This window comes from Homalodisca vitripennis, chromosome 2 (genome assembly GCF_021130785.1).
Source record: "Homalodisca vitripennis isolate AUS2020 chromosome 2, UT_GWSS_2.1, whole genome shotgun sequence".
Classification (NCBI taxonomy): Eukaryota; Metazoa; Arthropoda; class Insecta; order Hemiptera; family Cicadellidae; genus Homalodisca; species Homalodisca vitripennis.
Window position 1 is genome coordinate 39,486,220 of NC_060208.1, and position 144,179 is coordinate 39,630,398.

The 144,179-nt window shown below is 31.7% G+C and overlaps 3 protein-coding genes across 3 annotated transcripts; 1 reads left to right on the forward strand and 2 right to left on the reverse strand.

Annotated features, from left to right (window-relative positions):
• The first annotated feature begins 5,405 nt into the window (after positions 1 to 5,405).
• On the forward strand, positions 5,406 to 36,007 carry LOC124355596 (nose resistant to fluoxetine protein 6-like). Its single transcript, XM_046806758.1, has 11 exons — positions 5,406 to 5,507; positions 10,867 to 11,070; positions 14,287 to 14,453; positions 16,817 to 16,998; positions 20,691 to 20,764; positions 23,690 to 23,802; positions 26,040 to 26,200; positions 28,085 to 28,244; positions 31,667 to 31,863; positions 32,146 to 32,287; positions 35,861 to 36,007. The coding sequence occupies exons 1-11, from the start codon at positions 5,459 to 5,461 to the stop codon at positions 36,005 to 36,007; spliced, it is 1,596 nt and encodes a 531-aa protein (XP_046662714.1). The 5' UTR covers positions 5,406 to 5,458.
• Positions 36,008 to 51,878: 15,871 nt separating this feature from the next.
• Positions 51,879 to 65,120, reverse strand: LOC124356244 (O-acyltransferase like protein-like). The gene is made up of 5 exons (XM_046807428.1): positions 62,064 to 65,120; positions 61,190 to 61,379; positions 60,428 to 60,570; positions 58,943 to 59,048; positions 51,879 to 52,369 (listed from the first exon to the last, which is right to left on the reverse strand). The coding sequence occupies exons 1-5, from the start codon at positions 62,130 to 62,132 to the stop codon at positions 52,353 to 52,355; spliced, it is 525 nt and encodes a 174-aa protein (XP_046663384.1). The 5' UTR covers positions 62,133 to 65,120; the 3' UTR covers positions 51,879 to 52,352.
• LOC124355597 (nose resistant to fluoxetine protein 6-like) lies at positions 63,078 to 114,332 on the reverse strand. Its single transcript, XM_046806760.1, has 8 exons — positions 114,119 to 114,332; positions 91,179 to 91,345; positions 85,235 to 85,416; positions 82,746 to 82,819; positions 76,680 to 76,861; positions 72,012 to 72,172; positions 69,315 to 69,474; positions 63,078 to 63,170 (listed from the first exon to the last, which is right to left on the reverse strand). Exons 1-8 carry the CDS (start codon positions 114,330 to 114,332, stop codon positions 63,078 to 63,080), a joined length of 1,233 nt encoding a protein of 410 aa, XP_046662716.1.
• Positions 114,333 to 144,179: the final 29,847 nt, after the last annotated feature.

The window sequence follows — 144,179 nt, forward strand, 5'->3', positions numbered from 1 at the left end:
ATGTCGAAAATACTACAATCTTCAGTCACTTACAATAATTTCCAATCTCTTCTTTCCGGCATTATATTATTCACTTAATCTAGTTTCAGGCTTTATAGTAAACTGCTATAAAGAATATTCTGGCGTAAACACATTCACTCTTAGATTCAAAAGAGTTCGTTAAAAAAAGATATTTGAATTTGAATTTGATTCTAGTACAATATCCTCTGTAGCACTTGAATGTGTAAGAACAAGAATGTGGATGCAACATTCGGTACGAATAATTTGTAAAAGGGTTTATATAATTCATATTTCGTAAAATTTTTTAAAATGTCCCTTGCAAAGTGCTGTGCGTGCGTGTGTGTGTGTGTGTGTGTTTATTACAGTTTGTTTGTGGTTTATTCATTATTCCATATGCTAAGACAAGGAAACGTCTGCATGTACATTTTCATAAAAAATACCGTGATTTCTGTTGAAACTATATAGGCAATTTTGTTAAGAAAAACCAATAAATATAGAATCCTGCAAAAGTTTTGGTCTTGGGCTTTGGCTCCGCTTTTTTCAATACAATTGAAACCATATGTTAAAGTTTCAGAACTATAATCGAGATACCTCCTATAGCAAAATGTGCGAGTGTTTAATCGATAGTTACCATGAAATATTCGTCGGAAATTAAAATATAAGAATATAAATACATAATCAAAATGAAGAATCATTTTTACAAGTACATTTCTATCATTGATAGTACGAACATCATGAAGTTTGTCGTCACAATTTTTTTACAGTAACCATAAGTTCTACAGATCAAAGTTGTGATAACATTAGTAAACGTTTAGATTTGGTGCTAAATATAATTCATTTTTATTTATAGTCAAAATTAGCCTGGAAAATGTGCAGTTCTTGTAGCATAGTACTCCAAATCGACAGGGATACTAAAGGCTAGTAGATTATTTTATTCAGAGATTGCCCCATATCCAGAAGACCCTAAATGACGTATTCAGCTATCTGATTTAATGGAATTTAAAACCATGATACCGGTACTATAATATGCACTTAGTCGTGGTGTATTGCTGGTACAAATGAACCCAGCTGGTAAAGTTAAATCTTTGTATAAAACATCTACAGTTTAAGTTACATTGAAAGTTATTTTAACTGAGATAAACATTAACAAACTAGCTATTTAGAGAACTTACAAAGCGAAATCATAAAAAAGTTATTTAAAAAATAAACAATCAAAAAAAATTATAATTTTAAAAAGCATTGTTTTTTCTGGGCAAAGCCCTTTTTTAACTTTTCAAAGAACTTTAACTGTACATAACGAGTAACTTAAGAATTAAAATATGTCAATATATTTTTATTGAGTTAGTATGCTGAAATGAAAGCTCTGAATGTTATGGGATATTTTTTTTACTGTAATTTAACTAACAAAGCAAAAGTTATTTCCATAACAATTATATTTATTAAATGAATATTAAGAAGAGTGTTTTAATCGTACTCAATACTATATGTTAGTCACTACATGTAAATTATGATAACTTTGATTTACATTCTTTTAAATGGGTTTAATCCATGATTTCAAGTTTGGCAAACTAATTTAAACTCATTAAGAATATCGTAAACAAACGATTAAGAAGAACGTTACAAGAATTTTTAAAAATTCGCAGTAAACCAAAATAAATATAGTGAATGAGGTAGCTGTTATATTGGTAACACTGGCAAAGATTTTAGTACAAGGTCTTCAGAACAAAGAGACTCTTTGAAAAAAATAAAATGTTTCGTATTAATAATGAATTTTCAAATTATCAGATTCACGTTATTTTAGCGGTGATATTACAATAGTAAAATAAGTTTTATTTTATATTTGCTAACGTTACAATACAACACAAAATCAAAAGAAAAACTCTGTAACAAGATATGGTATGTATGTAACATACTCTACTTATTATTTTCTTATCATAGTCTGTTACTTAAATCAAACATATAAAGTACACAAACACATAAACATTAACAGTTCTGTTTCCTGTAGCATACTGTTCGTACATCTCTAAAGTCTGGACATGATACAGTGATCACCTATGTAAACTTAAGGATATAGATCTTGTAATACTGCAAGATGTACCTTGGATATATATCAATACTTCTTAATATGGTATGCAGTAAATTGATTAATTAGCTTCTATCTTTTATTATTATTGCAAAAAGCTAGATTTAATTTCTTACATTTAAAAAGCATTTAATGTAATATAACTATAGCTCGCTTTATCTGATTATTTGGAAAACAGTAAATAATTTTGCATTTAAAATGTACAGGGTCCACAAAATTTTCGGGAACGAATTTTATTTACTACAGCAGATAAAGCAACAAATATTTACACATACAAAAAAAATTTAATTTTTTTATCAAATATAAATGTTTTCTATTATACTGGGGACGGTCAACAAAGAGTCTTAATCAAATCTAAAATTTAAGCATAGATTTTTATACACATAAATTTTAAGGTTAGTAGAGCATTTAAAATTAGTAGAGTACAATGCTCCAAAGCTGCTCTAAAACGGACCACTGAGCTGCAATTGGAATCAGTTAAGAATGGCTTGAATTTACAATAAATACTGTTATAAGATGGACGGTCTCCAAGGAATCAAAAATAAAGTCTTAAACGTAAGCATCGATTGATATAGTATATTTATTATTTTTTTCTATCATTTACATTTATATTTACGATAAATGAAAAACTTAGGAAGGCACCAAAAGCAAGTAGTTGGTCAGTGTAAAAGATAAACAATACACAAATAAACAGTTTATAACTTGGTATCCCATAAAAAAAAATACTTAAAACAAAAAGTCAACGGACTGCACCGTGACGTCTGCACAAGACTACAAACAATACTACAACCAAAATAAATACGTAACCAGACTTTTGTACAAAATAGAGTGATTACTAGAAACTAATTAGACAATGTAAACAATGAAAAACTATTCTAAAAGTACAAATATACAATCTTATGTACTACAATGATAAATAATTAAAAAACATAATCAAATATAATTTGTAATTCAGTTCTGGTAATTATTATGTGTATATATTTTCGAATGTTCAAAACTAAATTGTGCTCTTTGTTAATTTAACTCTGAACCGTCTTTAAATATTTGCAACCCTTGAAGATTTAGAAGTTTTTTTCATTAATTTTACAAAAATAATTTATAAATATTTTATCATCATTCACTAACTATTTTTACACTCCATCAAAAATTGTCTAACGTATAAATGATCAAACTTATAATTATATTCAGTTCATTAAATATTTTAATATGGTCATGCAAGGATGTAATACAATTACATGAACGAATAATTATACGATAATCTTTTGACTTACTCAACTCATTCTGCTTTTTGAAATTAAAAAGCTATTACTTAATTCTTATCAGTTAATGTAACATTATTTATGTTTTCAAAAAACGTTTATTACAAGTTATATATTTTGATAAACAGGTTTTATCAGCCCTTTTTAAGCCCTCAACACCCAAGAGACAGATAGTACAGATACAACCTAGTATTGGCAGGACTTACGCCGAAATCCTTGAAGTGATAAGTCTGCTCGAAGAAGGAATCCGGTACCTAGGTGTGACAAATTCTAAGACGGCCACTGGAGGAATGATCCTGAAAAACGCAAAGTGCGGGAACAGACAGAGACTCTAAGTTGTAGCTTAAGACATTCACCTCAACATGTTCGCTGAGATACTGATGATCTTTCTCATGCCTCTAAGCAGAGGGAGCATCTAGAACAGCGAGCAGAGAAGCCATGCCACTATGGCAGCAAATGCGGGATGAGTGTAACGACGGTTGTTGTATCTTTCATCTCATCAGACACCTCAACGCTTTGTTGAACGACAACCACGGGGAGAGTATCTTCTACCTGTGTCAGTAACAAATGGGACACGGCTACTTTAGGAAGTGCCTTCACTAAGATAGGGAATGTTTGGTCCCTTCAGTGATCGTACTGTACGGAATACGATGATGACGTTCTGTATTCGTTTCTCAAGTGCGGGCATTGCGCCGAGCACAATAAAACGCTTACCAGTGATGTCTCCGCAGAAAATGTGGTAGAGATAATGCTACGAAGCAAATTGCAGAATGCCGTCTCTGCGTCCGTCCATGTTGTCCTTCACACAAAAAGGGTTGCCTTACTGACTCTTAGTATCCTGGAAAAGTAGCATTAATACACGGATTAATACACGCAGCCAGCCATGAAGTAATCTGGAAAAAGATTCCCGTCCAGAATTCCCACAGGTTTTGTAGGTATTCCCTATAATACTTATAGTACCTAATACGTAATAGTAGGAATACCTACTAAACCTGATACAACGAAAATCTTTAATCAGATTGGATTTTGGATATTTCTCAAGAAAAATTCTCTTTTAATCTTAATAACTTTATAAATGCGAAATGAAGTTTATTACGTTCACGCGTAAACTATTCTACCTATTGTCCTTAAATTATTTATAGTTTAAATAATCGACCAAGATACGCCACTCTGGGCTCTTTCGTATTTGTATTTTGTATTACAGAGTCTATGTATTATTATATAAAATAGCCTCTTAAATGTAATCAGGAGTTTTGTGCAAACATTGTTTTTTCATATCAAAACCTTATATTTAGTTAACTTACTTACTATGTAGAGTTTATTTGAATTTATAATTTAAAAGTATAGAGTAAGCGTAACGGTACTAATAATTCTTATATCAACCCTTTCTGCAACTTTGCAGAGTAAAAAAATCCAGATAAAAGAAATCAAAATTTTAGAAAAATATACTATTTACTTTACATTTTAGGATGTATTAAGTAGTATAAATAAAATGTATCTATCTAAAGTTTACTATAAATTCAAAGAATGTTACAGTATATTAATATTGTTATTATACAGTATACTGTTAAGCGTCATAAATGTATATTTTTGATATATCTATATAAGAATAATCAGTAGGAATCTGGAAATGTTCAAAGGTCCAAAAGAAATGGAGTAATGTAGGCATATATATTCAAGACAATATTTATTTCTTTTGTGTGTAAGGTGCTTACCAACAAACTCTGATAAATTACACTTTGTTGTTTCTCGGCCTTTTTTGTAGACACTTATGATTAAGTTAAAAACTCTAGTCAGGTGTAACAGCAAAACATTTGTAAAACATTTTTCAAATTAATATAAAATGTCACAGATTAAAATATTGATTCTAGTCCCATGGAAAAATACTAAATATTTAAACCTAATGTATGTATTAAACACCAAACTTTATAAAATACATCATTAATTGTGATTTATTAATAAGATGAATGTTACAGTTTCTCACATTCTCAAAAATAAACGAAATTACAGAGATCTATGAAAAAATTTTAAAAATTATTATGTTGTCCTTTGGCATAATTAATAATATACATGTTTTGCTAACAAGCCTTTGTAATGAAATAAAATTCTTAAATTAATGAATTCTATTTTATTTCAGGTCTTCCAATCGTGCTGTATAAACATTGGTAAGTTATATTACTTATGAAATTCTTACCAATACTATACCTAGATTTATTCATCAACAGCTCTCTATAATATAAAAAAAACATTGCTCTTTCGTCATATCTCATTCTGATTTTGAACCTTGTCTCTTTCATCCTTCTCTGGCACCTCATCTTCACAAGTTACTTCAAAAAGGTTTCTTGACCTTAAATTTGTAATGCAACACGACTATTATATGTTTACTACTTCCTTTGACGCATATATTAACAGTACCGGTGTAAGAACAAAGAATGAAATAAAGAGTGACTCAGGCTCATAGGACAGTGATTAACTAGAGATTTAATACATGATATATTTTTTTTTTTTTTCCTTTGGGATATTGGGGTGGATTCCTAGATCCTCACACGTCAACCTGAGCTTATTGTGTGCCCCTTTGATGTTAGAGGGGTAAGCCTATCTTCGTGCCCTTAATTAGGCTAAGAAGCTTTTCCCCGATACTAGCATCTGGTTCGTCGCCTGGTTGTTTATCACCGAAAAGAGCCCTTCTCCTTGCTCCCAGTCTCTCACAGTCCAGTATTATGTGTTTTGCAGTCTCTTCAGACTTATTGCAGAGTCTACACTCCGAGTCTTCATTTCGTAAACCTAGAGTGTTTAGGTGTTTCCTGAAGTGGCCGTGTCCAGTGATCAAGGCAATCACTTGCTTAACCCGATCCCTCCCCAGCCCCATCAGCCATCTGGTGAATCCGGAGCTAGAATCGGCAAGCAGTCTTTTGCCGAGTGCTTGTCCTTGGTGACTCTGCCACCGCAAGCGGTGTGTCTTCCTGGACCATTTGTTTATACTTTGATAAGCGGCTGACTTGCTTATACCACAACTCGGTTCTGGACCGGTGTATGGCATGCTTGCTCCGCTTTTGGCAAGCCTGTCGGCGCATTCGTTGCCACCTATGCCTGTGTGGCCCGGTACCCAACCAAGACGCACACAGTTGCGTGATCCAAGCTTGCAGAGAGTGTTAAAGCACTCCCACACAAGCTTGGATGAAATGCTGTTGGAGTCAAGAGCTTTAAGAGCTGCCTGACTGTCTGACATTATACAGATGTTCATTTCCTGGTACCTTCTGGTGAGGCCTAGGTTGGGCCCTTCCGCTAAGGGCAGTTCTAGGGGATTGACTAAACACTCCATATCCAGTTCTACCCTTAATAAGCGAGCCATCCGTGTACCAGACAAAGCTCTTTCTTATTGTTGGGATGTTATCTTGCGATTTCCACTCATCTCTGGAGTAGAAGTCAACAGAGAATGGCTTATTGAATACGAACTCCGTTCTCATTGTGTCGGAGACCATTTCGAGAATAGCGCTTGGGTTTACAGCTTCAGTGATGGCGCCATGGCTCGCGTTAGACGCGCCATTCCTCCACAAGCCAGCAACCATCAGCCGATAAGCTGACTTACGCGCTTCAGCTTTTATATGAACATCAAGAGGTAGAAGTCCTAAAGCCACCTCGAGGGTCGCTGAGGGACTGCTCCTGAATGCTCCGGTTACAAAGATTGTGCCAAGCCTTTGTAAGCTTTCAAGCTTGGCTTTGGCAGTTACCTGATTCACCTTTGTCCACCAGACTAATGAACCATAAGTGATTTGAGGCCTTACAACTGCTTTGTAAAGCCATAGTGCTATATGGGGTTTTACGCCCCATGAGATTCCTGCAAGTCTCCTGGACGTCATGAGCGCCCACTTTGCTTTGTGCAGGATATTATTAAGATGATCATTCCACGTAAGCTTATGGTCTAGAGTCAGTCCTAAATATTTGACTGTCTTTGACCACTCCAGCTGAGTGGATGCGAGTTTCAGCCTAGAAAGAGACTCTAGGTTCTTTTTTCTAGTGAATGGTACAACTACTGTCTTAGAGGGATTTACTTTCAGTCCCTCTCCCTGACACCAGTTGTGTACATGTTGAAGGTTGGTATTCATGATATCAACAACAACATTTGTGTATTTTCCCTGTACCATAAGGACTATGTCGTCTGCATATCCTTGGACATAGATTCCGTTGTTAGTAAGGTCCTCAAGTAGACCATCTACTACTAGATTCCACAGTAGAGGTGACAGGATGCCTCCTTGAGGACATCCCCTTGTGGGTGCGATCACAAGCGATACTTCATTGAGATCGGCCCTGATCCGTCTGGAGCACAGCATGGCCCTAAGCCACCGGCACAGAGCTGGCTCGAGGCCACGTCGCTGTGCTCCACTTACCATTGCAGTAAATTTGGCATTGTCGAAAGCTCCTTCAATGTCTATGAAGGTGCACAATGCCAATTCCTTGGCGGACAGGCTATCCTCAATCCTACTGACTAATTGGTGCAGTGCTGATTCACAGGATTTGCCTTGCTGGTATGCATGTTGGTTGCGATGAAGGGGAGTGTCTGAGAGAACTCCCTTTCTCAGGTGCCTCTCCACCAGTCTTTCTAATGTTTTCAGTAGAAACGAAGATAAACTGATGGGACGAAAAGATTTAGGGACAGAGTAGTCCGCTCTCCCTTTTTTAGGGATGAAGACCACCCTGTTGAGACGCCAGACTTGTGGTATGTACCCATAGGCTAGGCTCGCCCTGAATAGTTCACATAGAAGGGTAAGGAGATTCTCTGGCCCTTGTTGAAGCAGGGCCGGAAAGATTCCATCCCCTCCTGCAGATTTGAAAGGGGCAAATTTAGAAATTGCCCATTTGGCTTTAGAGAGAGTGACAATCCTTCTGGCAATGGCCCAGCTACCACGACAAGCTCTTGGCCGTGAGCCTGCCTCGTGATTACCAGACGTTCCAGTGTCGTCATTGTCAAAGATACAATCAGGGAAGTGAGTCTCAAGGAGAAGTTTGAGGCTATCACTAGACCCGGAAGTGTGTTGACCTCCCTGGGACCTTAAAGATCCCAAGTGACCGGTTGGACTTGAGGCTAGCAAGCGTTGCAGTCTAGCTGCCGCGCTTAACTCATTTACCTTCTGTGTAAACTGCCTCCAGGAACTTTGTTTTGCTTTTTTAATTGCTAGGCTGTATTCTGTTAGAGCTCTATGATAGGACTCCCAGATACGGCTCCTTTTGCATTGATTGTACAGCTTCCTGACATTAGCCCTTTTGCGAGCGAGGTCTGCAGTCCACCACTTACTATTGGTTCGACTCTTCCCCCGTCGCAATGGGCAATTGTCATGGAAGCTATTGATTATAGCATTCTGCAGGTCAGAAGCTATCTGATCTATGTCTGTGAAGCATCGCACCCTTCCGCCTACCGATCCCAACTGTGACTGAAGGTCAGACTTATATCCCAACCAGTCAGTCCTCCTGGGATTACGATAGAGGACCTCTGCAGCCTCATCTTGCAAGTTAAAGAGGATATACCTGTGATCCGATAATGAGGCCTCTTCGCTTACGTGAGTGATATGTAGACAAACTAGTTTTGTTATGAAACAGAATGGTTAGAAAGTTTGATATTGCCAGTTTAATACCACTCACCGAAGTCGTATTCACCTGTATGTACGCACAGCAAGACACGACTCGGTCAAGTAGCATCTTCCTTAAGGGCTCCAACAGGGTCAACATACTGTTGGTAGGCAGGTTTTTAGGTAAATCCACAGAGAGTATAAACACTGTTCACGCTAAGAGTCACTGTTATCGGGTGAGTGGGGGAATATCTAGTTATAGGTCAATCTAGATATATCCTGTGTAAAATATTAAGTCTTCAAAATCTAACACAGGACAAGGGGGGTTTTCTGAAATACCCTCACTTTTTGTGTGTTAAAGTTAAAGAAATATTAGTTTTCCTTACAGTAAAGAAAAGCAATAAAAATAAATTTATGGCATCGCAGAGTATTAATAATATACGTTACATGCAGCATTATATAACGTGCATTATTTATAACATAAATGAGAGATTCTGACCAGTTAATTTATTCATTAATAAATAACATTGTAAATTTGAACAGGAATGGTATTCGAAAATGGTTTTCTTGGGAACTGTGAGAGAGCTTATTTACAGTATATAAAGTAACAAAAACGGATATAGTGAACCAAGATTGGGAGGAACGTATTGTACTTTAACGTGTTTTGTAAATGTGAACATAAAGGATATTCCAAATTGGTTTTTTTGGAAACTGTGGGAGAGTTTATTTACAGTAGTTGAGAAAAAATAATAATGTCATATTTGAACCCTGTCGATGGACTCCTATTTCAACCTCCACCTAAGTTTGCGCAGTTGATGATGAATATGTTTCTAAAAATAGTTCTTGGATTAATTTAAAGAAAAACATAGTTGGGTGCTTACACGGTCAAGATTGCTTTTAGATCCAAAACTATTGACATATTATAACTGAAATATTGTTCAAAAATCACGATTTAAACAGTAGAATAATTATATATCTGCAAATTTAGATGACTAAAAGGAATAAATGGGTAGCCTATGTAGGATGTAAACGAATTTCATGCCAATTACTAATGCATAAGTTTATATCAGAGATTTGTAGATAGCTAAATCAAATATCTTCTAAAAACACAAGAATTCATATATTATTTACATTTATAATATAAAAAACGTTTTAAAAATCGATTTAGAATTTTCTTACAAATTGTAACCAAACGGGTCTGTAGGTATGGTGTAAATACCAATAAACATTAATTTTTTAGATGATCCGTATGGAGGCTATATAATATTTCTATAGTTTGATCAAATATAAACGAAATTTAAGCTATTAAAAAGTATTTACGTGCAATGTGTTTATTTTAAACTATGTGCCCAATATTCATTAAATACGTCCTTTAAATGATCGGAAGAAAATAATTTGAACCAAGAACTTGTGGGGACCATACGAATTAAGAATCCGCGGGTGCATACTTTGTTAGTGATGTGGTAAAGTCTGTTTCATAATATGTTGTATATTAATAAATTGTCATATAACTGGATTTTAATATAAAGTTTTTTAAAAATAGGAATGTGTTCCATGACTATAACCAACGAATGTTAATAGTGTATAATACTTCAAAGCTAAAGTAAATTACATGTTTTAATGAAATATATTAATAAAAATTACATTTAAGATAAATTATGATTGCGAAACTATATTCTTAAACATTAATAATATTCCATTTATTCATATTTTATATGCCTTCACTAAAATGTTTACATATTCATTTTTGACCATCCGATTGTAAGATAAATGCCAATTGTTGCATGCTATTTTCTCGTAACCAATAAAGTCGTAATAGATCAAAACTACAATATGTTTTGCAAATCTATGAAAATATATTTAAGGGGTATTTTGTTGAACTTTTAAATCTAATATTGTAATTTATGTTTTGAGTACATTGTAAAAGAAGAAAATGTGGAATATCTTTGCATGTTTCTAGAAGCTCATAGTAACCCTGCTGTCATTCAGCGATTGTTGGATACGAACCGCTTTCTGCTGCCATTGCCTGACCAGATGTTATCTGACACTTTGCTCCAGACAGCACAATGGTTCATCCCCATTCATGCGGTGTCTGAGGAGTGCCGTAACCACAGCATCTCCTTAATCGACGGCTTGGTGCATGGTGACAGCAAAGCATTACAATGTGAGTTCTTATCAGTATCTTACGTAAAATTATTATATGCCTCTTTTTATACAATTTAGAATGATGCAATTGTGTGGTTATGTGTATAGACGTTGAAACGAAATATTTCTATCATACATAGATGACAAATCATTTATGAAACCAAACGTTAATTGCTCAGATTTTCGGGTGCAAATTTAATGTTAAAACCAAATGAAAATGATAAATGTAATCACTACTTTATTTTATTAGACGTTTCTTAGGAGAAAGATGTTGAAAAAAATTATCATTAGCTGAGGTTTAGCAAAGCCTATCGCAGGCTGGACTAGTTTTATTTCTGTTTTAATGTACACTTATCTCTCTGTCTCCTCAGGCTATAGTTTGGAAATGAACTGACTAATAGAATTTCATTTGACATGAGACTTCAATTATATAATATTAAAATTATGATGGTAACTCTATGAGATTTGGCTGATTTTTAGTGAATATTTTTACATTGGGTTTATGGGTAACCGTAGTGGTATTGAGAAACTTTTAGAATAAATAAGTGTGTAAACTTATAAACATGATGATGGTAAGTCACTCTATGAGATTAGCTATTTGACATTTTCAAATGTGGCTTTTATTCACAAAATGAAGAGGAAAACAGTGGAAAGCAAAATTTGAATCTCGATGACAAGATTTTATTTCAGGAAACTCTATCATTGTAATCTTTATTTACTATTTCAAAACTGCTTTTTGAATATCTTCTGGAACAAGATATATTTTGTCTTTAAATTGTAAGTGAAATTACATTTCTAGGCAATAATGCTTTCTATTATGATGCTTATCAAAATATGGAATTAAACTGAGCGTCATTGACCGCTAAGGCTTATTATGATAAAAAAAAATCTCTTTTGTCTATAGGATGCAATGTAAACAGTCCCATCCTTTTTCTTAACCACGGGACATCTCGAGAGTGAAATATGCTATTGATTAGCAAGTTTGCGTGCAAGACCATCACGTGATGTGGCGTACTTTGTTTACTGTATATGTCTATAGCAAACATATTAAACACGTTTAAAGAATATTATCAACTTCAGTACACAAAGGGTTTAACAATATCAGGGCTTGTGTACGTTTATGTTATTTCTAATTATAAACCGGTCGATGAATGCAAATTTTAACGATCAATAGCAGAAATTGAGAGTTCTTGAGATTTGCATTACGAATAAATTACAAAAGCGTTAAACATAACTATAAAAATGTATGATTGAAAATATTTCAATAATATTTTATCTTAGAAAGGTTTAAACTACGAAGTATACATTGGAGCAGTATGGATATGATTTTTACCGGCAATTTGAGAGAATCCTGTTACTCAACACATAGTGTAGCGTACTCCTACAATTTTAATAATCAAAAAGAAAAAGAATTTGAATTAATTCATAAAAATGACTTTTAACTTACGGTCCAGGAAAGTTTCAATAGTGGAGTTTAGTCTCTTACGCTAGCTGAGATGGTACTCGAAGAGATAGCAAGCTCTTGATATCCGTGTGAGTAGGGTAGAAGCAGTAACAACTCAAATCTGCTGTTATATGTGCCGGAAGAAAGTTAAAACAACTCCACTAGTCGTAGTATCTACTACTTTCCCCATCACAATTTCCAAAAGAATCTAGATGCACACCAGGAGAGTGGCCTCCTCTGAGTTTGGGAAACAATATATATATAGTAGGATGGCTTAGTTTCGGAACGGGAACAAGTCTTGGTTGAACACTAAACAGAGAACGAATGTCAAGTTTAGATTTAAGGGGAAAATTTCTTCTGTTGATCAGAAATGTGTAAGCACAACCCTGACAGGAGCACGCCCACTGTTCTTGAGTTGATGCAGAGCCTAACCCGTATTATTCGTGGAAGTCAAAATTGTAATTGAAAAAGCGCTGCAATGTATAATCAAACTTCGTGTTGGTTTGGGTGTCAGTTTCTAACTGACAGAAACGACATCTCAGTGATGGTGTGTCCCAGGCGGGACGACGGTTCACAATACCTGTAATGCGTTTCGAGATGTCTGTCCTGTAGGAACACGGACGGATTATCTAAGTAATTCGTAAGGAGATTAACAAGTTGCAGTCTAGCAAGTTTTACTTAGTCAGGAAAGTTTCAGGAGTATAGTTTAGTATTCTACACTTGCTGAAATAATACTTAATGCTCAGCTTGGCATTTTGCTATAAAATTAGCAATATATTAGAAGAATACGTCAGTTTTAAGTAATAGGAGGTTAAGTAGGTAAAATCAAAATACAAAAATGTTTTTGGTAGACTACGGTTTTTAAAATGTTTTATGATAACTTATATTACAGAGTAAATTTATTTCAAATACAAGTCCTATGTAAATTAGTTTTATTTTCAAAACTGAACGAAGGCAACTAAACACGCTCATGTCCTCAAACGTAATTCATCCTGGCAAAACTTAGATTATTTATAGCACAAATAAAGCATAATTACTAAAGAAGTTTTAGTTTGAAAATTAACAGAGCTAAAATGATTACATGTTAGTTCAATAATTATAATTCAAAGTTCAATTCTTACAAGCGACTTAATTCAGATAATGTCAGGGAGAATTATATAACATAATTATATAATTATATAATAATGTCAGGGAATATTATTGTTTTATAATATTACCACAAATAATTACACTGTGATAAAATTACGTAACATATAAAACTTAACTGCAAAAAGTTCAGATTCTAATAATAGAATTATTCTTCAAACATAAATACTTTTAGACGTGCTATCCTGTTGATTAAGGTGTACGTGAGTCATAGAAATACTGAATAGTCAATGTACATGTGATTTCTATAAGTTTTTCAACCTATACTTTTAATGCTATGTGTGTTATTAACATTATGTCACCTAAAATAGGTGGACTGACTACCACATAAAAATTTTCAAGTAAATTAATTTCAAAGAACGCATTATTAAAGAATATATTTCATAAAGCAGGGATAACATTGTAGACATAGAAACCAATAGTTATTTTTTTATTACATTTCCCAGCGCAGTATGAAAAATTGCTGAGGAAAATTGATTTATATTAAGTATTTCGTACATTATAATTTAGTTCTGTAATAAAATGTAATATTTATTGTTGTAACATTTATTTAGTGTTACATACTGATAGACCTGCATTAATTAATATTTAACAAATACCAACTTCCTGATTTTCATCTTAATACCAGTCATTGCTCTTTGTCAGTTGTTGACGCTGCTGGGAAGCTAGGATCAGGACTGCTAGACTTTAAGTTGCACATCACAGGGAATTATAGGCAATGTCTTCAAATAAAGGATGTCAACAGAAAGTTCTTAGGAAAATACTGCACAATATTTACAAGAGGATTCATGTACGATGATAAAGCAATTACCGTGAGTTCTCAACTAAATTTAAAAATTGTATTTTATTATAATTTGTTTACATATAATTTCATAAAATATTAAATTAATATATTTTTTTGTTATAATGCGCTATCTAGTCCCTCTTCTGCAATTTTTCCTGAAATTATTTATTTAATGTGTTTTATATAACAAATATAATTTGCTAATTTAACCGCCTAAGTGATAAATTCTGTACAATTAATTATATATAATATTTTAATATAAATTTGAGTAACGTTTTGATTAAAGAAGTTATTTTCATGTCATCAAATTTTATTATATATCTCAATATTATTACAAACCCGATTTATTTGGTAATATATGTTAGAAAATAAGAGCTTCTTACTACTATCAAGCTCGTTGAGACCAAAAATTGAAATTAAAACACTTTTTTGTCCTTCAGTATCCAAAAAAAGTTACTGTTGTATAATTCCTTAAATGGTGTCCCGTATCATGTATTAGGCATTTTTAAATATAGGATGATCCTTTAAGTTATAAATAAATAAACGTATCATAAAAACCTATAACTTTAGTTGTTTTATAAATTGCTCTTTCATTGTATAAGAAACTCATTGGAAAATAAAACGTTTTATTCTTGGTCCTATGTAAGTTACCTAATCCCATCCTTAGAACATCACTAAATAATACTAAACGAAATGTAAACTCAACAAATGAGTTAATCAATAATATTCTGATACAATTGAAATTAATAAAAAAACACGTTTTCCAATAAGCTTTAATGTGGAGTTTTTAATAAATTTGAAAAATACGAATTTATAAAAAGAGTACTACACACTAAAAATTCCTAAAACGAGAAGTTGATTAAAGGGAACGAACTTATTAAAGGAGGCTATACCCATGTTTTTATATATTGTGTTAATGAGGGCATCAAAGACAATATACCACCAAAAAAACTTAGCTATTAGGCGCTTTACGACTGACTTTGGTTTTTCATTTTAAATTTGTGTAAACTCTTGTATTAACATCACAAACTGTTTTATGTTTCTCGATAAACATTATTATGTACTTTCATTAAATTAACTCTGACCTACATTGCTTGAGTTTTACTCTAACTGTAAAAGTTATATAATTATAAATGCTGCCATTACATTCGAGTATTAATTTGGTAATTATAAAACAGTTTTTACTCTCTGACTTCACAGCCCCCAAATTTAGATATAACTTCAGGTTTAATGACCGGAAGTACTGTATTTGATCGGACACGTATTTTTGTATTATCTTGAACGGAGTAATAATCGAAATCTACGAAGGCACAAATATCTGATCCCGGATAAGTTACAATGGCCTGAAATAGACGCTTTTTGACTAAAGTAAATATTTCAGACCGAATTAAGTGTATACTTATTTGATCAGACAATAATGCAAATGCTATTATAGCACAAGTAACAATTAACGCAGGAAAAGAATTCTAGGCTCTAAAAGTGAAACTTGTTGACTGAATGATGCTTTCCAAATTGAAGATGCGTAAATTCGTTTAATCAATGAATCAATACAAACTCTACCACGGTTTGTAAAATATAATTGGTGCATAACAAAAATTCTAATAAGACGGTGAAATGAAACAAGAGCTAGAGCAATGGCATTTTTTTACTTTAGAAGTTCTAAAATACTTTTTAGTGTCCATTGTTGTGAGATTCAAAATTTTAAAAAAAGTTAGACTTTGTTGAAATAACACGTGTATGTCTATTCTTTATTTATTATAGGATATTTTTATAATTTTTATAAGTTTTTTTATTACGATAGTTAGGTACCTAATATATCGTGATCAAGATCTGTATTTCCCTTGGTACTGCCTTCAATCAACTCATAAATTCTTTTTACATGACCAAAGCCCCTTTTAGTTTTTTTATATTGTAAGACTTTATATTTCGAATTTTATGAAGCAAAAATATTATAAAATTCTTATAATAAATAAAATAAAAATATTATAATATTATATAAATATTATAAAAACATATTTTAAATGGCAGACAGATGGGTTTCAGATCGTCTCCACAATTTAATGGCAGTAATAAAACTGATTGGAATTTATTTTCAAAAAAGAATGTTACATTGCGAAAGTTAGTGATCTTATTACATCCCAATAATTTGACCAATATTTAGACCTAAATGTCGAACTCTCTAACCTTTTGTAGGAATATAAGTTTTTCGTCTTACAAACCCAAAGAACAATACGATATTTAAGTTTTATGTATCTTGAATTAATGATATTTTTTCTATTTTAGAAGATTATTTCGAATTAAATCAATAATATCTTAATAAAAACGGGTTGATACGATAGATATTGTTGCTTTGTCTTTTGAATAGAATTGAATAATTATGTAACTTTTTAGAAAAAACAATTGCATGCTTTCGACGTTGCATACACACTTTGTGTACCGTCTAGCTGCTCAGAGACGGATGTGGCAGTTCACATTGGTACCAATTTGGCAGAGATCAATGCCACTGTAGTAGACAACGTAATTTGCTCAACTGCGGAACCACCTCCTTTCCGACTTAAGGACTACTTTGCAATGTAAGTACTAGTATTGTCAAATAGTTATGTAGTCAAAATGTTTAACCTATGCATACTGTTAAAGACATGGCTAAACACTGGCTCAGATGGAAAAATCAGATATTGGCCCTGCTTCGATCTATAGTATATTTTCATCTCTTAGTTATTAACCTATTAACTTTTATCGATAAAATTGGTTATGAGAAAAAACCGTAAGTGACCTACGTGTAACACACTTCAAATTTTCGTTGTTGACATATGTACAAGAAAGAGTACTATGAATTTGGACATTTCCCATCGCTATATGTTACAAAAAAGTACGAGCTAGGATTAGGATCTAAAATCCTCTTCGAGTGAACACCTCTAAGGCATTAAGATAATTTTATAAACCGTGCTATTGGATTACCACGCAAAGTAAAGATAATTATGTAATACGTGACGAACTGCATGAATTCCAGACTAGAGAAGATCCATGCCATTGCTAGTTATCTCTGCCATCTCTAGAATTAAATGAGTTATATATTAAAAACTCTGAATGCAAACTTGGCAAAGCCTGGTAATAGAAGCGTGGTGTGGCGTCTAGGCCTTCTTTATCATAGAGATCAGGAAATTTGTAATTGACGGACTTAATACGGCACCGTTTCTTCAGGATGAACTTTTTGTTTTTCTTCTCATAGTTACGTCATTTTTAATCTCATAAATGAAATATAAGTTTCTAGATAATTCTGAGCTAACTTGTGGTAACTCTAAGAAAACAGTATCCCCACGAAATGCATTTACTAACTTCTCTATATTTTTAAAAATTTTCGATGTTTCTTCCAATTCAGATACTTTATCATTCCTAAAATATCTAAGTGGCACTTCACTAGCGAAGTTCTCTTTGATTTAGGGAGAGATTCATAAAATTTTCTTCGTTACTTCCGGGAGATAATTGGTATATGTTCCATAATGTACTAACAACATAACTAGCAGCCATCGTTGTTCATATTTTCCATTAATTCATTCTACTTATTACACTTGATCCTGATTGTTCCTTGCTTCAAAGCCCTCTTCGTTGTGTGGAACGTATCCGGCGCCCTCGAGAACTGTTCTCTACCTCCACCGTCCGTAAGTTATCCTCCACCTTAGGGTGAAGCATCTTCAGGAGAACAGTGGAATGTTTTTATTCCACCAGAGGATGATGGAGCTTTACCATGTTTCCGGCATCTTTCTTTCTGCACCCGGGCTTCACAGCCCCTCACGATCAGCTTCATCGTCCCTCATCAATTCCAGCAAAGCCCCCTTTCCCCTGATGAGAATCTCAATTAGAGTGTCTTTGCCTAGCCTGGTGACGTTTTAACCAGATCGCAACTTCTACATTCATTGGCACGATGCTGAAGGTGAAATAATGGTAATCACATTTAGCAAAGGCCTCTATTACTTGGTTAGAGATGTTCTGCTACAAAAGTAATAACCAGAATAGTAAAGGCATATCTTGGCCGGCAGAATGTGGAAGTGTCCTCCAACTCACGACCACCGGACCAAATCATGCAGCCATTTCAAAATTGATTCAACCTTTAGTGTCTGTCACGTACCTTCACCATTATACTCTTTTTGCTTTAAAATCTGTGGCCACATTAAAGAGGGTGTAGGTACGTCCTCCAAATAGTCAAGTTTCTTTTTGGAAATATTTTGGTGTAAAATAGAAGCTGACTAGAGTGACTTTATCGTAACTAAATCATATTAAACCTCGGTAGATACCGTGGCTCTTAACAAACACTATCGTGTTTGGCAGGCAAGTTTCGTGTGGCCGAACCGAAGTATCAAAAGGATTTCCTTAACTCCAATCTCCAATGAATTCTGCAATTAACCTAACCACTTACCCCAAACGCATTTATCAATGCAAACTTAAAGAGGTTACGGTTTGTGTTCAGAGAAGACCTTCTGTTTTTGTCTGAGTGATCGTCTGAACCTCCTTACCCTAGTCATCAGGTTTTTCGTGTACCAGAATCTGATTTATCAGGTCAGCATAAGTGCTGCCAGACTTATAGAAACTACTTCCGTAGTCCCTGTTATAAAGGCAGGCGTTCTCGTCGTTCCATAATTCCTGTTGAGGCCAAGAATGGAAAATAAGTGATATCGTGGTCGTGTTCTTTTACACAACTGCCCTCGATTCTTTAATGACAACCCCCATTTCCTGTCCCATCGAATTGTGTCTTGTGGACCGACATTCCCGGATACATTTAACCATCTACCACTTTCGACAAATATGGTCTACAATTGTTTTCAGTACGGAAGAAACTGTATAATTGGTCAGACGGACCAATCAAATCTGAGTAGTTATTTATCACGATAGTTCGAGTTGTTCTTATTCATCCCGATTTACGTCGTCAATCTTTCGCCTGAAGAGATTCAGCGAGCTCCTTCTTACGGCAAATCTTCATACCAAAGAGCGTCTCGGGGTTCACAGGTCCGGCAGCCACTCCTGAGAAAGACTCGAGTACATTGTTATTTCAACCCTGTAATTCTGGTTTGACCCCTGCCTCCAACCACACAAGAGAGAGCAATCATGACACACCTCTAGCAGGGATTCACCTTGTCATCACCAATAATGTTTGTATTATTTACACGAATTTACGTGAGCTTCTTGCATAAGAAGCAGGCCGAAGTAACAAGGAAAGGGTGTACCCTGGGACACAAAATGTCCTACCTTAGTTCCCTGAGGCTTGGTCTCCGCATTTCCCAACCCTTAATACACAGACGGACAGGGGCTGGTCCGTGGCAATGTAAAGTATGACCTCTATGTTTATGACGCACTAACTGATCATGGATCAAATTGGTTAGCTCCTAATCTCGGTCAAAGCTACACATCGGCAGAATGAATTCACACGTTCGACCGCCAGGAGAGGTCCGAGATCCCCCCCCCCCCCAGAAGTTGGGTCTACCCAAGGAAATTATCTAAAGTGCCGATAAAACTTGAGACAATCTCTCTAGGAAGAAGAAGGTAGGAAAAAGGGCAAGGTGCAAAAGGGAGAATTATAGAGAGGATTATAGACAGAAGAGAGATATTGTAAAAAGGAAGTTGAGGACAATTCCGGGTGTCGGGAATATAAGAGCTTAACCAAGATATCCAATTTGTGATAAAGGTGTAGGATCCTATTTGGAAAAAAAGCTAAATAAACAAGTATGTGGAAGTAACGATATACTCAGCTCGGGTAACTCCGTGATCGCTGCCAACGTACTCGTATATAAAAACATATGAGTCCCTGAGACACATACTACACTTGGACAGCTACAGTGGGAATGGCACACAGGTTAAGAAAGAAATCTATACGATCTTTGTTATGATAGGTCCTGCAAGTGGTGAATAAAGTGGTCCACTCGAATTGGCCTGACGGGCTGAACTGGAGAATTGCGGAGAGCCACTAATCCCAGGGAATGTAGTAATAAAAGTCATACATTGTAAGAATAGAAGTACAATGACCCCCTATTGTGGTCCCTAGAGCTGAGAGGATAATCACATAATTTAAATAACGATCCCTAAGAGTTGATATATGTCTTAATTTGGGTTTTACTTAAATTCAGTTTCAAGCAACAGTGACAGAGAAATTATTTGTCACAATATTTAACATTGTTTTGTATAAATAGTTTATTGTATTTGATTCTATGCAATAAAACTACCTTTACTTATATTTGTTCAAAATGAAACAATAATCTGCGTTGGCAATGTTTAGGTCATTTTTTACTTTTCTCGCAATTCTCGTAGCAACAAGCACGTTCTACAGCAGCAGGAACAAGAACAACCCAGGTTAGTTACAAATAATATATATTAAAACTACTAGTTTACATAATAAAAATAATTCTTTAAAAACCAAAATATATCGCTCTTGTTTTAGAGGTACACTATACATACATACTTTTTATTTTAATTACCACAAAGTAATAATTTATTTGTTCATTAGAGCTTTCTTTTAAACCTTAACATAAAAGTATTTACTCTATTAAACCTTGGATCTTAAATATATATAAAATAAAATAAATTAAAAAAAATTTAAAGTAATGATTTTTAAAAATATATACTATATGTTTACTCTCCATAAAACTGCAATCAGAATAACAAATCCTTATGTGTAGAAATTTAGATCACCTGTAAAATAATATGGATATTTTTATTCCGATACTAGCAGTTAAGCTTCGCACGCTATTTTCAAATGTTTAGTGAAAACTTTTACAATTTAATATTCTGGATTCCTATGAAGTAGGCGTATATCAGTTAAATTAATAATTTATTGTTCATAGATGAGGGATTCAAAGATAAATTAAATTCTAATGGCTCATATATCAGGCTTTAAACGTCAATGAGACTTTTTTACCCTTCAGTTAAAGTTGCCTTCCTTAATGCCCTAATCTTCAAAATTGATACTTATAAATATCTCAGAAAACTACTCAGGCCAAGGACCAGTTTATTGTGAATTATCACTAACGTAAAGTGGCTTCGTACGCTATTTTAAAAGTCTAAGGGTGTTAGTGAAAGATTTTACGATTTAATATGACTCCTAACAAATTTGAAACGTAAGTAGGCTTATATTAGTTAATAATTTCACAGTAATTTTTATTTATCATAAACAGTTATATACCATTTTTATCCGCTATTAATTCTGTCGTGAAACGCGCAGTAGCTTACATTTCTGCTTCGAGTTAATTGTGTTTTTAACCCTCCAGTTTATTTTGCATGCAGTAGTGCCATAATCAAGAAAATATATACCTATTTTTGTCTAAGAAACTAATTATGCCCTAGAACATATTTGAAAATTATGTAGGCCTGTATCAGTTAATTCCTTATTTAGATTGATACGTTTTTGGTTCTTTATATTATACAGTTATATAAAATTGTATCGGCTAATATTTCTGTAATGAAACGCGCAGTAGCTTACATTTATGCTTCGAGTCAAATGTGTTTTTAACTCTCCAGTTTATTTAGCATGCAGTAGTGCCCTAATCAAGAAAATATATACTTATATATGTCTAAGAATAAAAAATACTAAGGTCAATAATCTTCTATTTTCGGTTTATTATATATATTAAGCGATAATTAATGTTGCCTTGTGGTGAAATGAGGAAAAAGAGTCTGGTTAAGTATGACTGAGAAAACCTATTTCACGAACGGAGCACCAAAATATCTATTCTGATGTTTAAAATTCACTTCCGGTCTGATTTTTTTTACCGAGTTGACGTTTGAATTTGCTTCTTGACTGAATTTAAAAAATTTAACATTTTTTCTCATAAACATTTAATGGAATTGAAACAATATTCAAAAATCATTACGAAAATTACTAGAGCCGTTCCCGAGATTAGCGCTTAGCAATACATTTTGGGATACATTTTTAAATTATAGAATGCCCAGACAGTTGTAACGCGCAGCATAGAAGAAACCTAAGTAATAAATAATCGAACGTGATCAAACCTTTATAATAAATTTTATATATTGATTATATTTCTCAACACTTTAGAAAGCTAGCTAGTTTAATTAAATAATATATAAATGATAAAATTATGGAAGTGACAAAAAAAAATTACAATGCACCTGTAATTTCTGCTCTAAAATGTTTCATATTTAATAAATAATAAAAAAATTTTAAATATAAAAAAAACATCCCTGCTTACAACTTTAATATTCACATAATGTGCTTACATAAATAGAATTTAAATGACACCTCAAACCTATCTATGACGTATAAATCACTATAATTCACGTTTACAAAACACACACACACACACACACACACACACACACACACACACACACACACACACACACACACACACACACACACACACACACATATATATATATATATATATATATATATATATATATATATATATATAAGTAGATATTAATATGCCGATCCTAGACCACTTTTGGGACAGACCGAAAATCAATATAATTACTGTTCAAAAGACAAGTATGAAAGGAACAATGTACAATACAGTTCTAACATTAAATTTGAAAAAATAGTTTACAATACAGTTCTAATAATTTAAAAACAATTTAAATACAATTCTAAAAAATAACTATGATAATCTGTATCCAAGCAATCTTTTCAAGGACAATGGAGTTTATATTAGCAATACTTGAGTGGAAATGTTTTTTGTTCTACAATGTTGGTATGAGGAAAATCAGACATTACTCTCTTCTTCTCCAAGCCATCAATGTAACCCGACGTCTCCATTTTTACTCTATCCTTTACATTAAAAATTTCATATGTTTACTGTCTTCTGATATCAAAACTATTCAATAACGCATTTTAAATATTTTAATCAAAAACTCCATTCCATCATCGTCAAGACTCAGTGATGATTGCCATTTTGTACTGGATCAATTTTTTGAGTGCGGTTTGCGGCATTAAACTCTGCTAGATAAACCCTTTAAAATGATGTGCATATTGACTTATGCTCCTATTTAAGATTTCCTTTTGACTCCTTGCGGGACGTCCCTATGATATTACAGAAAACTGATAGTTCCTTCAAAAAGTATATTTTTAGGTCTAGTGTTGATGTACCAAATCTGGTTGATTTATCTGTTATCGCTCAGAAAATATTTTACCTGGGCAGGACATTATGTACACCCTGTATAATACAATAATAAAAGGTTACTAGAGAATGTCTGTAGGAATTAAGTTATCTTTTCAGGAAATGCAATGACCCAATTATATTTACTCTGTAATTTCAGTGTTCAAAGCGTTCTCTCTCGCAAACAACTTCCAGAGCCTGATGGACACAAGGAGTTCCGATGATGAGATCACTTGTCTCAATGGGCTCAGGGCCATCTTCATAATGACAGTCGTATATATTCATCGAGCTCATACACTAATTTGGCTTTGTTCCAAATTTAATTTTAGACACATGTATGAAGTAAGAACTAATTAGGAACTAATTCGAAGTTTACTATTAGACGCTAAACTATTAGGTAATAGAGTATTGGTATATGCTATTGAAGTAACTATGAAACATTATATTGAATTCCTTTCGTTTAATTTGCTAGGTTAAAATGAGACTGCTTTAATACTATCTACACTGAGACAAATAAAAATAATATAAATCTTGTAATACAATAATTTTATGTTGTTATTTTATCAAACGTTCAAATGACAGATCATTCATGTGGAAAATTAGTTTTGAAGACTATTTTATACAAGGTTGTGAAGAGCCTAAGTGGGAGACCGCGTAGTACTAGAGGTTCAGATCGATCAATATATCCAGAGTGTTTCAGTTTTCACAAAAGAGGACGAGTTAAAGAAGAAGGGTACCGTGTTATCGACTATGACTGTTTTAAAGTGTCACATACCGACATTCACCCTACCCAGAATTGGCTATCGGCACGTATGACAGGGGGTACTCGTTTAGCACTTTCTGTACACCACGTGTCCACTTCACTTCAAGGTGGGATAAATATTTTGTACTTTGTACTAGAGGCATGTTTGAGCCGTAATGCAGGTATGACAGAATTCATAAGTAGTTTTCGATAATCTTTATTTATAATACAATATCCTACCTGAATATTAAAACCAGTACCAGTCATAAATTATTGACTTTATCATAGTTATTGTGACCTAGCAAAAGCTTTTGTATAGTAAATACAGTGAGAAGTTTGTTGTTTGTGTTGATTGTTAGACATTACCTCGTAACTAACAGAATTTGATTAGACTTGCACAGTAAAACACTGTCTAAATTTTACGACAGTGAAGTCTGAATATAACTACTCTAAAGGATAAAACTCATCCTGCTGAACTTACCTTTTTCTGTAAAATATTTCTAATGATAGTGTTATACATTATATTTTTTATTTGAAAAGTTGGATAATAATATATATTATATAATTGTATATATTATTTGTTGATATTATTTATAAATGCACCATTAATCATATTACAGTTCAAAACCTTAACAGAAACGTTACTCAATTATTATTTATCATTGTTTATTATAGTTTATGGTTTAAAGAGTGCGTAATTATTTTAGAAAAAGTGTGATTTATATACTTATCCACATGATGCAGTTGATGTTTATTAATTTGTAATAGTGTTAAAGCGTTTTATTAAAAACCTCATATCGTTACAAATAACATTTGATAACTATAATTTTTCATTTGGTACGAAGGAAAAATTAGATTTTTCCGTATGTTCCTCAATGAGTATTTTTTTTTAGATTTTGTACTGTATATTCAGGGATCTTAGGTTTTTACAATTGATTTCCATCTGTAGGAGATAATGGGATATCATTCCTATACTAGTTCTAGTTTGAGCTACCTGTGTATTTTATATTGACATTACAAATTTTTCGATTTCTATTAAGAAGGACTCGGGTGAAGAAAATTGTGTATAAATCTAATTTGAACCCTAGTCAATAAAGGATGACTATGGTGACTACACGTAACTATGTATAGCGTATCCTTTATGAAATAACAATGATCGAGGATCTCAGGGATATGATCTGAAGGACTATCTAAATTTCTTACAATACGTATCCTGATTAACTAAGGGAGTAGAAAGTTTGCTAATATTATGAAGAAAGATTTCGTAACTTTCAAGAATTGGTGTCGAAGTTATATGTAACAACATTTTTTGGAAATATTAGCGTAAGTTATGAGATCTTGCAAAGCCAGTGATACAAACCCTAGAATCTGAAACACCAAACCCGCAGAAAATTTTCATGCGATAATAGTAATACTAGATTATTATGCATTGCGCTTTGAAGAGTGTATAACGTATTAAGCTTTAAAATAACATTTGGAAATTATAGAATAAAATTAGGTACAAATTTAACAATGTTGGAATATATTTAATAGTGTTATATAAATTCATGAACATATTATGATACATGAACATTATATAAATATTTTATAAATCATATTTTGTTGAGTTACCGAACTTAAAAGTTGACAATTCCTACATTGTTAAATTAAAATTATGCAACAAGTTTCAATTATATCATACATACAAAAGTTGGCTGGTATTAAAACAGTTATACATAAATAAAGATTAGAATACTAAAACTAAAAATAATAATATTAATTTTTTCAGGTTTTTCACACAAGGATACCGGTTATTTTGGATATGGGTTATATTTCTGTAGATGGTTTCATCCTAATCAGCGGAATTGTATTGGCTTATAACTTCTTTCGGAAGCGTCTTAAAAATATCGAATTTAATATTATTAAATTCTATATGGAAAGATATTTTAGGTAAGAGTATTTTAAAATCTTTCCAAATAGAAAGTTAGGTACTTTGAATGCAATTTATTAGTAATAAGCATTAACAGTTAAATTTCATAACTTAATCTTTAAATGAATTCAGAGACTGTAACATGAAAATTCTGTAGTAAAATAATAATATTAATGATATATCATAGGACCTCGAGTAGATATACTTTGTTTACGGCTCGTACCAACATTAATAATAACATGAGTTGAAGTCCAATAACAATAACTAGATCCCTAATGTCCATTGATTTGCAAAAGGTAAAAGATTCAACCAAGTTATTATGGCTTTTACACAAATAATATATAATAACATGGTCCTTATTAAAGAAAGTTGAATAATTTAAATTTTTTGCAATAATAAAAAATAAAACTAGTAACACAGAATGCATATTTTAGATAAAATTCGGGATTTAACGTAAACGTGAGAACTAATATCAACATATGATCAATATTTCTCTATCTAACTGTAGCATTGTACTATAATTTTGATCAGATGGTCTTTACCTCATAATTTGGGTGGAAGTGGACGATTTCATTTTTCGCTTGTTCGTCACTTGTTACACTAAAAATAAATAAATACACAGCCTTCTTAAGTAAACTTGAATAATTAATTTTTTAGTTCATCAATCACAATGGAAGATATAAACACTGGACTTACGATATAATTTACACGTGGACGATAACCATAAACGTATAATTTAATTGCAACTTATATATTTTGTTGGTTGTGTGAACTTTTCATTTTGTTTACCTTTCTTTAAAATAGGATTCGTTATATGTATTACATATCTCATATAATTTTGAACATTTTGCCCTTTATATAATAGTGTTTTTTGTGTTTATTGTTATAATTAAATTTATTTACATATGAATATTTTATAAACATTTTTTATGTTAATAGTTTATATTCATTTTAGATTACAAATAAAAGCTTACAGCTGAATTTACACTACTTATAAAAGCTATTTTGTTTAGAAATCTTGGGTAAAAACATTGTTTTTGAATTGTTTATTTTTAACACTTTCGTAGAAATTAAACTTTTATGATTTTAATTTTCCCTTATTTGTATTTATTTAATCAGGTATACAAAGGTCTGTGTAGAACATGCCACCGTTGCATACGTCAGCTATATACATTTATGATTATACTTATAATCATAAAAGACTTCCCTCACTGAATCACTCACTCGCTGAATCACTAGTTATAATTGGTAAAAATGATCCCAGTGTGGCTGGGGATATCCATAATATGAATACAAATGGAGACATAAATATCGTGGTGTGAGAAAATAGAACACAATAAGTTGATAAGAAGACTGTAAGTAAGAAGCTTACAAAAGGGATATAAATCACAATATAAACAAAGAAACTAACAGGAATTTAAAACTAAATTCATATGGGAAGGAACATTAGAAGAAAGCTAAATAAATTGGAAGTTATCGGAAGGAATGCGTACCGCACCCCACGGCTGAGATGTCACACCATCCTGGAGAGCTCACACATGGTCGGCAGAGTTTTAGGCGGGTTTGAATGTTAAATCACAGAGTGTACACAGTTGAGCACAGTAGTCACTGGCATTGAGGGATCAAAAGGGTATCCACATCTTTCCGCGGCAAAAGACGACCTCACCAACATTAACAATGAGCAAGGGGGATCTAGGGAATACCTTGAATCACATAGTACAAATAAAAGATACTATATATGTACATATATAATATATACGTATATATATATATATATATATATTTATTTATGTGTGTGTGTGTCTGTTGAGTTATTATTATCTTAATTCAAATAAGATTATTCCATGGTAATATATGTGGTCAAAATCTTTGTTTCACGTCTCAAAAGGGTGTTTTTTGTCCAGGTTAACTCCTATGTTGGCCTGTGTGATACTATATTATTCTACTCTCCTGATACACCAAGGACAAGGGCCTATATGGTATACGATGTTCAAAGAAGAAGAAAAGTGTAAACAGAACTGGTGGGCCGGGTTTCTTCACGTTACAAACTACATCGACCCAAAGGTACTTTGGTACTGATCTATGGGTCTTTTAGATTTGTTTGACTGTTATGTTTCAAATTTCTATATACCTTCATATCCACCCTTTGGAATGTAAATACATTGATATAGATAGTTTTTTACTGGTAAATAAGTCTTAACAAATTTTAACGTTTACACATAAGTTAATAGTGAGTCTTTAATACTTGTAATCAGTTAATTTTCAAGCCTTAGCGTGGTTTTTTGTAAACTAGTATATTCCATCTTTTTTTAAATATTTATAATTAGCGGTGGTTTTTTTGAAAAGGCAGTAAAATATCCGAAAAACTTGGTACTTGTATATGCAAAAGGATTAGAATTACCGGACCCCAGCATGCAAGTTAGTTATATTAGCTAAAATTTATTTATGAATGTTTTTACTCGTAGAGGAATTGTTTATCTCCCTCTATGTCAATGAATCTGCCGATATCACTGAATTACTGACGACTTAACCGTGATAATTTAGCAGAGCTTTACAAAAATGGCTTCTCTATTTTCAGCTGTAGGCCAGCCTATTAAGTTAGTAAAAATTGTCCTAAAACCAGCAAAATATAATTAAGACAATTACTCTATGTTTTAGTCCTGGGAATATTACCTCATCTAGATAAAGCTAAAAGAAAGCCCCAGAAGATCAAATCCATCACCCTCACCTTGGAAGAAGGAAACTCCAGGAACAGCGAAATCGAAAATGCTAAAAATAAAGATTTACATTGTTTCGATTTCAGAGTCCTAGATTAAAAAATATAGTGTAATATAGGTAAAAAGGTATTCTAACTGTCCTATGCAGTGGAGAGTTGAATTTCGTAAGGAAGACATTATGATAGCTTTGAATCTACGAAACTGTTGCTTCTTGCCATGGCAGTAGTCCCATCCACGTGATATACTACAGATTTTAGTATTGGATTAGATCACAAGTAACTGCCTCAACTAAATCCTTAGGCCTCGATCACGGACACTGAAAGATGAATCTTAATTATATTCAACTAGGGTTGACATCGCCCATATGAATGATCTCAAACTCGACAAGATCCAAGGCTCACATTGATTACATACACAGGATCATATCCGTAGTCGGACATGGAACAAGTAAAGCAATCCGTGTTCAAAGCTTTCCGCTAACCAGCCACCAATCAATTAAAAGGAAAGGACCATATAGAAGCTCAAATTATCTACCATTCTCAACGGCGTGATCTGTTTGGTAGGCCCCAAACCTATTCGACATAAATGCTCAGCCACGTTTCTTCCCATAAAATTTATCATCGACCCTATTACCAGGAGCGCGGAGTAACCTGTCAATAGTATATTATTTTAAATATATAGGTTTAATATCCTCAGCCGAAGTCACGCATACACCTGCAATACATTTTGTATCAGTCTCGATCCAGTTAAAACACTCCTGGGTGGTGTTGCGCGTGCGGGTTTTGTTCAGGGCTGAGAAGTATTATCACTGCTACCTACGTAGTTTGTCTTTACTAGGGAATTAAACTCTGCTGGCGTTGTCCTCCATGCTAAATGGAATATCCCAAAGTTAGTACAGAAGATGAAATTTGAGAATACTTTACAATCCAACTGCTTCTATTCTAGGATCTTCACCACGGAGGCAGTCTGGAACCAGCACAATATTGCGGAGAAGGGACAACTAATTTCACTAAATGTCTGTGAAATGGGCTGGAACCGCATGCGTAATTTTAACCAAGATCTAGAAATCATGAAACAGCAACATCAACGTGTACTTTGGTACCATGTTGACGTAGATGAGGTACAAGTTGATTTATCTCTGCAATGTGCCACCGCAATATACTTGCGTTGCATTGGCATTCAGAAAGTTTCAGAACGGCTCTTCCTCCCTGGAAGTCCATAAACCCTAGTTCTACTGGTAGTCTAATAGACTAAAGTGGATTTCAAACTGTCTGCTGAATACGATTACAATAATGGTCTCGGTTTTCCTGTACAATAGCAACACCAGTCTAGCCAGGAACTTCGGTAAGCTTTTAATACATATTCCCTCGAGTTTGAGTACGATAGGAACACCTCCTACAAACTTTCTACGAACGATACCGGGTCTCGTATCTCATCAAAGTACACGTACTACTTCCGCACCCGGTTGTAAGCTGTGGTCTGTTGAAGCTAACAGATTCAAAACTCATTCAAAATAAAAGTTCCTTAACACTCTACCAATGTCCATCGATAACTCCAAACTTAAATAAAAGTCCAACAAATCTGTGCCAGTTTCAGACAGAAGACGGAAAATGTTATATTGCTTATGAAAAATGGTTATTAAAATGTTTAGACAAACAAATATAATCAAGCACTAGGGAGGAAAATCTAGTTATAACTTATTCCTTGGCACATGAGCACCTATTTTTGGTTTAGTCAGACATTTTTAGAGTGATAAGTTATGAAAGTTCTATATGATAATAGTAAAAAATTTTTGTTGTTAATTAGTTGAATCGCAGAGGCAAATAAATTAATAAATTGACTAGCCTAACTTAAAACAATAAGATATTTATCTTTTAACATTCAGTTATAAAAAATTAAATAGCCACTTGCAACAGGCTATGATTATAATATGCCATGATTATTTAATTACATTTGGCTATTATAGCTCAGATGACCCATGTTAAATGTGTTTCATTCACCACCCAGGTAGGTCCAAAAAATATGTTATACTATTAAATGATTTTACTAGTCAACTTAAAAGCTCATAAATGATAACTTTCAGACTTTAAATGTTTGTTTCAATTGAGAATATACTCTGGCTCCACTTGACTTGCTATCTTATCTTTGCAGATTACTTCTAAACGACCAAGCAATATTTTACTGCTCAAACAGTCTGAACTTCACAGCATTTAACTCAGTTTCAAAATGCCTTATGTCACCACTACGACTTAAATCAAGCATCTATATTACTCTACAAAATCTTAAACACGGTTCTCGCTCGTCTGGTTCACTCTTACGTTTCGGTATAAAAACTGCTGACCTCTCAGTCAGCAGGCAACAGCCAGGCGTACTGTCGTCGCTGTTTATCGCGACAGTTTTCCACTGGCTGCATTTTTACTGCCTGTAGTTTGTCCATTAAGCGAATATTTGTTCCTCGGAAAAATTTTCCACGTCAAAAAGGAGAGACAGACGATGATTTGGTAGGAAGGGACACCCACCTCACGACCTACACGTTTAATCTCCAAGGCTGTATTCTCGGTTCTGTTCAAAAATATTTACTTTTATTCATGACTTAAAGATGAATTAAAGTTTATTGCAACAGATTGATTACGTATTATCATTCCTAATTAATTCTTAAAGTGGTTTTATAGTTGTTAAAGAGGATATAGCAAGTGTAGTATTCTATTTTATGTAACATTTAAATGTAACAATTTAAACAATGAATTAATTGGATTTTTCACCTTGTAGTGTGCAGGACATAGCTATTATATCGCCATGGATTTCCAGTTCTACCTGCTGTCTCCGTTGTTCTTGTTGCCCCTGCATAGAAAACCAAAAATTGGCTTCCTGCTGCTAGCTACTGCGTCACTAGTTTCGTCCCTGGCTGCAACTGTTAATTCTTATGTGAAAAATATGGGGACAGGAAATAAGTTTATACATTATGTGTAAGTAGCGTAGCCTAATTTCTAATTTTAATTTAGTAATATGTAACTGTTTCAGTTTATTATACTTGTATTAAATTGTACTTCATATTTTTGGTTAAACTTTGTATAAAAATAAATTAAGGCGAGAAAATGTTGTCTAGTGAAATAAGATCAGTATTTCAAATGATTATTAAATTTCAGCTTAATATTCTCATGTATGTTTTGAAACATTCTGATATGTACAGCATATTATCAAGGTATTTTCATCCTATTATTAAGGGTGTTATATTTTTGTGACATTAGAAGAGATCTCAATACAGAGACAGACGACGGTTCCAACTACTTCGGTATCCACTACAGAATACCATCATTCAGTATGGGCCTCGCCTTGGGGTACTTCCTCTTTCAAGTCAACATTAAAAAGCATGATTTTATCCCATCCAAGGTAAGAGACAAAGAATGATTTTTAAAATTGAGTAAGCAAAAAATGTAAAGAAAATTCTAGATTTTAACGCTATCCAAATTTTATACACATTAGTTAATTAAATATATCCTTTAATTGTTACGTGATAAATAAGCATAATTCATATCATTTTATGACAATTAGTAATCACCATAAACAAAACAGATGCTAACGCTTTTAAGTATGTTTTTGGGTCACAGTGTGACAATAAAAAAAAGACAAATTGGATATTTATAATCGTGTTATTTATAAACAGTGGTTTCAAGATATGGAAAAATAATAAACACGCCATGGTTTACATTAGCAAGGTAATGTCTTGCTAAATGGATTGAGCGATGTTGCAGCAGTGCAGATAATGTTACTAATCCATGTTTCCCGAAAATATTGTCGAACAGGTTGGTTGCAGGATCACTTTTACACCAGTCTCGAAATGATATTCAAAAATTTACAAATACAAATACAATTAACACACATATAACATATAAACCTACCCCTATTTTACCTATACCCATTTAAATCAATGCAAAAACATCAATCAATCCTAGCCTCGGCAATGTTTGAATGAATTGACACAATTTTAACTTCAATTGAAAAAAAAAGCATCATACTGCATTTTTTTCTGTGGCCTTTCATCTGTGATCATTCATTATCATAGCACAAACACATGGTTTTTCTAGAATTGCATTTATTGACATTTATTCCTGTAACCATGCTGAAAGTTATATATCTATGTAAAGCTTACAAAAAGAAATTGACTAAACTAATAAAACTGTGTTAATGCCTTCTACAGTAAATTTAAAATAAGTATCGTATGTACGAAATAGCAAAATATCAGAGTGGGTAAATAATGCAAACACTGTATCCCTCCTCAATTAAGACTCATTGAACTATGGTATTTTAGTTTGGTCCTTAACCTTACAAACACAGTTCAACAGAGTTTTTACTCTACAAAAGCAAGCTGAACTCGTATATGTGGGTCTGTGAGGCACACAATCATGTCGAACTGAGTCTCAACATTATAAAATACTAACGTTAGTACAAAAATTCTTTTGTAGAATTGTATATTCTAGAACATTAATTAAGTGTGCAGGAAAGAAATGAGTAACTCCGTAGGCTTTTCGATGTTTAAAAGTGTATATTTAAAGCTATTGCAATATTAAGGTGTTAGTATATTTGTTCGATAGATGATTTTGCCTTATTTTTTATATGATAAATGGATTTACATACGAAGCTCCGAGAAGCCTAATTCTATCTAAAGGCAACTAAGATAGAGTGCATAAGAGACTTTAAATGTACAGTAAATATTAGACCTGATTGTCTTTTATATAAATGCACTATTAGTCGTTCCTCACCGTTTTGCACTCTATTTATGAAACTATTCTCTTTGACCAGATATGATAAAGAATAACATCTATCTAACCTAGGTCAAAACAATAATATAACAATTTAAAGTGACAAAACGGCCTTCAGAAGAAATCTAATCTTACGTAACATAGTGTTGATAGTGTGATGACGTATAAAATCAATCATGATAAATTGCTCTGATTACCTATTATAAACATAATATTCTGTTTCAGGTAAGAGCACGAAATGAATACGAAATTGGGCTTAAAGAGATTTATTCTGATAAAAATTTGAAAATATATTAATTTTGTTATTATTTCGTCCTGTAATTTAATTAGATTTACTTTTCCTTTCACTTTTACGTTACAAAGCTAAGAATAAAGATGCTTGGTAAAAGGAAGGTTTTCATTATAAAGTTGTGAAGCTTTACCTTAACAGTCAAGTCATGATTGCCATGATGCTGTTACGGACTGGTTAGAACTGGTATAACAGTGAAAATGTATAATTCAGATAACAGTCACTCTATATGGCCTGACAATGCTACGACCTGAACGTATTGATACTGATAGTAGTTTAATGGTGTGCCATGTGATACTTTACCACTAGGTATCCTTCAGATATTTTATATTAAAAGTTGGGGCCACATATATAATGCCCGACACTAGGGAGACTTGTTTATATAATATTTCATCATATTTGTTTCTGAATTTTTATAATTAATATATTTTTATTCCTTGTATATTTTTAATTTACTCGAGTTACGATAAACCTATTACATTTATGATAATTGATGGAATTAAACTGTAATTTTCCAGAAACAATTTGCCCTTTCGAATCAATCGTTCACTTAAGTTATTGAAGGAGAAATGGGCAATGGGTGGCAATTTAGGGTGTATGGGCAATGGGCAATGGGTAATTTTACAAAATAAAGTGTTAAATGTTGCTTGTTGTTAAAAACCTAGAATTGACTCTGACATGTCCGTAATATAATATAATTATGTTACTGATTCTTACATCTTATAACATGATCAGTTCGACCGGACCATCGGTTATAAATGGTCGTATCTTTTATTTGTTTCACCATTTTTCCGTTCGTCACAATTGGAACAAGTGGTCATTTGCAACTGTATAGGCTTTGCGTTGGTTGTAACGGCCCGGGTCCCAGTCGGTTGCATAAGCGGGGTTGAAGTAGTAAAGTCAGCCCGTGTTATGGTTACTACCAATACCAGTGTAGGCTGAATGTAGGTTTTTATCATGGCGCCACCCCGTGGCGGGTTACTTCTTTTAGGGACAATACGGGGACCTGTCCCTCCCGTAGTTGGTATAGCTCTCACTGGTAAGGCAGACTTAGTTTAAACAAGTAACAATTGGTGCATGCAAACCTCGACAACAAAATCACTTAAGTTATGGACCTGAACAAAATTGAAAACCAATAGCTTTCTCAATTAGAGTTATATTATGCCTAGGCTTGGTTTTTATAACAAATAAAGAAAATGTTCTAAGTATCTGGCAGTTCCTATACCACAATTTCTGAGTATTTGTTACCTATTCTCAGTACTTTACTTACTATCAGCATGCACCAACTGTAGTTATACTATTTAGATAATTATAAGAAAAAGGTTAACTTCAGTAACAACCAAGTTCCACTTATAAATCACTTGAATTTATTAATCACATTAAGATTATGATGAAAATTTAAAACATGATGTTTAGAGCCGATTTAAATTTTTTTAAGTAATGTGAATCTGAGGTCCAAAATTTAACCCAAAATAGTAAAATAATTAGCTAGCTCTCGACAAGTAATATATTTAACAGGTATGTTCTGCAAGTGCTAAACTCCACTTAGTTGTTATACAAATAGACAGAAAAGAATTGTGTAAATACAAAAGTTTTAGTTAAACCATCCAACTGTTGGAAAAATAGTTTAGAAATAAGAGGCATGACGTAGGTGGTTACCATGCTAGACATACAATTAATTATAGACAATACACAGGTAAATATAGGTACCAATTTTACACATAAATGTTAAGGCAAAACTAAACTGAAGTACGAAGGCACAATCCCTAGCTGGTGTGAAGACGCTCCACTGGCGAGTGAGTCCCGCAACCGTCCACAAAGTCCACAGCAGCTTTCAAAATAACGTGTACACAAGTTCAATATTTAATTATGGCCATACAAGAATTAAAAAAAATTTGACTTATCGTGTCGCAGTCACTTCTCAGGCCTGTGATTCCACAACCAGTCAAGTCGTGCCGCAAGGAAGTGAGGTGCGCGTACTCCTCACAGTCAGCGAAGCTCATAGTAGACCCCGTGTACAGTCTGTGCCGCTCAATGTCCAGGCGCGTGCAGTTTATCTGACGTACATTCCGGAACGAAAACCAGAACCCTCTTCAAAAATATAGAAAATTATGGAAATCCTGCCACGGAGCTGAAGAGGGTCGATCACCTGTCTTAACTTTGCACTCCGCTAAAACAGACCATGAACTCCGAAGCTCAACGTTCCGTTCGTGATTCATCACTCCCAGCGCTAGGTGGACGTACCCTGAACTTCATTCAGCTTTCGTCATCCGGTAGCCTACTTCATTGTAACAGATAACAACTATCAAGTTACAAATACCCTCTATCTGGTAAAGGTCGGGGCGGACACACTACGTTTCTTTAGTGGTTGACGAATTTTGCGTTGGTGCGCCAATATGCAAATATAACTTTGTTTAGTTGATCAGGCTAAACTTTCGTCCAGTAGACCAAGAAACGAGCGTTTCATGGTGGGCCTTGAAATTAGGGCGTTTAACGTTACAACTTGATACAGTTATTTTTTTAATTTGTCCCTGTCATTATCTATACCTCGGTGAGAAAGATACGTCGCTCTTATCAGTGCTTATCAGACCACGAGTGTTCCACACACACAACTTCTACTACCAATGACTCCCTCTTACGAGCAATTTTATCTTTAAGGTTATAAAACTTTTTTATTAACATTACCTCTAAATTATCATGTGCTAGTAAATATTTTTTATAACTAAGTGTACCAACGTGCAGTTGCGTACATTTTCGGATGACTTCTCTTTTTTAGTTTTACGTAGCATATCACCGAGTTCGGTGTTTATGCAAAGTTTGAAGTTTTGGTATTAGATGAGCAGGCTGTTAAGTGTGAGGACTCTGGGAAGTGTGCAAACTTAGACCTTACAAAAACATGCTCGTCGATCAGCACTCCGATGCGAAAAGTGTAATGAGTTGGGGGGGGGGGGGCATCGTGAATAAAAAGTGGTGACTTCGGAGATTTCGGTTACAAATCTATCATTATTAAAGCAATATTCGATCGAAAAAGTACTTTTTATAATACTTAAAATTAATAAATTTTGTGATATAAAATATAAAAAAATTAACGAAAACTTATAATCTAAAATGTCCAGTATAAAACAGTATATAGGTAACCTTCTCTCCAAGCTCGATCAATTTATTTTAGATTGAGAACGTGCATTTACGTATGCAATGTGATCAGCTACTAACCAAATATAACGCTCTCTCCCAGGACGCCTAGAACATGAGGGAACAGCTGCACTACCTAAAACAGTTCAGCTGATTGAAGAATCTGGAGATCTCCTCCGTATCTGTCACTCCAATCGAAATTATCTTTGCGGTTATGTGCTTAGTAGCATGTGCTATTGACATGACGCAAATCGCAGAAGTCTGAAAGTGGGAAAAATCACCACTTTAATAGTTACCTAACATTAAAATTTGATTATATTTCTCATCTAAATGATGTACAAACAAAACATGTCGACTTTTAAGAATTTAATGATCCAGAATTAAGGTTTCATGCAATCACGGAAAATAAGACATTTTTTGGTAATATCTATCTGGCGCATTTTTACCCGTCAACTTTTTACTTCCGAATTTAAAATATCGACTCTAATACAAATTTTCCTGGCGCCGCTTTTGTAAGACATCCTGTTCTCGACCTTCAAACATATAAATAAGTAAGTTCTACAACTTATTAGGATTTAAAATCTCATCTCCCTCGCGCTAATGCGCGCCAAAGTGAAAATGCTACGGAGCAACATCCAGCTGTGCTAACATATGACCATGGTGGATTTAGCTTTAGATCGATGTAGATATTAGATCTACTTGAAACGTCTCCTTACAAAGATCTATTGCAATACATTGATTTAACTGGATAATTCGTTCGAAATTTGCTTAGCTTTTCTACTTGTTTCAGTCAGTGATAATCGGTATATAAAAAAAATGTTTTACAAATGTAATTCGAATTCTGTGATTTTAAAAGAAATAATTTTAAAATTTATGATTTAGCGTAATTTAAATACACGTAATTCTTCTGACTGTTCAAGAAGTACTAGTTTTGTTTCATTTAAAATGGATATTGGTTTCTCACATTTTTCACTAAAAACTCCGCGAATAATGTTTTTTATGTCGAAGGATTCCGGTTATAATACAATATCCTATAGCACAAGTGAAAATAGTTAATTACTGTTCGTATAATTTATTTTGTGCTAAGTAAAACTTAAACTTTCTATATTATTGAAAGTTGTATCCATAACGCTAGAAAAGTTCTATCCGCAGTCACGCAATGCAGTGAAAACTTGTTTAAACTTCTCCTTACCTAACTGCAGTACACACTGTTATTTTTACACGACGTTATGCCGTATATAAATATTATATTAAATAACAGCATAATAAAATAAAACATAATTTTTTACGTGATTAAGTTAAACGTCCATACATCCGGTGCTGGTTTTGTAATATCCATTCCATTAAATTGACACGTCTCAGCCGCTAAGCTAATCCCTCGAACTTTGTCCGTAAGTATTAATTTTGCGTATATTAATAGATATTAATCCAAGAACTCCTTGTAAATATATTAAACAGTAAAAGAAATTATTCCTATAATACATACCTTCTCTGTGTTTTTGAAGCTATAACGTTACGCGTATAAATAGAAATAGCTAAATTAGAAAGTATAAATACTTTCTAATTTAGAAGTTGTTAGTACAATAACTTTGTAATTTTAGTATATTAATAAGTTTATTATGATATTATATATACAGAATGTCCAGCAACCATTCGAACAAACTTTGCCACATTGTTCAGCAGGCCAAAACTGACAAATAATGCAATATAACAGGTGCCCTATTTCGCTTCGTTTAGCGTCTGTCTGTCTATATGTGTTTTTTTGGGGAAAAATTACTACTCAAAAACCACTTAAGACACAGAATTCAACCTTAACAGTTATGTTAACCTAGTGTTGGTCCTTTTTAGTAAAAAAAAAATAAAACAAATATCTCACTGCATTTCAAAATGGCGGCCGTTCAAAATTTTCCAATTGTATTAGCTCTGAAAAGGCTACTTTGACAACAAATTCACCAGGATAGCTTTTTTAGCATATTTTATTACCAATTCAACAACTTCTGTTTCAAAAAGATTGAATAACAAATAACTGAGTTACAGCACCAAACGTAAAAACAGGTTAAATTCATGCATTGCAAGTACATACAACAATGTAGTGGATTTTTACGAATAAACTTTTTAAGGTTCTATATAATATAATACGGAATATTATTATCCGTATTTGAATTGAAAGACTTTAATTAAAAACTCGCTTCATTTTATTGCGTTTTAATATATGTCCACAAATGTTTGACGCCATTCAAATAAATTTGACACAAATTTTTATTAAGAGTAATAAACCGCTGCAATTGAGGATATTCCTTGTATAAAGTAATCCTCGTATCCGAATCCGCACCATTAATAAAATCGAAAATGTTCATTTTAGTACGGATTGTTATATTTACTACAATATTTAAACATATTTTGCATTTTAAAAAGAGTAAGTAATATTCGTAGCAAATATTAGTTATAAGTATGTATGAAAAAGCAAGGGGCAAAACGAAATCATTACTTGTTTTTGGAGAGCATGACAGTAAGCTGCCGGTCACGCACAAATATCTATATTAAATATAATTTATAAATTATTATTATTCACCGATAATCGTATCCCATCAATTTGATTAGTACACCAAACATACTAGTTTCTGGAGTTTAAACATTTATTTATTAGAGACCTGCTCCTAATTTTAATGCCTTTGTATAATAAAAAGCGGACGATCATAACACAGTAAGCGCACCATTCTTGCAAAACTATACGTTCTTGGAAACTTAAATGAGGCACCAGAACGTATACATTACAAGTTAGTTATATATAAGAAGGAATAAGTACATTGCGTTCCACCAAGTATATAGAAGGTATATAATATGATATAATACTGTCTACCATTTAATGGGACGACGCGACTTTAAACATTAGTGTTTAATTCCAGCAGTTAACAATGCCAGAGATGAACAACACTGGTTTATTCCTGTGGAAGGCAATAAAGTTTAACGATAAATCCTGGCCGACGAACTTCTGGGCTCGTTATGTCGCGTTCGGTTTGTTGAACTTTGTCTAATAAATAACATTTACACCCCAAGTACGAGTTTACTACTTGTAACTTTCTTGAATGAATTCCGTTTTAAATTTAGAATTTTATATTTAATGCAAATTTGTATACCATAAAAGTATTAAAATAGTCTTTAGCCCACTGTAACAACAACAATTATTGAGAACATTAATTTATAAACTTACTGTTTACTACATGACAACGAAATATAGCCTAAACTGTCTAACTAGTATAATGAATACTTAAATGTTTCATCCTCGCTATTTGAAGTGAGTAGGAACAACTATGTCGGGGCAAAAGAAAAAGAAGTACTCAATTGTACTGTTATTTCCCTGAGGAAATTACTTACCTCAACCAATCGCTTTACTATCACACATGTTCAAGGACTTGGAAACAGCTGATCGGTAAGCGAAATCAAAAGCTTACGTAATCATTTTAGTACGGTGAAAAATTTATACTGTCTGAACTATTTAATATAATAGTTCATAATTCAGAATTAACAACGGCCACTTCTTTGGCGACGAGATGAACATTATTGTTTGAGAGGTTACCATGTACAAAATTAGCTGGACCTAATCCGGCATAAATAACAAAGAAGATGTTTTTTCAATAAGTCTATTTTTTATGTAATCGTATTAAAAGGATAATAAAACTCTAAAACAAAAAATTACAGTACTTATTATGATGAGGATTGTTATATGAGTAGCAGTAAACTGATCGCGAATACTATAACAGGAACAGGTCATGTTTAAGCCTTATAATAAAGTATTATTTTCGTAATATTGTTTTATAATTGTATTGAATCCTACCGATGAATTCGTGGTAGTCTAAAGCCTAATTATAAGTACTAACTATTTGTTTGTAAAAGTTTCTTGTTCTTTAATTGGTAATGTATCATGACTAGAATAATTTATAAGGAAATTTTACGTAATTCCTCACAATTCATACGTTGTGTTAAAAAGAGGATGGTCCAAAAAAGAAAGCGTATTTTTTACGAAAATGGAAACACTAAATAAGTATGTTTTTTGCAATGTATCATGTATATGTGGAGTCAGGCAGAATACGAGTACAGTTCTGGTCATCAAATGTTTAAAACAAATGCTTAGGTACATTTCACTAAAGATATTATTATATATTTTTGTAATGTATTGGGCCTATTGCAATCACCCAAATGACACGTTTTCCACGTTTTTTTTAGTTTTTAACTTACGCATAACCAAAAGATACTAAAACATCGCAGGACAATATTTTTGGGAGTTTGTCTCTTTGTGCCTAATTAGATTAACCTATATTACTTATAAAAAAAGTATTATTTACTAAAAATATTTAGAACCATAAGATCAAGAGAATCTTGGTGACTGTTTTTAAAGTAACGTTATCTAAGCTTATAGGTTGGTACTCCATTCACTGTTACAATGTTGTAAATTTTGAGATCAATACCAACGGCGGTGCGAGTATTATACTCACAGTTACCAGCTGTATTCCCAGAGCAGCAACCTGCTGCAGGCGTTCATTTCTCCAATAACTTGGAATATCTGGTCGTTGTTCGGTATTTCACAATCCCCTCTGCGTATTACGTTAGTGGAGCTGTGTAATTTAAGTGGTGATAGATCTGACCTACGACTTTGAAGGGTTGTGTTGCCATCGGCTAATGTTTGCGAGCGGCATGGAGACTAACTGGGTAAGTTGATTTTCTGACTAGATGGGCCGACCTGGAATTGGTCAGGAGCCGCAAGTGTCAGGAAAACCCTCTACAGCACAATAATATCAATATTATTTTACGAAGATTCATGTAAGATACATTGAACATGACTATACTACTTATGATAACGTAACAGTACGTAGGGTATTATAAATAGTATTTTAGGATTAGTTCCAACCAGTATTGATTAAAAGGTTAAAATAATTAGAAATATTGTTGGCTCACTTTTAAAAAGTAAGTTGTATTCATTTTTAATTATTATTCAACGGAATATCAGCAGATTTTAAAACTCATGTAAGCAGACTCTCTCATACATTGAGATATTTTTTCCGAAAATATGTATTGTATGAAAATAAGAAATTGACTGCTGTAGCGCAGTAATTAATTGCGTAATTAATTAAAAGCTTTTCCCATTTTAAACTAGTTCCTTTGTGTATTAAAGTCAGTAGTATAATTAATTATAATTTAAATGACGAACTTTTCCCTTAAAACCTATTCCGTCCGAAATATGAGGCACATTATTTTAATTACATTTTTATGAATGTTTGAGTAAAATATAAAATAAACGTATCTAGTTAGAAACACTGTCATCCAAATTCTGTTAGGCATTTATTTGCAATACGTTTGGATCTAAAATAAATATTTAAGTTTTAGTGAAGTACAAAAAGAGCCACCGTTACTTCCTGCTAAGTTTGAAATAAAATGGGGCATTGATATAATTTTACAACCTACTCATTTTCGACATATTCAAATTGTATAGTTGAATAGATGTAACTTCCGTATTGGAAGCGTGTGTAGGGGCAGCGAGCAGTGGGGAGACTGATGCCGCGGTGTTGCCGCGTTGGTGCGGGCACTGCCGTGAGCGGTCACTTTCTTACCGAACACTAAGAAGAGAACATCAGACGGTGCGCGCCAGCGTACTTACCAACAAACAACGCGTCAGTGTGTGTTATCTTTTGATTGTTTACACTAGTAATCCGAAACGAAATTTCTCTAACTTAACACAAATATGTGCGATACTAATATGTTACCCTTATACTATATAATAATCTACAACTACTAAATAGTTCGGATATCGTGAAGGACAAATAATTTGGGTACTCTGAAAACCTAATATTGCATTCACAGCACGAATATATTTATCGCGAAGCCACGCCTGAATTTCCGCTTTTTGTTACGTTGCGTTGGGGCCTTATTTAAAATCTTGGAGTGGTATGGGGCGTTGTCCATAACAATAACCGATGGAGCAGAAAGGTTATGTAGAAGTGATTCTCTGAACCATTTTGAACACGTGTCATGGTTCATTTCTTCATGGTAGTCTGTGGTTTGCTTTGAAGCAAATAACAAGCAATAATTAGGAACAAACCCTCTAGATGTACCAGCGTGCAGTAAAATAAGCCTACCGCTTTTGCCAATATGCCTTTGCCGATGTGGCAACAGTGCCTGTTGCTATGGCAACCGCGTCAGACGCTCCTCGCTCCTATTGGTCAGGTAGCCAACCAGGCAGTTCTCCCTCTCACTCCAACGTCAGAACGCCCCACCACGCCGATACGGAAGTTATATCTATTCGACTAAACTAATATTATCAGTATCAGCTGCTAATCTAGGTAGGTAATACATGTTTTTATAATGTCATTACTCTCCATGTAAATAGTGTATATTTGTGTTTTTCAAATTTATTAATTTGCCTCTTTATTAATTTTAAAACAATAATTTTAGTATGTAAGTTCGCAATATAATGTTACATTTTCATAATAAAAAGTAAAGTGAAAGTCGAACAAATACATCTAATTATACACATTTCAGCTTCTGGTAGTATTATTTTCTTTCCATACTAAACTGATTGAACAAAGATTAAATCTACTATATTGATCGGATTTTTACAAGGTCTTGAGCACATGTGACAATAAAAAAGGTTTGTTACAGCTAAGTAATTTCCTTGGGGAAATAACAGAACAATCGGGTCTTTCATTCTTCTTTTTGTTGATCACGTATCGACACAACTAACCGTTCCTGTACTTCACAGATCATGTGTTTACAGGCATTCAGCTGTGCATAAATGATTTTGAGTTAGTTTATTGAGGCCGTTGTCAGTCATTTGCAAGAGAAACCTCCCAGTTTGGTTTTACCTGTAAGAGGGTTGTTGTTAAAGGTATAGTAAAATATATTCCTGAGTAGTAATTAGTAACTGGTAATATTTTTCAAGAAATCAGTGAACGAATCCAAAATATTTATCTAACATTGTATGCTGAACCAAAATAGCAAACTGATGCTCATATTATTAAATTTTATCTTTTTGGTAAGTTAAAAAAACCGAGCTGACAATGGATGTAGACGTAGATAGTCCAAGATTTAATTGTTATTTTGTATGGCATTAAAAAACTAAAAAAAAACTCTAGATTCAAAACCTTTATTATTATTTTTATTTTTAGGGTGTACAAAGCTAAAGCAGTGATTGTTAAGAATTTTGACATTCCCTACACAATGCCACCTTCACACATGGAGTTGCATTTATATAACATACATTCGTCATTTTTCTCCACAATCAATAACAGTGTTTTAATTTTACGTATATTTAATAACAGATATTTCATTTTCTGTATTATTTTGCGTACGTGTTGATTTAATAAAACATAAATTTGTGAAAATATTATTTAAATAGTTGTTTATTACTGGCCAATTTTATATCATTCTCCAAAAAATTTCATTATATATATATATAAGTTTTTGCTATAACGTATGCGTGTTTATTACCCATTGCATGAATTTAATGTACTTCAAAGCAACAAAGCATATTTTTCGAGACAGAATTTTGAATATTTTGCCTGATATCTCTGAAATGGTTGTTCTTACAGGTATGGGACGTATTTTATTAATTTTTTCAATTCCTTTTACTTAATACTCAAAAAATTTAACAACAACTATGTTTACGCCATCAAAAAATCAGTTTTGTTTTTTTTTTGGTCCATACATAGAAAATCAGGCGAAATCTTTCGCTAGCCGTAGCTCGCTAAACAAGCGTATCCGAACATGTGTTTGTATGATTTTTTAAAATTATTTTAATGAGGTGAAACCACCTGAGAAGTTTGTAGGGTTACTCCAGGGACACCCTGTATGAATATCTTACAAGTAGTTGAGGCCAAACATGTATGCTTTATGAATTGTTTCTACTTTATATTTCAATCAAAGTGCTGTGGCGCGACTGAGACAATTTTAACGTGGCTGGCAATGAGGTCTATAGTGCTATTGTACTTAATGTACAATATGCTTAATTAATTTTACAGAGCCTTAATAGTGAAACTCCAATTGTGGAGGGGGGAGTAAATTATCCTACACATACTCACAGACAGGGAACAAAATTAAATTATTCCTGTTTATTTTACCGTGCAGTAGTAACTAGGTCTATTTTTAGGATTTTTATATTTATTTTTTAAGTTTTAGTAACTTTGAGATCTCCAAGATTATCGTAGTTTCATATAAACGTCATTACTGCTTGGAACGACAAGTTCTTAGTGCCATTAAACAGTTTTATTGCTACATACAAGGTAATGCTCGATATATTTCACAGTCCTTTGCGCTAAAAGTTTGAATTGCAATCTAAAAGTCCCATTGTTTGCCATTACATTTGTTTATATTGTCAACGTTGAGGAATTGGAGACCTGTTAATGGTCCATCAATCTGGCGTAAATTAAACATTAAATGTACGTACTGCCCAAAAATATTCTCGTCATCTTGATCCATCATATGTATTATTTTTATTTGCTTATTATGTTCCTTATAGTAGTTACCTTCGAATTCGCAATAAAATTTCAAAATTCAAGCACGAAACCTTATGTTTCATATAATTTTTCAAACAGAAGTAGGCATATCTCTGGCACATATTATTTTAGTACTATAGTTAAAAAAATTTAAAAAGGTGAAATACATTCTTTGCTGGTTCATGTTTAAAAGGATCATATGTGCGCAAATTACGAATGGCTTTTTTAAGGTTTTGCGAACACGCGACCTTGCATTCCTGGTTCGAATCAATTAAACTTCTGACACCATAGTTGGGTTTGCATGGTCTGTTGCCCGGATTAATAAAACATACGTAATTTTGTAATAATGTGTTCTATAAAATATGTATTCTTTAAATGTGTTTGTTTAACTGCGATCTATCTAAGTCGCTGCTTCTGAAATCTTTTTTACTAAACATTTAGTCGAAAAGTGAAATGAATATCAAAGCAAAATGATTAATTCTCAGCGTAAAATGTGTCTAGTATCAAAAGACATACAAACTACACACAACAAAACATTGACAACACATAAGACTAACATTGATTAAACGTGCTTTAAGATTTCATGCCACTGATGATGAAAACTTCCAGTCCACGTAGGTCCTGAACCATTAGAGATATTGAAAAAAATCTCAATAGCAAAAATGTCTTATTTACTTATAAAACATAAAATACAGGGTGTTCCATATAAGATTTTAAAGTTGGCCACCATATTGGAAAATGGCGGCCATCTTCAAAAGATTTGAAAGTGTATTCCTGAGTGAAACTTAAAGTTCAGCAAGTTCCAAATTTAAAGTGTAGTGCTAAGTCGTGTATTTAAAAATTTAGCTATTGGATCACTTTAAAAAACTCACCCGGTATCTATGTGTATATATATATATATATATATATATCATGTGTATAGTATTTGTATAGTATAACTTCCTAATTAGTCAAAATATTTCCTAAAATATTCATGATCAGTTCACCTGTACTGATGATATAACTACCCTCCATTTAAATAATACTGCATTTAATTGTATCTCCGTTTTAATTTCCTGTATAACTATTTTTTTTTCTTTGAAGTAGATTAAATATTTTATACATAAATTGAGTGAGTTATCTTTTGTACATTACGTTTTGAATTCAATTCAATATACATATTTTTTTATTTAAGTTCATTTAATTTTGCATAGGTTAAGCATTTTTGTTATTTTATAATTAAATCACAAGTTTATAATATACCTCAATTGCATCTAACTATTGAAAATTTACTTCATACAATTTGAAGTTGATTGGTAAAGAGGGCTAGATGGCCCTAACTCCTCATCTTTAATAAAGGTATTTTTCATTAATTAATTCTTTTCATTCCTTCAATCAACTAAACATATAACTTTTATTTATTTATTTATTTATTTATTTCCAACGGACATACTCCATTTTTACATTCAAGATCCATAATTCAAGATCAATAATTACAACTTAACCTAAACCAAAAAATTACCTCAACAAAAACATGTGAAAGACTGAAAGGAAATATTACATAATACTCTAATGCAAGGCATGATAGTATAATAAGGATAAGGATTAGTTTATAAAGGATAAGTTCTAGCTATTTTTGTACATGGCAACCTCACAAACAAACCTGTTCATCTCAACTACGATATATAGTTGTCAATATATATTTTTCCTTTCTTGGCTCTGCAGGTTCAGGCACTATAGGATTCCTAACCGTAATGAACTGATTATGTAAGCTTTTGATTTCGCGTACCGATCAGCTGTTTACAAGTCTTTAAACATGTGTGATAGTAAAGCGATTGGTTGAGGTAAGTAATTTCCTCAGGGAAATAACAGTACAATTGAGTACTCTTTCCTTTTGTCCCGGCGCAGTTGCTCCTACTCACTTCAAATAGCGATGATAAAACCTGTGAGTTTTGATAATAGTTAATAAGTATAGTATAAATAAGTATTCATTTTCTTTATATATAGTAAACAATTAGTTACTGAAACATACTCAGCCATGTTTTTGTTATTGTGTGCTAAAGATAATTTAAAAGCTGTTTACGTTTAAAATCGTGCATTGAAATATAAACTTCAAAACTTAAAAGGGAACTAGTTCAAGAAAGTTACAAGTAGTAAACTCGTACTTGGGGTGTAAAGGTTATTTATTCGACAAAGTTCAACAAACCGAACGCGACATAACGAGCCCAGAAGTTCGTCGGCCAGGATTTATCGTTAAACTGTATTGCCTTCCATAGGAATAAACCAGTGTTGTTCATCTCTGGCATTGTTAACTGCTGGAATTAAACACTAATGTTTAAAGTCGCGTTGTCCCATTAAATGGTAGACAGTATTATATCATATTATATACCTTCTATATACTTGGTGGAACGCAATGTACTTATTCCTTCTTATATATAACTAACTTGTACTGTATATGTTCTGGTGCCTCATTTAAGTCTCCAAGAACGTATAGTTTTGTAAGAATGGTGCGCTTACTGTTTAATGATCGTCCGCTTTTTATTATACTAATGCATTAAAATTAGGAGCAGGTCCCTAATAAATAAATGTTTAAACTCCAGAAACAAGTATTTTTGGTGTGCTAATCAAATTGATGGAATACGTACGATTATCGGTGAATAATAATAATTTATAAATTATATTTAATATAAATATTTGTGCGTGACCGGCAGCTTACTGTCATGCCCTCCAAAAACAAGTAATGATTTCTTTTTGCCCCTTGCTTTTTCATACATACTTATAACTACTATTTGATACGAATATTACTTACTCTTTTTAAAATGCAAAATATGTTTAAATATTGTAGTAAATATAACAATCCGTACTAAAATGCACATTTTCGATTTTAATAATGGTGCGGATTCGGATACGAGGATTACTTTATACAAGGAATATCCTCAATTGCAGCGGTTTATTACTCTTAATAAAATAGAAATTAGTGTCAAATTTATTTGAATTACGTCAAACATTTGTGGACATATATTAAAACGCAATAAAATGAAGCGAGTTTTTAATTAAAGTCTTTCAATTCAAATACGGATAATAATGTTCCGTATTATATTATATAGAACCTTAAAAAGTTTATTCGTAAACATCCACTACACCGTTGTATGTACTTGCAATGCATGGATTTAACCTGTTTTTACGTTTGGTGCTGTAACTCAGTTATTTGTTATTCAATCTTTTTGAAACAGAAGTTGTTGAATTGGTAATAAAATACGCTAAAAAAAGCTATCCTGGTGAATTTGTTGTCAAAGTAGCCTTTTCAGAGCTAATACAATTGGAAAATTTTGAACGGCCGCCATTTTGAAATGCAGTGAGATATTTGTTTTATTTGTTTCACTAAAAAGGACCAACACTAGGTTAACATAACTGTTAAGGTTGAATTCTGTATCTTAAGTGGTTTTTGAGTAGTAATTGTTTTCCCAAAAAACACATATAGACAGACAGACGCTAAACGAAGCGAAATAGGGCACCTGTTATATTGCATTATTTGTCAGTTTTGGCCTGCTGAACAATGTGGCAAAGTTTGTTCGAATGGTTGCTGGACATCCTGTATATATAATAATAATTATATATATAATATGACTTATTATATATATAATAATATATCATAATAAACTTATTAATATACTAAAATTACAAAGTTATTGTACTAACAACTTCTAAATTAGAAAGTATTTATACTTTCTAATTTAGCTATATCTATTTATACGCGTAACGTTATAGCTTCAAAAACACAGAGAGGTATGTATTATAGGAATAATTTCTTTTACTGTTTAATATATTTACAAGGAGTTCTTGGATTAATATCTATTAATATACGCAAAATTAATACTTACGGACAAAGTTCGAGGGATTAATGGCCTTCTTATACAGGACTAATCTGTAATCCTTCTAATAGTCCTTCAATAAATCTTGAATCTTTATATGTTTTAAGGATACAGAATTTATCATTTAATTATGATAAACAATAATTACATTTTTGGGTTTATTCAAATAGTATGCTAGTCAACTGCTGAATGAACATGTGGGCTAGACTATAAAATGCATTAAAATAGAAGCTCGTCTCAAATCAATACATATTTAAGTACTAAAAATATTGATAAAAATACGATTTGTGAATAATAATTATTTATAATTAATATCCAATGTTAATTTTAATATTAAAAATCAGATGCACGGCCGGTGTCTCACTAGAGTGCTCACTTAAACTACCTCAAAAGTTATTGTATGAAAAATATTATATAGATTTACTTGTAAAAATTATTCTACATGAATAAAACTTACTTTTAAAAGGAATTGCATCTTCAATATAATAAATATAAAAATAACTATACCAAGACCTCTATACATTAAAAGCACGTGTTCTGTATTAATAGGAACGTCTCCGTTAAAATGACCTTTTAGTATCCAAATTAAATATTCAGTTAGGTAATCGGTATCCATGAGCCCTATTTTGAACATATTAGGCAGAATCTGGTGGTTTGCTTTACAAATTGGAAATGGTTTTTTTATACACAAATTATTCAATTCGTAAACTTAGGCTTATTAAAAGAAATAAAGGAAATGTCTATCATTACTTTTAATTGACAAAAATACCTATCTATAAACCTCACCATATGAATCTGTAACCCTATAGCCCTAACAAATCATACTACCACATATTCATAGTCAAGTTGTTATGTTTCAAAGTATTCAAGATTTTATTTTCATCACAATATAATATTATCAAAATATGAGGATACTACAATTTACCTCCAGTCTCACACATGAGTTTCTGTTAAATAATAGGAACTTCATAGACAAATTCTTTTAAACTGTATGTTATAATATTATGTGACCATTCAGCGTCAGTAATGGAGACTGATCCGTCCTTATCCGTTGTTGGAATATTTAGACTTTACGTTTGGAGAGCAGTGTTTTGGGTTGTCATAGTGTGAAATAAATGTGAATACAATCTAAATACTAAATATAATTTATATGCAACATTTTATTCTTTTGATCGAGTAACTCCATTGTTATCATTTATACTGGACTATTTAGGGTAATGAGGATAGACACTAAAGTCACATTTCGTAGATTTCTTACTGAAAGCACTGTATATGATGAAACACGGTGGATTCATAAGATATTTTTGAAGTGGAAGTAAATATATGTCATGCATGTAAAGTAGAATTTTTTAAGCGTCCATGGATAAGTGCATTAGATTTTAATGAAAACTGGGAATGGCCATAAAATCTGGTTTTGCGCTTGCATCAGTATCTGTGTATTTGATATTCTTATTAAGTAACCTTAAATTCACAAGATTGGATAAAGGGTTAATGGGTGTTTGTATTTAAGATCTTCAAAACCTATAAACAAAAATTTGCCATCAGATTTTATAAGAAATAGTTTAAAGTTTTTTCAACGGAATTAAAAGAAGAGAACATTGAATGGTATAGAATAACACAGAAATAATTGGGAAGTATAGTAAATTATGAATTTTTATATTTAAACCTCATTGAATATATCGTAGTGGAAGTAGAATATATAATCCTGTAAAAACACCTTAATAATATTTCTAGTATTGTTTTACTTTGTCATAAAATTTAGCCTTTATGCAGTGATTGTACCCTCAATCAGGAGTAAAGAGATAGACGAAATTGTACAACCGTTCGTAGTATCATGACAATTCCAACGCTAAGTTATCGTTCATATCGAAAATAGCCGGATGTATTATCAACGTGGTTTTTTTTATCTAAAATCTGCCAGTAAGACTGATTATACTGATATTTGACCGCCTTTGTAGCGTACAGAATACTCAGCGCTGATACCTCACTACGCTACTACCAGTGTCAAAAACATTCGGATCATCATTATTTTAGACCATACCACATTTCCCGTTATTTGATTTTTAAAATTTCACTTTTATGTCAATTCAAACCAATACCATAAATCCTCCATATCGGTGCCTCAACTAGCACCATACCAATGTACACTATGAACTAGATATATAAGAGGAAACAGTTCAAAGTAAATAAATCTATTTTAGCTATTTTTTTTGTATTTTGGACTAAAGGTTTTTAATGACATTCCATAACACTTAATAAATGTTTGATATTAAAAGAAATTTCAACAATTCATTATTGGCTTACTTGGCTATTTAATTAAACACCGGGATATAATAATGGAAAAGGTGTTTCGTGGTATTCTACATTTTGTAAATTGCTTCTTATCTTTTTTATTGGTATTTATTAAAATCTATTAGTGTTTATTGCTATTTATATTATGTGTGTATTTTTGGTGAATATTAATTTATTCTGTTTATGTATTTACCATGCATGATTTATTTTCTATATTGTAATATTGCATAAGTATGTTTATCAGATACTCAAAAGGCGGCTCAAAGTAATCTAAGATGCTAGACCAACATAAATGTGTATTTTTAGTTTTTTAAGTTTTCTAACTGGCAACACTACTTGAAACAGTGGTCAATGAATTTGAAAAATCACACTTTCTTATAAATTTGTTTATATTGATTGTAAGTAAATTCATTCACTCACTAATGGCCATCGTGCGTTACGTACACAATTTAGTACGTCGGAATCAGTTTGGTAATTTTTTAGTAAGCCGTCCTTCAAAACCAAGCTTTAATCATAAACTTTGTAACGTACATTAAAATTATGAAAGTAAAAATAACTAAAAATGGAATAACTGTTGGAAATAGCGACAATTTTATTTATTATCCTTCTTTCTAGCTAACAATCTCATTTGGCCAATTTTCGTCTTCATTTCTTGTTCTTGTCTGAAACAGAAAAAGGTATTTATAATAGTTGATAAAAGTGATTTTTATTATTCGTTACTTACATTTTAAAACCACTATATTATGCTACATTAGATGACTACTTAAGGCCATTTTTAATTTGATTTGCCTTAAATTACTTTCTTATTCTTCATCATGTCTGGGCAAGAGATTATTTACATAGGATTATCGTTGCTTTTTACCAAATCGCGCTATACACCATGTATAATGATTGGTAAGAGTAAATAATTTTTCACTCTGAATAGTATATTTGGTCAAAGTTTTAATAAACCTTTGTTTAAATTTAGATGAAAACATTTTATACTCACTGTACAAAGCCACTTTGAGAAATTATATCTTATAAAATTATAAATTACAATTAAGAACACGTACATGTTAAATATGTCATATAAAATAACGCATGCGCTTTTATATAATTTTTTATTTAAGGCAAGTTAACTAAATCATATCTCAAATACTGTAACTGTAGTAATATCTCTTTATTTTATATGAAATAGATTTAAGTTAGGTAATATTATACCTAATTTCATGAAAATATTTAATAAATAGTTTTATATGTTAAAAACATTGTTATCTTGCAAATGATCACTAAAACAATGGATAAAATGTAATAAACTAAATAATTAAACTTGTTTATAAAAATGCATTATTACATTATTAATCAGGGAAATTTTAGATGTTATTTATTGAGAGATGTTTCTTACACTAATTAAATTTAAAACAAACAATGATATAACTTATGATTCCTTATTTTAACACATTGCTCAAGAACAGAGTTAATTTTCTGAATCTTCACTTCATTATTTCTATAAGAAGCAATAAAAACATACAAGGTCATGTAGTGGGTATGAAAGTGCCTAGTGTCTTAGTGTGCCTAGTGTGAATCGGTGTAGGTGAAAACTAATATTCACTTTGCTAATGCAAAAAAGTTTTAATTTACATTGTAAATAACACTTGTTTAGGATTTAACTACAGAAATATCATTGAATATGTCTGATAATACAATTATAGTTCGCACTTAAATTAGAGTGAATGGTTCAATTTGTGATCCATTAGTTAATAATTGAATTCGTATAATTATAGTTAATTTTATCGAACACCATTATATTACTTCAATAAAAAAATCCAATATCCTGTAGTGGGTATGAAAGGGGCTATTGTCTTCAATCATGATTTGGTATAAATAAAAACGTAGATTCTTTATACCTTTGCAAAATGGTCTTTATTTACATAGCAAAATAACACTAGTTCAAATGTTATTTTACTACAGAAGGAACATTGAATATTTGTCATAGTATAATTAATTATAAATCGCAGTTAAAACTTAACAAAAATAAATTTATATACATTTTAGTAAAAAGTGTAGTAACGATAACAAGTACCAAGATTAAAAGCTTAATACACCTGGAAAAAACGTTGGATGCTTCGCTTTGGCCCCACAGTGGACAACAGTCTGACTAATTATTAATTAACAGTCAATAAATTAATACTTTTATTTTAAAACTTCCTTAATTATCTTCTACACACATTTCTCGTAATTCACAAACTCTGTGTAAATAAATAAAATTTTACTGCACTATCTTTAACTCATTCACACTATCATAATCGTATAGATATATAATAAATTTATTATATAACACAGAATTATAATCTAGTTATGAAATATTTTCCAAATTTAAAAACTCAAGTTCTTAGAAAAGTTAATTTCAAATAAAATAGTTTTAATAATTTTAATTATCAAACAGTAAATAAAGTGTGTTAGTAGAAAACTTTAAACTAAAATATATTACATCTATGACCTGTCAAACTTTATGAATAATATTGAAAAAATGCAGTAAAAATCTTTTATCGTTAGGCTTGAAATGAGCATGATGAAGCAAGCATATATTTATGAAACCAAGTAATAAAATAAAGCACATGTTTTTCTTTTTTTGATAAGTTACTTGAAGTATCTTGTTAATATTATTTTCAGTATCCTTTCGCTATCAACCCTTAAATAGCTTATATCAGTATCATTTTGTTGACGAACAGAAATTGAGATTCGCAATTGATTACAATTTTATGCGGATATAATGGTAGTATAGGTAAAACAGCAGACCAAATTTGTAGCAAGTAGGTCATCTAGTTCGACAGTTATCTTTCGTACAATCGAAAGAGATTTAATTATTTCAAACTAATCCCTAGGGAGAGGTTTCTTTTAACCAACATTTAAAAAAAGACTGGTCCAAAGAGAGGTAGTATGAAAATTGTAAAAGCACACATTCAATTTCCACTAAGAAATACATTTATTGTCAGCTACATACACATTTTATACATATTTTTTTGCTTAGGAAACTATATATGTATAGGAAATTTTAAATGATTCATTTAATTGTTTTTATACCATTTTTTTTATTGCAATGTTTTTATAACCTTCATTCTTTTGTTTGTTTATATTTTATTTGATACATGCTTTTGATAATGTTACTGAAGAGTAACGATATATATATATATATATATATATATATATATATATATATATATAGGTATATTATATACAAGGTGTCCAAAAAGTCCCGGGTCGGTTAAATATTTTTCAAAATATTTAAAATAGTACTAAAAAAACTTACACAAAGTTACTGGACATAAAAATCTATTTTATCACATATTCTGTGATCCGCTACTTCATCAGGGGGGCGGCCCGCTAGGAGTCAGAAGAACATCATAAATGTAAGCATAGGTTGATATGCATATAAAATTAAAGGTCTTTATTAGTAAAGTACAGAGCCGCAAACCCGACCTCAAACGGATAACCGAGTCAAAAATGACAGCCGTTCAAAGATGGCAAGTGTTTGGGTCCAAAAAGTTCCGGGTCGGTTAAATATTTTTCAAAATATTTAAAATCAAGCTACAAAACCGTATACAAATTTACTGGACATAAAAATCTATTTTATCACGTATTCAGTGATCCGCTAGGAGTGATCTTAAATGTAAGCATAGGTTGATATGCATATCAAATTAAAGGTCTATATTAGTAGAGTACATAGCAGCAAACCCGACCTCAAACGGATAACCGAGTCAAAAATGACAGCCGTTCAAAGATGGCTAGAGTTTGCAACTTAGGTTAATGTAAAAAAATGCACTGATGAGCTAACATTAAAAAACATTACAATAACATTAAAAATGGACATGAGGTGTTTCTCAAATGACTGATTCAATTGTAAACAGTTTTGGGTAGTAAAGTTAAAATCTATGCTTACATTTAAGATTTTCTTCTGAATCCTAGTGGGGCCGCCCCCCCCCCCCCCCCTGAGGAAGTAGCGGATAACTGAATATGTGATGAGATAGATTTTTGTGTCCAGTAACTTTGTGTAAGGTTTTGTAGCTCTGTTTTAAATATTTTGAAAAATATTTAGTCGACCCGGGAATTTTTGGACATCCTGTATATATATATATATATATATATATATATATGTATAAAAGAAAAAAAAACACGTTTTTCGACTAGAAATGCTTAATATTTAAGCATACAATATATATATAGACAACACAAAATAATATTAATAAATAGTTATGGTCAGGCCAATAGATAATGGCACAGAGATTTACTACTTATCCCAAGTGAATCAATTATTTTACATTAGCTGTAAAGAGAAAAGTATGTAGCCTACTAGTCACTATTATGATATGTTTATGAATGTATCCCAGTTTATAAATGAATAATGTTGTACTCATAGATGGTTTTTTATGAGTTTCACTTTATTTTACAAACACATTTTTTTGACTTTTAAATTTCACATTGTTATTAGTCTTATTTTGCATTGTTAATTAGAGGTAACAATAAATTCATATTTGGAAAGATTACACAAAATAAAATAAGTTATAGTTTAGGTGGACTTTGTATGTTTATACATATGTTTAGGTGGTTTTGCTCAGAAGTTTATCTAGTCATAAATGGAAATTCCCGGGAAGGGGGTTAATGTTATCGAGGGTTAAAAAATTACGTGGTACCACAGGGCGTTATGAGAAAAGCTGTGTTATTACCGTAAGAGTACTTAAGTCTAAGTCAGTAATATTTAACAGATTAAGAAGTGTATTAGGGGGTTTAATTTACTCAGGAGGTTATCTGGTCATACCAGGAAATTCCCGGGAGGTGAGTTAATGTTATCAAGGGTTAAAAGATTACGTGGTTTTTTTCTGGGGGAAATTTATTAATCAGATAGGTGAAATCGACACAGAAAAATGTATAAGTCACTAGTAAAAGTAGTAATACAAACTCAATCAAAAACCGGATCGAACTGCACATACTGTGGTCGCATAAAAATTAAAAACTCCAAAAAATAGCCTATTATGACAATCGAATTACGAATTCGGGGACATGTTAAGTCAGAGCATTAGGGCATTTTACGGCTTAACCGTTATAATATACGACAAAAAGTAACTAGACCTTTCTTGTAGAAAATTTTAAATTGAAGTAGTATTCTGTTGTCGGATTTTATCTACGACCTCTGGTTTAGGCAGTACAGAGCTTGGGTGAAAAGACTGCAATGGCCAGCTATGGTGAATTGTTTAGTGTAAAGAATATAAAAACTATCTTTATCAGACTATTAAGTTGGTCAGGGGTCTAATATAATCAGGATTTCATATACCAGGAAATTCGTGGGAGGGGGGTTATGTTATCGGGAGTTATAAGAACGCGTGGTACTTTTCTGGGAAATGTGTGTCTGTGCTACAAGAACATGTGTACAGTAATATCGTTCAAAATAAAATGTTGATCAGGGGGTTTGAATTACCTAGGAAATAACCATTCCATATCAGAGTGTTGATAATAAATCACTATTTCATTAAATCAATTTAAAAGTACTCTATCCCTATCTACTATTAAGGCTTAGCTAACGCTCGGCCAATTTCAAATCTGGGGTTGTAATCACTCCTAGAAAAGCAAGTGCAATATAAATCTGCAATGAATTACACAAATATTAGTCGCATATAAAGTTAAATCTCCAAAAAATGCCAATTCACGACAAATATTTTGCTATTTAGGCCGATTTTCGGGCTTACGGAAGGATATACGACAAAAGGCTAGTGGACCTTTCTTGTACACCTTGTAATTTTATATTAGAGGAAACTTTCAGAACTATCCAGAAAACAATTGTCAGGTAAAAATTACAAAATATTAGCATCTATTAGCAAAAATAATGAAAATAGAGCAAAATGTCAGTTTGCCTGTTTTGTAGATCACATCGATTACTAGTAAAAATAATTTTTATATTTAAGCTAGGATCACTGGTTTGGCCGCTATCGAACCCGGAAGGTAAGTTTTTAAGTGAAATTTTCAATATATTCACGTTTTACGGCTAAACCAATAAAGATAGAGAAAAAATCCCTGAACCTTTTTTGCAGATCGCATTATTTTGTATTGAAATCACATTTTAATTTGGTGCTAAACTGAAACCGCCGGCTGCAATGTAGTCCAGAATCAAAGTTTTCACGTAATACTTAAAAAAGTAATGAGTTTAAACGCGTTTTCCGGCCAAAAAATTTTGGATAGAGCAAAATGTTATTAGACCTTTTCTGTAGATCACGCCGTTTCCTAAATCCATAGAAAATTTGTTTTGAGCTACGACCAACTGTTCGGCCGCTATCGAGCCCGGAAGGTAAACGATTAAGTGAAAATTGCGAAAATTGTCCACATAATTGCGTTTTGCGGCCAAACCAAAGGAGCTAGAGAAAAACTCTACTGTGCCTTTTTTGTAGATCACTTCATTCCCGACCAATGATTTTTCTCAGATCCGAGCTAGCTCTAACGCCTGAAAGGGCAAAAAAGGAAACTTTCGCGAAGTTTTTTGAGGGGCTTAAAAGTAAAAGTTTTCGGTTTTCAGACTTTTCCCGGAGGTTTAAAAGTAACAGCTAGGTGCGTGCAAAATTTCGTGTTTCCGGCACTTCTAGAATTGGATTAGAATTTCGTATACACTATCAAGTATCAAGCACTTCTAGAAGTATGTTAGAATTTGTATCTATACCTGAATATCAGTCAGTGAGTCAGTTACACATGCGGCCATATAATATATAGGATAATACGTACATTTAAGAATTATTCTGTTTCTCCTTGTAAGAGGCCACAGGCTTGTGTAATTAGCTTATCAAAAGCAATAGAATGAAAAAGATAATTCAAACTTACATACGCTGTACTGCAAGTTACACAGTGTGGCTGTTGGGTCTCTTTAAATTAAGTTAGTTCATAATTTTTTGGAGAGCATTTTAAATGTAATATAATAAATGAAAATCTACACTATTAAAATTAATCTTAGGTTCATTAAAAAAAAAAATTAACATTCATTTACGGGTACAATTATGTGGCAGAGGGTGAAATAAATTGATATTAGAGACCAAAATATCTTAATAAAAATATAAAGGTCTAACAGTCCTTATATACTAAATCAATTTATAATAGGTAACATTTTAAAGTCTACTTTATATGGAAGGGAAGTTTTGTTAGAAGGGTGTAATTACTACTACAAGGAAAGAACAATAGTATGTATGCTATTTCGCTATGCTACTTACGTGTTTACTTACCGGAAAGAAGGTAGGCTACCAGTCTACTACACGGAGCTTCTACAGTAAGGTGACAGACGAGAGCCATGGCAAAGCTGATTATCATGTCTCCGTTAAAAAGGTATACCTGGAAGTAATGTTGAAGTTGTTGCATCTGTGATCAACTAACATATAATTATAAAGTTTTAATTCATTCATTGAAACAGCCTTCTTCAGTTCTTTCGATCACGTCTTATTGTTTAATATAAGTAGCGTGTTTAGTTTTATTCTTAGTGACATTTTATGAAGTTTTTAATCAAATCATGTGTACATTCTGTAACTTGAAAACGTCCTTTACTAAATAATAGTTTTCCCCTGTATTTTGTGAATTTTCTGAGAGAAACTAAATCAGTCTAAATAGTGTGCTCTGAATTGGTTTACATATGCATCTACACAATACTCACTACCACTATACTTGCACTATAATTGTATTAATGTATAATAAATTGAGCACAAAAAGCTACATTAGTTCTTAAAATTGTAATCAGTAAGAATGCAAGTACTAAATCAGAATCCAAGAATGAAGTAAGTTCAAATTGAAAGTTAAATATTTTTTTATAAAATCGATGTTTTTGTATTCGAAAATTAAAATTGTAACTACTACATAATATATAAGTTGATAACTTCTCTATTATTATGCATCTTGAATTCATTGGAGCTGTATAATCTCCATAGATCATTCGGTATATGAATTAAATATGTAGTTTTCTGGATTAATAAGAATTTTAGGATCATGTAGTGATTTAATTAACAAGTATATCTAGTCTTCCAAACTAAAACGTACTCTACCCTAATATAATACGGCTGTGGAAGAGATTTTCCGTACTTATGTACTTATATTGTAACCGAACTAAAACTTATAGGCCATATTTGATTTAATATTTCCCTTCCTATGACACGTAGAAAATTAGCCTTAGCCCAGAAATCACAGCTTAAAGTAAAGTTTCAGTATATGCATTGGAAAATTTTACCTACTAGACTGATATAACTACTACTAAGATGAATAACCATACAAATAGCCTTAAGTCTAAAATCTCCTCTGCCAATAACGTAAAATATCTATTATTTCATTTTTGTTTACCCAATTTAAATTATTAATTTTATTTCTAATAATTCAATTGTTTTATCATAAGGAATAAAGTTTTATATGTTTTAATTTATCTAATATAAAGATACAATCTAAAAAGAGTTAGGTGTGTGAATTTAATATAGGTATAATCATGGAATATTTGTAGTTTGTACAATTAATACTCCTGGTACACAAATTACGTTATAAAAATGTTTTAACCGATTCTAATACTACATGGACAAAATAGAAACATTGGAATAAATTACTCTATTCTCTACAGCCCTCAAAGCTACAGTATGCTCTAAAATGAATATTTGAAAAGGTATAATAAATAATATCTTCGAAGCACCCCTATATACTAATAAGAGTATTTTTTTTAAATACCGACATAAACTCACCGTATCAATGAAGCTGTAAACTATGGGGTCATGAATACTATAAACTTGATTGTTGATGGGAATAACGTGGACAAGGAACACACAATAAGTCAGTTTACCGAGAGGTCGGAAGCCAGGCCATGATAAGAACCGGTTTATTAGACCTGTAAAAAGTACGAGCTTAGATATTCAACATTAAATTTACTCTGTTTATTGCATAAAAAATATTAAACAATAATTACATGTTATACAACCTATCTCATTTTGTAACTCTTGTAGCAGTTAATATAACTCCTATTGAATGTTCTTTGTTTGAAGGTTTTTTTTGATAATGGAAGGATTGTGAAGGAAACAGGATTTTTCCGGGCATTTCCATCGTTCATTGAAACATTGATACTGGTTTCTTGTTTCACTGAACAATGGCAAATATCCGGATAAATATTGAATGTAATTTTTATAAATTTTGTTAGATACACATACCTAACCTCGTAGTATTTAAACAGTGAATTTAATAAAAGTGCTCTTTCGAAACTATATCCCATATTTATTAAAGTTTTATGGATCGACTTACAAGTTGCATAATTCTTATTAAATTTGTGTTCATTGGAAAAGAACTACTACTGGAACTATCCACTATATTATTTTTTATTTCTTCATTCAATTTACAAGCTATGCTAAAGTAAACATATGACACGTTATAAAACAGTACAGTAAATATTAACTACAGCATCATAATATAATACAGAAGAGTATATTAACCATTGTTCTCCTACTACTACATACCTCCATGACCTAAGGAGCAAGCGAATATGATCCAGCCCAATGCGCCACAAAACACAGGCCTCTGGAAGCCAAGGTAGAGAGGGTCGAGCCAAGGGGAGAACTTATGGTCAGGGTTACATACAATAGCAGTGACGAGGACGAAGCCAATTAACGTCAATACTGAGGTAGTCCATCCGAGCCACCAGAACCTCTAAGTGTTATTGTTATTGAAAATAGAAGCAGTTCAATTTTAAACTAAAAACAGTGTTTAATTGTAAGTAGATAATAATATAGTGTTATATTCTAACAGAACAAATAATAATAACATAAATAATTATAAAAATTATAGTCAATAGAAAAAAACCCTAATACCTATTTTACGATAGTCCAAAAACATAGGCACTTAGTAGGCATTTTCGAGAACGGCTCCGAAATTATGTAATAGTTTAGCGGCCAGTGAGGTGTGATGAAGAATCTGTTCAGGGTTTGCTCGACCATCTATTCAAATTATTTTATGCAGAGCTACAACAATTTTTATAATATACAGTTTCATAAATGTGCTAATATTTTTTATAAAAAACACATGACAAATTGGTTTTAATTATTTATTTTTATAATTAACTTAACCTTATTTTGTACCTGAAGATGAAGTCACAGATTTGGAAATGTACATCGTAAGAAAAATAAAAGTTTAAAAAGTGTTAAAGGTTTATTCATATTGTGTTATACATGTTCTCTTCTGTTTAATTTGTGCTCATTTTTGATTAGAATTCTATTACATATTACACGAGCTATGCTGATATATAACCTGATATTTTTTAACTACAGTGCGTAAGACAGTATAGTGCTAACATATTGAATTTACCTTGTCACAATAAATTATTATTACTCTCACCGTAGATGGGTTAAACTTGTGCCTGTTAATCTTGACCATGAAGATAAAATACCCCAAGGCGAGGCCCATACAGAATGATGGTACTCTGTAGTGGATACCGTAGTAGTTGGAACCGTCGTCAAACACTGTATTGCGATCTTCCCTATTGTCACGAAAATAACAAACCCTTAAATTAATAGGATAAATATATAACTATAACATGTTATTCATATCAGAATAATTCAGTAAATACACAAGAATTATATTATGATATCTAATAATCTAATTATGATTACAATCTGATCTTGAAACATTAGACCATATTTAGTCCTCTTAAAATATATGTACACAAAACTTAACCACAAAATTTAAGTAATACAAATAAAATAAACTCTCTTATTCATAATTATTAAATTTATTAAAATACTAACACGGTTTCTCATGTTTTATATTTCTTGGAAAAGATAAAGGTAAGGCTACGCTACTTACGTATGAGTTATAACCATTCCAGTCCCTATATGCTTCAGGTAAGAATTAACAGTGGCAGCCAAGGAGGAAGCCAGTGCCGAAATAGCTAACAAACATAGACCTATTTTTGGTTTTGAAAGAAGTGGCCGCAAGAACAACGGAGACAACAGGTAGAACTGGAAGTCACAGGCGACGTAATAGCTTTGTGGTACACACTATAATGTGAAAAATGGAATACATTCAGTGTTGTACTGTAAATTATTAGAATACGGTTTAGCTGGAATTCGTAATTTGTAACACTGCAATTGTTTGTAACTAGTACTAATAAATATTTTCATTAAAACTCTTAGAGGAAACTTAGTAAACATTAAAAAACGGAAATATGAAATGCTAATGACTATACGCCTATAAGCGTAGTATAATAAATTATGACATACCAAGATCAATGATATAAGTCCTTTCCTACTCTTCAAATGTCGTTCATTTATGACGAGGAAAATTGTAGGCAAACGGTAGGCAGTTATAATGCAAACAGTGGAAGTTGTCGCGTCCAACAGCGACGACCGATTACCAGGCTGTGGCCAGCTGATTGACAAGCCAGATGTTTTTGGCTGGAGTGTCTGTGATGAGTAGACAAGCAAGATTCACAATGAAAAGTTTCTGTAGTATTAAAGGTGCTTATTTTAAGTCGTAGTGTTCAACACAAGTCGAGTATTCAAACTAAGTTAGAGGTTGTGGAGTTTTGAAAGTCACCTAAATGAGGAACCCTACTCACATATTCCTCCAAATTTTTATTTTAAGTGTGACCATGGGAACTGGAATTTCATGGAAAAATGAGGATAGTCAACCTTTTGTTCGATAGAGATGGTAGTGATAATGCCCCTAGCTACACCCCTTGTAACAGGATCGATATTTAACTTTGTGGAAGAAACGTGGCTGAGCATTTACACCGAATAGGACTGAAATTTACTTCACGCAGATGCCTTGATCTCGATGAGCCAGGCTCTTCTGAATTAGGCGAGGTTTGAAGAATCTGAGTTAGTAATTAGTCAGGTGGGCTCGGTTCCCACAAAGGATAGAATAGAAAATATTCAAGGACTTAAAGTTCCTCTCATTTCCTCCCGTTCGTCTGACATGATTTAACTGAGCACCTGATGAGATAAATTAAAGTACATCTTCTACTAGATTACAATATATGTTTTATATTCTACTGAGCACTTATTGCAAATCTCATTTGTAATACTATGGTAAAATCATCGGTAATTTTTATGATTATGAACAGATGCATAGAAAGGGATATTGAAGACTTCCCTATGCCTTGAAATATCAGGACTTTACGAAATTTATTAGGACTCGCCATGTGGTATCGTTAGTTTACCGATGGCCTTACGACGGTTACGTGTCCTTTGGAAAAACTGATGAAGAAGAATCTGAAGTTAAGTTTGGACAAACAGTAGTTTCCTTTCCTAGGAAATAGATGTAGTTAAGTTCGGATCCAATTCTAGCTTTGTCGGATATCTTGAAGAATATTTGCTGTATGTGGACGCTTTGCAAAATGCGGTGTTGACACGAAATCAGACAAGACGAAATGGTTTGATAACGTAAGCCATTCATCTGTTGGTCAACTAAGGTCTTGGTAACACAATAGTGCTAAACCTTAATCTAGCTGGTAGCCAAATTCCGGCCATAACTCCAGTTTCACAACTTCTTGACCATTACTGACTAAATCGCCCTAAAGTGACTGATTAAGCTGCGAGAGCCGTAGGGCAGACTTGTTCGCTGGATTATTAAAATCTACCAACGTGAGTTCGAGATCTGCTACAGGGTGTTTCTGATCGATCTTGGATGCCAGCCATCGTGACAGTACTGGTGGACAAATTAGAGGTTCCTGAGGGCGTGAGAACCGTAAAAGGAAGAACCGTGCAATTTGCTTTCCCATTTATTTGCACCAGGTATAATGCCTTGTAAACACGTCTTAGGAAAGGTACAATCCGTGACGAGGGACAAGTATAGAAGAAGATAGAAAAAGAGAGTCTCAGCTATGGGAGTACGTGTTGTTTAAAACTCATTATTCTATGATTTCAGGTAACTTGACCTGAATTATGAACTGCATAGAGTTTAAAAATTTATTTTTAGATAAGTTGGTTTCAAGGAAAGAAGAAAGTAAGTAAGATCATGCCCTATTTGTTAAGTGTTAAGACTTCTTACCAAAACCGGAATAGAGGATGTTTATGCGAAAATAATGAGCATTTTTCCCTCATTCTAAAGGTGGACATCGTCTATTTGAAATGTACCAGGACTTGAACAGCAAAGGGGTGAAGATTAGGCCCCTTTAGTCAGAGAGGGCTATGGCGATGTTAGGTATTGCCCACAGAGAGAATCGTCTAGGCATTGGTGGCAGGTATTGGTGTTTGTCATAGGCACTCAATAATTGTGTAAGAGTTTCAGGAACTGGACCAATAAATTGGCAAGAAGGAATGTTACATTTGATATGCTTTCTATCTATAAAGTACAAACACATTGAATTAACCCGCCACCGGTCACCCTGTTAGATGTCATCTAACAATTTCAGTTGTTGTGAAGAAAGTTTTTTTATTCTTCATCATGAAGGACTGGCGCGTCACAAGTGCTTGAATGACTATACAGGGTGAGTCGGAAATTTGGTAAAAGTATTGTAAGACGTGATTTTAGAGCTAAAAATAAGAAAAAAATTTTATACAAACGTAGGTCCGAAACGCTCTATTAGTGAGTAATGGCTGGCGAAAGATTTTGCTTCGTTTTCAGTTCACCTGGTGAAATTAAGTGATTCTGAAATTTTTTGTTCTTACTTTTTAACTCAAATAAGGTAGATTTATAAGGAAACTCACCTGAAAAATCAAATAAAACCACTCTAGAGGTTGTAGTGTAAACATGTTTTGATATAAAGTACGAAATTTGCCAAAAATCTAATAACAAAAATACCATCTTAAATGCTTGTAGTCCAATAACATTGTTAAATGACCAATAAACAAATTCTGAATACAACCATAATAAACAAATTTAACTAAATGTGTAAAAGAGTTATGAAATTGACTCCTCACGTACTGGTGGCGAGAGAAAAGAAGAGACCTGGCCCGTGCCGGCGCACAGCTGTGTACTAGTGTGTTGCCGCGCGGTAATTTCAGGCGCTTCGCCCTACAGCCAACCCTGCAAATTGTTTATCCTAGCAATGGAACAGTGAAACAATAATGGAATTACGAAACAAGGCGCGGCAACATACTAGTAGTAGCGCCTGCAAATTTCAGATAGGCCAGAATCCAGGTCTCTTCTTTTCTCTCGCCATCAGTATTATACCACACAGCAAAATTTTGCTGCTTTATAATAAGGAATGTGTATCTGATTGATAACAGCTGGTAATAATTAATAATTTAAAAACAGCTGTTTAAATATTTTAAAATAATAAATAATCAGCTGGGCATTTATTATTAAATGACATTTGTCATCTCAATGTTGAACAAAAAAAACAAACTGTAAATATACTGTGTGTTTGTTTTAAGTATTTTAACGAGTTATTTTCAACTATTTTATTAGTAATTTTGTGTTGTGTGTTTCATTTATTAAAAATGGAAGGTAATATCCATGTGTATTCAAACTTTGAATTAGCAGAAATGCATTTAATGTAAGGTTTGGGACGCTGTAATAGTACTGCAGGAAGACGTTTGTATCAAGAGAACTTTCCTAACCGCAAGTGTCCAAGCGCAAGATTTTTTGCCACTATTCATCAACGTCTATCTGAAACAGGTTCTTTGAAGTCTTCGGAGCATAGTAATGCAGGCATCGCCCGATCATGTAGAACTGTTGAATTAGAAGAGTTGGTTCTTAATAACATTTCTGATTATCCGGAAAAGAGCACTGGAGAATAATTGTCACTACAGTTCAATGTCAGCCAATTTAGTATTCGTAGAATACTAAACGAGTACCAGTTACACCCATACCACTTCCAGCATGTCCAACTTCTTTTGCAACAAGACTACGCTCCCCGTGTTACTTTTTATCGATGGCTCTGGAAAAATGTGCTCATCCAAACTTTTTAAATACAAATTTTTTTACCGATGAGGCTCACTTTACAAGAACAGCTATCATTAACACTTCCATAACAACCACACTTGGGCAGACAGAAATCCTCATGCTATCAAACCTTATCGCTCACAACATCAGTTTTCAGTAAATGTTTGGGCTGGAATATTAGCAGATCATTTAGTTGTATTCGTGCTTCCTCCCAGGCTTAATGGCGTGGTGTACTTAAACTTTTTAAGAGACGAGCTACCTAACCTCCTTGATGATGTACCTCTACATTTGCGCCAAAACATGTGGTTTAAGCATGACGGGGCACCTGCGCACTACTCTCTGGATGTTTGTGGACACCTAAATGATTTGGATTCACAAATCAATGGATAGGCTGAGGTGGTCCAGTTTCATGGCCAGCAAGATCACCGGACTTAAATCCTTTGAACTTTTACCTTTGGGGACATTTAAAAACATTGTTTACTCTTCCCCAATAGATAGCATTGAAGAACTCCGATTAAACATTTCTAATGGAATAGAAACCATTAAGCAAACACCTGGAGGTTTTGAACGGGTCCGAAACTCTACGAGAAGACGCTTTAACGCGTGCATTTCTAACAAAAGAGGTCATTCCGAGCATCATCTTTAATCTTCCGGTGAGACTTAAATCTATTGTAGATATGTTTATTGTATTTATAAATCAATTTTTTACTAAAAATATGTTTTGTTTTTCGTCAGCTGTTACCAATCAGATTCTCATTCCTTATTATAAAACAGCAAAAGTTTGCTGTGTAGTGTAATACGTGAAGAGTCAATTTCTTAACGTTTTACACATTTAGTTAACTTTTCTTATTATGGTTGTTTTAGAATTAAATTCTCTACAATCTGTATTAGGAAAAATAATTTGTTTATTGGGCATTTAACAAGGTTATTTCACATCAAACATTTAAGACGGTATTTTTGTTATTAGATTTTGTCAAATTTCACAATTATTCAAGAACTGTTTAGACTACAACCTCTAGAGTAGTTAAATGTGATTTTCAGGTGATTTTTTTATAAATCCACTTTATTTGAGTTAAAAATTAGGAACAAAACAATTTTGAATCACTTAAGTTCACCAGGTCAACTGAAAACAAAGCGAAATCTTTCGCCATCCATTACTCACAAATGGAGCGTTTCCGGACCTACCTTTATGTAACATTTTTTTCTTATTTTTAACTCTAAAATCACTTCTTAAAATATTTTACCGTATTTCTGACTCACCCTGTATATTACACATGTTTGGGTCATATAGTACTACTGTAGTGCCGGAGGGGAGGAGGCAGAGCGGTGTCGGCGCGCCATTTCAGTCCACTCAATTAATATGCAGGTGTAATGCGGAAAACAACTACCTGGGCCGTTCCAGATTTCCAATACTACAACATTCTTGCAAAGCGTTTCGTCAATAAAACTGGAAGAAACATTACAAAGGACAATTTTTACACGTCAATACCCCTAGCAAACCATCTTTTTGCTAACTTGTAGGAACTATATAAAAAACAAACCGAAACATCCAATAGAATTCATAGATGTAAAAGAAAGGCCTGTGCAAAGCAGCTTGTATTGGTTTTGAAGTAGAGCCTAACAATACTCTCTTAGTATCGTACGTAACTAAGAACAATAAAACGTACTATCGCTCTCCACCTTTCATCAGGACGACAGTATTGATCCAGAAACAAGATATGCTTTTAAGCACATGTCAATATATTCTATAATTTGGTAAAAAAACTAAGTATAAATAGAATAAGTAATCGAAGGCCCTGATTATATTCAATGGTGTACTAAACCTTGCGAAACTTGAATCAAAAAAGAAAAAATATTATTCGCCTCACAATTAATTGGCTCAAGACCTGTATAAACCTCATATTTTTTAACGAGCAGCTATCCTCAGAAATCTTAATATAATCGTGCCGCCACGATACAATGTTTACTCAACATTATTAAATTTACCAGGCTCCTACATATTATACAACTGTAGAAAACATAATAAGATTCTTTGCCGTTTTAAAAATCAGTGCGGCGTAGCCCTGGGGGATTGTCGAAATAACCATAGTTCTATATACATCCCAGCGGCCATTATAATGTCTATGTACATTTCACTACAATCGAAAGAATAGTGTAAGCTAAAAAGTAAAACAAAAGTAATTTTGAATTTATAATAATATTCTGATGAAAGAGTACAATTTACTGTTTATATTTTATTTCAACAGCTGTTCTAAGATATAATTTAATCTCTTAAAACTACTATTATTAAAAGTACTTGTAATATACCAAATGAAATATAAATAGAAAACCGGATTTATTTGCCGAATACATTTTAGTAAAAGTTTTCATGAAGGTATAGAACAAATGCTGGCCTGTAATTGGATTCTTTTCAGCCCATTGGCAAAGCCCAAGGTTCAAGATTGTTGCATTACAAGGATTGAAGACCACTACGAATTCGTTCTTAAATAAAAAAAAATTTAATACCAAATTCCCAGAATGAAAATCTGTATAATAAATGTATTTAAAGTCTAAAGGTAGAATCTAAAGGAATTTAATAATTTTAAGTTTAACTATCCCACACTTCTAACAGACCCACAAATCTGTACAAAAATATAATTGTACTTTCTGTGGATGTTTTCTGTGGATGCTTTTTCATTCCGTCTAACACCGTTCAGTGGATATATTAAGTCTAGTCAAGCGTTTTGTCCTATGAGTTCACCAAATAAAAAATATTACCTTACGCTTGATGTAGTTTGTAGCGTGAAGAAACCCAGCCCACCAGTTTGCATTACAATTGCCTTCTTCTTTTACCATTGAGTACCATAGCGGCCCCTGCCCTTGGTGTATCAGGAGAGTAGAATAGTATAGTATTATACAGGCCAACATAGGAATTAACCTGTACAAAAAATATTTTAGAGAGATGGAACAAAATTGTAACCATAAATTACCATGGAATACCCTTAGTTGTATTAAGATAGTAATAACTCAACTTACACAAATATATTTATACATATATATATATATATATATATATATATATATATATATATATATATATATATATATATATATATATATAATTTCAATAAACATTGAATCGCAAAAAGTACTTGCTCCGCCGGGAGTCGAACCTGGATCTCTCACTTGCCGGGTGAATGTGCTACCATTACACCACAGAGCGCTTACTTTTTCCGATTCAATTATTTTGTATTTGGTTGTATCTGTCACATATGCGTTTAAATAATCAAACTAATATATATATATATATATATATATATATATATATATATATATATATATATATGTATATATGGGTGTTTGTGTCTAATGTTTGCAAATTTTTAAAATTAGTATTATATTTAATTTCATAATTTCAGTTCATTTAGTTTACATTTGTATTCTCCGTCTAATAACTAAAAAACTGGCTGCATTTTACTGTAGAGACGATGGCATAAAATTGATTTCATTGTTCTCCATTGTCCAAGACAATTTTATGTGGCACTCATGTACATAACCTGAAATCACGTGAAAATCCCTGGTCAGAGGGCAGAGCATCCATTAAGCGCTGTCCGGGCAGGTTATATACAAATTGTAACTTGTTGTGTGATATACCTCTCGTTGAAGACTCTGTTCCTATTTCGGTAGTTTATTTTTGAGATTCTTTATTATTTGGACGCCGTTAATAAGTATGTGATTTTTGTGAGGTAGTATTTTGCACCGAAAAAGAGTAGAATCCCTTGCAACTACTTGTTCCCCTCAATACCAGTAAATATTGTTGTCAACTGTGTACTCTTTGTAATTTCACCTTCAAACCCGCCTATAACTGTGTCCACCATGTGGGAGATCTTCAGGAAGCTGCGATGTCTCAGCGTACCGTGCGGTTCGTGTTCTTTACTGTAATTGAAAGTTATATCAATTTATTTAGCTTTCCTCTAATATTCCATCTCATTTGACATTAAAATAAAATTCCCGCAAATCGCTTTTTTATTTTACTTTTATATTTCTTTTACAAACTTTTTACCTAATCTTCCAGTTGTTCTTGACATTATAGATACACTCGAGTACCGTGCACAGCTATATTTCATAAATTAGATTTGTATTACATTTAAAACGGCATTCTCACCATTTGTTGTAAAAAATACAGTACTTAGGGAATTAATTTCTTGCAAGCAAAAGCAATTACAACAATGTAAATAGCGGAGTTAAAAAGTACAAAAATGAAATAAATACTAGAGTCGCAAATATATTATACTAAGTTGAAAAAACAACGACAGAAATTGAAAAATTACAAAAACATAACAAAATACAATGGATAATATTAAATATATAGTAAAACAATGCCTTGAACAACAGGAAACAAACCAGAAATGAACTAAGAAGCTAGACCAAGACTATATATCACTTTCATTGAACCGTATTACTCACTTTTAAAGGAATTTAACCTCGTTGAAAAGAAATCAGTTGAAGGAGAAACTTTACATCCAAATAACAGAAGGCATGGAAGGCTAGAATTGAAAGCATAGCTGGTTGGGAGGTATTGTCATCTGTAAATTGGTCTGGACCTGGTGCGATGGGAAATGATGATGTCAATTTCGTTCAGGAGATGAGGAAAGCATATTAGGCTAATGTCTAGAATATGAGGATATCAAATTACTTGCGTCTTAAATTCAATGCAAGGAGGTTGAAGCGCTTCATGACAACATTTCCAGGAGCGGTAAGTGAAAACCAACATGCAGCCCAACATCCTTACGAAACGTGATTGGATGGACTTAATCATCATAATATGGTTTTTTCTGGTTTGGTGACCAGATTATTGATCCATATTCCAATATACGTAGCACAAGGGCCTTGTAAATGATCGCAAGAGGCCCAGGAGGTCTATCTCACACGCTTGTTCATACCGGCTTCCCTGACAGTATAAAGTATTAGCAGCTATTAGCTTCCTCTTATTCTTCCATCACAATATTACGTTCCTACTGTTATGTATTCTCTGGACTTCTTCAGAAACATTTAAAACATGTATACTCTGTTAGCACAACCGTTGGTAAAGAAAACAGCTTCTCCTGGATTCAATTCTTCTTCAGTAATAGTCGTGAAACTTAGGCTTAGAGGTAAGTATCCCAAGTGTTCTGACCAGGTTACAAAGAGAGGTTTATACCTTTTTGTAAGGATCGAATGGGAGGAATTCCACAAAGGAGAAACATGGGGGGCGAAGATCCCCACTCAATATCTACATTTTGGACAATAAAACATTAAGCTTAAATGTTTCTCTGGCCTTTTCACATATGGCTAAGGAAGGCGGGCATTATTTTAAATTATGTATATATTTATCTAAAGCTTAAGTTATAACATATAATTACTAATGCATATTAAAAATGAATTTCATTTCACATACTTAACTGTCGATTTGTAATAATTCAAAAAGAGACTTACCTCACATATCTTACTGTATAAAAACGAAAAACTTTAAATTGGATATTGTTTAGAGACTTCCGGAGGAAGTTGTAAGCCAACAGAATTCCACTAATTAGGAAGAAACCGTTTACTGCAGGAATACACAACTCATGTACCACTGGTATAAATCCATAAAAAACCTGAAACAATTTTTATTATAACTAGCAGACCCGGCAAGTGTTGTTTTGCCATATAAATTCTTATTAGTATACGCGAATGTGGTGTATGAGTGGAAGAAGCTTGGAGCGCTGTAAAAGATGACAGGATATAAACATTTCAGAACACTTAACATTAATATTTACTCATTTAATATAATTTATTTCTGCATAGATAATTAACGTACATCATACGTAAGATAATATTACTTATTACAACATCAATCACTTAAAGCAATGGAATATGCCAGTATTTTTTATTAGCCAATCTTTAGCTAACAGAAAGAAAATGAATGGTTTGCCGACTTGAGAGGATGCCACATATAATTGTCCGAATAAAAGCAATACTTCTACACGGATGCTTTCCTACAACATACGGTGCAAACCTAAATGAAAATTGCTGGTTTGTGTGAATTATATTTCCAACGCTAGTGTTGAGTTTCCCTTCTTTCCAAGATCATGACAAAGATTTTAAAACAGGTTTATTTTTTGCCATTGCAATTTACTTTTGTATTATTGTTTTTTCCATTGATGATTTTGCCTTTTTTCTGATTTATATACATAAACAAATCTGATAACACTACTTAGGTAAAAAGAAGACAAATGACAGTTTAATAACAGTGTTTAAATTTAAAGTAAATATCAGACTACATTTTCTCTTTTATCTGTACTTCTAGCAGTTACCCATTCCTTTGCACCTAATTCAGTAGGCGTTGCACGTGTATGACCTCTACTGGTTTAAGTGAATTTTATTTCCAACGCTAGTGTTGAGTTTCCCTTCTTTCCAAGATCATGACAAAAATTTTAAAACAGGTTTATTTTTTGCCATTGCAATTTACTTTTGTATTATTGTTTTTTCCATTGATGATTTTGCCTTTTTTCTGATTTATATACATAAACAAATCTGATAACACTACTTAGGTAAAAAGAAGACAAATGACAGTTTAATAACAGTGTTTAAATTTAAAGTAAATATCAGACTACATTTTCTCTTTTATCTGTACTTCTAGCAGTTACCCATTCCTTTGCACCTAATTCAGTAGGCGTTGCACGTGTATGACCTCTACTGGTTTAAGTGAATTTTATTTCCAACGCTAGTGTTGAGTTTCCCTTCTTTCCAAGATCATGACAAAGATTTTAAAACAGGTTTATTTTTTGCCATTGCAATTTACTTTTGTATTATTGTTTTTTCCATGGATGATTTTGCCTTTTTTCTGATTTATATACATAAACAAATCTGATAACACTACTTAGGTAAAAAGAAGACAAATGACAGTTTAATAACAGTGTTTAAATTTAAAGTAAATATCAGACTACATTTTCTCTTTTATCTGTACTTCTAGCAGTTACCCATTCCTTTGCACATAATTCAGTAGGCGTTGCACGTGTATGACCTCTACTGGTTTAAGTGAATTTTATTTCCGACGCCAGTGATGAGTTTGCCTTGTTTCCACGATCAAGAAAATACGTTAAAAGTTTATATTTATAGCTATTCTAATTTAATTTCTTAGATATTAAAATTATCTTTTAAGTCTAATACTTGCAATTTGATTAAAATAGACAGCTAAAAGTACGTTAACAATGACAATACGCGTTTGTTTCCTTTTTAACTGAAAACCATTGTTAATATTTTAGAAAACTTAGAGCTGGATTTAGTACATTGGTTCAAACGCACAGTCCAGCTAATTTTCATCTAGCAGGGTTCTTGCCGACCGCTACAAAGGAGGTTTTCGGTGTCAAATTCTAACCATCTTATGTTTTGGAATACTTTGTGAAAAAGATAAGTAATTACCTAATCGCTGAGATCTAAAACGACGTTAAAAATATTTTCAATCATAATAAATGTAAAAAAAATTAAAATAAAAACAATATTTACAGAGAACAGTTGATAACATTAGACATGCTCTTTTACTGTACATAATATTTCAGAAATTTAGAGGGATTGGGTTGCTACTATAAAGACCAGTGGGGCGTAGCCCTGAGGGATTTTACAAATAAGAATATGCATATATTCATTGCAGGGACCTTAAGAATCTGTATCTCAAATATAAGCGCAGTCCTTTAAATAGTTTATGATTGATAAAAAAATTAAGTTAATTTTACAGACTCACAATAATTCAAGTAAGTTTAATAAATAATTTATATTACCAAATATAGAATAGAAATAGAAGATTTAAATATTTTTGTAGGCTAAGGTGTCCTGCGAAAAAACAACTAAATTAACAAAGTCGCAAGGTACATGTACATGTACTTTATTATAAACTTATCTAAGATTCAAGCTTTAAGTTTAACCACAGATAATTTAACACAAATATACAAATATGTACGTCTTAACTTAGCGCCTTCAAATAGTGTTTGGCAATTTATCTCGTATTTTCAGTTCCAATTTGATTGGTGGATCACCCTGAACACTTCGGGTTATTAAAAATACATACTAGCAGATTCTCAGACCAACTGAATCTGCATCTAAAATTTGGTATACATCGGTGAGGCCGTTACGAAGGAGTAAGTTAACTAACATTGTAACCTAATAATTTAACATATAAGGTATTTTAATTTTTTACCTATTTTACTATTTTAATCGTTATTTAATCATACAGTACTTTTATATGTGATCTTTCCCATGTATATTATAATTTTCAGTAATTATTTCAAAATATTGTTAACTAAAAAGTGTGGGAATTGTTAAATCTTAAGTTAATCACCTCAGAAAAATATGATTATTAAATTATTTAAATCCTCTCCTATCCTAAGTGTAACAGAAGGAACTGTAATTGGTATAAAGTTTGTATTTACATAATTTAATATAAATTGTCCAACGCTGATAACAGCTACTCGTCTTCATTCTAATAGATAATTGATTTAATTATGCCAATTTAAAAATACGAGCACCTATAAAATGTGATTGTATAGCTTCGTATTTTATGGACTTCAACCCTACGATAAAAAGGGCAAATGAGTAATCATCCAGGATTACTAATATTCCATGAAAAGTTCAGGTGGTATAGGTGTTTTATATCTAGGGCTTTATACCCTTTCCTGAAATACCCCTTGGAAAACATATAATTTGTCCATCATATTGAGTTTAAACAAGTCATAACTTTAATTCTGTATCGATATGAAGTGCTGGATTAAATACTTTTCAGCGGTCACACATTAATGACAAATGCAACTAACAGTATTCGCATCATTAAACCAGTAAAAATAAATTCAAACGGTACAAACATATGTTTCTTCTAAAATTACAGACTACCCATTGAATTTCTTATGTAACTGATAAAGGTAATAATATAAAATACTAATAAAAAACTGTCTACACTACTAATACGAAACTAACTTTTATAATATTGTGTTTGATATATCGTGGGATTATCCTAAACTTCATTGGCCATTCTTTCATAGTCTTAAACGTACGTACATATTTACATAAGCCAAGCTCTACATCGCTTTAAAATTTAATGTAGGCTATGATTTACATGAAGTAAAGTCCATTCACCAACCTAAAAATAAGGGTCTATCTTATAATAACTGATGCCATGTTTATCCTTCAACATTCAACTCAACTAAAGAACCACTTTATAATAATGTACATTTTGAGCTATGCTTACGATAATTTATTTTACCTAACTCATTGTACAATATCCTCAATTGGATATGAAAATACATTAACTACCTTAAAAACTACTTCCAAAGTCCAGTATGAATTTAATGACCAATATGTCAAATGTTTCAAACCATACATATAAACCAATACATTTTTAGATAGTGGACCTTCTGAGGTCAGACTTGCGGCATTATACTCTACTAATACGGAACATTAATTTTATTTACTGTAAAACCTAACCTTTAATTTAAGATTTCCTTCGGACTCATTGCGGACCATTCCCTGATATGATAAAAATAGGTACTTCAAAAAGTAGATTTATAGTTGCAGTAATGATGTACTAAGTATTATCGCTATACCTGTAATCAGGAATTTTCAATCCCCATACATCAGTGGCGTCCCAATTCAATCGTGCAGCGTAGACCATGTATATTGTGTAAGTTAAATTGCTGATCAAATTCTGTTCGTCACTAAGTAATGTCTAACAACCAACACAAACACCAGACTACTTATGTAGATCACTGTCCAAAAACGTTTGTTGAGTCACACCAACCTAGGCAGTCAATCATTTATGACGGGTCATTATTTTGATATTCAGAAACAATATTAAATCAAATACAATTATCAAAAACTACTTATAAATTCATGCATAACAACCGCCTAAGGCCTACAATGTACAAAAGGCTTCTTTCCCACATATTGAAATGAAAAGAGAGTACCCCCTGTCCTAAGTGCCGATTTGTTTCAAATACGAAACTAAGAAATAAAGAGATATACAGGTAAACATTAATGTTTACCTCAATAGCCTGGTACCTATTAATATATTAAATATTATTATAGTGTCTAATAATAAATTTGTTTTTACAGTAGTTAGTAATAAGTACTTACTTCATACATGTCTCTAACATTAAATTTGGAATAAATCTCCAGTAATGTATTGGATCGATGAAGAAATACAACTAACATTATGAAAATGATCCTGAGCCCATTCATGCAAGATATCTCATCATCTGAACTTCTTGTGTCCATCAGGATCTGGAAGTTGTTTGCGAGAGAGAACGCTTTGAACACTGAAATTACAAAGTAAATAAAATTGGGCTATTGCATTCAATTCATAAAAGATAACTTGATTCCTAAATAAATTTAAACTATCATTTAATACTATATTGTACTAACAGTTACTTGCGGCCTTACATGAACTTTCGTAGGCTTTGTGCGTGTTTATTTCTTATTTATGAATTATACTTCAGACGGCAATGTTGAGTTTGTATTGTTGTTGAGATGAAAAAAATATTGATACATTTATTTCTTTATAGTTAGATAAGAATATGAGGTTTCTAAACCATTTTATGAGCCAACAGAAAATAGAAGTAAATTATTTTGTTTACTTCCATAAAAGGTCGTTCTCATAAACAGGTCTTCAAAAACAAACAGAAAATCTTTTAAAAGTTTAATGCAGATATATTAAATCAAATATAAATTCCATAGAAATCCCATACTAAATCTGTTACAAATATACGTAAAAACATATAAAACCTGTAAAATTATATATTTTTTTGTACAAATTCCGTAATATTCTTTTTTTTTGTTAGTCTTTACCTGTAACCATTAAATTTAAATTAAACTAATTTTATATTTTTCCATCAGAAGCATCTTTATTTTGCAAGTTTACTCTAATATTTTTCAATTACTATAATTTTATCAATCCTAATTTAGATTCGATATTCTCTGATATGAATACTTTGTATTTATTTATTTTTTTGAAAATATCCTTCTCTTATTACATAAATTTAAATTATCCAACATCATTCAACTCTTTTAAGTACTTCATTATATAATAAAACTAATTATTATATAAAAAAATAAAATTTTTAAGGACTTGATAAAGAAAGATACATTACGCGTTCTACAATTCGAGATCTCGAACTAAAGAAATATATAATGGTATAAGATAATAACTGTTATAATGTTAAAGATTATTTTCTTACAAACTCATAGATCTTTCCAAAGCTGCTATGATATCATCAAAGATATTAGGATTATAAACATAATCGAAAAATTAAAAATCATACGTATTATAATTTCATATTAATTATGCTTATTTAAAAACCATAATGAATTATTATAACAATATATTTAAAAACATTTAAAACGTGTATAATTCAATGTTAATTCTTTTAAGAGAATGATTGCTTATCGTGTCCATATTGTAATTTTGTGAACATATTTTACATTGTATACGTTTAGTTTTCTTTGTCGTTGATGTCTTTCAATCAAGATTCAATTAAAATTTTACGAACAAGGTATGTTTTATTAATAGTTAGTCCGAAGATCATCGTATTACTTGGGATGATGCTAACATATTACAACGGGAACCTAATTATTTCAAAGAAAATGTATTGAGGTTTCATACTTTATCCGGACTAATCAACCGATTTGTTTGCCATTAGTTGAAGTTATGTTGCTTTGGGTACCTATTCTGAAAAATGAGTTAACAGGTAAACCTATGAAATAACTTAAGTATCAAACAAATTAGATTTCTTTTTAAACCAGCGTGGAGTCAGGGTAAAGTGTTAAAATGTTTGTCAAGCCTGAATAATAAAAAATGTCCATTTCCTTTCCTCCTTTTTATACCGCCATTTCGTTTCTGTAGTGACGATCCGTACTATTTACTATTGGCATCTGGTCAGTTGTATTTGGTTGGCCGGTGAGAGCAGATCTATGGTGACTTGTATTCTGTAGTTAAGTTTTAATAATTAGTGTTTGGTTTTTATTAAGTGCATGTTTTACACTTTTTGTGAATTTTGTAGACACAACATGGCTGTTGTGGTTCTAACTTAAGCCTGTAACAACGCTAAGGTATGTTATGTTTACTTTAGAATAGGTTGTCGTCATGCATGATTTTAGTAATTTACCTGAAGAAGGTATTAGATTTCAGGTCTCAAAACGTAGTTGTACCAGTTGTATTGTATCACTGGATTATGGCAAAAATCCAGAAAAATCATGTTTCTTCACGCAAATAGTTTTTATTGTGGTTTCACAAGGACGAAGAGTAGTCGCTGTGCCGATTCTTCAATAGCCTTGCCAATATATTGCGTAAAAATATCCAGAAAAATTGCTTGAATAAATATTTCTAATATGTATTCCTGAGAATTATGTTTGAATTATATTTTAACTGTATTTTGTATATGAATTGTATTTGTCTAATGTTTAGTCCTAGGACCGGTATATATATATATATATATATATATATATATATATATATATATATATGTGTGTGTGTGTGTGTGTGTGTGTGTGTGAGACATTTTGCAGGATTGTTTCTAGAATTCCTTATCAGAAAAAAGCTGATCAAACAAAATCAATACATAATTAAAAATAATTGAATCAAATTTAATCAGTATCATACACAAAAGGTTTCCTAACAGCTGTATAATATTTGTAAGTTTTTACAAGGAACTAACATTTTATAAAAAAAAATCATGGTTGCCTGTAAAGTCGGTTTTACGGGCGAAGATTTTACGTGACAACGTCTTTTTCTCGGTAGAATATTTATTGATATGAATATTATTAAATTGCACAATAGGAACAAGGAATTGAATGAAAATAAGAATTGCACAAATTTTAACTATAGAAATATATTTTGTTTACTAAAACATTGTACATAATTTGAAATTAATAAAAATTTTTTATTGTAAATGGTAAAGTTGAATAAAACATTTACTAAAATTGGAATTTGAAATTCTTGCTAAACACAGTTAAATTCTAACTCCACGCGTGGTGATTGGTCGGTTTAGTTCGTTTGTTTGGTAGCACTGTTATGACAGGTTAGAGGTTATAATTTGTTATTTTAAATGTTTGACTAGCAATACGCGCTGTTTCTTCTCAATCGACTGAATTACGATTGATTGCAGAGTGATTTAAACTAATAATTTACTTAACACTATCAACATTTGTCAATAGTATGACATAACCTATAAAATCAGTTTCTCAACTTTTGTGTCAATCTAACAATTAATCAATCAATCATAGTTTACGATAATGAAATATCAGAGTACAATTATTTACCTTTATTGTTGTAGTTGTTGTAAATGACGAATCTAAGCACTCCACATTTTCACGAATAAACATAGTTATCTGCTTTATCCCGTGCGGATCCCGTGCGGCGGACCCACTGGACGGGCATCGTAACGTTACCGGGCGTTACACTTTTTCATGAGTGACTCCGAGCCGCAACCTAATTTAAGACGTTGTCACGTCAAAAAAAGAGAAAGAAAATCATCGTACGTTCAATCCCTACGGTTGCATTGATTTTAAAATCCATATATGTGCGCTTTCACAATTTTTTACTTTAATTAGATTAGTTCTTTAGTTGGGATTTGGGTCTAAATAGTAAATTCCCTTTCGTTTAGAGCAATTTTATTTTTATTTTATTGAACCACATAAGAATGTAATGGCTTATAAAAATGTTTATGGATAACATGAAACTGATGATTGATAATTTTTACTCGTATTAGATTATGGTTTTACCAATATAATCAAGTATCAATAGCCAAGTTTTTGTTGTGCAATCAATTTAACCTTTAGTATATGTATTTCTTATTCGGTTATCCTACTTCTAATTGATTTACAATTGATTTTAAAAAAGGCAAATTTTGGCTGGTTGCAGAGATTTGAAAGGTTGCATTTTATTGTATTACTTCTGGAATTTCCTTCATAGTTAAATCTCTGCTTAGAAAGACTGTTTTGTTTATTGCGAGAGTTTGAAAGTTTACTTAATTGTCAAAGAAAATAAATTTCTAGGAATAGATTCCAATGTGGAAAAATATACCTTTAAAATTTTGTTGAACTTATGAAGGCCAGAAAATTATTTAGTAATAAATTCAGTTGTTAGAATTGAAGACACTGGAATTGTTCTTCCATGATCCAATTTTTTATCAACAAGAATTTTAGTTTATATTGTTTAAAATTTATTATTGACGATGGAATGCTTGGAAAAATAATAGAATTTTAAACATTTGCCATTGCTATATGTTACAAAAATTATAACTCTGTTCGAGGATTACTATAGCCTATATCCTCTTCGTCAGGTGGTAATAATACATACAAAAATAAAGAAGAAAAGGACGTAAACGTCCAAAACCTGCCCTAGTTCAGCCGTTGTCTTTGCACAGGATGCAAGTCTCGAGCACAATTCATGCCACGAGAATAAAAATCATATTAGCACAGCCTGGTAGTACAGTTGGATCATAACAAGAATGTCGACATCGGCTCTTTCATCGGCACCGCATAGTGTTAGCTGAAACTATGGACAGGAAGTTGATGATCAGGAAGGATTGCTTAAAGGCAATACGCTTCCGGACCTATACCAGACGTATACCATAGTTAAAAGTTTCACTAAACTTTTACGCCCTTTTATTTAGGAAATATCAGTATTTTGGAAGCCTTGGATAACTGCTACTCACAATAACCTAGTTTTTTACTAGAGTTTTTTTCCGAGACATACACAAGGATATATATTTTCATGTTTAGGCAGAGCAGGAAATTAAACTTAAGAGTCAAAAAAGTTAATAACTAATTCGTACCAAAAATGTATGGTGCTATTAGTTTCAAGCCTAAAATATAAACTAGCAAAAATGGTACTTCACTTTGTATTCTTTTAACCATAAACAATAAAATAACTTATAATCTGAAGTCATATGTATCCGTCATACTACACTGTAAGAACTTTGAACAAAAGTTCTACGTAATTCGATTCAAAAAACAACGTGCGAAGCGTAACTGATAGTATCACAGTAAATACTATTCACAATATTGTACAGCAGATCAACATTTCAAAAACATATGAAATTTTATTCCGATTGTGGTTCAATGGAACGTAAATAGACACACACACACACACACACACACACACACACACACACACACACACACACAGATTATAAACTAGTGTATATACATATACATATATATATATGTGTATATATATATATATATATATATATATATATATATATATATATATATATATATATGCTTTAAAGCTTATTAGAATTATTAATTTCATTGTAATTTTGACGTGACAACGTCTTAAATTAGGTTGCGGCTCGGAGTCACTCATGAAAAAGTGTAACGCCCGGTAACGTTACGATGCCCGTCCAGTGGGTCCGCCGCACGGGATCCGCACGGGATAAAGCAGATAACTGTGGGTCCGCTGCACGGGATAAAGCAGATAACTATGTTTATTCGTGAAAATGTGAACTGAGTTTATAGGTTATGTCATACTATTGACAAATGTTGATAGTGTTAAGTAAATTATTAGTTTAAATCACTCTGCAATCAATCGTAATTCAGTCGATTGAGAAGAAACAGCGCGTATTGCTAGTCAAACATTTAAAATAACAAATTATAACCTCTAACCTGTCATAACAGTGCGACCAAACAAACGAACTAAACCGACCAATCACCACGCGCGGAGTTAGAATTTAACTGTGTTTAGCAAGAATTTCAAATTCCAATTTTAGTAAATGTTTTATTCAACTTTACCATTTACAATAACAAATTTTAATTAATTTCAAATTATGTACAATGTTTTAGTAAACAAAATATATTTCTATAGTTAACATTTGTGCAATTCTTATTTTCATTCAATTTCTTGTTCCTATTGTGCAATTTAATAATATTCATATCAATAAATATTCTACCGAGAAAAAGACGTTGTCACGTAAAATCTTCGCCCGTAAAACCGACTTTACAGGCAACCATAATTTTTTTTTTAAGGGAAGCTGTATTGAATAGTTTAATTATCTCTATTCCTATGCACGAATAACATTTTAAAGCTCCAGATACATATTATGCCCTGACCTTCAAATTAAAAGCTACACATTTTGGTATTTTACAAACTGCTTTTTGTGTTTACGCTAATAGTTTTAATACATAATTAACGTATCTAACCTGGGTTATTTTGGTTCCTGCTGCAGTAGAATGTGCTTGTAGCTACAAGAAGTGCGAGGAAAGTGAAAAATGACCTAAACATTTCCAATGTTTATTATTTTTTAATATTTAACAAATATAAAATATGGTAATGTAATTGCAAAAATTTTAGTGACTACAACTAACTGATATAACTGATGGGAAGTCTTTGTCATTGTCTATGGTTTAATATTTGAATCTATACTGTTTTTTAGATTATAAGGTTTATTTGTTACATTGCTTAGTTATATTATTTTTATTGTTAATTCTTCATAGTTTATTTATTGCTATAGGTCTTTTCTACTTTATAGTTTATTTCTTGTTATAGGCCTTTTCTACTTCATAGTTTATACAGTTAATGAAATTGTTATTATTATTTCAATGTTATTGCTGTTTTTACTCTTAATTATTTATAGTACATATTATTGTTTCCGCTTAAAAACCTATAGATCATCCTAGTGCATAGTTCCAGAATTGTTTTTCCTTACAATGGCAAAGAGGTTTTTATTTGTTAGCAGTTTATTATTTATTGTCGCTTTCTGCTCAAAGGTTTTTTGATATAATGATTAAGCTAAAAAAAGTGTAATTTTTGAATTGTCTCTTTTTTCTAGTGGATTAAAAATTAATGGTGGTGGGAGATAAAAATGGATGACTGCAAAATGTTTCAAAGCTTGTAACATGTTAACTATCAACTACTTTTCCCGCACGCGCCTTGTGAGGCGCATTGGGATTTGTGAGATTTATGTACTTTTGTTGTCTTGAATAAAGAGTTTTTAACTTGAACTTGAAAACACTGTTATTTCGTGTGACATTGAATGTCTTTGCCAATTTTGCTCTAAAATAAATAAACGTAAGAACTTCAAGTAATACTATTACTAATTAACCGTTTCAGATTGCATTCAAACGATGAAATTGTCCTCTCAGCTCCAGGAACTACAATGTAGTGCCTTTGCAAGTGTTTTTTCGCAATTTCCAAGTTAAGTTTGAAAGTCCAATAATTGTGCTCACTTTATAATATAGTTCAAACATTCTATTTTCTTTCAGACGGTGCTAGAAAGAGCTATGACCCTTTTGATAAAATATGTGGCTTAAATTAATATTTCACTATTACTGCAAACATTGCATTTCTTTTTATCCTGGTGACAGTGCCATTGTAGCTGCTATATTGCACCCTATATATTTATTTAAAATGTATGTATTTGATAGAGCCAATCGTAATAATTTCATTTTCCTGACCATTCAAATAAACAAGATTCAAGTACGCCACACCACGCACCGCTTAAAACTTTTCGCTAAAGTTGCATGCAACATTTTTATTATACAACTCATTTAATTCTTGAGATGTACTGAAGGCATATAAATAGACTGACAATTTTATTGATAAGAAATTGTCAGACGCTCAACGAAATTGCATGGTTAGGTCTGCACCATCAAAGACACTATCAATTATGTTTTAAGTAAAATTCATGGTATAATTTATTTTTTGTAGAGGAAATATTTTTCTGAATATCTCGATATGGTACATAAACATTTTTTATTGAATAGGTTTCATAGCAATCTTCAAATTATATAAGTGTAAGTTAGGGTACCACGACGCAAGGGTGCAATGAAGTCATATAATTTAACCGATATTTAACGTTGACTTTCCAAGCTATTGTTTTTTTTTTAGTCTATGAATAAAAGTCACGTGTTGAAAGTTCACATGATTAAAGTCTGTTTAAAATCAAACTTATTTGTAATTTATGGTTGCCATTAAGGTTATCCATATGGCCCATTTAAAAATACTATCAAAATTCTGTAGAGTGACATTCAACACCACCAAACTCTCTTTTGTTTATACAGTATAATAATAGACCCAAGGATATCCCTGTATAGTGGACATCGCCTTGGCTCTTTCTCTAGAGTCTGGACTTTATGCAGTAGGTCAGATAAAACTCTGTGTTGTTTATATAGTATAATAATGGACCCAACGATATCCCTGTATAGTGGACATCGGCTTGGCTCTTTCTCTAGAGTCTGGACTTTATGCAGTAGGTCAGATAAAACTCTGTGTTGCAGTCCGTTGTCTTGTTTTAATGTATTAGGGATTTTTAATCTGTGCAAGAGTGTATATTTTGATTATGAAAACGTAGTTTTACACTTTCCGTAACATATAACGCTGGTAAATATCTGAGATCCTATTATCATTTTCGTTTAAATGTGTAAACAATGAAAATTCGTATATGCGTTAAAAGTAGGTCATTCTAAATTATTTCGTACAACAAAATCTTGTATGGCAATTACATTTTGGTAACTGTGGTAATTAAATTAAGTTAAAATCCAATAATTACTAAGACATGCAGATATACTATGGATCGAAGCAGGGCTAATATTTGATTTTTCTAACGTTGGCTTGCTAAGTTTATAATAGTATGCAAAGGTTAATATACAATAACTACATCGTCTAGTAAAATAATAATAATAGTACTTACATTGCAAAGTAATCTTTAACTCGGAAAGTACGTGGTTGCGCAGTTGAACAAATTACGTCATGTATTACAGTGGCATTGATCTCTGCCAAATTGGTACCAACGTGAACTGCCACATCCGTCTCTGAGCAGCTAGACGGTACACAAAGAGTGTACTCAAGATCGAACCGATGCATTACTCTGGCCTAAAAGTGAAAATTATAGAATTATATCCATGAGGAAAAAGCATTTAGCTGTACTTCATATTAACTCAATTTTATTATGTTATTAAAGTAGTCATTAGAAATGAATTTCTGAAAAATTAGGCAATTCCAGATAGATTAAAGATATTCTCACTGTCGTATTTCTCTATTGGATTGTAAAATTTGATGCACATATTTTTCAGATTTGGGCCTATATTTTTGGTTTAAATCAGTGGGATGTTGTAAGAGTGCAACATTTCCCATTGCAATAAGTTTCTTTAGCAATGAGATCAATTCAGTTTTTCCCATTGACACTAAATGGTAAAGTTGAAGGGAAACTAATCTTCCGGAATTAAAAATACGTTGCGGGACTTGGGGATTAGAAGTTTTTATTATATTTAGAACTTTGCTTCATAAAACTTGAAATATGAATTTTTAGAATATAAAAAAACAATAATCAACTTCAGTTACGTAAAAAGATCACAGGGTTGTTGGCAATACTCATCGAAATACAGTACTTAATCACTAGGTATTATGTTGGTTAGTGAATATTTCTCATAATTACTACTAATAATACTGAGCGCTATAATAATTGAGAAGTAGATGTACATATCATTTCAATGTCCACTATTGAGAGGCTTAAAAGTTACAAAGTTTCCATTTTATCTTGATTCAGGTTTAGAGTTTGAATATGCATTTCTGTGTGAATGTTGAATTTAGCTCCAGTTTAACTTTCTCTTACGTGCAGCATCTGAGATCTGAAGCTGTTGCATACTTGACTCCTAAAATGTGACGTCTAAAGGAATCCAAAAACAGTGATGACGAAGAACGCAAAAGCTCTAAACGTAATCCTCCGCATCGTTTTGGCATCAGAGACACCCAGACTACAAAAAGTAGTGCAATATAGAGTACCATTACCAGATTTCAGGAGTCAAGTCTGCGACAGCATCAGACCTCAGATTCTGCACGTAAAACGCAGATGAACTGGAGCTAAATTAAACATTAGCATTGAATTAACCCTTCCCACCATAGCTGCGTTATATGCATTTCTGGTTCGTAACTATTATATTGTACATACGATAGTAGAGTTTGCCTTATTACAAGGATAAAACAAACTCACTTATTCAGTTTAAAAAGCAAAATTCTATAAATAAAGAGTCATATTTCGAGCCAAGGAATCTTTTTCTAGTTTAAGTTATTCCTGGTCCCCCAATAGCATTTTAACTGTTGCTGATTAAGTATTTATACGCATACTTTGGTCTGAAAAGTTTACTTAGGTCAAAAAGGGTCTTCTTCTGGCCATTGTACTTATCCAGCATAAGATATCTTTAGTTCCCTAGTAGTGTTTACTTTATGCTCCGATTAATAATTTATATGTATATAAATAATAGATTTTTAAATTCATCTTCGGTCAAGAATCAACTATTACAGGTAATTATACCTTAATGTTTTGGATCTTGAATTCAGAGAGTGAAAATGTTTTCATAAGTGGTAATGTAATTCTCAAAATTCAGTATAACAATAATTTATGTTTTTACACTTCCTCAGACCAGAACTGAACTAATTAAGGTTAGTGTACTAAGGTAATAATATAACAGCCTATGATAATTTTAAATCGGAATTCATAAAACACAGTGATGTTATCATAACAAGAATATATACATATTTAATATGAACAGTCAAAGTCTGTCTAACGCATATAGCGGTTTATGGTATTTTTATTGTTGTAGTATCGCAAATATATTGGTACTTTAATCCTTCTTCAGCCAAAAAGCATTTCTTCCACCGTCATCCACGTCTGATCTTAGATATTATCGATTAGGAGTATCGTTTCCGTTGATGGCCCGATCAAGAATATAAATAAGAATAAAAATTATTGTAACTATAGCTTAACACATATTTACTTTAAATATAATATACTTCTGATCTTAGGAATTTTTGGGACCATAGTACACTTTGCCGTGATGATACTAATAAGTTGGTATGCAAAGTCTACTTTATTCAAAAATTGAGTATTGTTGGTAATCGTAACCTACTTCAGGTGCTGGAAGGCGGTTAAGGGAATACACTGGAGTGTCGAATTTCTTATTTCTAGGACAGCAGTGAGTTTATAAATAAAATAAAGTTCTTCTTGCAATAAATATTCTTCAGCTCATATGTGAAGTTGAAATGTCTTTGTTATTTTTCAATCATGAGACACGTATATTCAATCATTATAGGTCATGTGGAAGTTTGAAAAAAAAGTATAGTTTTTCTATCGGATGCAACATCATTTAAATTAATATAGTAGTTGATATTATTGGAAATGCTTTTGGTTTTAAAACAAATGAATGTTTTTCTAGTGATCGTAACATCATTTAAATCCCTACGGTATATGATCTTAACGTAAATACTTGTTATTATCCAATTGGTTAGTGAGAGACGTAAATACAAATTTCATATTTATAGTACAGAGGATAGTTGAAAAACAAATATATTTTTACTATACGTAAATATATTGCAAAATTCTGCTTCAAGTGTTGGTTATCTTTGCATCAAAAATTATTAGACATTGGAAAGTTCAAAAACAGAAATAGAGTTTTTTTTATTTACGCGCTCTATTTTAACCTCTTGCGATGTTTGCTCTTAAGTGCGTTACAATACAGTTTTATATGTAATTGATGTAGCATAAGAGAGTTTTTGTGAATTTGAAAAAGGTTTTTTCCTGAAAGTAATAAGCATACTAATGTGGTACTTCGGATTATAGAGGCAGTAGTTGCATATGGTTTGGATGAGTTAGTTAGTCAGTTTTAACCAATAAAACGTTTCAAGATACCTGTCATTGGCTTTGGGACAAAGTTCTGTCTTGACTATTTCACAAGATAAATCAAAATTTTAAATAAAAAAATACAGTCAAGTAATTTACTTCAAACCATATGGATAGTTAATATTTGATAAATTTTCAGGTTTCGAGTTGTGGGCGGCAAATCAAATATCCAATATACTAATGATTGTTTAGTTTGGCTTTTTTGATATAACTCATGTTTGGAAGCCTCAAGTGAAATCTTCTTTTAGCTTAAATGAATATTATTGATTTAAAATTTTTATATCAATACATTTTACTTTGCTTAAAATATGTATATCAAATAAACATATACCTATGTCAAAAATAAAGTTTTCTTTTTTTACGATAGGAAAATGCATTATGCACCGTCAGGGACAGGTGTTCGCCCTGGTGTGTGGGACTCTCACCCACTAAAAACTACCGGTCCAGGCATTGGAAACCCTCTCGGGAACGCATCTCTGCAACTACTTCAAGAGGGTGCCATCGTTCGCCCAATGGGTGCTTCATTCTAAAATCCACCAGCATGAGCTATTCTGGTGCTTTATAGCTGCTCTCTTCTTTTTTGCCTTAGCACCCTCTTGCAGAACGCAGCGACAGCGTTCCACGATTCGGGACTGGACAACATCTCTTCTATAAGAGTTTCCGGCGAAACATGCCCGATAGCTGCCTCCAGCTCCCTTCTCTCCGTTTCCCACCTTCTATATTTGAAGAAGGTGTGCAAGGCATCGTCCGCATCCGAATCCCCGTACTGGCATTCCGGACTCGGGATCTTCCCCATTCTGTTAAGGTAGAAGCCGAAACAACCGTGCCCAGTGAGAAGCTGTGTAAGGTAGAAATCTACCTCTCCATGCTCTCTTTCGGTCCATCCCCTCAGATCACCTATGAGCCTAAAAGACCAACGTCCTCGACTCTCCGTCTCCCATCGATTTTGCCACTCATCCATTGTGTGCGAACGGGCAGTAGCACGGCTGACAGTGCCATTCCCATCGTATACACGCTTCCGCTCAAGAGCAAGAAGATCGATGGGAATTACCCCCGCAATCACAAGGACGGCCGGCTCCGAAACGGTACGATAGGCAGATGAAATCCGGAGAGCTCCTCTCCTCTGCACCGCTGAGACCTTCTTCCTGTAACGCTTCTGCCGCAAGGCATCCGCCCATATCTCGCAACCGTAGAGGATAATCGAGTTCGTCACGGACATGAGGACTCGGCGCTTAGTCTCTGCGGGTCCACCGACGTTGGTCATGAGCCTACTCAGATTGGCCACAATTTTTTCAGCTTTCTCGGCCGCACAGGCGATGTGGTCCCAGAATGTCATACGGGAATCCATTCTCACTCCTAGATACTTGACGCAGCGTTTGGTATCGATGAGCTCCGTGTTGACGTTTAGCTGTACGACGGGATCTATCCTCCTCCTGGTGAGAAGAACGATCTCTGTCTTCTCGGTGGCCAAAGACAGTCCATGCTCACCCATCCAACAAAGTATTCGCCTCAGAGCTAGACTTAGCAATCTCTGGGCCTCATCCAACTCTCTCGTGGTTATGACTACGGCAATGTCATCTGCATAACCAAAGAGGAAGGTGTCGTGCGGCATCTCCATACGAAGAACCCCGTCGTACATGATGTTCCACAGGTCTGGGCCAAGAATCGAGCCTTGGGCAGCACCTGCCGTCACTTCCCTACTACGAGGTCCGTCCAACGTTTCAAAGACCAGTTTCCGATCCCTAAGGCAGTTATTTAGCAGCCTCAAGAGATACGGTGGAATCAAAAAGGTGGACTGTAGGGCACCGAGCATGTCAGCCCAACTGGCCGAGTTAAAGGCGTTCCTTACGTCCAGTGTTACCAGCATTACCAGTTTGCGGTACCTATGGTCCCCCTGCTGTACTGACTCGAACGCTCTGACAACTTCGCCGACAGCACCAATCGTAGAACGACCCGCGCGGAAACCGAACTGGCGGTCAGAAAGTCCTCCTGCCGCTTCAACAGCCTGGATCAGCCTAGGTTTGATCAAACGCTCGAGGAGTTTCCCCGCTGTGTCCAGCATGCAGAGGGGTCTGTATGCGGACGGGCTTGTGGGGTCTCCTTTTCCCTTGCTGACCAACACTAGGCGCTGGATCTTCCAACGAGGAGGGAACACGCCTTCCAGCAGGCAGCGGTTATACATATTAAGCAGCAGCTGCGGTGAACCAATGTATGTCAAAAATAAAGTAATGGATACAAACTTGGGTATATTAGAAATCGTTGATAAGGACTTAGGTTTAATTTCGCAGAGTGTATACTTGCATGGTTTTTAACAAAACCTATTCTACGAAAGTAAAATAATCATGAAAATCTAATCATTTAGCAATACTAACTAGTTAATAATATTGTAGAATCAGTATCAAATTTAGAAGTCTAATAAAAGCTTAATTCTAAATTAGCATTTAAGAAGGTTACGTCAAACTGTAGATGATAAAATTAATCATTTGTACATAATATATATTTTTCACAAAGCAATAAAGTTGAAAACAAATAAAAGTTAACTTTACTGTATAAAATCCCATGTACTATAATCGCTTACATGACGCTCCTACAAGTTCTTACGTAAACTAAGCTGAATGTATAATCATGGTAATTAGTTATTATTGAACCTTCCAATTATTTATATTTAGAAAAATTATAGGTTTTATAACAGCTCACATTTGATGACTTAAACAGTTAAACTAGTATATTATATTTGTTATTTAAAAACCTATTAAAAAACATTTGTTTAATAATTGCAAGAAAACTTGCAGGATGAAGATAACATAGAGCTAATATGTAATACAAAAGTTATTTATTTTGTTGTAAAAATATATATATATATATATATATATATATATATATATATATATATATATATATATATAACTATACCAAATTATAGTAAAAAACGTTTTTTCAACTTTTCTTATGTACTTACGTTAAACTTTTTATCATGATATATGGATCCTCTTGTACACACTGTGCAGTATTTTCCTATGAAATTCCTTGTGGCATCCTTTACTTGAAGACATTGCCGGTAGTTTCCAGAGATGTATTTCTTAAAGTCTAGTAGTCCCGATCCCAGCTTCCCAGCAGCGTCAACCACTTACAGAGAGCAATGTGTAGTTTTAAGGTTAAAATCAGGAAGTTTGTGTTTTTAATATTGCACTTCTAACAATATGTAACAGTAAATGAATGCCACAACAAAAATATTACAATATTTTACAGAAATATATTATAAAGTATAAGAAAACAAATTAAATAACCTTCCCTGAGCAAATTGTCATACCCTATTGAAAAATTTAATAATCAAAGAAGATTTATCTTTGGTTTCTGTATCTAGAATGCTATGCCACACAAAACCTGCTTTATTTATGATAATATTTAGAATAATTTTGTAAAGGAAATTTATTTTTTACATTTCATATGCTAGTCTGTCCATCTGTTTAGGTGACTGTGCAATAATATGTATAATTTTAAAGCTACACTTTGCAATACTCTAAAAGAACCTCAAAAATGTTTCATCATCCTACATGTTTATGACTCATTTTCTCTTCAATCTGTAGGATACCAAGGCTGAAAATTTTTTATTTTTAATGATAACTCTACTGTTTATATTTCAACATTGATAGCTTAGTTTTATACTTTAAATAATTTTTCTTCAGTGCAACTAGAGATTTTTATAGTCTCATTCATAGGATATTTTTTATATTGTTAGTGACCATTTCTGAGTTAAGATGGTAATTAAAATATAAATTTGCACTATAGTAGTTAATTAACCATCCTGAAATCATTTTAGCTGTGCTAATTTTTAAACCACAACTTATCTAGTAAAGATGTATTAGTAGATATGAATATGAGGGTTCTAGCGCACTTTTTGGAGTAAACAGAAAACCAACGGAAAATACTGTCTAAAGGATAATAAACGAATCTGTAAAAATCAAACAATAACCGAATCTATTGCTTCTACTTTCTTAAGCTGTTTAATATTATATCTTCGAAATCTATTGAAAAATGTATAAACGGAAATAATGAAATTTGCTAACAATCACTCGAGAAGTCGGGGAGAATGTGAGTAAAACCACATTCTTTTCACGAGGTTCTTCATTTAATTTCTCCAAGTGTACTATAAAATCATCAAAGATTTCAGGCTTAAAATCGTAATCAAATTCAACATCCAGATAATGAAAAAATACAGGTAAAATCTTCTCATAATAAACGTGTGTATCGATACCTACAAACCTAATGTATTCTTTGAAAAGGAAAATAATTTTTTCAACGGTTATAAGAGATAAGTAAAAATTTTTATTCTGTTTTCTAAATTCTGTAACAAATTTTGTTTGTTTCTCACCTCCGTATTGTAATTTCATAAGCAGATTATTCAAATGTGTTAGTTTATTTCGAAATTTCTTAGGTTTAGGTCTTTCGTACAAAATTAAATTACAATCTCTACAAACTAAATATCTTTTATCAATAATTTCTCCTCTATTATAACACTTGTAACAGTTGGCATTATACTCTTCCATTTATACAAAAAGATTTTTGTTATAAATGGAGATTATGGAACTAACTCTGCCGAGAAACAAATTTTTCAGCGCAAATGTTTATGTTTATATTTCAACTACCGAGATAAAAAGAAATGACTTTATTTTATTATTCAACTATTTAGGATATTTTGTCTATGATTTACAAAGATTATTCCGGAAGAAATCGAGATTTTTCATCAGCGAAAGAGTATAATTTTGAAGTTAGAAACAGAAACAGAAACAGAAACAGAAATCTTTATTTGCTATCATCAAGATAGAAACAGGCGTCATGTAGGCTACATTATATATAGAAAAGAGTCTATTTGCTTGCCAATTGCCATGGTCACTCTCTCCAGGTTTAAAAATTCATTGACACTGTAGAAGGGTCTATCTGCCAGCCAAGATTTTAAATTTCCTCCTAAAAACTTTCAGCTCCAAGAACTTCAAGGATGCGGGTAAGGCATTGTAGAATTTTGCACCTGCGTAAGAAGGTTTTGATTCAAAGAGCTTCAAGCGATGGACCGGCAGGTTGAAGTCAGTTCCATGTCTGGTGCAGTGTGTGTGAACATCCTGATGTCGCCTTATTTATTCCCAGAAGACAAGCTAGTGTTGTAGACTGGAAGATATATTACATTTACAACGGTTAATAACTTCAGATGTTTAAAGACTGGCCGGCAACTATCTTGTATTTTCATTCCTTTTATGGTTCGGATGGCTCTCTTCTGTAAAATTAGAACTCGTTGTAAGTTATGTGCAGAGGTTCCACCCCATACCGAAGAAACTCCATAGTATATGAGGCTCTCAAAAAGGGCATGGTAGGCTGTTAAAGCTGCCTCCTCTGTGCTGACAGATAATGTTCTTTTAATGGCGAAGACAGCTGTGGACAGCCTTTGACAGAGAACATCTATGTGCTCATTCCACTTAAGATCTCCATCCAAGTGTAATCCAAGATGTTTTAATTGAAGTGACAGCATCGATGTCAGGAAGGTTTGAGACTTCATCCCTCTTGGTGCCAAAGGTAACCTGCTTGGTCTTGGAAGCATTGAACACAAGATCATGCCTTGCACAGTAGTCCATCGCCAAATTCAGGCCAATGTACGCGTTTATTTCGAGGCTTTCAACAGACTTCTGAGAAGTGAGTAGGACGGTGTCGTCCGCGTACATGATGGCCCTACAATAAGGCTCCGTCACTGCAGGCAGGTCATTGGTGGACAGCACAAACAAGAGTGGGCCCAAGACCGAGCCCTGAGGAACCCCCCTCACCATGGGCCGAGAGTCTGATCTGGATGTGGATCTGATGCCTTTGATGGATTGAGCTATTTCAACCACTTGGTTTCTGTTAGAAAGATAAGATCGAAACCAACACAGTGCCGTATCTCGGATACCAAGATGGTGTAATTTTGTCACAATCATGTCATGGCTTAAACAATCAAAGGCCTTGCTCATGTCAACACAAAAATGCCCACAACACTATCTCCATTTTCTATGCCATCCACAATAAATTCAAACAAAATCCACCAAGGCTGTGAGAGTGGGACCTACCCTTTACAAAACCATGTTGTCTATCAGTGAGAAGATTGTTGATATTTAGGTGTTCAAGGATTCTAGATAGAACAATCCTCTCGAGGATCTTAGAGATAGTGGGGATTTAATGAGATGGGCCTGTAATTCCCTATTTTCATGTTTACTGCCTTTTTTGAGAAGAGGAAAAACTTTGGCGGTTTTTTAGTTTTTTGTGGAAACACACCCTGGGCCAACGACAGCTGGATGACATGAAGCAAGGGTGGTAGAAGTTCATGTTTGGCTGCTTTCAGTATTTTAGCTGAGATTCCAATCCACTCCCGTTGAAGATTTAGGCTTCAATGAATCTATTGTAATTGCAAGCTCTTCAATTGATACGGGTTTTCAGGATATGTATAGTTTGTTCCACAGGGGATTGCATGAGTAGTTTCAGCTTGGTTATAAGAAGGGCTGCTATTATTTACTCTAATTGTTTCATCTGCTATTGTTGTAAAGTATCTGTTGAAGTGATTAGCTACGTCTGTAGCATTATCTACCACTCTTCCATTTACTTCAAGGTTTATGGCATTTACAGAAGACTCTTTGGACGATTTCCTCTCACCATTGATTATTTGCCAAAGAGCTTTGCTTTTATTCATAGATCGGCTAATGACAGATGCGCTATTTTCTTTTCTTAGAGACCTAAGTTTTAAGTCGTAGGCTTTTTTTAGTCGAACAGCAGTCTGTTTATCATTGTCTGAGTTATTCAGGATGTACTTCCTTTGAGCCTCCAAAAATTCCTCTTTCAATAGCTTTGCTTCTTCGTCGTAGCATGCAGATATTTTGTAGTTGCGGTTTTGTCTAGACTTCTTCAGGGGGCAGTATATATCTAGATTAAAAGTTAGAGTGTGAATCAGAGACTCATATGCGCCATCTGCATTGTCTGAACCAGAAACTCCCAATCCAGTTCTCAGCTGCAAGATTTTGTTTTAGGTTGTGCAAATTTTGTGCATTGAGGTGACGACGAAGAGAAGATTCTGTTATTCGTTGTTTTGCTGGGAAAGTGAGGTGACAAAGCTGACACGTGTGGTCTGAGATTGCCGTATGCATTATATCAACCTTAATAAGATTTGTACTGACGTTTGTACATACGGCATCAATAGATGTTTGTGAAGATGCAGTAATCCTAGTTGCTGGGAGTTGAAGCCTCGTCAGGCTGTGTGAGGCCATAAGGTCGTTGAAAAGGGTTCTTTCAGGCAATGGTTGCAAGTTGTCGATATTGATGTCACCTATTAGAAGTACCTTGCCCTTGTCTGAAGATGGAAATGAGCCCAGTATATCTGACAGGAGCTCAAGTGCTCGAACGATAGTTTCTTGGCGTTTTATAGGAGGGCGATATACTCCTAGAATGTATAGAATTTCTTTGCCACTCAAACTTGATGGATACTCCTTACCTCACATATCAATGGTAGACTTTTACATTCCACGTTTTTTAAATTAGCAGTTTCGTTTTCTAGGGTACATTTTTTATATATTGCGACACCCCCCTTTTTTGCCGATTTCTTCTCCCGAAGGCAGAAATCAAACTATAGCCAAGTAATCTGGTGTTAGTGATTAGGTTGTCGCTTTGTCCATGTTCAGTAATCACAACAATGTCTGGTGATAAAGAATGCAGAAGATGATTGAATCTATCAATCTTATTGCCAATCCTATCAACATTTTGGTGTAGCACAGTTAGATTTTTTGACGTGTCCATCTTGAATTTATGAAAAGACGTCTTCTCTGAGTAAACTTCTCTCTGCTTTTCTTCAATGGGCTCTTCCATAAAAAAGAAGTCTCTTGGTGGCATGGTTCTTGAACTGGTGCATCTAATTCACCTGACGCAGTAGACTCAAATACAATGTCACCTGTTACCAAGCAAACACCTACGTGCTTGGTGTCAGACAAGTGCCACCGTAGCTGGTCTGTCTTTTATTTGGTTTCTTTTCAAGAATTGTTCAAAATTACTTTCATAAAAGACTTCAAGACACTTTTTTATCCAAGGGGACTGCAAACATTGGGGGTTTATTTCCCAGTTTCAAAGCTGATTGTAAAGCTTTAAGCTCCGAGACAACGCCCAATCTTGTTTCAACATCTGGGAGAGAATTACCATTTACAACTGAGCTTGTTATGTTAGATTTCTTCTGTTTCAAGTTTTCTTGTTCAAGTATTGCATTTTTTTTCATATATTTAGCTGCTTGTAAGGAAATGCTGAAAACATTCTTTCTGTTTCTTGAGCTAAACTTTTTTACGTTTTGTTGGTGTACAATTAGGTGAAGTAGTAGTATTTGTATCAAACAAATCATAGGATAACTGCTTATTTTCTATGACTGATTTAGTGTTCTGTGTATTGTTTTGGAGGGCTTCAAATGCATTTTCAATTCTATCCTGCCTTATTTTAATTTTAGTCATTTCGAGGAGCAGAGAGGAGTTAGAACCATGAGCTGAAGATTCAGTAAAGTCTGTCTGTGTTTCAGTACTTCTGTAAATTTTGTCTGTTAAAGTAGGAGATAATTCAGCACTCTTTTTGAGTTGAAGTGAATTATTCTTTTGAGTCAGTTTCTTTACTTGTCCTTCAAGCTTTGTAAACAAGTTCTTCTTTCTCCTTGTCATAATACTCAAAAGTAGCAGTCAATTCCAGCCGCAGTTGATTTTCTTTTCCTAGTTGCACTTCTACTTCCTGAAGAGTTTCTGTGAGAGCTTTATTTCTGGAGATAAGAAGAGATTTATCGTTTTCTAGCTCTTCTATTTGTTGTTGAAAGTAGGTATTATTTTTAGTGTTTAACTCCGTGATTTTATTAGCCAGGTCAGCGTTATAAGATTTCATATTCTGTAGTTCTCTTGTTTTAGCTTTTGGTTTTCACACAAAGGAGGGCACTCCCAGCTTCGGCCAGCTAGAGTTAAGGATGTTTCTAGAGCTTGTTCATCTTGCTCTTCATAGTCTTTTATTTTGTGTTCAATTACGTCTATATTTGTACTGCTGAGTTTGTTTTTACACATGTCACACTTCCAGAGATTGATTCCATTTTTTGTTAAGTTGTTGAACTGATTGATGGTTCAATTCAAACATTTAGAGTGATACCATTGTTTGCATTCTCCAGTGCAGAGGATCGCTTGATATCTTACTCCATTATTGCATATTCCACAAGGGTATTTACTTGTCATTTCAATAAATGTTTACAATAGTTGTTTACATTAGTCGAGGTCACCGCGTTCCTAGTGGTAACGCCTACGTCATAGTTAGTGAAACAAACAGTCGAGGTCACCGCGTTCCTAGTGGTAACGCCTACGTCATAGTTAGTGAAACAAACTCTCACAATGTTTCATCACTCTCTTTTCTTCCAAAATTCTTCATACTCTTTTTCTTTCGAAAAATACGATGATTTTTACTGAATTTCTTTAATATCGTTCTTAATCACATCATAGGCTAAACATTTCTCAGAAAAAACCACAACCACATAACAAATCGCGTTTGTAACAGCTTTTTTGATAATCCATGTTGATAATTATATCGTTCTTTGAACCAGAAATATTTGTCATACTCTTTGTTGTATCAATGACATAAATAGGTCTATTCGCTAAAAATTCTTTAGGATTGTAATTTACATTTTCATCTTATTATTACAGTAAAACTTTCTTAAAATCTTGATACATCTGATACATGATTCTGAGAAAAGACCTCCTGAAATGTTTTAAGTTTTGTAATTCATCTGGATAATAAGAACCGTTCAATTTTACTCTGATATTTTTTACATTCAAACTATCAACTTTGAAGGATTTTTTCTCTTGATTATTCCTGTCTATCTGTTTGAAAAACCTATGATAACGAACTTGGGATTGAAGATATTTCTATAAATATTTGTGATATCGAACGAATAAGTTGTTCCGGAAATACCTTTTTGTTCATTTACACATTGCCAATCTAGAAAAATTAAACATAATGTTTTGACTTTTTGTAATTTCATCAATCAACCTAATTGTTACTCGTGGGTTTTATAATCAATCATTGGAACTCTAATAAAAAAATCTGTAATTGTTATTTTTCCATCAACAGGCATAACATTTCCAGTTGCAGTCTTCAGAATCACATCATCGTCTTCTGCTCTTATAAAACTTAGATAAAATCCTCCTTTATAGATCGGAATAGTAACATTTTCAAAAAATCCTAATCCAAAATGAGATAAATTTCCAGCTGCTTCAAAAAACACCAAATTTAAAATCTGATTCAAAAGCCATTAGAAGTTTGAGAAATAACATCACTTTTTGAATACGAAATAGTTCCTTTAATTGTGCTTAATTGGCCACAGTTTTCGACTTCTTCTATCAATTTATTGTGTTTTCTTACTTCAATCTTAGAAAATAAAAACGGCATAAAATTATCGATTAATCTAACATTATCAGTTCCAAGATATGCTTGACCATCTTGTTTTGTTAAAGTTCCAGAAATATAAAACTGGAAGTTAGACGAGCAAAAGTTATCTCCAAAAATCAATATTAAACTCAGTTCTTTTATTCGGTTTCATTCAAATGTTGTTTTACTAATTGGATAGAAATTTTTTAAACTCCGCCCTTTCAATATCACTAGCATATTTTTCTGTAGTCCGCCATTTAATAAGAGAAAATTTAGAAAATTTTTAAACATCATGTATAAGAAGATATCATTTTTTTCATCGATCTAATGTACGTTTTTTATAAGAAAAGATATAAATTTTAGTCATTTTTAATGATCTTACTTCGTCATATTCGGGATTCTCTTCCTTAAATTTTGCGATCTCGGTCACATATTTCAATAAAATTTGCACAGGATAGTAACCGCTATCTATAATATTGTTCCAATCAACTGTATCTGTTATTTTCATCCAAAAATTTTATACTCAAGTGTTGATAGAGACAAAGAACAGACATATGATCTTTTAATTGATAATGTATATTTTTCTTGAATGAACTCTGGGACAAGATTTTTGATATTTAGCAATGTATATACAATTCAATTTGTTTACGTATAATCTCATCATATCTTCGGATAATTCATATTTTTGAGAAATGTCATCCCAATGTTCTTTTTTCAAATCTCTTTCGTGTTGCATGATAAAAAGATCGAAAGCACTGTAATGTCCCGCCATCTCTATTTATTAGGAAAAAATTTCAAAATCAAGTTTTTATAAATTGGCTCTTTTTAGTGTTACATTCAGCACATTTTCCAGATATTCTCTTAACTCCATTGATGTTTGCATAGTATTTTATATCATTTGTTGCAGTTTTTTCTTTACATCTCACACAGTATATGAGCGCCATTTATATAAGGAAAATTAGTCATCTTAGCCGCCTAATCTATTAAATCTGTTATCAATATTTTCCAAAATTATATTAAGATTTTCCTCGAACTTATTAATTTTTTCTTCTAATTTTTGAAATTTGACAGCATTAGAATCATTGTATTCAACAAATTTATGACCAATATTCTCAAAAGTTTTCGTAGCATCTAAACTAAACTTATCAAAAGACTCTTTAAATCTAGTAAGTTTTTCATTAATTTCACCAACATCGTCTACTGATCTTTTACTTCTTTCATCAAGTTTTTCATAGACTTCTGTTGTAAAATCTTTAACATGCTTTTTATGATTCTCATAATTTTGTTTTAGTTCATTAAACATTTTAATAGGATCTTCTAATTGAATCATTACAACAACATCAAATGGATTAATTCCTTTACTAACACTGCTAATTCTTTTTCCTTTAAAATGTAAGGCATTTTTAACATTCGGATCATGTAAATCAACAATATCGATGTTTTCTGATAATTTTAGAGGTTTTAAAATTTGTTCTTTAACAACAACATCATGTTTGTCAATACCAGGTCGAACACCGACAATTCTTTTTTTATTAGCCAAACTAACATAATTCTTTTCAACTTTGATCGCTTCAGTAATTTTATCAGCTTTTTCGATATGAGACATTAAATTGGTAAATATTTTTTTTGCACCATCTTCAAATTCTTTTTTCAATGTTTTTATTTTATCAGCAACTTCATTTGAACTCATGAAATTTGCAAGTTTGTTATCATATTCTGCTTTAAAATCTTCAATCTCGACAGCAAACATATCTGAATCTGGAAGGGTTTGTAATAAATTTTCTAACTTGTTATCAAACTCATTTCTCAAACTATCAAAATTGAAACTATTATCTACATTTTGAATAATTTGTGTACCAAATACGTCAAAAATATTTTGTGAATCCATATTTATTAAGCAATAATTTGTTAACAACTTCTTTAAAATCTTTACCAGTACTCAGTTCATTCAAAACAAAAACACATAAATGACCACAAATTGGGGGATCTTTATAGTCTTGAATCTGAGAATCATTGTAGTAGACGCTTGATTTTTTTCAAATATTTAATCAATTCTATAGGTGGTTTGTCCTCAATTCTTCCATACGAATCAAAATAACATGCATTCTTATCATTTTTATAATAACAAATCCAATGCGTTCCACTTCCCATAATCGAGTCTAAATTCACAATTCCACATTCAAATTTCTTAACTTTTTCAGGTAATGTATCTCTCATGAAGATTCCTCTAAAATGTTTAATATTTTTGCAGATTTCTTCCAATTCCCCGAATGTTAAAGGTTTAAATTTTTTTTTCAATGTTTGATTTCACGTAATTCAAAGTTTTCTCATCTAATCCAGATCCTGTAACATCTTCCAACTCTTTATCTAACCAATTTAAAATGTTTCGAACAATAGGAATCACATCTTTTTTTAACGATTGGAGCAGCTTTACGAACATAAGGAACAACATTTTTAACAACTGGAATATTTTCTCCAAAATCTAATAAATCTTTCAAAAGTCCACCATTTTTAAGTTCTTTCAACTGATTATAAGAAAATTCTATTCTGGTTCCTTTATTGTTTTTCTTATGTTTTTCGGGTTTATTGTATTGTCTATTTGTTAAAAATATCTTATCTTCGCCATTTTTTAGTTGATCTATTTTAAATTGAATACTAACGGGTATTTTCTTCTTAAAAGCGGATTTTATTTTTTCTTTCTGATTTTTGCTGAAATTTACATTCACCTCCATTTATATAGTTAAAATTTCAAGTTCTCTTCGATTCCCATTCCTAGTTTTCTCTTCAAAAACATTGCTCCAGCTGTTGGAAGCGCAACAAATCTTTCACCTAAACTAGCATCTTTTGATAAAAATCTATCCATTGCCTTATCTTGCAAAACTTTATCTGCTATATGTCTGGAATTTGTGTCTCTATGTTTTGTATAAAAAATATCGTGTTCCATAGCAGCTTGATCTAATTTATTCACACCAGGATCTCCTCTTTTTAGTCTTTTTTCGAGTTTTGTGCCAGGCCCCAGATACTGATAAGTTGGTACGTGTAATTCAAAAGGTAAATTGTTGATAAAATCATTCAAAAGTCCGCTACCTTCAATCATAGATGAACTTATTGCCGGCAAAACTCGTTTTAAATATTTAATTCCATCAGGTTTTTCAATCATTTCATCAAGTTTGTTCGAAATAAAATCTTTAATCGCTTTCTTTTCGTTCAAAAAATTGTTGTTTCCAGCCTTTTCTTGAGCATAAATATAATTAATAATTCCATCGAGTTTTGTCAAATCGTCGATATATCTGTATTCAATCTTATTATCACTGTATTTTCTCACACCTGATCCTTCGATTCTTTTTTCCCAAATTGGTTTAATCAAATTGAGATATTTTTTACCTTTACTTGACTTAGGCTTCTTAGTAGATGGATCATTATTTTTGTAAATTGAGTCAGATTCCCATAAAATTTCTGTATACTTTTTCAAATCTTCTTCAGAATATAAATTATCTTTTGGAGCGTCATAGTCTGTTAATAATCTCCATAAACCTTGAGTTCCTTCATATGTTTTTTCATTAATAATGATATCATTATGCTCAAAATTAACGGGTAAATTTCCAATCATAAAACTTTTCTTTTTTTTATCCCAATACAAACCAAATTTATCATCTTTTACTCTAGGAAGGAATTTTTTACCAATTTTACCAATTATTATATCCGTTGTTCCAGGACTTATTGGTTCAACTATGGTAGAGTCTTCAATGATTCGAGGTCTAAATGGTGTTGACGATGGTAATTTTGGCAATTCAAACTCAGATTCTGGTATCGAAATATCAGCAAATTGTCGTACAACCTGAACCAAATTCATTAAATTTTGATTATCGCTTAAAACATTTTCAATTTTGCCCTCAACATTTTTTATTGCAGAAGTTACAGGTTGATTAATTTTTTGAATAAGTTCTTGTTCTTCTTCATCCATTCGAATCTGTTCTTTAAATTCTTTGATTAATTTCTTTTCGATTTGATCAAGTTTTTTTGCTTCTTCTGAAGTTACGTTCGCCATTTATTTAGGAAAATTTTGAAACGTGGAACGTAAAACGTGAACGTGGAACGTAAAAACGTGAACGTGGAACGTAAAAACGTGAACGTGGAACGTAAAAAACGTGAACGTGGAACGTAAAACGTGAACGTGGAACGTAAAACGTGAACGAGAACGTGAACGAGAACGTGAACGAGAACGAGAACGTGAACGAGAACGTGAACGAGAACGAGAACGTGAACGAGAACGTGAACGAGAACGAGAACGTGAACGAGAACGTGAACGAGAACGTGAACACGAAACGTGAAACGTGAACACGAAACGTGAAAACGTGGAACGTAAAACGTGGAACGTGAACAGATTTACCGTTTTTCTGTTATTTTCATAATGTAAATAAAAAGTAAAGATAATGTAAAAATAATTGTAACAAATATTTTATCAAGTAGATTTGTCAGACCACTGAGCAGCATTTATATTAGAAAACTTATTCAAATATTTACCATTTTTAGGCTTCAAAGTTAGATTAATAGTTAAAAATCCATAGTCTTCTTTCCAAATTTTATCACATAATTCATTAAAGTGGTTAAAACTCATATCAGATCCCACATAATTGTTGTAAATTTTTCTCGAATAGTGATCATCTTGCTTAAAAACACACAACATATTCAAATTATTTCTAATAACTTGTTTATCAACCTTTGAAAAGCATTGGGAAAGATAGATACAGGATATATTTTTGTGACGAGACATTACGAAATATTCCTTGATAACGTCTTGATTTTCCAAAATACAATCATCAAAAACGATTAACGAATTGGGTTTACATTCGCTTAATGGAACTATGTCCTCGGAAGCATTATAAAAATGTGATATTTCTTTGCTTAAGTTCTTCTCAATATTTTCAAATCTTTCTTGTAATTTTTTATAGGCGTCTTGTTCTAAAGATTTACTAAAAACATACAAATTGGAATAAGGAATCAACCTATTGTAGATAAAATTCAATAATAAAGTTGTTTTTCCACATCCACTTGAACCAACAATTAACAATCTGATTGGTTGATCTTTCTTATTTTCTTCAAACGTTTGAAGTTTTATCTGATCTTTTTGCTTTAAAAATTTCTCCATTTAAATAGAAGATTTTCATCTCAACTTGGAACATCCTATACACTTAGAGGAAGAATCAAATTATTTTATCGGTTTAAGCGGTTTTTATTCTGACAATTTTGTAATAAATATTAGTGAAAGTTCTCCTTATTGTATAGGATTTAGTGAGAAGAATATAACAAAATATTATGGTTTAAACAAAGGATATTATACTTTCGATCAAATAAAAAATTCCCTTAAAAATTATCTGAAAACATTCAAACAATCAGATAAATCTTTAAACTTTGACGAAAACAAGTTTGAAATGCAAAAAAATTATCTCTCTAATAAAATTCAAATAAAATCACCAGTAAGAATAATGTTTTCAGCAATTATTGTAGATTTATTAGGGTTTGTTCAAGAAACTATTGAGCCAAATCAGGTATATTTAGGAAATAAAACGCCAAAATTTAGACCGTTTGATGTAATTGAAGTACATTGTAATCTCGTTGAACCTAGTTTTGAAAATCATACCGAACATTTACACAAAGAATCTGAAATTTTGTACACATTTTTCCCAAATGTTGCTTATGGATCAAAAATCAGTGAAAAACCGAATGAAATCGATTATATTCCAATTAGAAAAAATATTAAAAGAATTCAAAAAATCGTTCTGACTATTCAAGACTCTGAAGGAAATCTATTGAAAAATGAGAGTAAAACAACAATATATTTAAGATTGTCGAAAGAATGATGAATCAAGGGGGGAACGAATCGTTCTTACCTTCAAACTTTCAAAAAAACACTGTTTTTATCAATGAATCTGGACTTTACACTCAAAATAAAAATTACTAGTTAAATGGAGTCAGTTGTAGACCTACATTCAATAACAAAGACATTGTAACGATTGTAGACGAAAACAATGTAATCTGGTTTAAAGCTAAAGATGTTGCAGAAATTTTAGAATATGAAAACACGAGGCAAGCTATCATAAATAATGTCGATAATGATGATAAAACAACTTTTGAATGTATAAATTACAGGAGTCTATCCCATAGACCCCTTAACAATCTTCATCCTGACACTGTTTTTATCAATGAATCTGGGCTTTATTCTCAAAATAAAAATTACTAGTTAAATTTCTTTTCTATCTAAATGGAGTCAGTTGTAGACCTACTCAATAATCAACTTATATTCAATAATAAAGACATTGTAACGATTGTAGACGAAAACAATGTAATCTGGTTTAAGGCTAAAGATGTTTGTGAAATATTAGGTTATGAAAAAACAAAAAACGCAATTAAATTAAATGTTGAAGATGATGACAAAATTCAATATTTTTACTTAAAAAACAAGGGGCTATTCGAATGGCCCCTTAACAATCTTCATCCTGACACTGTTTTTATCAATGAATCTGGACTTTATTCTTTAATTTTGAGATCACATAAAAAAGAGGCAAAAATCTTCAAAAATTGGGTTACAAAAGAAGTTTTACCGAGTATTAGAAAATATGGCGAGTACAAACTTGAAAACGAAAATAAGCAGTTAAAAGATGAAATAAAACAGTTACAAATTAAAGATGAAATGAAATCATTGAAAATAGAGAATCAAGAATTGCGAATGGAATTAATGAAGAGAGATATGGTATGTAAAGATTTTGATAAGAAAAAACACCATGTTTTTGTGTTAATTAAGAAGAATCACATGTGGGAATGGCCTTATTACGTTATCAGAGCTCAGAAACGAGAAATACCAAACCGATTAAAACATCTAAAAATAAATTATCCTGAATTAGAGATTTTGTTCATTGATGACGAACCAAATTCTATCAATCTGTATAACCAAATGAAAGAATCTTTGAATATTTTATACAACGGAAATCATTTTACTACAAATATGGCAGAATCTCGACTGATTTATAGAATATCTAAATTACACGATGAAAATGTTTCTAAATTTTACTAAAAACTCTCGATTTATTATATTTTGTTTGTAAATGTTTAGCATAACTAGGTAACCATTGTAGAATTCTTTTTTCATATTCACATGGCATTTCGTTTTTATAACTTTCGCTGAAAATTTTTTTAGCACAATCTTTGCAAAAAGCATCTTTTCTATCTTTACTATACTGCCAGTTATTAAATTCAGAAATATTTTTAATTTCTTTACAAAAGTAACACTTTTTTTCTTCTAAAGTTAATTTGTCCATTTTATCATATAATTCCTTACAATAACAGTCTTTTCTATTCTCTTCTTGACACTTTGTACATTTCTTTTGAGACTCCATTTATATAGAACAAATTATTACACGATGAAAATGTTAAACTCTTGAATTATGATATTTTGTTTGTAAATGTTTTTGATAATTATTTAACCATTTTATAGTTCTTCCACATTCACATTGAGTATCTTCATAATATAATCTATGGTGATTCTTCTTTACACAATCTTTACAATATGAGTCTTTCTTATCTCTACTATAGTGATGACTATTAAACTCTGAAATTTTTTTAGTTTCTTTACATTTAAGACATTTTTTCTCTTCCAAAGTTAATTTTTCTATTTTATCATACAGCTCTTTATGATACTTCCTATAACAATCTTTACAATTATAATTAATTCCATCTTTTCTATTCTTATCTTTATAAAATTCTTCAAAACCTTTTAATTCTTTGCACTTTGAACATTTCTTTTGAGCCTCCATTTATATAGAAAAAATTAAAGCTTTGACTTTCTCAATTCATATTCATAAAACTTTCCGGTTATTTCTTCATTATTTAAATCTTTTATACTATAAGTTACAGGATCTGTGTTATTAATTTGATAAATCACAAAGATTTCTCTTGACCAATTGTTCTTATATTTGTTCGAAAATGTTTGTTTTTTACTAACAATTCTTACATGATCATCGACTTTAAATTTAGTTTTCGTGTGAATTTCAGGTGGAACATACTTGAAAACGGTCTCTAAAAACTCCTTTTCTGCATCCTTATCTACGTCTTTGGGCTTCATTTTGATTGTGCTGTGAACCGTATCGTTATATTTCTTTACGATTTCTTGAAGAATATCGATCCATTTAAAGTTTTTATTAATCTCAAAAAGAACCTTCATTCTTTCATTTTGAGTTCTGTTATATCTCTCTACAATACTTGATTTCTCTTCGTTTTCAGTATGATAAATCTTAATGTTGTATTTTCTCAAAACTTCGTTAAATTCTTTATTTTTGAACTCTAAACCCTTATCTGTATGAAGTAGGTTTGGAGGTTTGTGATTAATCCTTATGGCATCTTTTACTATATCTTCGAAGGCTTTTGAAACATCTTTACCGTTTTTTCTTTTGATAGCTCTTGACCAAGCATATTTTGAGAAAGTATCAATAACATTTAACATATACTTAAATCCATCATTTTGATCTGAATAGTTAGACATTATAACTAAATCTGCTGCCCATAAATCGTCAATTCCTAAAGTTATAATTTTTCTCTTTTTAAACTTTTTTCGTACTGGTGCATGAATTTCTCGAGCTTCAATCTCTATCTCATCTTTAGTCTTCAATTCTTGCTTAACAGGTTTTGGATTTGGATTCTTTATAAACTTACTCTTGTTTGTCTTACATTTTGAACATTTTGCAGCAATTCTATACAATCCATTTTGAGTTTGAACGATTTTTGAATCTATACTTTTCGTTTTTTTCTTGCATATGTGGCAGTGAATCAAATCATCTTCCATTTACATGTCAAAGTTTCCAAGTTTATTTAACTCATCTAATATATTAGATTCCGCTTCATAGTCATTCGGTACTGTATCAATCTTATTTTCTAGGACAATTCTCTTATCATCTTTCGCTTCATAGCCGTATGGTACTGTATCGATCTTATTTTCTAGGACAATTCTCTTATCATCTTTAGCGTTCAGTGCTAACTTGTTTATAGTAACGGTGTACAACTCATGTTTATAGCTTTTGATTACTGTCATCTCCCTAAATTCTTCTTTATCTTCGAACAAACATCTCTTCAAGTTTTCGATATTTATTGTTTTATTTACAACGCTTCTCTTAATTCCTTTACACCTAACTGGGTTTTTATCTAGATATTTGTACGAGTACATCTTAGACCTTAAACCACAAAATTCTTCTAAAACTTCGCTATTTAACTCATCTTTGAATTTCCCTATTACCTTCTTATTTTTAGTAGTGAAACATTCGTGATCTTTTGGATAATCACTTGTATCAAAGTCATCTATATTTTCTTTAATAATTTTAAAAGGATCTCGTTTCAATTCTAGGAAATAACTGTCTGTATCCATGTAACACAGATTCAAATCTGGATCAAACTTCTTTAATTTGTTGTAATAAAACTCGTACATTAGCAATTTTGAGAGGTCGAGAACTGAAAATCCTATGTAGATCGGTTTGTTAAATTTAACCTTTTGTTTGTACATGTGACTCGCTATACAGTTGTCGTCAAAGATGTTAAAGCATTTGAAATTTGTTTTCTTAGCTTGTTTCATTGAAAATTCTTCATTTCCAAGCTTAATATCACATCTGTTTCTCACATTTTCCATAGATTTTCCAAAAACTGAGTTGTTCATCAGCTTATAAAAGTCCTTTTCAAAGTCGCTTGTAGCTTTGGTTCTCATGTTTGTGTTAAAATCAATGTATTCTTTCATAAAAGGCTTCTGATCGAATGCGATAACTCTATTCACATGTTTTAACACCATTCCTTGTTCCAGATAGAATTTCAAATTTCTCGAATGAACAACGTATTCAGTTTTATCCAGTAGAGTTGTGCAAAGTTTGTTTTTAAAATGTTCTGGAGCAAGAGGTAAATCCTTGTGATGTTCGTGTAAATTCGTTGGATATCCAAGATCAACTTCGAGAATATAGCCATAATCTTCGTCGCCAGTGAGTTCCAAAATTGTTTCTTTCCATTCTGCAGTTGTGTAAGTTTTTGGATCCATCCACTTGATATCACTAAACGGCAGTTTTTGCATTAGGCCATACCCATAAAGGTTATTAGCATCAACGTATAACAAATAGTTTTCGGGCTTTGTCTTATCAAAATCTTTTAAATATTTGTTATTTGCTTTCACATATCGTTTAATACATTGAGAAATTCCTCCGCGAATACCTTTTTCGATCATTAAATACATATCGTAATCGTGTATCAGTTGAAGCTCGATTTTCGTTAATTTTAACATTGCGTCCCATGCGAGACTGGGAGCTGTTAGATAGTGTGCCGGATCGAGTTTATAGCAATTCAAACAAATATTCCTAAAATTTTCAAAGATATCAGCGAGCAATAGAACATCTTGAATGTTATAGAGATCAGAGTAATTTCCTAGATTTTTCTCTTTTAATTTGTTTCCAACATTTAAGTAGTGTTGAAAATCTTTCTCAGATATGCTCTCGTCTGTCAAAAGTGAATAGAAATCTTGAATTCTCAATTCTTCTGTGTAATCAAGTTTTTCAATACTGTCGATAAATTCATAGGGAAATATGCCTTTTCCAGATAGAATTTTAAAGATTTCTTCTTCATCATTTGGCTGTCGTTCTATAATTTCATTCAATATTCTTCCATCCTGTATAAAATGATTTGTATGCTTGAAGTCTTCTTTCTTTAGATTTTTCGCTAATTTTTCAATAGACGAGGCCATGAATCTAAATGTGTCCACGAAAGAGAATTTTATGAACTTTCTAGGTTTGTCACCATCAAACTCATACCCGTATCCAGAATTTACAGAATAATTTATATATCGTTCATCGGTGTTTGCAATCAAATCAACATTACCGTACTGTTTTGCCAATTCTTTTATGTACAAATGAGTATCGTAATTTGACATATTATGACAGAAAACTGGAATATTTTGTGGAAATTTCAAATTCAGATTACAACATGAATGAGCTGCGCCTCGAAACTTTCCAGTCAAATGACAATGATCTCTTACTTTATTATAACTCTTATCTTTCCAACTATCAGGAGTAAAACCATACTGAATTGACTCAACATCATAAGCAGACCATTCGCAAATATGACAAACGTTTGCATTTTGGTATGAAATTTCTTCTTCTTCAGTCAATTTCATGGGTTTTTGGTTCTTAGAATTATATTTTTTAGCTATGTATTTCGATAATTTATTGAGCTCTTCAAACAATTGTTTTGGAACATTCGGCAAATCTTCTTCATTTTTGGCTCGAAAACATATCGGTTTGTACATGCGCTTGGTCACGTTCGACACTAAATAAAGAGTAAAACCATAAGGAATGTGCTTCTGAATCTTGGTTGTAGTCGATCTTTGAGGATTATTCTTACATGTCGGTATTTTCTCTAATATACTCTCAAAATCCATATAAATAACGTACGGATGGCTAAACTTCTTTTGATAATTAGTGAATTTAGTTGTTTGACCAGGAAACGGCATAACTGGTTTACAAACTTCATGTTGCTTACAAATTTCTAAATGATCAGCTAAAGCGCTAGATTTGTAGAAATGGCTTAAACATCTTCTACAAAGAAATTTTTTATTTTTACACTTAGATAACTGAGAAAATACAAGTTGGTTTAAATCTGTTATCAAAACATAATGAGATTTTTCATCTTGTTTTACATACAATAAATTGATTTCTAATTTGGCGTCATAAACTTCTGAAATTTGCAACGGAACAATATTGAGTTTTTCATCAAAACTATAGACATTTACAGACATTTTCGGATAATTATACTTTGCTTTACTGCTTCGTTTTTCAAATAATTGTATATCTTTTAAAGACATAGGATAGTCGAACCCAGAAAATATTTCATCGTTCACGAATTTTTTGTATTGCTTTGCGCGTTCACAGTCTCTTTCGGGTTTTTCAATAGCACATCTGATTGAGTAAATAAAGCAAAAATCATCTTTATTTTTTATATTTACACAAGCTTTCTTTACCTTTATCTCTGGGGGTAAATCGATATATGATCCTGCGTTCATAAATTCGTGTTTATTAAGGCTCAAAATCAGTTGTTTACAACGTTTAAATGACCACCCTGATCCTCTATTTGGATGATTTGTTTGTTCTCGATGGGTTAATTTGTTAAACTGTTTAGAAATAAAGTCGTTTACATCGAATATTTCGTCTGATTTTATAGTAAAATACATTGGGCAAATTTGCGTTTCACCGTTCACTAAAGTTCGTTCATATTCACATTCCAAAGAGATATATCCTTTACTGTTTTTCACAGTTTCTTGAAATTTTTCTATTAAACTCTTAATCTCTGGCCGCAAAATAGAAAGATATTTGTAAAGTGGCATGAAATTATCGTTTAAATTCGTTAAAATGTATTGCTTAAAAAGACCGTGTATAGACGATAAAACTTCTACATCAATGATATTTTCAGATTTGTGTTTATCAATTTCTTCGATCATTTCAGACTTTGTTTTATCATTAGTTTCGATAGCCAATTTTTCAGCGATTGAATTAATTTTTTCATCATTAAATAGATTGAGATTTTTCTTTTCAACTTTGAAATTTCTCTTTAATTCTCGTAATTGTTCAATATTGAACATCTTTTCGTGATCGTCAATTTGATTTTCTTTGGCCCATTGTCTTAAATGATTCAATTCCTTGTAGGAAATGTCTTTGTTCTTTAAGTGAATCTTTGAGTTGTAATGTCGATCGAAGTTTCTTCTTAAAATTTCTTTTTTGCAGAATGGACATGACATTTTGTCACCCGCCATTTATTAAGGAAAATTTTGAATGCTTCAATTTTCACTATTTAGTAAAAATATCTTTTTTATTAAGGAAAAATCAACTTTTATGGTTAAAATCCGCAATAATTCAGTAGATTTTAAGGATTTTTCAAAAAAACTCTAGTGTTTGCACATTAAGATGCGCGATTTTGACCCTAAAAACCGTGTTTTTAGGGTCAAAACCCCGGGATTTTTTATTTAAAAAATGTTGATTTTCAATTTTGTTACTAAATTTTCTTCCTACTAAATAATGGAGCTACTAAAGGAGCTGAATGAAGTTGGTGAACTAAGATTCAAAGAGTATAAGAAATTAATGGAATTAGAAGAAAAAAAGAAATATAAGATTTTGAATTTGGAGAAACTGAAAGATAAATTTGGGATGACTATAATTGCCGAGTTAGAAGATTATAAAGTACACTTGCCGAACAGATTTTTGACTGTTTTGGATGAAAAAAAGATTAAAGAATTGAATAAAAGAGAATTCCACTTGATTGTTACTGGAAAGAAGACTATTAAAGATAAAGACTGTGTTACAATTAACTTTGTAGAATAAAGATTTTGAAGATTTGACAGCTTAAGAAAGTAGAAGCAATAGATTCGGTTATTGTTTGATTTTTACAGATTCGTTTATTATCCTTTAGACAGTATTTTCCGTTGGTTTTCTGTTTACTCCAAAAAGTGCGCTAGAACCCTCATATTCATATCTACTTGTATTCATACTATGAAGAACCTAAAGTTTTCCAAGAATAAATAGTGTATGAAATCATAAGCATGTTTTGCTTGCTGAAAAATATTTTATTTAAACATTTGCACGTTATCTACTATATAATAGTAAATTTTGAATTACTAGCCATCTTGCCTTGTTATGATAGTAAGTTGAGGCAGACAAAATGAAAATACAATTTTAAATTTTAGTCGATATTTATCACTAATAGTGACGTGCCACTTACACGTATCTACACTACTGTTCTAATACAAATGCTTAATACAAATAAATCAAAACTAAGATAAATTGTTATGGTTTTATTTATAACATCTAAATGTATTTATATTTACAGAAAAAAATGCATAGCACCTACATTACTGCACGTTTCTTTCCAGTAATAAACATTTTAAGATATTTAAACATTCTCACAAAAAATTTCAATAAAAGTTATAAAAAACCTAAAAAGCGTAGTAAATTAAATAGTTAATTGTTTAGATTTTATTTATAAAATTGTAAAATGCTACATAACGCTTTTTGAAGCATGCAAATAAATAAGTTTCTATATTCAACTAGACTCGGAACACTTAAAACTCATTCTTTTATTAGTATACTTAATTTGTCTTTCATACTATCTATAATATATCATTAATTCCTGATCTGCCTTTAAACAGATTTCGTTACTATTTATTGGTTCAGGCATTATATAACATATGTTTGGACCTCTCAAACATATAGTTTTAATCTTTTATTTTGTTGATATTGGAGGGGTAAAATGACCTTGGGAAAATTATCAAATTTGTTTGGTCCACTGCTAGTATTGCAAGTGTAGAAAATACCCAAAATATTTTAAATATAAATTCATTTTAAAAGCATACATTTTGACCACTAACAAGAGGCAGAAGGTTAAGGAGTAAGTTTAAAGATAAAATTCTAGTTTTTTGGATTATTCTAAGAAGACTGAAAACATATTTTAAACTAGACGTGTGGAGCGCAACAGGTTTCGCCGATGGAAACTTTCAAATCTATGCACATTTCATTCTTGAGATCTCATGCGGTAAGGAAGAAAGACTGGCAATCATATCGAAATTTGTACATAGCCACCGACAGGCAATAGAGAAACTGTGTCTGCATGATGAGCCACAGCCTACAACGACCCTCAGTCAAATTCCACTGTTCGATATGCATCGTCATAAACACATTATTTTGTGTTTGGAAATTAAATTTCACTCAAAATTTAAAGACAACTTATTCATTTATTTACAATATCGTGCCTGTTAAAGCATTCCAATTTTTGATCAATAAATTAGGCTACACAGCCTTGTTAAAATAATAAAAGTTTCATTGGGCTAAGAAAAGTACAACGTAAGAGTTAGCTAAAATCTAATCTTGTCACCCAGGAACAAAATTACAACAATGCCACGTGTTTAAATCTCGAATGATTAAATTCACTCTCTCTAAAAACTTATTTATTCTGAAATTTTCTCGGTAACACCACGGTAACCCAATGTAAAAATATTTACTTTCCCCCTGGCACATCCCATGGAGTTTACCATCATTGAACTCAATGTTTCTTATACATAAATGAAGACTTTACAAAATTTAAATTATATTATTCCGTTTATTTTAAAATGTCGTCCGGAAAAAAGACAGAGAGAGACAAGAGACAGAAATAAAATTTCTCCAGCCCTATGTGTGATCGGCTTCGATAAAGATTAGCCAATTAATAATAGTTTAAAACATTTCTATTATGAAAGATCTAATTATAACAGGTACTGGACACATTTCACATGTTTAAATATTTTGGTTTGAAATTGAAAAAAACCCAAAAAAGTAGCAATAACCGTTTGGTTTTTATGTTATTCCGAATTGTATAAATAAGAGGCGTATCATAATTTTGCGTATGCGACTGAGAAAAACTCACATTCTAATGCTGTGCTGTCACCATGCATCAAGCCATCCAGCAAGGAGGTGCTGTGGTTCCGACATTCCTCAGACACCGCATGATTGGGGATAAACCATTGTGCGGTCTGGAGCAGAGTCTCGGATAACATCTGGTCAGGCAAGGGCAGCAGAAAGCGGCTCGTATCAGACAATCGCTGAATGACAGCAGGGTTACTACGAGCTTCTAGAAACATGAAAATATATTCCACATTCTGTATATTTGCAATGTACTCATTACATAAGTTACAATGTTAGAATTATATACGTCAACAGCATATGCCTGAAATAAAATTTCTCAGTTTCTATAATAAGATATATTTTGGTTTTGATCTACTACGACCTCATTAGTTATGACATAATAGCTAAATACAATGACATTGATCTTAAATGAAATATTAAATATGAGGATTCATATGTGGGTAATGATTTAGATCATGAAAATGAGAGAGAAATAGAGAATAATGTTTTTATATTAGTTTGATAATTAATTAATTAATTAGTTCTACCAGTACTAATTATTTTAATGTAATTTTAATAACTGCATTTCATTTATAATGTAATTTCCTTAAGCTGTAAGTAATTATAACGCATTACCACAACTTGGTTATGAAAACCTTGCTTAGTCATTAAAATCATTCCTATTTTCTAAAAACATTACCTTAAAATCCAGTTTTAAAAAATCGATAAATAAACAACACGTATTATAACTGACTGTACCACCTCAATGATATAGAATGCACCCGTTCATTTTTTTAGGTTCCACAAGTTCTTCGTTCAACTTATTTACTTCCAATCTTTTAAGGATGTATTATATATGGTTGGTTTAACAGTTAGAAAAGTTTTAGGCATATACATTATAGTATTAAAGGCACAAATTGCACTATCCGGCTTCCAAAAACACAAATTGAGGGTATATTAAAACCACTTGAACCGCTTTATCTTTGTGGTGTTCATATTTAGCCTTGGACGGATGTAGATTCCCGAAAAAACACTTGACACCCCAATGCCAGCGACTCCTACAGGGTTTATACTCCCGTGATTTCACGTGTAAACCCGTCTACAGTCTACAGATAATATGTCGATATAGTGTGGGCCCCTTATTAGTCCCTTCTTCTCAGGTGCGTCGTGCCTTACGTGTAAACATCCCACACTTATGTTGCCCGTCCCAACCGCTCTGTTTAATAATATGATATAAGTATGAATTAGCCAGATGGACAATTTGAGACTATTTTGTGGTTATTACGTTTGAATGATATAAGCGTTATACTGAGTTTTATTTATGTAGTTTTAGAAGTTTTAACTGATAAATACGAACGAACCTGTTTAGATGTTTGATAACGTAGTGTTCTACTATATTATGCCTCTATATCTCCGAGAACACTTTGGAAGCCTTGAGTTGGAATATCATGAGATTGGAAAGGGGGCTTTATGGCTTTATAAGTGTTTTAGAAAAGGATAAATGGTTGGCCTCTAGCACAGCAAATGTAGAGTAGATATTGTTTATTGGTTGGTAACATAAGTTGTGTGTTATGGGGCAGTTAAAAAACATAATTGAAAATACCTAATTTCATCGAGTGTATATAACAGTTTGAATGGTGCTAAGGTAGTTAAATAAAACTACAATATTAAGTGAAAAAAGTTATTTTACACGAATTTTCTTAAATATTATACTCGTAGAATTTAAAAACGACAGGGAACATTTCAAATTTTGTAATTACTTATGCAAGTTAATTGTTCTTGGTATTGGGTTGTAGCTAGAAAAATGTCATCTATTTGAGGAAATGCGAGTGTAGTAATAAAAAAATTTATATTTGTGTGTTGACTGTTTTAATAACAAATCTGGTTTAGCTACATTACAGGTTGATTGTCGTGGAGAGTAAGAGGGGGAAACACGATCGTCAACAGATTAGATCTAAGAAGTACCCGTCGAGCCTTAGGAGGATATATATATGTGCCCTGTGACAAAGTGGGTTGTGAAATCATCGCGACCTATTCTGCGTGAGGTAATACCATAAACTGCTAGTTCCGAATTCCAGGGTTATTTTTAAAACAATATATAAACGAATCAGACTATACATATAACAAAATATGTTACAACTATTACAAAGTAATAAACAAACTTTTCAACTGCTTCAAACATTACTGAAGTTAAAAATAAGCTGTGTTTTTAAACGATAATCCAAATAAAATATATTATATTTTGAATATTATATAGAGGAATTTAAGTATGTATTAGAATATACAGGTATTTAGACTTGTTTTCGACGTAATCCCTAATTTTGTATTCTTATGAAGTTTTTGTTTTTATTTAGTTTACAACTTTATAGAGAAAAGAATTTAAATTTGATGTATATGGTGCCTCACGGAATGACATCGATTTAAATTTTTCAACCAAACAAAAACTAACAATTGTTTTGCTATTTTTAATTCATAAATATATCTTAAATTGATCTCGTAAATTTATTTCTTTATTTTCTCATAGACAGGATTATAGGATTGTAAGGAAAACTGAGTAGTGTTTATTGAAATTTAAATGATATAAAACCAAAATATCCTTTACATAGACTTATTTTTTCGAAAACAATACAAATTTCATTTTATCTTATTGTTATAGTCTACAAAAATGTATAAGTTGATATAGTCAAATTTAAAATTCTAGTTATACTTAATGTTTGCAGTAAAATTTCTAATGAAGAACGTCATTTTATTTATGTTAATCACACGTTAGATTTTTCTCATAATTGCAGCTTGTAAATCCTAAATGATAAATATTGTTTAAATTAGAAATATCATAGTATCAAATATTTTACATGTATTGGTTCTGACAGCTAGTTAATGGAGATAATTCTGAGTAGGTACTAATGGTGAGTTATGAAATATATTTTAATAATGTGTAATAACAGATTTTATCTTCTAGATATATACAGAAAAATGTTTTTAATAACAAATCATAGTAGCCTTGCTATAATAAAACCGAAGAATAAAAACCGGTAACATTGACGTCACTTCATTCATAATAAAATAGGCTAAATATTTTGGTGGAATTAAGGACCAACATATACAGAGTGTCCGATGAAGTGGTTTCAACGTTTGATTTTATATTACTTGTCCATTTATGCACCAAACATTTTCAAAATCTACACAATCAATAATTTGGTTTTAAAAATATTCTGTGACAATTCAAGCTCCCTAACAATTGTAAATAAAAAGGGGTGACATATTGAAATCTTTACCATTTTGCTTCTATAAAATTCATTGAATTATCTGATTTAATTACTGCATTGCAGTTTTAAAGAAGGGTTCTTTAATAACGCTCATGTTAAAAACAGCTGATTGATTGAAGAATATTGTCTGTGCTCTATTTAAATATAACATAAACTCCCCATTACAGTTTTATTGATATTGAAGTTCGAAAAATGACTTTTAATGTTGAAAAAAGTTGTGCGTGGGCTATTGCTTTTGGCAACATTATAGAAGCAATTTAACAACTTCAGGTTGCCTACTGAGGAGTAGTAACCCAACAGTAACTGAATGGAAAAATCTGTTGTTAGAAACTGGAAGGGGTTAGTGTAAAAAAGTACCCTACAGGAACAAATGAGGAAAGAGGTGGACTAGTTTGAGCATCAATGCTCCGTTTTCTAGGTAAACCGTAATCACTGAGGGAGGTTGAACTTAAAGCTAGTGTTCTAAAGCCTCCACTACAGAAGATAATTAAGAAAAACAAAATTAAATTCTTCAAAGGTCACCTAGTTTATAATCTTCTTGAAGATGATTCGGACAGAAGAGTGGAATTTTGTTCTCATATCATTGAGGTTCATGAGCTAGATACTAATTGGCATACTCATATTGTTTTTTCAGACGAGTCCACTTTCTACAGCAATAGTATTGTAAATAGGTATAGTTGTAATTATTGCAACACCAGTAATCCACACACTCTTGAACAGACTCTACTCAACTCTAAAGAAATTACTGTTTGTGCAACTGTCAGTTGTAATGGAGTGCTATCGTACCATATTTCAGGCGGTAAAATGACTAGGAATATGTATAATCAGGTTTTAAATGAACAAGTCTTGCCTCATTTTGCGGTTCTAAAAAGGATCAAGTAATCTTCCAACAAGATGGTGCTGCTCCTTTTTTCGCAAATCCTGTCAAGCGATTACAAAATGACAAACTTCACCGCTATTGGGTTGGTAAGGACCCTTCCAATGATTTTTTAGATTGGTTACCCAACACTAGATTTCACTGTGTGTGATTTTGTTATAAGGGGTTACTTAAATGAAAACATTTATACTCATAGCTTCAATAATGATGAGGAATTAAAACAATCAATTGAAGAGAAAATTCTCCGGATATTGCAAAATTTCTTTATAAGAGCTCGCAATTAATTTCTTAAGCGATTTTATTAGTGTGTTGCTGTGGATGGATTACAGTTCGAATAATTGTGGACTATAATTGTAGATTTTCAATAGCCTGTGATCTAATTTTCTGATTGAATGCTTTATTTCTCTATTATACGACAGTAAATAATTTTACAAAACCGAAAATATTGTATTTCTAACTGTTTCAAAAGTATATTTTTCAAAATACTACTATTTTGTTTCAACAATGGTTAGATAACTAAAATTGTCACAGAATACACTTACAACCTACTTAATGAATTGTGTTGCGTTTGAAAATTTTCAGTGAATAAATGGGCAAGTTATATAAGATCAAACGTTTAAACCTCTTCGTGGGACGCCCGGTATGATTAACATATGTTGTGGTAAAGATAACATAATAATATATATGTTGCATTTCTATTTATATTTTAAGTATAAATATAAATAAAAAATTTTTCCGAATACCCGTTGCCCATCAGAGTACTGAGAAATGGGATCCAGCCATGATATAATTTAAATTTAAAATATCCAAGAATACGACAGTTTGATTTCCGGGTTTTGCTCAACAGAAATGCAATAATAAATTTGTAAAATGTTTCAATGAATAATCTACTCATGTGCTACAATTGTGATTTATTCATGCGATATATACCTACTTATGTCATTTATGTAAAATAATAAAACCATCAAAGATGGAAACCAACTTTTATACAAAGGTTTTAGTTTTGTGAAAGTTAATTCATTTTTGAGAAAGTGAAGTTAGAGCAGACACGTACTGTGAATATATGCATCAGATAAAGACGTATAAAAGATATAATAATTGTATTGCATGACATATCTAAGATCAAGACTGTTATTGAATAAAATATGTAAAGATGAGGACAAAAGAGGCAAGGTGTTACGAGATACTTTGGAATAGCCAATGTTTTATATTATAGAGAGGGTGATAATGGATAACACTAGTTATATCATTAGTAAAGTTTTCAAACATTAAATAACTTACCAATGTCTAAACCGCAGGAGTGGTAAACCTGAAATAAAATGGAATTTAATAACGTAGGACTTTAATTTCTTTTTAAGCCTTGTTAGTAAAACATACATTACCCGTGGGGATACAATAATACTCCTCTGGTGTTTTTTCTTATATTGCTGTGATACGTCTATTTCTGAGATTGTCAGACACCTTTACAACTCGTCGCATTATCAAAGCTCAGTTACTGATGTATGATATCACATTTATGGTTTATTACAGACAGAAATTTTACTACATATTTCATAAATACACAGAAGCTCAAACAACTTAAAAGTTAAAAATTTTCACCGTTTTTGTTAGCGAGCACCTTACACGTAAAAACATTTTTATGATGATCAGTATGCCTAAAATCTTTATAATTATTAATACCTATTTGGGGAAAGATTGTAATATACGAGTAGATATTAAACAGAAATATCCAAAGGAGTTTTGATCACATATTTACACTAGCAACATGGGCTCTACAACAGTCTTTAAATTTATCCAAAGATTTTGACAGAAACTTTTTCTTGTATATTGGTTTATATTCTAGTACTAACCAAGCACTCTATACCCAATATTTGCTTAAATATAGAGTAATAAGTATATGTCTAATAATATAAGTAATAACAGCTCACAGGAACTGTTTCAGAAAAGGTTCTAAAAACGTATTGCTACATTCATGTTTACTCTATGCTTTCACTCAATAAATATAAAATGATGTTTATATTATAAAATATACGGTTGTGCTATCATAAAGTAATGTTTGCACAGAAAATTATATAACATTTAAAAGGATATTTGAATGAATAAATTTGTTTCCTGTAATGCAACAGTTTGTATTTTTTCCTGCTTTAGAGACCAGTGGGGCATAGTCCGGAGTGATTTTCGAAGTAAAATTTGGCCTATATGTTAGCAAATGACACTAAGAATGCCCATGTCAAAGTTTACTACAATCGGTTGAATAGTTTCCACAAGAATATTTTTTACATCTAGGTTAAATAAGAACACAATATAATTATTTTTCACAAAAAACTTTACGTTTTAAATTTTGTAAATATATTTAATGCGGAACTAAGTATCTCTTTTAAATCCTAATAAATAATCTGAAATATTGAGAAAAATTATGTATAACTAGAGATTTTAATTTTATTTTATTAATTTCCACAATATTACAGTGTCGTATTGGACTGTTTGAGAATACATTAAAGTAGGCCTCAACAGCACCTTTAATCTTATTAAAAGTTTAACATACCTTTTTACATTTCGTAGGATTCATAGCACTTGTTCTTATGATTGAAAAATCTGATAAGAGCTTATTAATAAATATAGCTTACTAAATCATCATAATGAAATCCATACAATCCAATAATCTTTTAGATTGGATTATATTCATTTATAAATAGATTATAATGACCATACGTTGCCTTGAACAATTTATTTTAGTTATTTAAATTAGAGAAATTTAAATATTACTATACAAAAGAAAATATTTAAATTTGAAGAACAAAGGTGGATTAACCAAATAATATTATAAAGAGTTATTGGCTGAAGTAAAGCATTTAAACAATAAGATATTACATTTCTATTGTTTTCACCAATGCATTATTTCTTTAAATGACTGTAAGCCAAATTGTTTGATAACATATACTATTATATTTTATAAAGTCAAGATGGTAATAAGTAGTACTTTGGAGTGTCTGGATATAAAAAGATATTTTTCGTTTATCTTTCACAATGTATCTCTAAGTTTTATAAACAAGTTATAGAAACAATTAACATATTTTATGTAATTTTATGCAAGGCAACCCATATTAAACTGTGTACAGTAATTATAATAGTTCTGATGTGATTTTTTAAAGTTTTTAGAAAATTTATTTGAAAAATTTAAAGGATTTTATTATATTAATCGAAATTTTAAACCCCACTATGTTAAAAACGTTATTATTGATAGATTTTACATTTCATGTTTCACTTTATACCTTACCACTTCATGATTTACTCTTTATGTATTATGTTCAACATGTTTCATGGCGAACTTAACCTGTGAAGGAGCCAAGAAGCTTGATTTAAAAAAAAATTACAACTAAGGGAAAATAACAATTAATTTTTATAAATTAATAAACATATTATTTCTGCTATTATAAATGTTTAAGATGAAATTTAGGTTGTTTATTTATAAATAAACGTATTATGAATTTAGTTCTAGTGGAGAGCCAAGTAACATATTTACATTTCGGAAACAGATTCAGATTTTGAGTGACCTAATAACCGTATTTATTACCATTAGGATACATAATGTTTAATAATCTAGAGTAATTAATAAAATAAGTTCCGGCACAAGATATACAATAATTGGTGTTATTGATACAAATTTTCTTCATAGAGCAAGATAGGTCGAATTTGCTTTTCCCAGTAAAACAAAATAGAACCGTTTTATAAACCACCAGATTTCAAATACATACTGAAATATTATAAATATCTAGTTCAATTTATTTAGATTTTATTCATTTAATTAAATTTAACCCGAAGAAGAAGTAGACATACATGTTATCTAGCAAATATCGGATAATAACTAGCTGGATCAGTAAGGAAATATTCAAAATGATAAAATGTGATACAGATATCTTGATGATTTAAAAAAAACTTGATAGTATTCCTGTTCATATTTATGTTAAAGAAAAAAGTCTTTAACAACAGTATCGGATTACGAAAAGAGAATTGGAATGTATTTTGTTATTATCAGATGAAAGAGTTATAAAATATTAGATTACTAAATTATATGTTCGATCTTAGGGATAAATTTTATATGTAAAAAATTTCGTAGTTCATGTTGTAAATGTGTTTTATATGAAATTAAATAAATTAAATTAGTTCAGTGAAATGTGAAATATATTCTATTATATAATTGTAGGTTAAAGTGATTTAATGTTACTCTATTGTTACATATTTTATGTAGAAATATATTTCTAATATTAAATAATTATGATGAATGTCTATTTTATGAAATAAATCATACAAAACTGCGATAGCATGATAAAGGTTCAAAGACTCCGTTATGTGTTGTTCGAGGTCAAGTGGTGGAATAACTCTCTACATTACTTGTGGTCCCTCTTGAGGAAGAAACGGTTCACTGAAAATGTACTAAATTATATTTTTATGTTTAGTTACTTTTTACACAGTTTGTGGGTACGGTAAATATAGGAAACTCTAGATATATGGAAATATTAAAATATTTTCAAAAATAGGAGCAATACAAAAAAAAAGTAACTTGTAAAGTTCAAGCTATCGTTAAACTACTAGCAATTATATCTCGGTGGTCCGTTTTCGATTGGGTTTGCGAAATTTCACCCTTATTTTTTATAAATAACTTTAACTTAATTAACATATATTCCTATGATTACTGTTAAGATTTTTTGACTTCTTGTGGACCGTCTCCATTATGATTGAAACATTGACATTTGCTTAAAAAAGTAGTTGTTTTAGGTATAGTACTTACGTGTAAACGTTCGTTGCTTTGTCTGAAATATTTCAAAAATAAAATGCTAACCCCAGACTTTTTGTAGGCCCTGTATATATTAAAAAAAAATGTAAATAATTTTACCAATAATCATATACAGCGAGCCATAATTCTAATAACCAAAATACTTTTGAAACGTAAGACTTTGTAATTATTTTTTCAGTAATAATACAAATTAGAATATTATTTATCAATTAATTGCATACCATATTAAGAAGAATTATTGATAGATATCCATAGTACATCTTGTGATAGATCCTTTAGTTTACGTAGGTGATCACTGTACTATATCCTCAAAAGAACGATGTACGCACAACAACAGGCTACAGGCAACAGAACTGTTAATATGTCTGTGTTTGTTTTCTTTGTTTGATTTCAATATCAGACGGTGATAACAACATGTCGAATATGCTATATGTACCACAACTTGCAACAAAGAATTTCTTCTAATATTTTATTGCGTTGTAAGGTTTACAATAATATAAATATAAGTTTAATAAATATAAGGATAAATTAATAGCCATAATATTACCACTAAAGCAACGTATTTTGGATAACATGATACTTTAACCATGTATAAGTGAAAATATGATGAATAGCTTTATGCCTATACTTCCTTTCTTAGATACTCTAGCGATGACGCATACTCATAATATTTCTGTTACCTAGCAAAACATTATTAATAATAACGAATTTTATGATTGCTGATTAATAAAAGTTATCATTTGTGTTCATTATCGTATATAATGTTATTTTATTTGTATAAAGCTTACCGTGACCGTTAAGCACCAATTTCTTATAATAAGAGTTTTTTGTTAGAATTGAAACTCATGTCTTACCCTCTGAATCACTGCCATATAAAATTTGTAATTTCTTAAATGGATTAAACCACCATGTAACACTAACCTTTGCAAATCAACCTGTCAGGTGTACATTATATATGTGCAACAGAGATAGTATTTAGAGAACATAGAGTATTTTATAATGCAATTGCATGGAACTAATGTTACTGTGATATATCTAAACAAATAAAAACTGAAATATATAGCTCAGAATTTAGATTTAAAGCTTAAGATATTATTAGTCTATAAAACAGTTTTTATAAAGGTAAAATAACTGTATTTTGTTATCACATTTATTAAAGTTTTTATAAATTGTATGAATACTTTTAGGATCCGGAGCTATGTTCGTCTGAAGTGATCCGAAAAAAGTGGAATTGTGTACCTTATGAGACTACCACTTCACCTTTATAGATGTATCTGACTAAAATTTCCTGCTGACTGATATATTTCGTATACATTTGATATGATAAATAATTTAATGTAAGATACACACTCCTTTAATACTTCAGTTTTATATGAGTGAGTTCTTTCGTTTTCAATAAAAAAACCACAAAACCTACACAAATAATAACAGTCACACTTTATATAAGTAAATTAAATTGTAGGATAATTTTCTTTAATTATTCATTTTATAAGAAAGTAGCTTCTAATATATATATATTAGAACGTTTATATATATATCACTATAGACACTTATATATATATTTATAAGTGTGTGTGTGTGTGTAAATACTATGATATATATTATTACTATTATTATATTACATTCATCGTGGCCACAGTTCTGATTGAAACGGGTGTCTACGGTAGAGAGTCATTTATTATTATTTCTAACACATCAAAACTAAAACCATAATACCCTTTCAAAATAAAATAAAAGTTTGTATAGAAAGATAAATTTAAAAATTCGATTTTATGACCTAGCTTTTATTATTTAAAGCACTGTTTAAGAATAAATAGATGAGTACTATTAAGGTAAGTATATTTACAAAATGAATATATCACAACTCAAGTATGAACTTACTAAAGAGCAAATACAATACGAGCCTAATGCACGAAGCCTCATAAGGTAGCAACAGGAGTATATGTTTAAGATACAACCGAAGTATGCAATTACCTAAAAGCATGTTCGATAAAATTGTATTGAGCAGTCCTCTAAATGAGGTAAGTGGCGTTAGTCACTTGTCTACCATATCGTTATACAACTCAAGTTTGTAATACAATTAGAGTTCCTCCAACTTAAGGCAAGTGACAGGAGTCACATGTATGGCATATCGTTATATATCAAGTATGGTACGGAAACTCCAAAGTAGGCTAAGTGACACGAGACACATGTCTCTCATTTCGTTACATGACTTAGGTATGTGATACGATTCTACTGTACGGAAACTCCAAAATAGGGTAAGTGACACGAGACACATGTCTCGCATTTCGTTACATGACTTAGATATGTGATACGATTTTACTGTACGGAAATTCTAAAATAGGGTAAGTGACCCGATACACATGCATCTCATTCCGTTACATGACTTAGGTATGTGATACGTTTCTACTGTACGGAAACTCCAAAATAGGGTAAGTGACACGAGACACATGTCCCTCCGTTCGTTACATGACTTAGGTATGTGATACGATTCTACTGTACGGAAACTCCAAAACAGAGTAAGTGACACAAGGCACATGCATCTCATTCCGATACATGACTTAGATATGTGATACGATTCTACCGCACGGAAACTCCAAAATAGGGTAGGCTAAGTGACACGAGACACATGTCTCTCATTTCGTTACATGACTTAGGTATGTGATACGATTCTACTGTACGGAAACTCCAAAATAGGGTAAGTGACACGAGACACATGTCTCGCATTTCGTTACATGACTTAGATATGTGATACGATTTTACTGTACGGAAACTCTAAAATAGGGTAAGTGACCCGATACACATGCATCTCATTCCGTTACATGACTTAGGTATGTGATACGTTTCTACTGTACGGAAACTCCAAAATAGGGTAAGTGACACGAGACACATGTCCCTCCGTTCGTTACATGACTTAGGTATGTGATACGATTCTACTGTACGGAAACTCCAAAACAGAGTAAGTGACACGAGGCACATGCATCTCATTCCGATACATGACTTCGATATGTGATACGATTCTACCGCACGGAAACTCCAAAATAGGGTAGGCTAAGTGACACGAGACACATGTCTCTCATTTCGTTACATGACTTAGGTATGTGATACGATTCTACTGTAAGGAAACTCCAAAATAGGGTAAGTGACCCGAGACACATGCATCTCATTCCGTTACATGACTTAGATATGTGATACGATTCTACTGTAAGGAAACTCTAAAATAGGGTAAGTGACCCGAGACACATGCATCTCATTTCCGTTACATGACTTAGATATGTGATACGATTCTACTGTACGGAAACTCTAAAATAGGGTAAGTGACCCGAGACACATGCATCTCATTTCCGTTACATGACTTAGATATGTGATACGATTCTACTGTACGGAAACTCTAAAATAGGGTAAGTGACCCGAGACACATGCATCTCATTCCGTTACATGACTTAGATATGTGATACGATTCTACTGTACGGAAACTCTAAAATAGGGTAAGTGACCCGAGACACATGCATCTCATTCCGTTACATGACTTAGGTATGTGATACGTTTCTACTGTACGGAAACTCCAAAATAGGGTAAGTGACACGAGACACATATCCCTCATTTCGTTACATGACTTAGATATGTGATACGATTCTACTGTACGGAAACTCCAAAATAGGGTAATCGACACGAGACACATGCCTCTCATTTCGTTACATGACTTAGGTATGTGATACGATTCTACTGCCTGGAACCTCAAAAATAAGGTAAGTGACACGAGTCATATGACTAGCATATTATTACACAACTTGAGTATGTACTTACCAGAGAGCAGGTACGGCACAATTATTCTGCATGAAGCCTCCCATAATATAGACAGTGACAGAAGAACATGTCTGACATATCATTATTCAATTCAAGTATATAATTACCAGAGAGGAGGTACGGTACGATTCTCCTGCATGAATCCTCCCACAATATAGACAGTGACAGAAGTACATGTCTGAAATATCATTACTCAATTCAAGTATATAATTACCAGAGAGGAGGTACGGTACGATTCTCCTGCATGAATCCTCCCACAATATAGACAGTGACAGAAGTACATGTCTGACATATCATTATTCAATTCAAATATGTACTTACCAGAGAGCAGGTACGGTACGTTTCTACTGCATGGTGCCTCCCATATTATAGATAGTGACAGGAGTTACATGTCTGACATATCATTATTCAATTCACTCAATTCAAATAAATATTTTCAGAAATCAGATGCCTCTCGTTTTTACTCCAAACAGCCTCAAACATAAAGTAAGAGACAGGAGTCACATATCTAAAATCTCTTTTTAAATTCAAGTGTGTATACTTACCAAAGATCAGGTATGCTACGAGACTAATACATGGATTTTGTACCCTGAGGAAAGGTTTAAAAGACACGGTGAAGCTGGTTATGAACTATCCACTCGATAGGTATACCTATACAATAATTTTATATTCGTTCAGTGTTGAAATCCTACATAAATCCTTCTATATTGTACAATTCAAAAATAACCACTTTTAACTAAGGTGTACATTGTTGAGGTAGGGCATTGGGAAGCTGAAGAACTAAATATTGGTCTCCTACGGGTTGTAATCCTTATGGAAATTATGGAATTCTTTTGTTTTTATTTTTGTCATAGTGCAAATTTGTGTCTAATTTCAGCTTATTGATACATTGAGTATTAGACTGTAATTAATAAGTGAGTTAAGGATTGTCATTTTATATTTGTACATTATTTATCTATTATAACATTTTATTTATGAATGGTGTTTTAAAATCATCAGGATGTTCTCGTGAACAGGAAACGTAGGAATGACCGTTATAAGATCTTTGAATTGCATTTATTCCATTTTTCTTTATAGTGAACCTGGTAGTTGGTTGTATTACAGGACAATAATTTGGGTATATTTACATGAAAGATATTATATCGTACACGTAAGAAATTAATTTGAAGAATGGAGATATTCACATTTCCCCATCCCCTAATCGTGTATACTTGTGAGTCTTTTAATCTTGTATTTGTGCATAGATATCATAGGTTATAATAACATCGTAGTGATTTGTGTGTATATAACTGCAGTTACAATTTGTTATGTGGAAAACCACAGTTTATAAGCTCCGTTCCATCTAACTTATAAACAAATCTTTAAACAATCATCGTAAAAGTTTTCATCAGGCAATACTTACTTAGATAGATACACGACTTTCGGCATCAGGTTTCGTTAAATTTACGTCGGCAAGAGATTCTATGTTTCCCTCTTTCCCTCTTCTTACACATTATTAGTGATTTGAAGGATCTTCTAACATGTACTGTATTATGCATTATACTATATTTTATTCCCCTAGCGCTAAACGTTTCCATGTAGGAGGAACTATAATCCCTGAAAACAATGAAATAAATTAAAAACAAATTGAATGACAGTCTCTATCCGCCAGTTAAATACAATGTATACTAACGAGGATTTACATGTTAGTTAAGTAATGTTTAGTGATGATTTTAATAATATTTTTTAACATTAGAATAATTATGATTTATTCCCATAGGAAAGTAAATGGTTAACATTCATTTTAACTAGTCTGGCCTACATTAATACAGCTTTGGCTTGATGAGTCAAGTGGGAAGTGGATGAGGCTTTCGCAGAATTAATTGCTCACCCGCCTTTGTTCCTCTCTACAAAGTTGATAACCAGTTTAGTAAAGTTTTCAACCAACACACGAACTAAATCAGCTCTTTGTGTGATTTGTGGATAGTTATAGGCAAGTGATGTTTCTAACTAACTTATTGTCAAACTAAATTAATGAGCAATGTTTCTAGACCTATGTAATTTAAAAGTGTGATAAAATCATTTTATTATTTATCAAATTATACAATAATAAATATATACGTTCTAGCGGTTTTATTTTTATTTCATATTTTTACGTAAATTGTATCGTTATTTTATTATATCTGCAGTAGTAATTCAAAAATATCTTAAAGAGTTCGTACAAGTTGAGATTGTGAATTCCATCATCTACGGGAATCATTCAATCAATTACCATAAAATTAACAGTAGGCGATAAGAATTCATTTAAATTATTACAGTTGAAATGTATTATACAGGGTGAATAATAAAATTAACGATTTTGCGTATCGTCTTAGGTTGCACCCGAAAATGCAAACTTCTAGGCTAAAAGGCTACATTGTTTCGTTCCTTTGAAAACATTCCTTCTTTCCAAAAACCTCTTTTGAAACAAGTTAAAACTTTAAATTTAAACCCTCTTCAAATTTAACCTTAATAGCTTAGTTGCAATAAAATAACAGTCTGCCTAATAAATAAAACTAAAAGTATTCTAAAACTAGTTTTAGTATTGACATAAAAATTGAGTAATTATTTTGCTTAGAAGAAGTGTAAATATTCTCGTTGCAGCAATTAAACATTAACTTTTAGTTATTCATTAGTTTTTCTTATACAGATATTTCTAAAATTGATAGATTCTTAATTTTGCACTTGTTGGAAAAGTTATATTTCATTACAACATGAATATCCTAAATTTAGCTTTGGTGCCTTATTCAAACACTTAGTAGTAATATAAAGGATAAGAATTCAATTAAAATTATGAACTATTTTACATTAAACCCTAGAGTATTAAAACAAAAAATATTTAAGAAATCAGTTTGACTACTTATGGTTGCATTATGACATGATAATGTACAGTATAGAATTATTTATTACAAAAAACTGTAACCAATCACTCATTTTAACATTTTGCCTGTTATTTTAGTAACATGTTTTGTGAAAGAAATGAATTGTATTGTGACAATATCTAAAGTGAAATATTTAATTGTAAAAAATAATTAATCATAAAACGTTCAAGTAATTGATTTATGGATAATGATTTAGATGAAAAATTAAACCTAGATCGTTTTCTGCAAAATTATAATTTTTAAATATATATAATATCACTGCAAGTTTATGACAAAGTATCATTAAATCCCAATATGCCATAAAAATAACAGCGGTTATTTAACTTTACAATATTCGTAAAATTTAATTGTTTTAAAATGTGTAAAATTGTTTAGGATGTATTGAGAATAGCTAGAAAATCTAATGTACAAATTAAGAGATATAATGGTAATATACCTTAAACAAACTTATATTATTATAATAAAATATTATATAAAAATATTATTTATTACACCTCATTGTAAATCTTTTATATATTAAACTAATTAAATTCAGTACGTTGTCCTGGTGTAGTAATTACAGTCATACGCCAAGGAAGCTAACGTTAAGGCTTTGATGATAGAAACGTCGAGACGTTATTAGTGCATAATTACAACTGTTGACGTCATCATGGTTACCTGAGTTCACTTTGTACCTTTGACTAGGATTCAAATTACATTGGAAGACAAGTAATAGCTTGTCATTTCCTAAGAAATGATTCGACCCACAGCTGAGAAACGTACTTTACTCTATCTTTCGCTGAGGTGACTATCTTATAGGGATCAAATGGTATAATAGAAGTGAATGTATTTATAATAACTCAGATACAAAATCAATGCTCAGATGTCTCTAAAGTCCTAAAATAAAAATGTCTTACAGGTATTCTGTAATACCAGGTTATGAAAGTTATATAAATTGCCCCGATTTATTGTTTACTTTCAATAAGGATATGTCTCTTTTTTGTAAATCATCTACAATGCCGCAAGATAAATTTTTAGAACGTGAAATTTCTTTTCTTTTTATTTATACTTCTATTACTATTAAACTAAAAGCTCATAGTCTACATAGGCAAGAGGTGAGATATATCTTTTTTTCTAAATAAGGGAGAATGTAGTGTTGTTCTGAAACTAAAGAGATCATAATGACATATAGTGACTGTTGTGTGGTAGTTAAACTTGGCTACTACTCTGTTGAAAGTACTGTAGCTCCTTTACACACACAAACGATGGAGCTAATTAATAATCACATAAGGAATTGTGTCATTAGTTTTATAAAAAATATAGTTTTTTAAGCATCGGGTAAAAGTTTCCTTCGATGTGACACAGTGTTTTACAAATTATTGTAATATTTTTAAGTGGGTCTCAATTAATTGTACGTTATTAATGTGAAGTCATTCATAAAAAAATTCGAAGGCTAGTTTAACTTCCTCATAATAAAATTTTAAGCATATCAATAAATGTTTTAAAAAGCTGTGTTATGTCCTTTGTTTGAAGTTTATTTTTGACGATGGAAGGATTGAGAAGGAAACGGGATTTTCCGAACATTTTCCATCGTTCAGTGAAACACATAATAAGTAACATTAGGTTTAAAGAACTGCAATCTGATCTCTTCTTTAGATAAATAACTAACCTAGCACATAATTACAAATAGGTTAAAATAAACAAATCATACCACGGCGTTGTGACACGCCTGTCAGGAACCACAACCAACCCATACAACTGAATGTGTACGAATGCAGACGTATTATGGACTATATCCTTTATTTCAGTTTTAATAATTGGTGTTGTGTTTGGATTTTCATGAAGTGCATGTTTTAGAGTTAGTGAAGTTGACACACATGGTGATTTTACTTTTGAAAATTCAAAACAATTCAAGAGGAATTTTACAGTGTTCTATTTTCGTGGCATATAAAATTTTAAAATTTCTTGTTAAAACTTTAAATAATTCATCTGTATTATTAAATTAACACATAAATTGGATATATTACCATTGCTTATGGTCCATAAAAATGGTGATTGTGAGCAGTACAAAAAAGATTTAGTGTACACGCAAAAGGTGTATACAAAACTAGATTTTTAAACAAAAGAAGCTTATAAGCAAAAATAAAATCGTTGAAGACTGTTCATGAGTTTTAAAGTTTACCTCGTGCCATATTCACGATCATTGACGTGATACATAGCAATATGAATATAATTAAAATTTAATTTCAAAGGTTAAATTAAGTAGAAAATATACGTAAATTAAAAACATGTAAATTTTTCTAAGTATAGACATTTTAAAATCTTAAGATGAATAAGACAGTTTTAAAAGCTCTTCTCATTATGAAAATAAGAGTATATTTTAAAACAGTTTTGTACTTTTAATAAAATGTAACTAAATAATCTTAAAAAAATATAAACAAAATATAATTTTGAAATTGAAATTGTTTTTAAATATAAACAAAATTATAAAAAAATATCAAATAAAAAAAGCAAAAAGTAGTAAAAAGCCTTCAAATTCTCAAAATTCTTCCAACGTAGAGATCCCCTCATAGTTGGTTATTTCTCATTAGAATGTTTTTAATGATTTCAGGGTGTATAATATATTCGTCTCAAATGTTGTCTTCTAGAACATCAGGAAGAAAAAAAAAAAAACTAATTTTTATAGGAAATGTAATAACCCCATTGTAACCATGGGGTTTTTAAAACCACTCCTATGGGTTTTTAATAATACAAGGTATACCAATAAGGTATAACTTGTGCCTAATTATTTGAGTGATAATTTACTGATCCAGTGAATGAGGAGTTTTTACTTTTGTACACATTTTAATTGCATTATAATTTTTTTTAGAGATCTATTTTCTACTCTAGACAATATTTAGTCTAATCTAGTCACGTATTTTGATCCATTTAATAAGGTAACAGTAATAAGGTAAGGTAATAATTATGTGTGTTGCTGAAAAACTGACATATTGTACTAAGATAAGCTATACCAAACATTCAGGCAGTAAATTTTATATTTATATTTATGCTTAGTTTATTCCAATATATTTTTTCAAGCGTTTTATGATAAAATCCGAGGGTGGTCTTAGTTTATCTTCCATTACTTGAAGTTGTTTTGGTTCGTTTCAAAGGAGCGGCACTCCACTCATTTTTCCGTCAACCAAACTGAAAATTATACTTGTATACTGATACTTACTAACTGGGTCCTGCTGTCCCCTTCTATTGTTATAGATTTAAAATGTTTTAGTAAACTTTTTTTCTAAAATAATTTGTTGTAGGGTAATACATTTAAAATTTAAACCCCTGTTTCCTGTTATTTGTAATGAAACTATCTTTAACTCAGTGTCGAACGGGAGTTTTACATTCAAGGCCTTACATACTTTATATGTACAAATAATAAAATTACATATTGTGACAATTTCATTCAATTTAAATAATATAGGTTTAAAGAAAACAAAGTCGCAGTTTCTTATAAAATAAACTGGTGTCTCTAATAATAGCTTAAATAGTTTTATAACATTTTACAGTACCTGTCTTGTCATTTAAGTTTAATAACATCATTATATTATACTTACAGTGTGAAAACAATCTATTAGGTTAATAATCTTTAAGTCTTCATAATTGAGAACATCATTGTTTAACCCTACTCTTGTATCATATTTTGTAGGAGGATTTCTGGTTAAAATTAATTATTTTTACAACGTCACAGCCGAGTCAGTAAGGAAAACGGACGTCCCTATTAACGCAATGCTATTTTAGCTACATTAATGACCCCTTTTTTCTGAGAAAAGAGAGGATGTAAACGTATTAAATTCTTAAAGAATATTTTGTAGTCCATTATAGATATTCCTTAAGACTTTTAACGCTTAATATTTTTTAATTGAAAATTGCGAATTTTTTTGTTTTTCTCTAAGTACGTATATAAAATGTCTGTGAAAAAATTGTAATTATTAATATATGTGTAATTAATTTAAGTTAAAAAAAACACGTGCGTACTCATACACTGAAACATTGTCAAAATATAGACCACAAAACCGAGCTATACGGTTCGTTTAAATTTGAGTTCACGTATGCAGACATTAAAAAAAATATTCCGGCGGAGCTAAATCTTGGAAAATATATCCTAATAAAAAAAAAACTTGTTGTATGAAGTATTATAAAAAGTTTTGCCCATGCATCTTTTTTCATGTTATTCAAATTATTTTTGTTTCTTCTGATTGCCCTACCATATTCATTATGCAAGATATTTCTGACCTCAACAGTTAGTTGTCCTTTTTCCTCCATCAATTCCTTCATGAGAGTTTTTATTTTTGTAATATTTTCTTAATTTCCGTAACCGGACTCACATCCGTTTTTTACGTAGCCTACGCATTCCAGTTTGAGTGTTATAAGTTTTGGCCGTAAGGTTTAGTAGTATCACTTGAGAAAATTGCAACTTCCTCCACATAATGTAGCTTAAAATTATTGTTTCGCTGCAATTTTCCTAACAATCAATGTTAATGCAAATCCTAAACAATGTTAGTGCAGCAACCAATTTTTTCCAATTTTCTTAGTCCGCAAACACTATTGTATTAAGCAAACGGTATTAATATTAAAATAGTTATTGTAATGTATCGGAATTGTAAAAATAGTAACACTTTTACAATACATGTTGGGTTGGGCTGTGAACTAGTGCTAGGTCCAGTTTCAAAATGGCCTTCGATATTATCACTAAGTTATTATTTATTCTCAGAGTTAGGATTTCCAATACCTTCACTGACACTTTAAGCTTTTCATACTAACACAAAATTTTAGAAAAATTTAAAGCGCAGGAAAATAATAAAAGATTTAAAAAAAGTTTTCTGATATCAGAACAACCTATAAATTGTATCCTTGAAAACCAAAAGGATGGATAACTTTACAAACTAAACTACCTCATAGTAAAAGTCTTTTATATTACAAGATAAAATATTTGGATTAAAAAATTTAGATTAAATGTATAATACTTATTAGAAACGGCTCATTTACAATGCATTAGTAAAACACAAAAAAACATCAATCTAAGTGTGTAAAACATTTAACACCTGCTTCAGTTAAAAATGTCACTACCCTTTTGGAGAAAACTTCTTATGTAGAAACATTTTTAGATTTTATGATACCTGGGCCATTTAACCTATTTACTGTATAATGAAAGCTGTTGTATCTAGCAAAATAACCAAAGAGCAGTGTTTATTCCGGATAATTTCCCATGAATTAGCAGGATTTTTATTCGTTTAATCCTGTAATATCACTAATAATAGACTTACACAATAATATTACACTACATAATTCTATAAAACTCAAAGACACACCTTAATCATAATATTCCACAAGGCAATCTAAATTTCTAAGTAAAAATTATTTTGTTTACCGACGTCTTTACATACACCTTTTCCTGTCTTAGCATAGTTGGCTGCAATATGTAGTTCAAAAGCAATATTGTAGTTGTGTTGACGTAGAAAGTGATAAGAACCAGAAATAAAAGAACAATGTGTGAGACAAACGCAAGAACTTGGTAAGACAATAATTATGAAAGTCTGTAGCTGAAAAGACTAATGATTGCGTCGTTAAAACCATAGCTAAATCGCCAATCCTATCCAATATTTACTTTTGTTTCAGCGTGTTTCCTAAGAACGTTTAGTGTAGAATTATTGGCTGTCGTAAAATTTCGAGTCAATGTTGAGATATTCTTGGCCAAATTTATATTATTAAATAAAAATTACGTATTCAGACGAACATATAATTATAGAAATATATATTTCTCATCAAATGGTGGGGCGTCTCTGCAAAGCTATAAGCAAACTGAATATTTTAGCTACTACAGTATATGACAATTTTAAGATCACAAACCTATGTTACCAATATATTATTATAAAATGTTTTTGCTCATATTCCGTATACAAATAAATACAAACCGAAGCCACAAAATGTGCACAATTGCTATCCAAACTAACAAAATTGCGTTACTCAGTGCATCAAAATGTACTTGATTTTATAGTGCCAATAAGGTGACATTCAAAAAGCATCATAGGAATATGCAAACACTCACATGATTATATAGGTGTATATTATTATGTAAATTAGCATATTTTATACTGTAGCACTGTGATCCAAATCAGAGCGCTATTTTGAATATTTTGAAACTCCAGGTCAGCTGTAAATGTAGTAAAAAATTGATAGTTAACTTAACATACATAAAATAAAGAAAGTCGAAAGAAATGTATGAGTTACGTGCTCCGCTCATCCTATGTTTCATAATTAATCTACGTGAAGAAACACAGTTGCTCGCTATGAATATGACGCTGTACGTGTTAAAATTTCCAAGTGTTTATGAAATGAATTTCAAATCAAATGTGTTGATAAATTACTGGAATATGATATATGTTTATTCAACGTAATATACTCTTGTTTATAGCGATTGTTACAAAAACTTTTGTCAGACACACATTGAGACTCAATGAACAAATCTATACTATTTTCAAAACTAATTATTCGAGGGACAGTGTAACTATAAAACTTAACCCTAAAAGTCAACTCGTTCAACAGTTAACATGCATACAGACATGCAGAAATCGGATTTCATGCTTCGGCCACTAGTAAAATCATTAACACAAGCTCATCCAATATTAGTGGAACGTATCTTGAGACGGTAACGGGCAACACAACATAAAATCATATTCCGAGAAAGTTTGCGTGCAAGGTTTTCAATGGTTAACGTTTTAAAATAAAGTTATATTACTGTTATCATCTCCATTATTCTGAGAAGATGCTTTATTATAAGGTTACGCTTCAATAACATCGCCCTTACAATAACAGAGTCGCTTTGTGTACGCTATGACAATATTTATGTTAGAGCTATCCTTTGCTTTCTGATCGCACTTTCAATTTAAATAACCAAAACCTTTGAGTTAAATCGGTTTTTAATTTTTTTGTTATGAATTATAAATAAATTTGGTGAGAATTAATGTTGAGTGAGGCTTCGTCAAACGTTCAAATAATAATTTAATAATGTTACCAGTTACTTATCTTTATTATTTAAAAATAAGGCAGCAATTTTGCATTAATGAAATTTTAAATAACAATGAAAATTGCATAACTTTGGAAAATTTCTCAACCAACGAAGAAGGACAATCGGTGTAACTTCACACAATAGCCTTTCCAAGTTTCCCACCACAGTAACCTGTCGTAACATTAATTAATAACCGGTTGACGTCATTTCAAAGCGTAGTAGCTTAGTACAGCCTCCTGCTCAGGCACTTAGCACAAGTCTATATTTTAATGTACTAACTCAGGGTATAACAAATTAAACACTACGTGTAATCTTTACTTGTACAATATATTACAAGATATTCCTATTGTATAACGCAGTAAGCACGTGTGACAAATTTTTCTCATATAACACAAAGATGAAAATATAGTTAGGTGGGCTGCACATTAAATTAATAAAAAAACTTGATTTATACAAATATATGATTTGACTATAATTATTTGCCTAAACCAAAGCCTACACCACCTGCTACCACAACCAACAATCAAAATAACTCACTTATTATACTGAATCTTGTTACTAATATTAGCCTATCATGAAGTGTTTATGGAGTATATAATTTGTACAATATGAAACTAAACTAATTCCAACAACAGACTCCCAGCTCATACCAGATCTAAGTTTAATATATTACAACGATAATAATAAGTCTACATATCCAAAAATATATTCACATAAGTACATATAAAATTATTAATACCAAATAAAAATACCATACATTTATACATTGTAATAGCAATAATTTATAAAAACAATAAATAAAAAAATCAAACACAATAACAGTTTATGGAAATAGCGATAAATAAACAGACAACCTGATTAAATTTCCTGATTATTATAAAAATACGAATATAATTTAAAAGGATATATAACAAAAAACAAACTGTAATAAAAAGTTATATTAAATTTGAGTGTTAACAGAACAAACCGCAATATTTTGAAATATAAAAAATTATTCTTTTGATAAGTGTTTTAAAACTTGTACAGATTCACATAATATTTTTATGAACATATTCTTCAACTTTTATTATGTATTTAGGTTTACATTGAACAAACTCATCATTAACACGTTTATTCAAACATTTATTGTACATTCTAATATCATTATAGCAAACATTTGTGCCTGGAAGTTTCTTTCGTGAAATTAGGAAGTACTAAAGATATTTGACTCGATGATCTAAATTTATGATATTTCACTTAGTACTGTAATTAAAGATATGATCTTGAATTTTAAGTAAAGTACGTGAAACCTACAGTTTTTTAATGTTCTGTATACGTTATTCTATACAGAAAAATGTGAAATTTAAAAATGTATGTATATTCTTAATGTTTATAAATGCAAATCTTTGATTATTTATAATTGGTTTTAGGATACTCTCATAGGTACCTACGTAATGTATAATTCAAAAGAGTATGTTGCCTTCATCCTAGGTAGTATATAACTGCTTTGAATGTTGTGTTACTATGGGGCTATAATGAAGCTGACTCCTACTGATAAATTAAACGTACAAGACATGACCGATTACTAAATGAGAGACATAAGATTGACATCATCCCATCTGTCTTTTGCATTAGCATAAGTTGCCTCCGATAGTAAGACTAAAAAACTCTCTCGACTAGGTACAATTTACCTGCAGTTGCACCTCTTATAAAGTAAGGTTCAAGAGTTTTATAAATTCTGTCTTAACGACAGAAACTGCCCCTTCTTTAATCTTGTAGTAAATGTAGTCATGGAAATCAGATGTATGTGATACGATTGTCATTGTAAGTAAAAAAAGTATGGAGTTTGTAAAATCTCTTTAACTCTCAAACTCTAACAACACTATACACGAAAAATTTTAATTAGTCCGTTTCAAACAAGCACCAAAACAATTCAACAACAAAATTCGTTAAACCAACAGTTTCTGCTGTCAAGTGCAGCCCTGCCCAGTTAGTAAATACCAAAAACACTTGGATTTAACTGTTCTTAGTAACGTAACGAGTTTGTTTGGTATTATTACGTCGTTAATTAATCATCGATCTACGTTAAAAATCACACGGTAATTTGACAACTTAATTAAAATTACACTTATAGAACTAATATTTATTCAAACTTGTTGTATTTATGAATATAAACTAAAGACTGCATTTAACATATTATTTTAAATGAAAACAAATGGAATAGATAAATAGAGACACATATTCAATACCTTTAAACATAACTTATTAAATTATTTTTTTATAACACTAATAAATAAGTTCCTAATAATTTTACTCAGTTTCGTATGTATTAGAAATATAAACTAAGGCTCTTAGGGTGGTTGTTATAAATTTGACAAATAATGTCTATACTTCCAACACTACTAAAATGTATTACAAATTGTGGAACATGGTATTGGTAACTCAAGTAACTTGCTTAATATTTTTTGTAGAAAGTGAATCAGCACTCCATCCGGTTTATATAGTGATCATACCAAGTAGATATGACAACATCTATACTTTTTCTGTAGTAAGTAGTCAGAAAGAATTTGACACAGATACCTCAACAACATTATTTTCATTCATAATGGAAAAGTTTTTGTTTAGGAGTAACTTTTACTAAACATAAACATGGATTATGTGATACTTTTAAAGATATCAATATACAGATTTTTTCAATAATAATAAAAATGAGTTATTTTTAAATGTATATAAAGAATTTACTGACATGTTCGCAATGAGCTCTTATGAGGTTGAAAAATCTTTTTCCACCCACAGTTATAAGGTTAAGTTTTAGGATCTAGGTGATAGAGATAATATTACTAGAGTATTAATAATTTGGATCTTTATCAAAATTAAAAATAAATAATATCATCAGTAAGACCATTTGCCTATAAATATAATAAACGTTTCATCTTAAGAAAGATCTTATTTATTTCTGCCCAAAAAATTATGAATATTATAAGGAGAATAAATACATGTCCATAAAATTATAACTGTTAAAAGGTATTTTTTTTATTTTTAATATTGGTACATGAGCATAAGGTGCATTTTATTTTTTACCTCATGATGGCTTTCGAAGTGATCTGATTAACATTCAAGTTCCTCCTTCATAATGCATAATTCTGTTACAGTTTACAGAAAACTAAAGTATCAAAATAAAATTATGAGTGTGGGACCACAAAACCCCAAATTACAGTAATTTTACATAGATTGGGCTTGAAATTTAAATTTTACAATGTATCTGCTATTTAAAAATACTTTAAAGTATCTTTTTTATAACATTCAACAGACATGAACACATTATTAACAACAAATAAAATTTACCAAATATTTCCTTCCGAATTATCTTTAATTATATATTGAAAAAATACTCCTCTCATTTTGTAATGCAACTGAAATAAAGTTTTGATTTGGAAATCAGTTACTAAGTAAAAAACAGTGGAAGATTTTATTTGTAGGCCTATATTGCAATAAGAGGGTTATGTGGAGGCAACGCGGATTACATTCCCTCTAGAAGGGAATGAAATTCTTTAGCACTTCTCGTAAAATATGAATACTTAGATTTAGGAGTCTCCAGGCGGCTTTTCATTTGTTGTTGGCCCATAAAAAGATAATCTTTTCTGCGTGTTCAATATCATAACAAACAACGCCGGTTTACTTTTCTTTTGTAATATATGTTGTAGCAAAATATCTTTGGTGGTGAGTAACATTTTTATTAAAAACCTTTTTATGGAGTATAAATTCAAAGCATCTTGTCAATTTTATGTTATGAATAATTTGAACTTTCCCAATCAAAGAGTTACTCAAACAGGAACACATACGATATGTATGTGTGTACAATACCATATATGGTATTTCATGTGGCTTTTACCGAAGGTCTATTACTATTCTGATGCGCTAACCTCAAGTTTTTAGCCCTGGCCATTTTTATTCAGGTATATAATACATGATTTTCTGTAGTGGGAGTGTCGACTTTAGTATGAAAGAACTTAGGAAGCTTTTTTTACTGGTGGGTGATGGAATTGAAGTCCGAAAGACATTATAGATTTTATTTAATGTTTGATCATAAATTCAAGAAGTAAGCACTAATTAACTCCGTGATGTTTTTCATATCATATTTAAATAAAGTTTATTATAACAAACTTCACAAAAAATGTATAAAATCGTTTCTAACACAGCTTAAAGTATCATCAAAATTCTACGCAAAAAAACAATTACTGCACTGTTCAATTCTTAAAATCTCTTTCCTTTGCTGTAGTCTTCAGTTCAGTTTAGAATACTCGTACGTTAGTTGAATAATATACTCTTACTTACTTCACAGTTCATTTCAACTAGTGGCACCTACTTTATGGATACCGCGAGGAAACCTATCTTGTTTAACCAATCACTGCCTCATATGTCTAATAAGATGGTAACTTTTAGAAGGTGCACTGCCTGACAATGTGAAGAGATTGTTAGTGTACCGCTCCGCGATTCACAGTTATATTGCTCTATTCTCTTATTGCGTATGATCCATATTACGTATATCATGTCTGTAAAATACTGTGAAAAATATGGTGAGGAAATACAACCATTACGTCAGCTGTGTAAAATTGATATAAATTTAGTCTCACTAAGGAAATAGTCCTGGGTGAGGAGTTGACTTTTTTGTCTAATTGAGGTTTTGGATATTATTCTGTCATCCTTGATGAGCTCTAGGGGGACAGACTACTGCGTTTGGAATTACCTTGATATGATTCATGGATGAACAAATGATAATAGAAATACTCCTTACTGAGGAAACTATTTGTGCATGCTAATAAACTTGTCTCATATTTAGACAAATGCCAACGGTGGAGCTGGATTTTATTTAACTTATCCATCAGGTTCTACACGACACGATACATGGTTTCAACTGTGAAAAAACTGCTCTTATTACAAATTTAATTATTTAGAATGCAACATAATATAGACATACTACACATTGATCAAAATCTCTAAAATAAAGCTAACGACATTAGTATTTTTTTGCTCTGCAGTTATTTTACAAAATGTATGGTTACATAACTGAGATTTAACTAATCTATTACAAAAAATTAATAAAATTATATTAATAGTGAAAATTTGTAGAGTAAATGTTTAATCCTACAGAGATTGAGATGACATAACATACGTAACATTTTCATATTTATTGACCTTGCTTTACACTTAACTAGTATATAACTATATAGAAAGGTGACGATTGTCCCAGCTGAAGGTTTCACCAACCCACTAAGTTATGAGATGACGTCAACCGGTGATTAATTAGTTATAAGTCAGATTACTGTAAGGGGGAACTTGGAAAGGTTATTGTGTGAAGTTAAACTACCTGTCCTTCGTTGGTTGAGAAATTCTTTAAAGTTATACACTTTGCATTGTTTTCATTGTTAATGCAAATTAAAATTAAAATTAAATTAATATTTAAATTCATGTTTTATACTTACATAGTAAAGATTAACAACTGGTGACTAAATAATTAGTTGAGCACTTGGCGAAGCCTCACTAAACAATAAGTCATGATACATTTATTTACTTATTATAAAAAAAGATTTAATTAACAAGATTTTGTTACGAACATCAAAGTGCGATCAGAAGGGAAAGAAGAGCTTTGAAATAAATATTGTGACAACGTGGAAAAAGCGACTCTGTTATTGTAAGGACGATGTTATTGAAGCGTAACTTAATAATAGAGCATCTTCTCAGAGGAGGAAAACATCTATAATTGAGCATCTAAAATGGAGAGGAAAACAGTAATTGAACTTTATTTGAAATTTTGACCACTGAAAACCTTGCAAAAATAATTTGTCGGAATACACTTTTATATTGTATTGCCGGTTACGCGTCTCAAGATAAGATTCAGTATAATTGACAAAGAGTGTATTAAATACTTTCTCAATGGCTAAAATACGAAAACCATTTCTGTGTATTCAGTAGGCACGTTAAATCATCTGTACTTTTGGTAGTGAAATGGCAAAAATGACATAATGTGTGTTACTTTTATTATCAATTTAAATTAAATTAAAAGTTCTTTAGTGAAATATTTCTCTCTAATATTTACATTGCAAAGATACAGAGCTGTTAATAGTGTAAATTATTGGCTCAGCGTTTGATGAAGCCTCTCTTAACATAGACTTAGGATGAATTCAGTTAGTTTTTATAAAAAGAAAGAATTAAAATGCTGTTTTTTTAACAAAGATTTTGATACATTAGACAAGGTGACTCTATAGTTATAAGGTTTGTTAATAAAACATAAGTTCATTGCTAAGTTTTAAAAGTAATATGTAACTAAAAATGTTTAACTGCTCATTATATTAAATCATGATATGATTATATTATAATATTACTTTTCTTAGTTTATTTGATTTCTATATTCATGGGGATGAATATAATTACTATTGAAATATCCTGCAGAGTAATATTAGTAGGCTAAATAAAACAACGCAAAATTGATAAAAAATTGTGTCAGGAAATTGTTTCAAACGTCTTTATATGTTCATAGGTTATAGCTGCTATAATAACTAAAATCAGCGAACTTCTTTTGAACTTCTTTTGAACTGTAAACTTTAGAGAAAAATATCATGCCGTTTTACCGGTTTTTAACAGACATTCGCATGCTTTAAGAATGTGTTATAATGAAATGGTTTTCATCGGCTTCTTTCTTTCGTTAGGTTCTAAAAAAGCTTCTGATTTCCACTAATAATATTTATTCTGTTATATATCGTAATAATATATAGTCTGAAATAAAAAATACACTTATATTTTCAACTAATAATATATATTCTGTTATTTATTTAAATATATAGTCTTACATTTAAAATGTTTAAAAGGAATATTTAATTTTTAGAGCATTTGTACAATTATTTTCTACAATTATATTTCGTTGCTTTATTAAAAAACTTAAGAATTTGTTTGGAATATGTTTTGTTATATACCTTAATGTAGTTTACTGCTTTGATTCTTACATATTATTGGAATTTGTTTAATGTTAATGTTTTAAAACAAAGCCACCTTATGGTAATTAAATCTATTTAGATAAAGAACAAAGTTTAATTTTAACAACCTTATTAATTTTAAGCCATAAAGTTCTCAATGTTCCTAACTAATTGTGTGGGGCTACTAATCACTCCCTTTGTATAAAACGTCACGTGACTGAGTCTGTCACTGGCTCTGACGTCACTGACGTTAATTACTCTCTCAAGACGCGCCTCAGTAAATTTTCTAATGAAACCTTAAATGTAGCTTCTTTAATGGAAAAGCGCTTGCCTTTTCCTTTAGAATTTGCTGCTGAAAACCAAATATGATATACTGTTATTCCTATATATTTCCAATTTAAGACCTAAAAAACATAACATTACTGTATTTCAATAGTAATTAATACATTAAGGTAATACTT

Bases quoted from the DNA above. Each gene is read 5' to 3' on its own strand.
- LOC124355596 (XM_046806758.1), top strand. From the start codon at position 5,459: ATGAATTCTATTTTATTTCAGGTCTTCCAATCGTGCTGTATAAACATT. The intron at 5,508-10,866 runs GTAAGTTATATT...GCATGTTTCTAG, and splicing joins ATCGTGCTGTATAAACATTG to AAGCTCATAGTAACCCTGCT. The intron at 11,071-14,286 runs GTGAGTTCTTAT...GCTCTTTGTCAG, and splicing joins TGACAGCAAAGCATTACAAT to TTGTTGACGCTGCTGGGAAG.
- LOC124356244 (XM_046807428.1), bottom strand. From the start codon at position 62,132: ATGGGCCTCGCCTTGGGGTATTTTATCTTCATGGTCAAGATTAACAGG. The intron at 60,571-61,189 runs GTATGTAGTAGT...TACTTTTTACAG, and splicing joins TTGCTCCTTAGGTCATGGAG to GTCTAATAAACCGGTTCTTA. The intron at 59,049-60,427 runs GTGAGTTTATGT...CATTACTTCCAG, and splicing joins TTTACAGCTTCATTGATACG to GTATACCTTTTTAACGGAGA.
- LOC124355597 (XM_046806760.1), bottom strand. From the start codon at position 114,332: ATGTTTCTAGAAGCTCGTAGTAACCCTGCTGTCATTCAGCGATTGTCT. The intron at 91,346-114,118 runs GTGAGTTTTTCT...GCTCTCTGTAAG, and splicing joins TGACAGCACAGCATTAGAAT to TGGTTGACGCTGCTGGGAAG. The intron at 85,417-91,178 runs GTAAGTACATAA...TTTCACTTTTAG, and splicing joins ATCATGATAAAAAGTTTAAC to GCCAGAGTAATGCATCGGTT.